Consider the following 131,560-nt stretch of genomic DNA (forward strand, 5'->3'; position numbering starts at 1 on the left):
GCCCAGAGTTTTAAACTGCCGTGTGGGAAGGGATTGAAAGCGGCGGAGCCCCTGGCACTGGCTGCTCTTTGCGTTCATATTCACAGACTCTTTTTTTCGCCTTAAAGGATCATTTACACTGAAACCCACAAGATTCGGCCCTTACCTTGTACAGGCTGAATGAAAATTACACAAAAACAAGAAACTGTGCACTCTGGAGAGAGGTCCCACTCCCTGTCCGCTGCTGAGAGGCCGGTCAAGCACTACACACAGCATTAAGGACCAAAAAAAGGAATTTCAAAAGAAAAACGGAAAGTGACTTTCAGTTTTATCAGCCCTGGGGCAAGGAAAGAGCACTGACAAACACCACATGAAGATTCAGAGGTTTGATTTTCAGATAGAGATACCTTGAATAGTTCATTGAGGTGCTCCACATTTATAGCTGCAAAATGAAAAAATTACTCCTCCTTTATCTGTAAACCATTTTAAAACACAGGTTTCTCCCTGACCAGCACTTCGTATTTCAGGGCTCTAACCCATCATAGGGTCTTCAGGCACTACCAGTACAAAGGCAAGTACACCCCAAGGAGAAGCTGCATCTTTAAGGAGTTTGTATTTCACTGTGCAGTGGTATTGAAAAGGACATGCTATGTTTTAATATACAAAATGCATTGACATAACCAAGCCCAGACCTTTGTTCATGTTTTTTATTGTATTTTTTCACAAACCAAGCTGAGATTAATTTATTTTCATCCCTTTGCTCTGTATTTCTTGGCACTTAATGTTACATCTAAGATCTCTTTAGTAGCTTTCATTTAGATGGAAGACAACAGTATCTGCTGTAACCAAACACTTAAGCCTTGAAATTCCTCTAATTATGTCAAACAACTCTCCTATAATGCACATCAGCAGATTTTTTTGCTTTGGTTCTATCTTTAGCATGTTTATGTCTGATAAAACATCATCTCATCTGAGTGTGTAGATGTTTTTAAGTCAGGAGATGTCACTGAGATTTAGAAATAGCATTTTTACTGGCTGAAAATGTGCTCTCTTGTCTGGGAAGCTGAACAGCCATGTACTTTTCAGTCCAGATCAAGGATGACACAAGTTCTGGCAGTTTTTCCTCACTATCTTTTAGATATTTCATAAAACATCTTGTCTTTCAGAACGGGTTTCGGGGTCAGGCTGACACATTTAGCCGGAGGCACAGGGGAGCGGGAAACATCAGTGATAAACAAATCCTGTACTTGTGCAGAAATTATTTCACTGAAACACACCAGGAAACTAATTGAACATTACCGTAAATTGTGTCATGCAGAGTTTAAGCAGGGGTATTTTTAAATCAAAAGGGCAGCCAGTCTGGAATATCCAAAACACCACAATGCCCAACTTGGAAGCAAAGAGAAAATTACTCATGCTTCACACTTCAGCTGCCAAAACCTCAGTCAGGTTCCTGCTCCCGCAGTGGAGGAAAGGGGACAAAGTTCCCAGAGCAACGGTAATGCTAACGTGTACAGAAGCACTCAAGTGCCTGACGTGTCCTGAACTGCACATCCTGAAGACACAGCACAGACTCAGTCCCAGGGTTCAGTCTTGATTCCTTATTATCAAGATCTGAGATCCCTTCAAGAGAAACTGCTCCACTCCTCCAAACAATGACTTTTAAACCCTCTTATTTTCTTCATTGGCCTCAACACAAAACTTCTTGTTCCAAAGCCTGGATGGTGCTGTATTCACCTCAGTCACTCATGGGCAGACTGCCTGGGCTGCAGCAGGATGTGTGATGCCTTGAGGAGCAGCTTGTCCCCACCATTCAAGCCATGCTGCCCTCCATCTGCTACACACCAGGCCAAGCAGCAGTGCCTTCCAGCGTGCCACTTGAACAGGGCAGTACCTCCAAACCTGACTTGTCCATGTGTTGCCACGTGGTGACACAGACTCAAACTCAGCTCCACTATACCTTTGCTCTATGTTCTTATAACCTATTGTTCATGTGTTTTCTATCATGCAAGTGTCTGGATTATTCTGCTTCCTCCAGGCAATCCAAGACTGGCTGCAATAACAACTGCGTTTCCTCACATTCCCAGTTTCTTCAGTAGGATCTACATTACTCCAGTTCCCCTCTCAGCCCTCCACCATACTTGTGCTGCCACAGTGACAACTCAAAGATCTCCCTAGCCACTATTTTCTGATCAGCATCTTCATTCTCCCTCAAAGCAAGTGTTAATACCAGCCCAGGGAAGCAGCTCCATCTGTGCTGGCATTGCAACAACTAGCCATTTGCACAGAAGTTCCAGTGAAGACAAGTCCCCAGAGCTTCGTTAGCCCCAGACTGAAATGCTTCCAGCTGCGATCAAGATGGATCTAACTACGTGTATATTCATGCCAGAGCATTTCAGTGGAAATACCCACTGATGGATGCTGCAGGAAGTAAGCAGCACAGATTAATAATTTGTTAAGTCAACAGTGAACCATTGCCCCAGTTTTATTCCACAGGTGACAAGCTTCCAGAGGCACTTGATTTTGAGCCATAAAAAGTCAACACCTTTACTAAGAGTCTCATGACACACTTGAAACTAGTTAGATGTTCCATCTGAACCAAACATTAACCAGAGTAACAATCTACCTAAGTTTTCCTCGTGGTGGAAATGTGTTGGATTTGTATTTTCTTAAAACCTGCATGAAAGCATGGAGTATGCAGTAACATTCAGGCTATCCTTTATTCTGTTTGGCAGAGGACCTCAAATACTGGCTAAAGCTCAGGAAATCCGCAGCAGTGATCTACAGGAACTAGGTGGATATTTGAATCTCTCCAGAGCAAGTAAAGAGGTACAAGGCAAGAACCCCAACAATTAAATAAAACTACATACTTTAATTGCTTCAACTTCATTATAAGTTTGATGTTAAATAAAGCAGAAGTGAGATATCCAAGGATATTTTCTATATAAGCTGTAGATATGAATTAAGTCAGTGTCCACCAATCCTGAGTTGCATTGTCTCCAGAGTAAGAGTTTCCTCCTCTGCACTGCTGAAACCAGTTAAACGCTCAGGAGCATCTCTGACAACTTACCTCTTTTGTGTGACTGCAGCAAGCACTTCTGTGCACATACAAATACACAGAACACAACAAACACAGCACCAAGAGTGAAAACACCACAGACACACACAGAGCTCATTGAAGATCAGTCATCCAAGCCCTGAGCCTTAGGCCAGGGGGCATTTAAAGGCCTTGTGCTGAAGCAGCTTCATTGCAGCTGGTGTCTGAACTTTGTAAGTAAGAGCACATCCAGGCATGACTCCCAAGCCACACCCTGTAGGTTTTCTGTCTCAACAGCTCCCTGTTCAAATCCACACCAGCACTGAGTCACTAAAGCCTGCAGGAACCTCCAGCCCATTTAAATCAATATGCCTGGTTCATAGCTCAGCAGCAGGAAAAAGGTTTCCACCCTCAACCCACCTCAGTACAGGAGCAAGCAGAGGTGGTTCCCCAGCAGGACAGCTCACACAGGGCACAGAGGACAAACTTATCAGACAAGCCCTGCTTTGCTCACATGACCTATGCTACACAAGAGAATAAGACTGTTTGTTTGGGGTTTTTTTCTGAGCATTTCCTCTAAGAGGGCGGTATAAAGTCACACTGCCTCTCTGATTCACACCTTATCAACATGAGCAGTGCCTCCACCCTCAGCCCTGTCTGGGCTACTCAGTTTTCAAATTCAGCCCCAGCAAACACCAAAGTCAGAGAAATACAAGCAAGTCACTGCCCTCCCACAAGGCACGGCCCTACTTTCTGCAAGCACTAGTGACTAAGTGCCCCATCACATGAGCAGTATCCTAACAGCAGCCCCAGGGGTTGTTCCCTGGTGCCTTAGAGAACAGAAGCTACTACCAAGCCCACAAGCCCTTTTCCCCACTAACTGCACAGCTTTTCCTTGAGCCTTCCCTACAGCATAACACAGGGAGCAGCTCACCCAGCCCTAGCCCATCCTGCACCCCAGCAAGCCGGGACACCCATCAGCCAGAGCTAGAACCTGTGCAAAGTGTCCCCCCTTCTAAGGTCATCTCCCCAGTTCTGCTCAGTCTCACTCACTTAGAAGATCCGGTACAGCTACTGGCAACAAAGCAAAGAAATTCAAACTGCTCTCCCAGACAACCCAGCAAAATCTCACACCACTATCTGCATAATAACTCAGTTACACCTGATTGTGCCTCTGGCTTAAATACCATCAAAATCAGGTGCTCTGAATTCAGGCAGCCCCACCCAATTGAGAGAGGGGCTATTTAAGGCCCACCCAGCCAAGACAGTTTTAGAGCTTTCCTTTAGTGATGATGCTCCTTTAGTTCCCAGTATTCATGAGCTGACTGTGTTTTTGCTCAGAGCCAGCAGGCAAAAAGACAAAAGCAGAATATGACCTTTCTGGGAATGTAAAACTGATCATTGTTCCCAGCTGTTGACCCTGGGCATGGGGGGTTTCCCAAAGCAGGGCTATTCACAGCTGTGTTAGCTGCAGCTGATGCCAAGGGAAAAAAAAAATCCAAGCTAGAGAGGAACAAAACCCCTTACATTACAGAAGTGAGCTTTTTAAGAGCTTTCTTTTACTTTGGGAGGACATTTTTGCTATGAAAGAGTGTCCAGAAACCAAATTACAAGCTTCTAGCTATGCTGCAGTAATAATGTTTCTTTCTTTACATCTTGCACCGCTTTGCCAGAGCAACTGCTCTCATCGCAGACAGAGGAAACTTGGGTCTGTATTTCACAGGATCCTGCTGGACACAAAGCTGTGACAGAGCAGGGAATGGTCTGGGGCCGAGTGCTGTTTTTCTAACTCAGGACCAGTATAAACTATCTTTCTGCTTTTCACAAGCTGTTTACAGTCTCCTATTTGCTCTTGAAAAGGAAAATTTGTCAGTTCCTGGGAGGTGAAATGGTAGCGGCTGCTTTTTGAGGCAGAGCTGCCAACCTGCCCCTTCTCCTTTGCTTACGCAGTAGCCCGTGATGCTTTCAGTGTGGTTTCCACACATGAGATCCAGAGAGGGGCTTTCAAAAATGCCCAGCCCTGTGCAGCATCGAAAGGGTCAGACAGGTCCTAGCTGTTCCCCAGTGCCCCAGCGAGCAGAGGAACCCCCTTTTCCCGGCCAGGGGCCAAGAGGAAGCGCTGGGTTCCCAATTCTGCCTCTTTCTCAAGTGTCCGCGGGCCCATGTCCCCGCCAGCATCGCGGGCTCCCTGGAGAGGGCAGCCGTGCGTTGCTGAACGTGGAGCTCCAGCAGCTGCTGGGGCCACAAGTCATGGCAGAGGGGATAGATGTGAAGCAAAGATTTGGAGAGCAGGAGATATAACTGCCATTTAAAACCACCATGAATCCACCGAATGGGTGAACTGGGATCCAAGCAGGAGGGAAGGCTGAGTTCCTGCTTGGGAGAAGACAGGTCAATGGTGCTGGGATGGGGATGTGGAAGGAGGTTGCAGCTGCTCTGTAGGGTGTCAGAGCAGGACCTGCTGCGGGGCAGGGCGCGTTTGGGGGGCTAAGGAGCCAGTGCAGCGTGTGCTCCCCACTATAGGTTTTATAGTCTTACCTAACCGTAATGTAGCTGATTCCTTTGGGATTTTGGGCAAACTTGCCTCTACCCGCTGACAGGGAGCCTCGAGTAACAGGTGATGATCTCATGATCTCCTTGGTGCTCTGTTGTCACCCGGCAGCTGTCCCTGCGTTCCAGCAGCAACAGCACAACCTGCAAAGAACCAGCTGCACGCTGCTGCTGCCCAGCTGAGGGGAAGCAGCGGTTCGCTGGGAGGAAGGACAGCTGAGAGTAGGTAGAGCAGAGACCTCAGCCTCTGCAGCCCTGGCACCGTCATGACCACAGGGGTATGACTGCGTAACTCAAGGTCTTAAGCCATTTCCTTTCCCTTCCACTTGCAAAGAGAAAATCCCCCTGCTCTTCTGGCCTTAGCAGAGCACGTTTATGTACGGAGAAGTGACTTGCCCACTCTCCCGGGCACAGACAGGTGGGATTCTTGCCATTAATGGGGCTGGCAAACACGCAGACGGCAGATTCCTGAGCTTGCCCTTAGCTCTGCACACAGCTAGATACATCCAGATTTTTCCATGTCTGCCTTCTAGCTCTTTTCCTTCCCCTCCTTTTCCACTTCCCTGGAGAAATCAGAAAAAGACCCTGAATGTCTCTTGCCTCAAACACTGCAGGTACCTGTAGGAATCGGAGAGACTGAGCAAATTATTTCAGCAAGTCGGAGGGTTAGGGTGCTTGTGAGATGTGGCACTAGCAGTCAGAAGACTCGGAGGGGAAGTGGGAAGGAAAGAAAACCTGACACACGTTCACCAAAAGAATGCGAAAGAGAGCAAGAAACCAGAGGAAGGATTTGCACTGATGGATTTCCAGCCCAGGGGAATAAACCAGAACGGTACGAGAAACCCAGACGAAACCAGAAGTGATGTGAGAGGGAAGCAGGCGCCGTCCGCAGCTGCACAAGCTGCCCTGAGAGCTGGAGGGATGGGAAGCCCCGGAGCATCCCCAGCCCGCGACGCGAGAGAGAGGAGGTGAGTGGGTTGCGTTTGCTAACCCGTGGGGAGATCCTGCAGCCAAAGATTTTTTTCTCCCAGTAAAACACATTGTACCTTTGAGCCCACGCATGCACGCGGACTGGGGAGACTTTGCTGCGCAGGGTTTGTCACGGGGAGATTCCCAGTGTTGTTCAGGATGAACTGCAATGCAATGTGTAACAAAGGGTGGGAAAATTGGTTTTTAGGATGAATACTTCCTTAACAAGCACACGGAATATAAGTGTTTAAATAGCAGACTGCGGACTAACTCTTCACAGCTGATTTTAGGAAATATTGACGTTGGATATATCAGAGGTATTTCCAAAATTCTTGCGAGGATGAGTGTGATACTGAGTTCTCAGGCTGAGCGTTCTGCACGCGCCGGTGTCTATCGTGACCGCAACGCGTGGTGGTTTTGCTGGAGCACGGGAAGCTCTGGTCTGCCATGCTTTGTACCCGAACGGCGTCCACGGCACTGCTCTGCACCCACCCTCTGCACCTCTGTGCCTCGAACGCTGTCGCACACGGGCAGAACTGGACTCTGAAAAGAAATAAAGGATATCATCTTCAGCGTGGCGTGTGTGCCAGGTGGTCCTTACATCAGGGAGGTAACGCCGCTCGGCATTATTTAACATGGTCGGAGGGACAAGCCAGGATGAACAGCTCTTTCCAAAATAATGGCAAAACTTCTGCAAGTAAAACAAGAAATCATGCACAAACTGAAATATTTGTAAAGCAAAAGATATTTTGCTTTTTCAGCAAGTGAAATGTCTAAGCATTAATGACAATTTTTGCATCAGTCTCTTTACGTGTTCATATTAGTTGATCTCTTAGGACATTTTACTCCATTGTAAAGATCGAGTCTCAGAAATTCTGGCAATGAAATATTCAAGGCCAGTGCTTTCAGAGTGCTGCAGGCACATTGCACTGGCTGACTGTAGCAGGAAAATTTAATTTTACATTATCTAAGCAACCAGTATGTTAACTTATTAATCACTGGGATTCTGAGATGTCTCTGTAAATGAAGAAACCATCCCAAGTGATATCAGAAACCATGCTGCTGCGTGCAAGGCAGCATAAATCCGGCAGCTGAAATCAATCACAGCAATGCACTGAAATGGAAAAGGACTTTTTCACTTGTAGGTTTAATTTCCACCAAAGCCAGCAGAGTTGTTAAGCTGGAGTGAGTGGGGTCACCAGGAGATCTAATGGGGGGAAGGTTTCTCTGCTATTCTGCAGAATATTCCCCACCCTGGGAGATCCTGATGGCAAGAGACACTTTGCTGTGCTGGGAGGAAAATTAATTCTGTGCAGAGGCCCAGGAAATCCCTGCTCAGCTCCTCCAGCTTCCAGGGACCCAGTCCCTCTGTGCCGCAGCCTCCTGGCTCTCAAGGAGGGCGAGAAGGCCCTTCGCTCTTTCTTGCTGAGCTGAAATATCAGCCCTGGTGGGCAGGGACTCTGGGCTTGTTGGACTGGTTTGTGCCCAGGGCTGTAATTCCCAGGGAGGTGGAGATGCTGCCCCTCGGAAGGGGGTTTCCACCCTTCAAGTGAGATTTGCCCCACGGAGGATGCCACGGATGAGCTGTCCCCCAGGATCCAGGTACGGGCTGGCTCGTTTCCCCGGAGCTGAGGCATGCAGGAGGCAGTGGGCATGAACAAACAAATGGTTGAATCCAGGAGCCCACCTGACAAGAGAAAAATGTCCTCTGGGCAAGAAAAAGCAGCCTTATGGCCAAAATAAAAAGAGACGGGCATTGCAAGGAGAAGGGCTCTTGGCACTACCCGTGTTCCACACTCTGGAGCCTCTGCAGAAGAGATCTTGAGCTGGAGCAAAGCCCCATGCTTTCCCTCACAGACACGGGAGCTGAAAGGAGGATTTGAGGGAGCTCAGTCAAAACTGCAAAGAGATTCGTCCTTGTCACTCAGCCTGAGACACAACAGATGTGGGAAAAGAAGGGCTGGGCTGGCTGGTTGCTACGAGCCCACGCAGTATTTTGGACCTAAGGGCTTATCTGAATGATGTCAGCTTAATGGAGAGAGCTGGACCAGAACAGCCAGTGCAGGAGTTATTGTGCTGTTCTAAGCAAATCCTCTCTCCGAGCAGCAGAACACGAGGGACAGCATTCCGTAGGCCTTCAGCCTCTTGCCTACTGTTCACTACAGTTTCTAAGCTCCTGAGTACGTTCGTTGGACATGGCACAACTGCAGAGACTGAGAATTTAAGATGGTCCTGGGAATGCTGCCTGCAATTAACAGATGTCAAGGTGATGCTGGAGTCTGCTTAATTAAGAGATGTCTCGGTTTGGATGCTAGAGTTTTGGCTGGGGAGTTTTGGATGCTCAAGGAGGCAGTTGCTGTCCCAGTGGTCCCTGATGAGCCCTGAAATATGTCAAAGTCCATCTGTCTGCTAAATCAATCTCTCTCTGGAGAGGGAGACGTTGTCAGGTTTAATAACAGCAGTTACTAATCACTGCTGCTCTTGTTTCTGTGAAGAGCTGCAGGAAACAAGAGTGCTGAGGTTAGAGTGCAACATCTCCCGTCCTGCGTGATTACCCCATGCCAGAGCCTGACGTAAGAGGCGAGAGGTTTGCTGCAACGCCGAGCCACATTTCAGCCCAAAGTCCAGGACTCCTCCAGTCTGACATGCCAAGAAATGCAAATCGGGGTTGAACTGCTCTGGCTGTAACGTGCACCGAACGCCCCGTAACCGCCAATGTTGGAGCCCTGACAGGCAGGCAGGAGCAAAGTGTGGGGCTCGGGGTCTTCTCCGCAATCTCCCGGGCAGCTTCTCAAGTGCTCAGGGGTATTTTGCAACTACTGCAAAACACAGAAACAGTGATGGGTGCCAGGGGACGGGGGAATCAGCAGGGGAGGAAGTAACAGACAGGAATAAAATACGTGTCATTGCTAAGATGTTGTGGACAGAGGTTTCTAGCGTGTTGGTGGCTGCTGGCTACTGTCACCTCTAAAGACAGCTGTTGCCTTTGCTGAATTTCAAAGAACACCCAGGGAAACCGCAGGTGGTTGGCTACAGGTGCCTGGAGCCCAGCAGCATGGCAGCCTGATCCCTGCACCACCCGGGGGCTCGCTGCCGCAGGGCTCGCTCCGCTCCTCGGGCAGCTGTAGGCATCACACATCCGTCTGCTGCGGCTCGTGCATTTCGGATGTTTCCTCTTTCAAGAGAGCTGAGGGCAGGGAGAGACGATGGCTTGTTCCGAGGGAAAGGGAACGCTGGCAGCTCGGGGCTGTCCTCCAGCAGTGGGAACTCACGGTCCCATTGCCTGGATGTGGGATCCTGGATGCTGGAAGCCAGGCGGTGCTTTCGGGAAGAGCGTTTCTGTCCCATGGGCGTTTTGTAGCAGGGCAGTACGACCAGTGCGTGGCTCTCGGGACACAGCACCTCTCTCTGCTAATAAGGTGGCTTTAGTGTCTCCAACAACCTCCTCTTGATCTGCTCTCAATAACCCGGTCTGGGATGACCTTGTTCCCCCTGTTCCATGAGGCAACACAAGGCAGCTGAGCCCTCAAGGAAAGCACATTTGGTTTAAAGCACAAGTTTAATCAAGAGCAAGAATGGGAGAAAAACAACATCTGAAGGACAAGCTCATCAGTGTAATGGAGAGGAAGGGATTTAAATGCATTAAGCTGCAGAAGTGTAGAGAAGAACATGACTTTGCTGCCACGGAGTGCACCGAGCAGCTCAACATCTGCTTAGAGGAAAACAAGATGTTTCCCTCCATCACATTGCTGCTGAAGCTAAAAATATTGATAAAATTAACCCAATCCTGGGCACGGACAGGGCTTCTTAGGTTCAGGTGGTCTAACACCTGCAGGTCCCCATTGTTACGTCCAACCTGCACTCTAATATTGATGTTAAACAATAACTTTTAACCACTCTGACCATGGGACAGACTGACTCATGAAACAGGGATTATGGGGCAAGAAATGCAACTTTAAAGAGGCTGGCCTTTATAAAACTGCAACGGACAAGCTTAAATATAAAACCGGTCTTGTCATTTTATGTGTTCAGACAGCTTTGGTGAAGAGTAAATGCTTCAAAGTGCACTTTGTGTTCCCAGATGAGCTGCACCGAGTCCCTGGCAGTGTAATATCCCTCGTCCTTCTCCATCTGAGCCATCTCTCGGGGCAGCTTCGCCCAGACAGGCTGTTCTCCAGGGCCCGTCCCCAGCCACAGCACAGCATCACCATGAGCTGCTCCTTCCACCGCTGCTGGCCTGAGCCATGAATCACTCCGGGAGGATCGGTAAGAACTGACCCAGGATTTGTACAATTCTTAGAGCTGCTGCTTCCCTCTTGTGGTGAGGAAACAGCTGGAGAGGCAGACGTGGTACCGACGCGGTACAGATGTGGTACAGATGTGGTACCCATGGGTTGCGATAGATGGTCTCAGCCGAATCACTGGTGAGACAAAGCCTGGGGGGTGGAAGCTGGCTCCAGCATTTGGGCTGTGGACCTGAAAGTAGGTGTCCTTGGGCTATTTCCCTTTTGCTTGCCTCCCTCTGAAGGGAGGGATGTGTCCGAGTGGGCTGAACCCATTGCTTGTTGTGCTCCTGTAAGTCCCCTTCCTCTTGGTCTTTTTCAGAGCATCTGAAGACGTGCAGAAGGAAGCAAAAACTCTCTCTGCAAGCCCCTGGCTCTAGTTAATCATAATGGATTTTTGCAAGATACATGACAACTCCTCCAAATGCAGCGTGAACACCATGGAGTGCTTCATGGTCCTCAGCACGCAAGCACAGAAGATAAGCATTGCCACACTGTGCGGCCTCTTTGGGATACTGTGCGTTTTCGAGAACTCTTTGGTGCTGTACTTGATCTTCTCCTCCCCTAGGACCAGGAGAAAGCCTTCCTATCTCTTTATCAGCAGCCTGGCCTTGGCTGACATTCTGGCCAGCATCATCTTCGTCTGCAGTTTTGTTAACTTCCATGTCTTTAATGAAACCCATTTTTCTAAAGAAATTTTCCTGCTGCAGCTGGGAGGGGTGAACACATCCTTCTCTGCCTCCCTGAGCAGCTTGCTGCTGACAGCTCTGGACCGTTACATCTCCATCAGCCGACCATCCGAATACAAGCTCCTCATGACGAGGAAGAGAGCTTGGATAGGCCTGGGGGTGCTCTGGGTGACATGTGCGACCATTGCTTCCCTGCCCCTCCTGGGCTGGAACTGCTGCACACTCAATTCGACCTGCTCCGAGCTCTTCCCGTTCGTGGATGACAACTATCTGTCGAGCTGGATCTGCTTCGTCATGATCCTGCTGGGGTGTATCATCTATGCCTATGTGCACGTGCTATGGAGGGCTCGCCAGCACGTGGCCTACATGGGGAAGCACCAAGTGCAGGTAGGAAAGCAGAACACCAGGATGAGGATGGACATCATGCTGGCCAAGACCCTCATCATGGTGCTGACTGTCCTCGTGCTGTGCTGGTCTCCGGTCCTCGTTCTCATGATCTACAGCGTCTTTGCCAGGCTGAGCAATCTCCTGCGCAAGGTGTTTGCCTTCTGCAGCACCCTCTGCCTGCTTAATTCCATGGTGAACCCCATTATTTATGCCCTGCGGAGCAAGGAGCTATATTCCTCCCTGAGGGTGGTCTTTTCTCGGTTTAGGAGGCAGCTGAAGGCCTCTGAGGACAGCCCAGAAGCAGAGAGCACCCACAGGTCCTCCATGATAGAGACCGTTTGCGAGGTCACGCGTGTGACATAGGGAGGCAGCCATGGAAAGTCCATGCTCAGAATGACAGAAACAGTCTGGATCACTTTTTCTTTTCTCTTCTTCTGGAGGTCCTGGAAGATGAGGGATCAGACGCCTGTCATGGAGCCAGCTCCCTCTGATGGTATTCTTAGATGCTGGGACATAAAGTGCACAGACTTACGCAGGCAGCCGGTCCCCAAGCTGCGGAGATACCAGTGCCACATCAGTGGCAGTGGGTAATGCCATGCCCCAGAACAGCAGATCCTAATATTTCATGACAACTCCTCCTGCCTGGCCTCCCGCCTGTCCACCAGGAACCTCCTAACCCATTTTTCTGGCATTCAGTGATGTCTTCCTTACACTCGCTGAAAGTTACTCGAGCCAACCTCAAGTAAAAGACTCTGCAGACCTTCAGGTTCTCTAGACATCCCCAGGTACCGTGTATCTCCCTCTAAACCCCTTAACCGGCACAGGCAGAGCTGTACAAGCACCACCAGCACAGTGCTAATAGCACATCGCTGCGTAGCAGAGGTCCATCTATTTATACCAGGCTGGAATGCCGTCCCGGTGTGTTATGTATGAGCAGCACAGTGACAAAATGTCTTCAGGTCCTGGCAAAGGTGGCATAGAACAAAACCAAGTCACGACGAGCTCCCGCTGACGGCGAATGCCTCGCTGCATCGCGCGGGAGCTGGACCGGCAGCAGCAGGAGGTGCCTTGGCTTTTGCTGGGAAAGGTGCAGGGGTTTCTCTGGACTCACTTGCCATATTACTCCTGGCTAATCATATCTCACAGCATTTAGGATCACGTTGATTTTAGCATTTAATTCTTTATGGAAAACTGAAATGCTCTCGCTGTGGCTGACAGACTCTGCCACAGCTGAGGATTTCAAGGCGGATAGGACCCTGCAGGCAGCACGTTTCTTTCAGCAAATTTAAGGAAAATTAATCTGTGCCATCCAGGCATTTGTTGGATGTTATGTGATTAAACATCAAAGCCATTTTTCAGCCTTGTCTTTGATTAACTTCTGGGGCACAAACACCTCCAGGCGACAGATTTAAGCCCAAACTGGGACAGACACTCCGAGCATGAGAAACTTGATAGATTGTTTTGCAAATTATACAAAAAGCAGCACCTTTACTGGAAAACATGCCAGGAGAGCCAAGTGGGACGGGCCCCTTCGCCAGCACCGCGGGGTGCCACGGGGCTCCTGCCGGCGCCCGGAACGCCTCCGACGGGGACAAGCCTGGCGCAGGGCATGGCCACGAGGCCCTTGGACTCTGCCCCATTTCCCCAGAGGATGCAACCGGCCCTCACGTGCGGATTTTGGAGCCGGGCCCCGGGCCTGCTCCGGCTGCACTGGAGGGCGAGGGCTCCGATGGAGGCTGTGCCACCATGGCGCCAACTCCATGGGCTCCCTCCCGGCCTCTTGTGGGACGGACACAGAGGCTCAAACCGCAGCAAGAGGCACACAGGCGGCTACGGCGGGGCAGAGCCGGGCTGGGAGGGAGGGAAGGAGGAAGGAGGGAGGAAGAGGGCTGCCAGCCCCGCTGCCGGGCGGACCGCAGCCTCGAACCGGCGGCTCCTCGGCAGCCATGGCGGCGGCGCGCTGACGTCACTGGGCAGCATGGCGGCCGGCGGGCTGCTGCTGCTGGCGGCGGCGGTCGGGCCGGGGTTGGCCGCGCCGCGCTACCGCCCGGACTGGGCCAGCCTGGACGCGAGGCCGCTGCCGGCCTGGTTCGACCGGGCCAAGGTGGGGGTGTTCGTGCACTGGGGGGTGTTCTCCGTCCCGGCCTGGGGCTCCGAGTGGTTCTGGTGGCACTGGCGGGGCGAGCGCCGCGCCGACTGCGAGCGCTTCGTGCGGCGCCGCTACCCGCCCGGCACCACCTACGCCGACTTCGCGCCCCGCTTCACCGCCCACGACTTCCAGCCCCGCCAGTGGGCCCGGCTCTTCCAGCGGGCTGGGGCCAGGTCTGCAGCGGGCACAGGCCGGGGTGGTGGGGGTCCCTGAGGGGGCGCGGGGGGGTGTCTCGGGGTCCCTGAGGGGATGGGGGGTGGGTCTCGGGGTCCCTGAGGGGATGGGGGGTCCCTGAGGGGATGAGTGCCACATCTGGGGGTCCCTGAGGGGATGGGGGAGCCATTTCTGGAGATCTGTGAGGGGATGGGGATCCCTGGTCACCAAGCAGATGGGTGAGCCGTGTCTGGGGGTTCGTGAGGGGATGGAAGGGTCTGGAGAGGACAGGGGGATGTGTCTGGGGTCCCCAAGGGGTCCCTGAGAGCATGGAAGGGCCAAGTCCAGGGATCCCTGAGGGACTGGAGGTCCCTGAGCAGAGCTGGAGATCCTTGAGGGGTCATGTCCAGGTGCTGAGGCGATGGCGGGTCTCGCTGCTTCCTAAGTCTAGATTGTTCATTCTTTTCCAGCATTATAGCACATCAAAAACCTCTGTTATTCTTGTAGTTGCTTCAAAATTTAAAGGGTAATGAAAGAGAGGCCCTCGCAGCACGATTACTCAGCCCCTTGCTTTTTTAGGGACTAGGTTTGCCAGGGAGGCTGGAGAACATCTTGGGTGGTTCCTTTGTCATCCTGATCGAGTACTTTTTCTGCCCTCAGGTACGTGGTACTGACCACAAAGCATCATGAAGGCTTCACCAACTGGGGGTCGCCCGTGTCCTGGAACTGGAACTCTTTGGACACGGGGCCCCACCGAGATCTTGTAGGAGAGCTGGGAGAAGCCCTCAGGGAGAGGTATGGCCCTGCCAAACTGCGCTGTTCCTTTCGTACGTGTGCATGGAATTCTCCTGGCAGATGAGTTTAATATGGAAAAAGCAGTGCTTGCAAAGTCATGAAATCTTCTGCGAAATAATAATGCCAGTCATCTAATCTGCCACTGGTTCTTAATCCCTACTGCCGGCTTAACTCTTTCCTCTGTGTTTTCTGTCCTTCAGCAACATACGCTATGGACTGTACCACTCCCTGCTAGAGTGGTTTAATCCACTCTACCTTGCTGACAAAGAAAGTGGCTTCAAGACCCAGAACTTCGTTTTAAAGAAGACGATGCCAGAACTTTATGATCTTGTCTTAAAGTAAGAGCTGCAACCAGTTAGGAATCAAGAGCATTTCCTGGTTTCAATACTGTAGAGAAAGATGCCAAGTGGATGCAGAGAAGAGAGGTGACAGATGTTAGTTTTTGCCAGACAAATCTGTTTACTTGTTGGTAATGATTTGTGGTGATGAGAAAGGGGGTTCACATTTGCCCTTTGGACAGTCTAACTTGTAGAATAAGATAGAGATGTTTTTTTCATGCAAGAGCAATTCCCTTTAACGCTGCCTTTGTGCAGGGAGGCTTTGAAAAATGGAGCAAGCTGCTTAGTGTGTAGTAGAGTAGAAGAGCAATTTCACTGTGAATTCACATCCTTGCCTTGCTTCCCCTTGTTGACAAAAATACGAGGCTTGGACACATGTTGCTCAGAATGGCCGTTGTCCCAGGTCAAGAGTGTGCCTCGTAATTGCCTTTGAGATGCAATCTTCTGGGTTTTGGAAGAATTGCATCCTCTCTTGAGCTGCGACCGACACATCATTCTTTGCTGCTGCAAGAACCTCGCGTAAAGCTGTGTCTGAAGCAGAAAGTGATAGCATGAATCTCCTGGAACTGTCAGGCAATAGGAAGAGGTGAAGCTAAACTCCAGCTGCAAGAAACACAGTGCTTCCTTTGTGGTAGGGGAAAATAAGCCATTTTGAAATAACATTCATCTCTCTGTTAGATATAAACCAGATTTGATTTGGTCGGATGGAGACTGGGAAGCTCCGGAGTCGTACTGGAATTCTACCTCTTTCCTTGCCTGGCTTTATAACGATAGTCCCGTCAAGGTATCACTTTCAGCTATCCCTCATGGCCGCTGACATGTTATGGGTATGGAAGGTCTGGCAGCAGTGAGATATGAATGTGATCAAATCAGAAACCTGCTTGACAGATGCCAAATGTGCTTTATTCTTTTACAAAAAAAGCAGCAGCTCACGCTGTGCTCCTGTGAGGAGACAAGTGTCCTTTACAGCACACACGTGGGAGGCTCAGAGGCCAGGAACCTCGTTGCCTCAACTTCTGCCCGAGTGAATACAGAGAGGTTCTCCCAGAGAGGGATTCAGCCTTCTCTGGAGGATCCTCTCTCTCTTTCCGTTGGTAACAGAGGGGCTTTTAGGTACTTTCCTCCTGACTTAGATGCCTTTGCTGACTTAGGAGGGATGACTGCAAGCTGAAAAGTCCAAGACAAAACTTTCTCCCTGCTGAGCTTCGTTTCTTCTTTCAGGACACCGTTGTTGTTAATGATCGTTGGTGTAATAACTGCTCTTGCCATCATGGAGGCTACTACAATTGTGCTGACAAATACAAGCCAGGGACCCTGCCAGCTCACAAGTGGGAGATGTGCTCTTCCGTTGACAAGCTGTCCTGGGGCTATCGAAGCAACATGGACATTACTGAGTTAATGGACGAAGCGAGTATCATTGAGGTGAGATATCTGAAATCGAAATGACAGATGCAGGGGAGTTACTGAGAATTAGAGGTTTCCCTCATCCTCCTACTTGCGGGAAGAGTTGTCAGGTGTTCCGTACAATCAGGCTGGAGTTAAAGGAGCAGCTGATGAGGACAAAGTGTTCCTCAGATTCCTTTGTTGTCGGAAGTGATAGTAATTCAGTTTGTGAGCTTGGTTTATCTGTCACAGGAACTCGTGCAGACTGTGAGTTTTGGAGGCAACTACCTTCTCAATGTGGGACCTACAAAAGAAGGGGTGATTGTTCCCATCTTCCAAGAAAGACTTCTGGCCCTTGGGAGGTGGCTGGACACTAACGGGGAGGCAATTTATGACTCGAAGCCGTGGAGAGTACAGATGGAGAACAGCACAAACACGGTCTGGTAAGGACTCTGTTGCTCAGTACCATCTGGGCTGGGACTTCCAGGGCTGACATTTCTGTCTTATTTGTTCTTGAATTTGGTGCACTCTGAAGTGTTGCCATCAGGTGCAGATGGTGTTTAGGTAATATCCTACAACTGGAGTGCTGAGTTACTGCCCCAGGGTGTTATCTAAGGAATATCTTGCTGGAAAGAAGAGAATAAAAATCAGGACTTCCTCCATCTTGCTTGGTTTGGAAAAAAAACAACTCTTCCTTTAAAAAAATTTCCATGCTGCTGCTGTCAGGACTGTTTAAGTCGTGGTCCTGGCTGGTTTGAGTTGTAAAATGCAGACATTTGCTTTTCAGCTGCTCTATAACAGCACTGATCACTGTCACCAACCGTTAGATTTAAACCGACTGCGAAGGGCTCAGTGAGTCCCGGGCCAGAGGTTGCTACAAAACAGAGCTGGTTTTTTTCATCAAGTGTGTCCAGTCTGGAATGCAGAGCAATGACGGGATACAGCAGCGTATCCGCGCTGTTCACGGCAAGCTGAAGCAAGGACAGATTGCCAAATGACATTTGCTCTCAGAAACCACGCACGGACTTTGTTTGGGTTACATCAGCAGGTGATGACTGGCCAAGTGGTGGGTCCAAAGTGACAAATTTTGGAATGAGGGGAAAGTAAGTGACCCCTGTACAGTGAAAGCAGGCAAGCTGGTGTTCTTGTCCTCCCTGGAAAGGTCAAGCTTGTGTCCGGTTCTCTGTCTTATGGGGCGCTTCACCTTGCTGAACTCTTGCTCTCCTACCCTTAGGTACACTTCTAAGGGACCAGTTGTCTATGCCATCTTTCTGATCTGGCCTCGGGACAACGTTTTGGAACTGTCCTCACCCACTCCATCCCCAGCCACAGAAGTAAGGAACTCGAAAAAAAGATGACATATTCTGAGAGCCCACCTTGGGCATGGGTGGGCTGGGAAGTCCAACCTGGCTTCATTTGGAAACTGGAGAGAGTATGGAAGTTGTCATCCCATGCTTCTTGTTCTGGGGTGCTCTGGCTTCCCTCCAGATCCTTGCAGCATCCTAGGTTATTCTCCAGGCTTTAGCCCACTGTTCAGCACAGAACATTGGCTACGACTTGCCAGGACAGGCTCATAGTCTGCCGTAGAACAGGCAGAGACACTTTTCCCCCAGAGTCTTTTGGTCCTGTTGACCCAGGGAGGTGAAATAAACAACAAGCCTCACACATAGAAGGGGTCACTGGTATTCCATCTCAGATTCAGACGAGGTACACTGGTATTACATCTCAGATTCAGACCAGGTACACTGGCCCGCTCGTTGCCAACGCAGTTGTGAGTGACGCAGATGCTCGAGTGCCCTTTGCCCTAGACAAACAGAGGCAAAGCCTTCTCAGTAGGAAAAAAAGAGACAAACAACAAACTAGAGTCAAATGTTTGGCCGCAAAACATCCCGTGTGTTCCCTTTTGTGCGCTGAGTGCTGGGTGGAAATGTGCAGGACGCTTTGGATGCCTGGGGAGGGCTGTACAGAGACTGGAATCATGTTTTGGGGTGTCCAAACGGACAGTACCTGTGCGAGCTATGACTGATGTCTCCCTGCCCTCCTCTGCAGGTGACGATGTTGGGTTTTGCAGGGACTCTGAAGTGGCAGAAGTCCCCCGGTACAGGACTGCTTGTAACTTTGCCCTACATGCTTCCATCTCCTCTGCCTCCTCAGTCTGGCTGGACTGTTAAGCTGGAGGGTGTGGAGTGACGGCTGCGGGATGAGAGCAGCCATCTGCCCCTGCCTTCCTTTAAACTGAGTCCAAGAGGATTTTTCCTTTGTTGTCAAATAAATTGTTTTTCTCTTAAGAGAATCTCTTCTAATCCTTTTTGTCTGTAAGTGATCTGTGTGCCACGTTTGGCAGCAAAGGACTGACCTCTCTGCAGTGGGAAGTTGGGATTCCTTCGCAGTGTTCTGCAGGGATGTGACGGCCCGTGAGCCAAACATCTACACATGGAACAAGAAGGTTTTTGATGTAAAGCTGGGCTTCAGGACAGGTGTTACTGCTTCAGTGCTGTGGCTAGACAGACTCAGAGTTGGTGGGAGACTGAACGGAGCTGGCATGGGGCAGTTACAAGGACCGGTGCCGGGGTGTCAGGCCAGGCCACGTGGTGCCAAGGTACAAGTGCGTGAAGCTGACAGGTCACGCAGCCCAGAGGGTGTGTGTCTGCCAAGGAGGAGATGCACACGTTAATGGCGGGAGGATGTGGACTGTCAGAGCAGCTCACGGGACATCGAGCAGCGGGAGCTGCGTCCGTGTTCATGTGCACGTAGCCAGTGGTGGTGAGGTCCACACCTCCCAGGTGGGAGCAGGCCCTGCCACTTCCCTGGCTTAATTGCTCATGGAAAATAATGTTGATAACCAATGTGATATTCTTACATGTGGAATCATAGAATCATGGAATGGTTTGGGTTGGAAGGGACCTCAAAGATCATCCAGTTCCAACCCCCCTGCCAGGGGCAGGGACACCCTCCACTACACCAGGTTGCTCAAAGCCTCATCCAGCCTGGCCTTGAACACTTCCAGGGATGGGGCAGCCACGACTTCTCTGGGCAACCTGGTCCAGTGCCTCACCACCCTCAGAGTGAAAAATTTCTTCCTTATATCCAATCTAAATCTCCCCTCTTTCAGTTTAAAGCCATTGCCCTGCGTCCTGTCACTACATGCCCTTGTAAAAAGTCCCTCTCCAGCTTTCCTGTAGGCCCTTTGGGTACTGGAAGGCTGCAGCCTTCATGACGCCTTGCATGTGATGGGCATGTTCTAATGAAGACCAGCCATGGTGCCACGGCAGATTCCTGCATATGATGGACTCGCATGGAAATAGATACTCAACGAAGGTGCCTTGTGTTACTTTGGTATTGAGTGAAACCGTTATCACATTCTTCCATCACAAATAAATCTAATGAAGGGGTCTAGAAGAAATCAGCTACAGAAAATCATAATCTAACACAAATCCGTTAACAAACTTTTATTATATTCTGGTGGAGACAGCCGTAAGCAGGAGAGTTCCTGCTCTCATGTGGATTTAGCAGCAAAGCTGCTGTTCTGAACCGAACCTCCCACTCCCGCTGCCTCCGTGAAGCAAGATTTCCTGCGCCAACACCGAACTTCTCCAAAAAGGGTTGAACGATGCCTACTTCAATCTCCAAACTCCTCATGGTGGCACGTTTCTGCGGCACAGTTGGCGTGAAGGCCCCGCGCCATTGCACCCAGCCGTTATTTTGTGCGGAACGGTCGGAGTTCAGCGCAGGCTGGGACACTCCGGAGCTGGCGTCGCGGGAGCCGTTACTCAACAGACAAACAACGGTCCGTGCTGACGAACGCGGGCGGATTTCAGAGAACTGGCACTGCCGCCGGAGGCAGGAGCATCACCCCGGCTCCGGTGATGACCCCGTTACGGACACGGGGAAGGGAAAAAGGGACAACAGCCATGGCCTTTTTGTCTCCTGACCTCTGGCACGTGGAACGAGCCCATCCAAAGCAAACACGCCGTGTTTATTCAGCGGCACGAGCCAGCGGCGAAGCCACGGTATAAGGAGGCGGCTGCCGAGCGGCCGCGCAGTGCCGGCACCGGTACCGCAGCGAAACATGCCGCAGTGCGCCACCGGCTCGCTGCCGCGGGACGGCCCGCGGGGACAGGTGCGGGCCGGGGCTCTCCCGCTGCCCGGGCAGCGGCAGGCGCAGGGGCCGCGGGCGGTGGGGAGGGGGCGGCCGGGGCCGCCGGTTGCGCGCGGAGAGCGCGGCACTCACGTGACGCTACAGCCACGCCCCCCTCGAGTCACGTGTGAGGGGCGGGTCACGTGGGAGCGGGCGGCCATGGCGGCGGCGCGGCGGGTGCTGCCGCGCTGGGCGGTGTCGCTGCGGCCGGTGAGCGGCGGCGGGGCCGGGCCGGGGTCGGCGGGCGCGGGGCCGCGCTGACGCTCTCCCCTCCCTCTGCCCGCAGGTCAGCGCCGCGGCGGCGAGCGGCGCGTTCCCGAGGCGAGTGAAGGTGGTGGAGGTGGGGCCGCGGGACGGGCTCCAGAACGAGAAGGTACGGGCGGGCCGGGCTCCCCCCGGGGGGCTCCCGGGCCCCGCAGCACCTCACGGGGGGGGGGCCCAACCAGATACCCGTAACCTGCCACTATGCCCCGATGGCAATTATATTTGTGTGAAAAATGCTGGGTTTTGGTGTTGAAAGACGAGGGGGTTTTGCAGTGGTGGAAAAGGTTATTGTGGAAATAATGACTTGAGGCCATTTTTCTTTTCTTCTTCTTAGAATGTGGTGCCCACACCGGTGAAAATCAATTTGATCAATATGCTGTCGGAGACAGGGCTTCAGGTTATAGAGGCCACCAGCTTCGTTTCTCCCAAGTGGGTTCCTCAGGTCAGTATTGAAAGAGGATTTACAATTGTGTGTTATAAAAATGCCTGATAATTGGTTGGAATCCAATGAAAAGATTTTGCTTGCTCCAAAATCCTTGTAACCCGGCAAATAAAGGAGCTTGCAGGATCCCAGCCCTCCCCTTTGGACCCTGCGAAAGAGCAAATGTGCAGCTCAGGTACAAACAGCTGGTTGTGCACATGTCAGCCCTGGATGGCTGAACTATGATCCCTCGCTGGGTGCAATGCTGTTTGCCTTTTAGAGGCCCATTTCTCTTATTCCTAAACATTCCTGTTCCCATTATAAAAAAGAAATCAAAAAACTTATTTTATAATTTGCGGAAGTGGATGTTGTCCCCCTTAGAAACCTTTCCTTGTTTACTTTGCAGATGGCTGACCATACTGAAGTCATGCAAGGAATTAAGAAGCTGCCTGGTATTAGTTATCCCGTGCTGACCCCAAATCTGAAGGGATTTCAGGCAGCGGTAAGAGACGGCAGCGTCCAAGCGTTCACAGTGTGCGGGGCTGTGGTGAGGGGTGGAAAATGCACCTTCCTTCTGGCATTGTAGCTCCTTCACAAGGGATCATGTTACTGGGGAAATAGAAACCTGAAAATGCCTTGATGCATTTTCTATTATTAAAAAAAAAAAAAGGTGATCTGTTTTAATCGACAGTGACACTTTCAGTCTTCTCTCTGTGTCCTACAGCTCTCCTGACTACATCCAGCAGATGGAGCGTTACGGCCGCGTCTATACATGTCGTTGTGTTTTTGTTGTAAAATGAACTGAGGAAAGAATTGGGTTATTTGGGGGAAAATTGGGAAAAAAAAAATTTTTGTACAAAATGAGAGGACCGTAGTCAGAGTTGTGCTCGTCATTTCCCTTGCAAGGGAAACCAGCTCACTTTAATTGATGTTTTCTGTTGGCAGGTGGCAGCAGGGGCCAAGGAAGTGTCGATCTTTGGAGCAGCATCTGAGCTCTTCACCAAGAAGAACATCAACTGCTCCATCGAGGAGAGTTTGGAGAGATTTGGTGAAGTGATGACGGCAGCGAGAGCAGCCGACGTTCCCGTCCGGGGGTGAGGAGTTCCTGCCATGAGCTCAGCATGGGGAGATGGGACTGCTTGAGGTTCTCTCCTTGGAGTCCAGCTCTTGCAGCACCGAGGAGTGGGATTTCTTTTACACTTCACCTTTTCTGGGGGGTCTCTCTCTGCCTGGGTGGGTGCCAGCAGATGTGAGCTCAGGGCGTCGAGGAGCATTAATTTGGAAGCGCCACCACACTAACAGGGCTTGAGAGCCTGGCTTGGTGCAAAGCCTGTACCACTCCTGACAGTTTATGCCCTTCCAAATGGATTCACCCTTTGTGTGATTGTTCTGTCTTCGGCTTTACCGAATGATCCAAAATAATACTGGCGTCTTGGCAGGCATTCTGCATGGGAGTGCGTAGATCCACAAACCGAACAGTCCTGTGTGCTCCTCATCTGGGCAAATTTTTCTTGTCCATGGAAGAAATAATTGTGGAAGAGTTAATTGTGTGAGCTTTGCCTACTGGACTGATTTTTAGAGTGTGAAATTACTTCTTCCATTGTGTGGAGCGTGCAAGGTGCAGCTCAGGTCCTGACTAATTTGGTGGGTGTCATCTCACTTGGGTTCTCCGGCTAAAAGCGCGTGGTTTTTTTAACCGTAGATACGTTTCCTGTGTCCTCGGGTGTCCCTATGAAGGGAAGATTTCTGCAGCTAAAGTTGCAGAGGTGAGTTCATCATAAATATAACCACAATTCACGAGAGGTTTTTGGGTCCCTTTTCTGGATGTGAACTGGGCACTGGGGGCTGGAGGATGTGTCAAACCGTTAAACTGGAGACTAGGGAAGGTTCCAGCTAGCTGAAATGGATGAGGGAATTCAGGGAGAAGAGTCTGTTGTCTCCGTGGCAGTATGCCCCAGGGAAGCATAGTCTGATTCCTCTGTGCAGCGGGTCTCCAGCTCTGGGGAAGGGAATGACAAAGCTGCTTTTTCAGTTGCAACCTTGGCTTGTGAACAGGTCTCAAAGAAGATGTACTCGATGGGGTGCTACGAGATTTCCCTCGGCGACACCATTGGCATCGGGACCCCAGGGAGCATGAAGGAGATGCTGACAGCAGTCATGAAAGAGGTGCCAGTTGGGGCTCTGGCTGTTCACTGCCACGATACCTACGGGCAAGCTCTTGCCAACATCTTGGTAGCGCTTCAGGTGAGATTCTTACTTTGAAGTGTAGCATCTTTCCTCAGGTTTCTTCTGTGCTTGCTTGTGAGCCGTGGATTTGAGGAGCAGGACCGCAGTTTGCCTGTTAAGAGGAGTTTACCGATGGTGGTTTTGTTTGCAGATGGGTGTTAGCGTGGTCGATGCGTCCGTCGCTGGCCTCGGAGGCTGCCCCTACGCCCAGGGAGCATCAGGAAACGTTGCTACGGAGGACTTGGTGTACATGCTGAACGGCCTGGGGATCCACACGGTGAGCGGCACGGTGGCTCCGTTTGGGTTCAGCGGGGATTCGGACGTGGCCCAGGGAGCCTGAGCGTGGCGGGTGCAGCTGCAGGATCACTGGCTCTGCCGTGCAGGTCAGCCAGGCCGTGCCTTGTGCCACATCAGTCCCACCCCGACCCGCCGGGAGCATTTCGGTGCTCTGTGATTTGACCCTCACTCTCGGAATCACACTAGTGAGCAGCAGACAAAAATCCCTTGAGGCTCCCTCACCCCCTGCTAGTCTCTCCTAGCGGTGCCAGTTGTTACTGGGCAGCTTTACGTGGCAGAACCGGTACCAAGGTGTATCGTGTCTTTTTTCCCATGAAGGGTGTGGATCTGCAGAAGCTGATGGACACAGGCACGTTTATTTGCAATGCTCTCAACAGAAGAACCAATTCCAAAGTGTCCCAGGCGTCTTGCAGACTGTGATGCTGAATCGAGTTTCTCCTTGGATCAAGAAGCAAGCAAGGATCTTGTTGGCCAGGTTTCCCCTCTGCTCTGCTGCCTCTGATCTTCAGGGCTCCTTCCAGGCTCAGTGCTTGAGAGGAAATGAAGTGCATAATCCACTAGAACCTATGAAGAAATGAAAAAAATGAGAACACTGTATTTAACCTCGAAGATGTTCACCGTTTGCCTTAGGGAAGGGAGGATGCAGGCAGGCTGAGGGAGGAGTGGTGGCCGCACCACTCGCCTTTCCACGGAGGACAGAGAGCTGTGGGCTCTGGCACCAGCTCAGAGCAGTGTCTGGTAACTTCTACCTCAAGAGCGTGTTGCCATGAGCTACCAGCAGAGGAGAAACCACAGCTCTCCCAGTCAGGCTGGACCCTTCTTCCCTTCTCCCTCCTCGCTGTGAATGTTGAGACTGAAATCAAGAGGTTCCCCTTCGTAATCCAAGCGTCAAGGGGCAGCCTGGGACCTTCTGTCTTAGCATTTAGGGATTGCAATGAAGGACCGTATCTGTTGTAAGATACTTCTGAATATTAGGAATGACAAACACATTATTTAATATTCTAAGCTATTAGAAATTTGGGTTACCTAAGCCAGTTAAAGAGCTGGTTTGGTTCCCAGTGCCTCTTCTACCAGCACTCAACGTGGAAATGCTGCATCATTATGGGCTGTAGCCCATCCCCTGAGAGCAGACAGTGTGAAACACGCTTATTCTGTACGCACCTGTGGACGGGTGCTCGGGAAGTCGATTTATTTAATTTATTGGGAGACGGGGGACCGGCACAGAAACCGTGTCCTCCGGCGGGGCGGGTGGGTTTGCAGCTGCACGCGGCGCCTTTCTCCGGCCGTTCCAGCGTGCTGCGGAGCGGACCGTTCCCCCGAGTCTGTCCACATCCCTGGAATAAGCTGGAACAAGGAAATAAACCCCGACGCTGAAATAAACCGGAGTCGGTGAATCACGGGCGGGTTGGGGCGCGGGGCTGTTCCGTCCTCCCGCCGCCAGGGGGCGCTGCGGAGCGAGTCGCTCGTGGCCCCGCCCTCCCCTGCGGCTGGCCAATGGCGGCTCGCAGCCCGCGCATGCGCGCCCGGCGGGTTTTTTGTCCCCGCCGCCGGCCCGTAGCTGAAGCGGCGGTGACGCGTTTCCATGGGAGAGCGGTGCGCGTGGCACCGCGGGGGCGGGCAGCGCGGCCGCGCCTTAAAGGGGCCGCATCCGACGTGGGGGATAGAGCGAGCGCGGCGGCGGGAGGCGACCGGAGCGGCAGGTGAGAGGCCGGGGGCTGGCGAGCGGGCAAGCGGGGAGCCGTGCTGCCGTGCCCCGCCTTAGCGCGGAGCTCCCGCGGCTGTCCCGGCCCCGCGGGTAACCGCAGCCCCGCAGGTGCCCGGTCCCGGTCCCGCCGGCCCCTGCCCCGCTGCCGGCTCGCCTGCCCGGTGCAAAGCAGCGGTGTTTTGCCTTCCCAGCCCTCACCCGCCTGGCTCGGCCCCGGGGCCGGCAGCGCGCACGGGGCGGGTCAGGGTTCGGTTTTCAACCGGGAGCGCGGCCGGAGTCACCCGGGTGGAAAATCCCTGCGCCGCCTCCACGTGCCGCGGTGAGAAAGCGGATTCTCCCTCCGACCCGGTGGGCGGGGGCTGCTGCTCGGTTCCCAGGGACAGGGGCTTTCTGGCCGGTTGTTTTCCAGGTTTTCCTTTTTTTTTTTTTTTTTTTTCCCCAGCTGACGTCCCCGTGCTCCGCAGTGACCCGGTGCCCGCTTTCGCGGGAAGCCGGGCAGGAGCGGGGCCAGCGCGGGGCCCGGGGAGGGAGGCTGGAGGGAGCGCTGGGGCTGTGGCGGAGAGGAGGTTGCAGAACTGGAGAAGAAGAAGCGAGGAACGGGTGGAACAGGGCAGAGCTGGTGCCCCGCGACACCGTTAGGTGACTCCCTGCCCTTGTGCCGAGGGGTGATCACTGGAATTCACTGGATTTCACCGGAAGAACAAGGGGTTCCGTGTCCGGGAGCTGTGAACCACGTCGGCAGGGTGTGCTACCACCTGCCCTGCGTGTTCCTTCCCGGATGCTGACCTGGCACAGGGAGGGACCTGGAGGCAGTGCTGACGTGACAGTGCCCAAGTCCTGCCTGCCCAGTCCCAGGGCCCCTGGCTGTCGTGCTCACCCCAGAACCCCTGCAGCGCTCCGCACTGAAGGGCCTTTTCTCCCCCAGGGAACCATGGCAGAGAAGATCCTGGTGACCGGTGGAGCCGGCTACATTGGCAGTCACTGTGTACTGGAGCTGGTGGAGGCTGGCTATGTCCCCGTGGTCATAGACAACTTTCGCAATGCCATCCAAGGTACGGAGAACCTTCACCCCATCCCATCCAAGGGGCTCAGCCCCTCTCAGCCTGCGCCAGGACCTCCAGCCATCCCAGTGCTTCACCCCCTTCCGTCTCACCAGGGGCAGACGCGCTCCCCGAGAGCCTCCGGCGTGTGCAGCAGATCGTGCACCAGCCCATCCTCTTCCAGGAACTGGACATCACCGATGAGGCAGCGCTGCAGGAGCTCTTCAGTAAGGTGGGAGCCAGAGCTGCGGTGCCCCAGGGTGGCCTCATGGGCTCCAAGGGGTCAGAGGGGTTTGTGCCGGAGGTGGGATCCAGGGGAGAGGTGGACTGGGCAGGAGCTGAGTGGGGAGGACAGTGCTGAGGAAGTGTTGTGACCGGCAAGTGTTCCTCTGGGCCATGGAGACCACACGGGATGGCTGAATGAAACTCCTGGGGAGATTTCTGTCCGGAGCTTCTCTCTATCGCCGTGGCACTAACTCCAAGCTCTTCCTCCCTCTGCAGCACCGTTTCTCTGCCGTGATGCACCTTGCAGGGCTGAAGGCAGTGGGGGAGTCTGTGCAGAAGCCCCTGGAGTACTACAGGGTGAACCTCACCGGGACCATCCGGCTGCTGGAGGTGAGCGGCGCCAGCAGGCAGTGTGTGGTGCTTGGGGCTGCACGGATGCTGGGTCACTGGCACTGGGTGTCATCCTGCTCTGGAGTGGCTGTGCTGACTGGCAGCCTGGTCCCTGCAGTGCTCCCCATGCCCAGGCTCTGTCCCAGGGGTGTGATGGTGCCTGCATGGTGGGAGCTGCCGCCTGCGGAGGGCTGAGCAGTGCAGCTGAGCTGGAGAGCGCGGAGCTCGCTGGCTCAGTGGTGGCTGGTCCCTGCTCCTCAGACCATGAAAGCCCACGGCGTGAGGAACATCGTGTTCAGCAGCTCTGCCACTGTCTACGGAGACCCCAAGTACCTGCCCCTGGATGAGAACCACCCAGTTGGAGGCTGCACCAACCCCTACGGCAAATCCAAGTACTTCATCGAGGAGATGATTCGAGACCTCTGCAAAGCAGAGAGGGTGAGGAGCTGCCCCGAGGCGTGTAGGGCAGAGAACCAAGGTCTTTTCCCACTGAAGTGTGCTGGGAGACCAGGCAGTGCTGCACAGCACTACACCCTCCCCAGGCAGCCATGGTTGTGTGTCTCCCCAGGACTGGAACGCTGTTGTCCTGCGCTATTTCAACCCCATCGGTGCCCACGAGTCAGGCATGATTGGAGAAGATCCTCAGGGGATCCCGAACAACCTCATGCCCTACGTGGCACAGGTACCACCCCACTGCAGGCTCTGAGGACCCCCAGGCTCACAGTGCCTGTGTGGGGCACAGGCTGACAGGGCTTTTGCGGGCTTGTCCCTCTGTGCAGGTGGCAGTGGGATGCCGGGAATTCCTGAGCGTGTTTGGGAATGACTACAAGACAGATGATGGAACAGGTGTGTTGCAGAATAGGTGAAGGAGAGACACCCCATCCCCTGGGGCAGCCAGCGCAGCTCCCCAGCCCGGCTGCGCCCCAGGCAGAAGGGCTTCACGCTCACACTCCGTGTCCCCACAGGTGTCAGAGATTACATCCACGTCGTGGATTTGGCCAAGGGCCATATTGCTGCTCTGAAGAAGCTCAAGGAGAACTGCGGCTGCAAGGTACTGAGGGCTGTTGTCTGGGGTGCGGTCAGCCCTGCCAGGGCTGTGGGGCTGGGCCAGGGCCAGGCTTTTGCAGCCCTGCAGAAGCTAAAAGGGGCCTGGCCTTTCTCCCCTTGTGAAAGAGGCTGACCAGTGTCCCTTGTTCTCCCTCCAGATCTACAATCTGGGCACAGGGACCGGCTACTCCGTCCTGCAGATGGTCCGGGCCATGGAGAAAGCCTCAGGGAGGGAGGTAAGGTCTGACCTGCAGCCTGCAGGACCAGGGGCAGAGAGCCAGCTGCTCCCACAGGTCCCCCCTCGCCACCCCAAGCCATCACTGCCACAGCAGCCCTTGTGCCTGTGTCTGTGGCACCTACTGGCATCGATCCCTGAGCTCCCAGGCCTCGGATGAGTCCCCTCTGCTGAGAGCCAGGAGCCCCCACACCCCATGGTGCTGCTTTCCCTGCAGATCAAGTACAAGATCACGGGCCGGCGGGAAGGAGACGTGGCCTCCTGCTATGCCAACCCGGCGCTGGCCGAGCGTGAGCTGGGCTGGAAAGCTGCTTTTGGCCTGGACAAGATGTGTAAGAGCATCCCCTCTCCCCAGCATGCTGTGTGCTGCCCCCCTTCGGGGCCACCCCTCACCCCTGTGCTCTCCCCTGCAGGTGAGGACCTGTGGCGGTGGCAGCTGCAGAACCCCACAGGCTTCAGCAAGAACTGAGCCGTGGCCCGAGGGCTCGGCTGGCTGCCGTGGGCTGCTCTGGGCCACCCTGCCAGCCTCCCCCTGCAGCCCCAACGAGGCTGCCATCATCCAGGGTGCAGTTCCAGCTCCCTCTCCTGACTCTTGCATGGGGCAGGAAGGCAGGAGCATCCCTCGCCACTCCACTCATCCTCATCCCCCAACTCCTTTACATCTCGTAGAGCAGAAATACAAGGAAGAACAGAGCTAGTGCCTGGCTTTGGCACCCAGGGAACAAAATCCCCTCGTGGGACTGTACAGGGGCTCGTGGCAGCCCCACCAAGGGAGAAGGTGCTTGACTGGGTCCTGCTGCCATTGCTAGAGTTGCTCCTGAGCCCTCCCTCTGCCCTTGGGAGTGGCCACATCCAGCACTGAAACATCTGAGTCCTGTTGAGTCCAAACTGCAGAGGAAACCACCTGTTTCCTGCTGCACCCCAACCCATCCAGCTCGGGGAGTAGAGGAAGTTCCCCATTGTGCCAGGAGGAGGCTGGGGCACCCACTGCTCCCCACCCTGGGCAGAGAGAGGGCTGCTCAGCACCTACCTCATGGCCTTGGGCCCCAGGAACCCCCACTCCCACCATGACCAGTCACAGCCCAAGGCCACCATGGCTCAATTCCATAGCCCAGCTCCCTGGGGTGAAGGCCCCATGGCTGCCAAGGGCTTTCTTCCCCATGCCTTTTCCCTTGTCCCCTGGCACGGTTTTGGGGGCAAGTCTCATCTCCCACATGCTCCTGCCGAGCCGGGGGAGCCCCTGCCCATGGCTGTGCCAGCCCTGGGCACAGCTGGTGTCCCCTGGCTGCACACAGCCCCTGCTGCCGTTCGATTTGGCTGGTGCCCAGTTGCCTGTGGCAGCCGCTTCCCTAATCACATTGCCAAAGGCTGCCCAGGAGAAGGCTCTGCTCAGCTGTCAAATACTGGTCCTATTTATTACTGGTGGTTCTAACGGCTTCGTCTGGCAGCGATGACGCAGGCAGCCTGGTCTGCTGTCCGTTGGGTTAATAACTTATGCTACTAAATTGTGAATTGAGCTTTTGATTTGTTTTTAAATCAACTTCCTTACTTTCTAAGTGGCAGCTCTGTTCTGCTTCCCCTGAGCTGGAGCTGCTGCCCCCAGAAACGGCACCCTGGGGCCTCGTGCTGATCCGCTCCCCCCGAATCTCCGTGACCGAGGGGCTGACGGCGCTTCCTGCCCAGCCACCAATGACGCCAGCACAGCTCCGGGAGAGGTTTAGGATTTATTTAACCTTGTATCTGACTCTGTGGAACACACACACAAAAAACCCCAAACATTTACAAGGAAGACAAAAGAGAAGGGAAAAAAAAAAAAAAAAAAAAGCTGTATTGAGGAATGGAGAGAAGCCGTTCTCCCTCCCGGGTCCTCAGCACGGCCCCGGCCAGGCGCGTGCTGCTCAGGCAGGGAGCGAGCAGGAATGCTCTGCAAAGGGGCCAGGGTGGCCACTTGTGCCATGCCCAAGGACGGCCACGAGTCCTGGGCCCCCACCAGCCCCCGCTACGCACACAGTTCCAGTTCACAGTCAAACAGGTCCGTCTGTCCGTCCACCAGCCCTCGGGTAACCGCAGGGAGCGGTGCTCCCGTCCCAGCCCACCCCTCGCGCCTCCCCACCCACCGAGCGCGGGCGGAGGACACAGCAGCTTTAAAACAGACAAAGAAGAACCAGCAGGACTGAACCCCAAAAGCAAGGGGCAGAGCCAGGCTCCCCCTGATGCCAGCAGCAGATTTGCTGGTTTAAGACTTCCTAAAGAGGGGCAGGAACCCAAACCCCAACCCGAGAAACCAACCGAGAATGGGCCCAACACATCCGACTCTCCGGAGAGCGGGTTATTGCTTTGCACATCCCTGGCAGGGAGGGCACGGCTGGAGCCAAGGCCCCCTCACCTGCCCCCCGGAGCAGCCCTCACCTTCAGGGAGGTACCAGCCCTGGCACCATGAGCCCAGCCCCAGCCACTGCTGGCCATGGGGCACCGGGCAGAGGGTCTGTGGGACGAGGGGCCGGACAGGGCATCGACCCACACGGAGCCAGAGCACACGGGAGGGAGTGACAGCCCTGGGGCCAGCTGGGGTTTGGGGGCTAGTTTTTAAAAGACATGTACAGCTCCAGCCCCGCAGGGCCCAGCAGTGCCGTGGGCTCAGCCCATGGAGGAGAGGAGAGGCGAGGAGAAGGGCAGCGCTGCTCAACAGCAAGTGCCCTCGGCGCTGCGGGAGGGGAGGGGGCGGCCAGGGGCTCACCCGTGGAGGAGACATTCAGGGCCCTGCACCCAGGGAGCTGTTCTGCTGGGGGGGGACGATCCCGGCCCCGCGCCCCAGCCAGCCCCAGCCACCGGCACAGCCAGGCCACCGCTCGAGGAGGACAAGCTGTGGCTGCAGCCCCCAGCCAGGCGGGCGAGGGACCCCAGGGAAACCTCTGATTGTACGTGGAAAGGCCAGCAGAGCCCGCAGCCCTCGCCGTGGGGAGCACAGAGACCCCTGCACTGCCCCGTGGGATGGGGCGCAGCGGCACCCGGGCGTTCGATGCTGGTGAGATGATGGCTGGGAGCAAACCTGCGTCCTCCAGCTGTGCCAGCCTGGACCTGGAGCCATCCCTGGGGGCCGGGGGCCTCTCCTCGCCTCTCCTCTCCCTCCCCAAGCCAGCTCGAGTCCAAAGGGAAGGAGAAGTAGCAGCAAGAGAGACGTTAAGGACCGGGCCAGCACCGGGCAGGCTCTGTGGCAAAGCCGCTCGGACACCGGCTGTAAACGGCAGCGCTTTGGGGGTCTGAGGGCGCAGAGCTGGGCAGAGGGAGGGAGAGATGCCCCTGGGACCCCCAGCCGGGCTGAGGAGATTGTAAAAGCAACAAGAGGAGGAGGAGGAGGAAGGAGGTGATTATCTGGAGGAGAGCAGAGCTGCCACGAGCCGAGGGCTGAGGCTGCTGGAGCGCGGGGCGAGCCCGCGGGGAGTGTGCGTGTGCGACAGGGCGGGGGCCGGGGCCCCGTGCCAGGAGGTGCAGGAGCTGCACGGACACCTTTCCGCCAGCCCCGGGAGACGGGGCAGCCTTTGGTGGTACCGGCCCAGAGCAGAGCCTCTCCCCTGGGCCTTCTGAGGCGCTCGCAGGAGAGTCCCGGGTTCCTGAGCTCCGATGGAAAACCCGTGAGTCGCCCGAGCGGAGGCCGAGAGCAGCCGCGGAGAGGACGGGCCGAGGGCAGAGGAGGAGCACGGGCTGCTCTGGGCCATGGAGGGCTCTGGAGGGTGCCCCAGCCCTGCCCTGTGCCCGCGCTGCTCCTCACACCGCACGGGGGCACATCCCACCCCTAACACTGTTACAAAAAAACCCAAACCAAAACAAAACAAAAAACCCTCACCCGCGCCATGCCAGACCCACACACCGCAGTGCCTGAACGGGGAGCCGAGGGGACGGTGACCCCACAGAAACTGCCTGGAGCAAGAGGAGGAGAGAAAAGGCCACTCGCAGACTCGCCTTAGACAGCTCCACTCTCAGCTCCGAGAGCAGCGGGGAGAGACGGGGCACCCCCAGCCGGAGAGGACGCGGTGCGAGGAGACGGGGAGAGGCGGGGAGCGGGGGTGCGGCGGGAGGTGCGGCAGGGTGCCATGGCTTCCGTTGGCAGCAGACGGGTCACGGGGAAAAGAGCGGCGGCTGCGACCTCGGCACCCTTCCCTGCGACAGTCTCGATTGGCTCCGCTTAGATCCGGGGCAGCAGCTTCTCGATGAACTCCTTCACCGCCATCATCTCCTGCGGAGAGCACGGAGCCCGTCACGCCTTGCCCCAGGGATGGGGACACGCGGGCTGCGCAGCCTCCCCGCAGGGAATCCGGGAATAAACACACATCTCACGTGTTCCGGACTCCGCAGTCTCCCTGCCCTGCCCAACCCACCGTGCTGGGGTCAGTGCCAAGGGCAAGACCAGCCCCTGACACCCCGTCCCCTCTCCCTGCCCCGAGGCACTGACCTGAGGACAGGAACTGTGCATCACGCCGGGGTAGGTTTTGAACTGGACCTTGGTGGGGGTGACGACGGACTTCAGCTTCTCAGCAGTGAGGGCCCCGAAGCGGACAGGGATCATGGGGTCCATCTCCCCGTGGCACTGCAGGATGGCAATGTCCTTGTTCACGCCGTTATTCGCTGCCTGCAGTGAGGAAGGAAGTGCTCAGGGGTGCCCACGAGAGGGGTGGCCCAGTGGGGAACGGGGCAGGAGCTTTACCTGTGTCCCCAACACGTCACATGAGCTCAAGAGGGCTGTGGGAGAGCTGCTGGCACGGGACCCCCTGGCCTGCCACCAAACACCTCCTCCCACGCTGCCACCACGACTGAGCTGCTGCCCAGCAGGTGCTAGGAGCCCCAGGGAGCAGCACAGCTTGCAGATGCCCACACCAGATCGGTGGCAGAGCCCTCATCTCTGCTGTGCCCTCACCTGCCCCAGGAGCAGGGAGGTGGGATTAAGCCCCCACCCCAGGCACCTCGTGCCTCACCTCCAGCAGCCCCAGGGTCGCTGCAGCCAACTCCAGATGGGAAAATCCACCCCCCCACACCAACCCTCCCTGCAGACACGCGGGCAGCGGCAGCGCAGGGTACCTGTGGGAAGGCCTTGTGCAGCGGGAGCCAGCAGCTGAGTGCCACGATGCCAGCCAGCTGGTGCTGGCAGGTGAGAGCCGTGTACAGCGACAAGGCACCGCCCTGCAGCGGGTGAGGAAGGTCTGTTAGTGCCACGGCGGCACCCGCAACCCCAGGGCACCCACCAGCCCTGGCTCGCCCAGCATCCACCCGCCTCCTCACCACTGATGCTCCCTTTGAGGGGTGTCTTCAGAGGGGGAGGAAGGGCCCCGACCCTCAGTCTGCTCCCCCTCAGCCCCCCCAGCCCAGCTCACCTGTGAAAAGCCCCCCAGGATGATGCGGTTGGGTGGGATCCCGTTCTTCATCTCGTGCTCGATAATTGCTTTAACTGGAAGATAGAGAAATGGGTCAGTGGAAGCTGGGGGGCTGAAGAGCAGCACCTGAGGCCTGGAGGTGCACACAGGACCCTCGGCACATCAGGGAGAGGCAGGTGCCAGAGGTCCCAGGAACTGAACACACTTGGCTTCAGCCAGGGAGGTGGTAGGTTGGGATCACAGGAGCAGAAAGGAAGGAGAGGTGGAAGGAACACATCTACTCCTGTCCCAGAGAGGTGCCCAGGAGCTCGGTGCTTTCCCCTCCCCAAAGCTTCTTACTGTTTTCTGCAGCTTTCTTGATCCCAGCTTCATCCTCAGGTGCATCCGGAGTCAACCCCATCAGATCAAACCTAGGCGAAGAAGCAGGGTCAGCCCCAAAACTCTCCAAGCACCCAGAGTGTGGGGAGGTGGGAGCGGGGTGTGCTCTGCCCTTCCCCTGATTCCTACAGGGCAGTGGATTTTGGCTCTTCAGTCCTCTCATCCCTCTCATGTCCCAAAATACACCCTCAAAGGGTCCCACCCGTCCCTGCCACCCAAAGCACTGACCAGGAGGGCATAACCATCTTCATGTTGAGGGTCACTGGGATCCGGGGCCTGCAGAGAAAACAGTTTGGGTGTTTTAGTTCAAGTGCAAGAGAAGAAAATCTGAGGCAAGGGGAGTGGGGTGACCGGCCCTCCCGCCAGCAGCTGCAGGACACCTCTCCCACGGGACAGCAGTGGGTCAGTGCCACCAGACCCAGCCTGGGGGCTGTAAGGTGACCCCAGGGATCATCCGTGAGCCTCGAGCAGATCCCGGCTGAGCTGGCAGCTCCAGGGCGTTGCCAAGCAGCTCGCCCAGGGAGGAGAACACCTGCATCCCTCTCCTGTTCGCTGCTGCCGAGCCAGGAGATGCTGACAGAGCGGCTGCCTCTGCTGCTGGGATGGGGCACGGGGAAGCTGAGGCCCTGCTGCCAGGGATGCTGTTGCGGCGGAGCTCTCCCAGCCTGGTGAGTGCCCCTCTGCACGGGCTGCTACCGACACTGGGGACACATCGGGGAGCATTTCCTTCCCTTCCCGCTGAGCCCCATCCTGCCTGACCAGGGGGATGGGGAAGGAGCTCTGGTGCTTTTGGCTTTCACTGCAGCCGTCGGGGAGAGGCAGAGGACAGGACAGGGGAGAAAACAGACTCAACGCAGCAGCCCCTGCGCTGATGGGCTCTACGGGAGCCACTCCGCCTGCAGGCATAGAACGTCAGGGCTGGGACCCTGAATGAAGGGCCACAGCAGGACAGCAAGCCTTACCGCACAGCCCCGCAGCCAGGTCAGGGCACAGGCCACCGTCTGCCTCCCCAGACAGCCTTGGCAGCGGGCACCAGCGTCACAGCCCCCCCAGGCCCTTCCCGAAGCAGGGATGGCACTTACGCGTGAGGGCAAATGTATTTCACATAGGGGAGGCGGATGGAGGAGAGAGCGTCAGCCCAGCTGTGCCTGCGGAGAGACGAGAGGAGGGAGTTCAAGGCTTGTCTTAGCATTTTGGAGGATGCTGGTGAAGATGAGGGATTTCCCCCAAGAACAGGTTTTTTTTCCCAGGCTGCTGGCCCCCTGCCCGTGCTCCAACATTATTCTAGCAGGTCCTGCCCATTCCAGCAGCCTGAATCCCAACAGGAATCCCCGACACAGATCCCCTCTGCGGCAAGGCACAGGCAGCACACAAAGCCCCGCGGATGGAGGCAGGGGAGCTGCTGTCAGCGAGGGAGGAGGGAGAACCGGGAGAACCTCCCGTGCAGGGAGAAGCCTTTTGTTACTGACGTATCTCGCGCTGTCCTCTACGGTGGCCTTGCCCGTTACAGAGATCGCTCCCGTAGACACAACCCGACTCCCAAGGACTGGAAAAGCCGCAGTGCTTATCTGCGTGCCTGAAAGCCAGCAGAAAATCAAACCCGCAGGAGGCGGGGGGCTGTCAGGCTGCCAGGATCATAAATATTCAAGTGCAGACAGCTGCTGGCCGGCGATTCCCTGCGAGGGTGGCACAGGCACGGCTGTCGGACCGAGCTCAAAGCTCCAGAAAAATACAGGAGCTGCCCCTGGGGAGAGCAGCGAACGGCCAGGCTCGGGCTCGCCTTTGGCGAACCAGGCGTCCCAGCCAAAGCCAGCTCCAGGAATACTCACCCCGTGTCTCCAAGGCCGTGTAAAAAAATGACCTGTTAAATGAAGCAGAAAAAAACCAAAAGGATTAGCAGGTGCGACAGCCGGTGGCCTGGGAGACATGCAGGGCTGGGCTCGCAAGGACGCGGCAAAAGGCCACTTAGTCACCAACTACGAGAGACTCAAAGAGGCAGGAATTAGCCAGTGCTAATGACAAGTCTCTGCAGCTTCCAGCACGATGGATGGGTGGAACAGGCGCATCACCATCATCATGCCGGAGCCTTCAGCTGCCGAGCGCAGCAGAGGGCCAGGGAGCGATGGATTGTCCCATCCTGTCCCGCTGGGCTGCACAGCACCACGCTGAGCGCAGGCCGAGCTTGCCAAGGACTCCCAAAACCCATCCCCACAGGCTTTTCATCGAAGGCCAGAGCAGAGGGAAGGCAGCCTGTGGGGCCCCAGGGAACAGCAAAGGATTTTCTTTGGGGGATTTGCTTTTAAAAGGTTGAATAGCCAAACCAGATCCAGCTCCCACTGACCACCCTGCAGATCCCAGCTGCCAGGCTGTGCCCGTGCTGCCACACTGGACCGAGCACCAGAAACAAAGAGCCCAGCCCAAAGGACAGCCATGTTTCCCCTTGCTGGTCCTGCATCCCCTTTGATGTACCAAGGCGTACATCTGAAGAGCTGAGGGACCACGGGCTCAGCTCCCGGCTCCTCTGAGCCCCGCGGAAGCAGCTCCTTATCTGCCACGCTGCCAAAAGGGAAGCAGGAGGTGAGGCAGGAGGGGTCCGGCCCTTACCGCGGCAGTCTCCCGCTCTGCCCCTGAGACAGTCACTGCGTCAGCGAGGAGGGGGACAGACATGTTGTTACCACACATACACCGAGAGGGACTCAGACACTGGCACCTGTGGGACAGAGGGACAGAGGTAAGGTAGGAAAATACTCCCCCCTTCTTCCCCCCTGGCAACAATTTGCCCCAGAGGGACCAGCTATTTTGGGGGGAAAATTAAAGAGCACAGGAAGGCTTTGATGTTTAAGCCCTCGGGACAGCCCTGCTCCATCTGCATCCCCAGCCTGGCAACACCAAAGAGCCAGGAAGCAGCCAACGCTTCCCACATCGCAGCACCAGATACGTGTGAGCGGGGCTGCGCGCGGGGTGCTGCAAGTGTTAAAATTAGCTCCTTCTGCTGCACCTCAAAGCCAAAGTTATTTCTGCGCCTCCAACGACGTGGGCAGAGGGCGGCTGGGCGGCACGCAGCCTCAGCATCCCTTCCCTGCTGCCAGCAGAGCCGAGGAGGAGCCTGACCCACATCTGCTCCGACAGGGAAGCAGGAAATGCCAGCCCTCGGCACGCAGCAGCACAGGCTTTATGGCGCTAATAAAAAGTCCAGCCCTCTTTTACAGAGCTGGTTTGGGATAAACCCAAGCGTTCCAGCCTGAGACCCCCTGCCAGAGCCTGCACCCCCCCTAGCAAGGCCATCCCCGTCCCTCCCCACCAGGCAGCCAGCCAGTGCCACCACCGCCATGGCCTCCTGCCAGCACGGAGGGCTGACTGTCACCTCCCGAATCCCGCCGCTCCGGCAGAGCTACCAGCCACCACGACACCACCTTCAGACACCACTGTCAACGCTGTACGTTCCCAGCCTGGCACAAATCACCAAAACCACGGCTCCTCAGGCCCTAACCCCGCTTACCGCCCAGGACTAAGTAGCTCAGCACACGTTTAGAGCTCTGCCATCATCTCCCAGCTACTGCCAGGAGCCAGATCCGACCCCACAGTCCGGTCGAGTCTTCACACCTCACAGCGAGCACTGTCCCTGGCAGGTTTTGGGCAGCACAGGACCACCTGAACCCCCCCAAGCTCCCGGTGCCCCAGCAGCCAGCCTTACCCAAAGGAAACAGCCGCCTCCTCTACCAGCCCGGGCCAAGACCCGCCCGACTCGTTCCACCAACTGCTCGTCAGCTGTTTTCCCCGACTCAAACGAAAACACCGGGCACAACAAGCTCCTCGGGTCGGGCAAACCTTGCGGACGCACGGCCCACGTGCTCGTGTGTACTCCAGGGTCAGAACAACCAGCGGGCAAACACGGCACCTGCCAAAAATCCTGCCGAGAGGAGCCACCAATAAAAGCATCTTCCGTCACAGACGGAGACGCCAAAACGCGCTCCCAGGGCAGACACGGACTCCGTCTCTGCCTTGTTCCCGGAGGCTTCGGGGACACGAGGGGTTTCGACCCCTCGGAGATACCCCTGGGGGGTTCCTGCCCCACGGCCGGGGTATCCACAGTGGGGTCCGCGGCGGCGGCCACCGCAGCCAAACCACGGCATGGGAAGGACAAAGCCCCCAGAACAGCCCCGTGCTTCCATAAGAGCATCCCTCACAAAAATATTCCCTTTTTACACACCTGTGCCCGATTCGGGTTGTTCCTGAGGCGGCCCCAGAGCTGTCGCACCCCGCACCCACCGGAGCGATGCCGGTGGGACACCCCGGGCCCGGCTCCGGGGTCCGTGATCACCCGTTACCAATGTCCCGCGGCCCCTCCCGTCCCCGCAGGCCCCGACCGGGAACCGGGGCAGCGCGGGGAAGGCAGCAGGAGGCGGGAGAAATCCCGCCTGGATGCGGATGGACCGGAGGGATCGCGGGGGCCCGAACCGCACCCGCCCGGCTCGGCCGCCCCGCGAGCCTCCCGCCTGCCCCGGCTAGAACGGGAACACCCGTTCTCCGTGGGAACGGGGCTTTTTTCGGGAGTTTCCTAACTGGGAGTGCGGAGGGCTCCGAGCGGTCCCCGGGAGGCCCCGGGCCGCGGGAGGAGGCGGGTGTCGGGCGGCTCCGCGCCGCGCGGAGCGGCCCCGTTACCGGCAGCGCGCGCTCCCGCCATCCCGAGCACGAGGCCGCGGAGCGCCGGGGCCCACCCGGGACCCGCCTTCAGCCACCTCTGCGGCGGGGTGTGGGGGGGGCCCGGAGCCCCGGATTTCCGACGGAGCCCGCCGAGCCCGGCCCGCGGCTGCACCACCCGGTGATCTCCCGCCCCGCTCCCCCGTTAAACGCCCCGGGGAAGCGGCTCCTCAGCGCGCCCCGGCCCCCCGCCATCCCCGCGGCGCCGGGAGGCGGCCCTGCCCTCCGCCCCGTCCCGTCCCCCGCCGCGCCCCGCTCCCGCCGCCCCGCACCTCTCCCGCGGGCCCGGCGCGCGCTCCTCCCGGTTCCCCCGACGCGCTCCCACCGGAACTTCCGCCCGCCGGGTCGCGGCCGGGGCAGCGCGGCGGAAGTGACGCGCGCCCGTCCCTCGGGGGCGGCCATCTTCGCAGCCAGCCCCGGGCCCGGCCGGGGCTTTAACGGCGAGAGGCCGAAGGAGGCTCCGGCCCCCGCCCCCGTTCCGGCCGCGCACCGAGCGCCGCCCCCCGCCCGCCACACCACCGCCGGTGACGGCCGCGGCCCGGAGCCGCCCCCGCTGCCGCGCGGAGGGCGGGGACGCGGGTGACCAGGCCACAGCACAGCTCGGCGCCTCGGCGCCTTTTATTGGCAGTCAGGGAAGGGAACGGCACCGGGCGTCAGCTCGACCGGTGTCCCGTTAGGAGAGCAGCCCCGCCGACGGCGGCGGGACCCCGCTGCCCTCGGCGGCCGCCGCCGTGCAGGTGCTGCGCGCGCTCGGCACTCGGCTTCCCAGCAAAGACCGCAACGGAAAGCGGATCCGACACCCTCCGGTGCTTTGGGAAGCCACTCGTGTCCCAGGCAGCCCATCGTGTCCGTACACGCGTACTGGAGCCTTTCGGGGGATTCCCGACAGCGCTGTTAGGAGATGAAGTGCGTCTGCGGGGTGATCTGCTCCAACTTGTGATCCGCTGGGTTTGCTGACGCCTCGTAATTGCAGATGGTGACTTCGTGGCGATGAGCCTGAATTAAGATTAAATGTGTTAGTCCAGAGGAAAGCAGAATTCAAGTTCCTCCTAAAACACCTACTGGCAAGAGCTAAGCTGGTTCCCATCTTACAGACTTTTCATCAACAACCTTTCCTCTCCACCCCCCCACCACCCTCACCTTCCTCAGCGCTACAGCTCAACCTAAGCTGTGATTTCAAGCTCTTTTTACACCGTCAGCACAGTCTTGTTCACCCCTGCTCTCACGTACCTCCGTCCACTCTCCCTTCAGGCCTATATAAAAAATCTTCGTTGTCTCTGCTCCAAAGTTCTTCGGAAAGTGCATTGAGAGGTGGGAAACATTGGAGAAACGGGCAATTCTGAAAGAAAACACACTCTGGAACCAGAGCTGTGCGCACAGGGTGCCACTCCTCTGCATTGCCACCTCCCCTCAGCACGGCACCATGTGTGGGTACCCTACGTGTACCCTAATCCGAGTCAGACTTGGGAGCAAATGACTGAGAGTGCACGAGGAGCAGCTTCCCTCATTGCTGGCGGTGGGCAGGCCAGCAAGCAGCTGTCACTGGGGCCAGGAGCAGGGGACACAACACCGGGATGACTGTGCACCTCAAAAACTCCTGGGTCACAGGCACAAGCACCCCCCTGGCTCCAGGGAGGAGGTTTTCAGAGCTCCCACCTGACAAGGGCAGGACAGAGCTATGGAGGCAAATTCCGCTGCGGGCAGCTCTGAGATGCAAGGGTAGGAACTGCTCTCTCCTAACATTTTCCTAAAATTTGGTGGCACGTCAGCAGGATGGATAGAGCACTGTGGGAGGAGCAGCCCACCACACTCCCGAGACACAGGGGTCCACATCGTACTTGGTGGGGTACTCCAGCTCGCCTGTCGGATCCCGGTTCAGGCTGAACGTCTGGTCCGGTTCCCTGGCTGCGTCATCAAAGGACATGTGAGGAATGTTCTTGAACCTGGGAAGAGAGGGAAGAAACTCAGGAAGTTATTAACACACAGCTCAGCTAATTTGTTTCCTCCCCATCCATTAGCATTACCCAGATTCTTCCCAACAGTAAGAAGCTGGATCTGCTTTATCTTCTAAGGGAGAGAATACCAACACCACTACAAAACATCATGTTCCAGAACACCCAACACCCTTCAGAGATCGGGGAACAAAGCTGGGCAGATACAGCTCTCAGCACACTTAGGTCCATGAAGAAACCCAGACCCCACTACGCTGGAGACCAAGGAAAACAGGGGCTCGATGACGCTGTATTTCTTTTCCCACAAGCAAGAACTGTGCAATACTCAATACTCTCTCATTCAAAAAAAAATATATACTAAGAGGGATCTGTCTCCCTTCAGGAGCCTCAACAAGCCACGTGGCTCGGCACAGCTGGACTGCTGCCAAGAGCCTTGCAGACTTCACCTGGATGCAGGACACTGGCACTCGTGTCCATCCCTCCTTCCCTCCCTCCCAGGCCTCAGAATTCACCTCCAAAACGTCACCCCTCATCCTGCTAAGCCAGCAGCAGGTTGGTTTCTTCACAGCACAGCTGGCGTCTCAGCCAAACGCTCCCATTAAAACCAGTGCCCCGTTTCTCTAGAGAAAAGGCAGCAAGTAGCTCATCCTTGCACAAGTTACGGTTTCTTTTTCCTGCCAGGGCCCCGGAATGCCTGAAGTGCTGCCGCCCGACGCTGCCTCCTCCCGCACTGCACACCCTTGGTGGGTGCTTGGGCACCCGACAGCGTGGGAATCGCTGTTCTCCTTCGCTGCAATTCCATCCGTTCAGGCTCCAGCAAAGTTGACACTCGTTTTACTTACAGCCTCATCTCCGCGGGATGCGTGCCGCCGTCTTCTCCCATCACGATTATTCCTTTTAACTTCACGCTGCCCGTGAACCTGCCGAGGGACACAGCAGCGGCGTTTTCCCCTCTGCTCTCCCCGAACCAGCCCCAGCTGCGGGAGCACACGGACACGCCGCATTCCCGGGCACATCTGGGCACGGAACCAGCCCTGCCAGCAGCCGCACCGACGCCACGGGAGCTCAGGGAAAGAACTTACGGGATATTAAACAGCAGCTCCTCATCGTCGTCGCTTTCTACGAACTGGGGAGAGAGAGGAGCGGGTCAGGCCCGCGGGTGCCGCGCTGGGGGAACGCCGGGAGCGGCGGGGCGGGTGACCTCGGAGGGGCAGGCGGGGACCCGCACCCCCCCCCCGTCCCCGTCCCCGTCCCCGTCCCCGCCGCCGCTGCGGACCCCGGCGCGGCCCCACCTGCGCGCGGTCGCCGCGCTCCTCCCAAGCGCGGAAGACGAGCGCGCCGCTGCCCTCGCGGCGCTCGTTGAGGCACTGCAGCCGCTGCCGGTCGATGCGCAGGTAGAGCCCCCAGGCCGCGCCCCGCTCCCCGCCGACCGCCGCCTCCCCGCAGCAGCAGCAGCGCCCGTGACCGTGCGCCATGACTGCGCCGCGCGCTGCCGCCGCCCCGCCCACCGCGCCCTGCCGCCGCCCCGCCCACCGCGCCCTGCCGCCGCCCCGCCCACCGCGCCCTGTCCCCGCCCCGCCCACCGCGCCCTCTCGCCCCGCCCACGCCGCGCGCGCTGCCGCCGCCTCGCCCTGGCGCCCCGCCCATCCCGCCCGCGCGCTGCCGCCGCCCCGCCCACCGCGCCCTGTCGCCCCGCCCACCCCCGGCGCGCGAGCGGGCGGTGCTCGGCGCTGCACACGCCCGGCCCGGCGCGGCTCCCCGCGGTGAAGCGGGAGAGCGCACCGTGTCCTGGGGAAGGGGCCCGGGCCTCGCACCGGTGCTGTCAGCTGCCGGGGATGAGCAAAGCTGCTCCTCAGCAGCGCCAGGAATTGCTCCTGGGGCTTGAACTTGGGGCTTGTTCCAGGCGGGGGGGGGAGCGGGAGCACCGACCGCCCAGGAGACGCGCTCCTCGGGAAGCAGAGCCCTGGTTTTGCCAACGGCGTATTTAACGTTCATCACTCCAAGAAAAGAACAAGCAGACACGGTCCAGTGTTCGGCTTTTATTGAGACATGATTTTCCTCTTTTCATATAACTTATCTAATTAAAATATTCATCTTAGTTACCACAAAAAAAGGAACATAGAAAATCGTATGTACACAGTTAGGGACCAAAATACAAATGCAAGTCAAAGTCGCTCCCCCTCCTGCCCACATTACTTGTCCCACCACCAGCGGGGCAGCGAAGGGGGAAGAGGCAGCTCTGCTCAGTTCCTTCGTGCGTAGTGTAGCACAGGAAAATTGCACAAGTGTAACTGGGAGAGACTGGAAAGGCAGCAAGCGCTTTTCCCCTAGGCTTTGCTTAGTTTGTGTCTCATGGAAGTAACCCTCCTCTCTTCCCAGCTGAGGGCTGGCGCTTCACCTCTTCCAGCTCCACGGTTTTAGAGTCCAAGCAAAAGGAAGGGGAGGGAAGGGAGAGCAGTTGGCATCGGTCCCAGTACCAGTGGCACCCGCTCAGAACAGGGCAGAGTCAATTCAGACAGGGAATCACATCTGATCCTCTCCGTACCCTCCCTCCCTGAAACACAGACACAGTTGGCAAAGCCTGGAGCAAAGAGGCTGCTCGGAGAGGGAAGACACACCACCCCGTAACAGCAATGCTTTGGGCAGTACCCACCTCCGAGTATCGAGCTGTGGCAGTAAGTGGCAGTTTAGTAGTGCCCAGGATTGTCCTTGGGCTTCACCCAAACCCTTTGCTCAAGGCTCCACTGGCGCCTGAACACGATGCCAGACCCTGCTTCCCTCCCCTCTGCCTCTACCCCAAGCACAGAGGAGAAATAAATGGTAGCACAACGGTCAGCAGAAGGTAATATATTGTTATCTAATTAAAAATACAGCAAAATTAAATACAGCAAAAACGCAGGAGTAAGGAGCCGTTATTTTACAGCACAACACACACTGAAATGCTGCACAGTAACATTAAAGCATCTGGGACTGTAACAAACTTACAGCACATGAGAGTCTGAGAACATTTTTCCAAGACCTTCAAAATAAGAAACGAACAGACCAAATAAATGAGAGACAGGTGTTCAGAATGGTTTAAAATTAAAAAAGAAAAAAGAAACTGAAACCAGAAGCATACAGGGATTTTTCTAGAGCCCTCCAGGGACGGCTCTTCACAGCAAGGTCATTGTGCACAGACAGCTCCACCGGTTCAGGATTTGGCAGCCACAGGCCAGCAGCAAAGCTTCTCAAAAGCTGCCACCAACAGCATCCACTACCAGCACCTTTTCCACCTCGACAGCAGAGTCCTAGGGCAGCAAATATGGCTTGGAACAGGAGAACATCTCCCCTTTCTGATCCAGTCAGACCTCTGGTGCTAACAGAGAGGCCATCTCCCTCACCACATGCCCTGGGTCTAAACCAGCTCCATCCTCTGCTTGCACCACCTCTGGCTCGCTTTGCTTCTGAGGCAGACCTAACCCCCCGCAGAAACGTCCATCACAACAAGGCTTCACGTTTAACAGCGAGTGCCCAGCTGTGCCCAGAGTGCCCCACTCTGCTGCAGCCTCCACGAGCCCACCTGCAATCACACACCTTGCACAACGCTCTGCCTCCCGACCTCTCCAGAGGAGCTCCAGCTCCACACTTCCACTAATCCCAGCTTCTGGGTCCGCTGGGTCACATCGCACACCCTTTCCTTCCAGAGCTCCAGTTCCTCAGACACGAAGCACCACCAAGCTTTCTGAACTCCTGCTATGTAGTATGCACACATTAAAAACAAATCACATTCTGTTACTCATTTCCCTCCAACATCAGTCAAGTGGTTTCAGGTTCAAAGACTAAAATCCTTGCTTTTTCCAAAGAGGGGACAGAGGAAAACATACAGGGAAAAGACAGGATTTAAGAACCAGCTTCCAAACTGGAAATAAATCCTTCCCAATTCCACAAAGAAAACATGATAAAAGTATTCCTTCTTTCCACTAAAAGAGGCAAACTGATGCCTTCATTGATATTTAAAAATTGGTTTTAATTTCAGAGGCAGACAAAGTCCCCTCTCAAAAAAAAAAAAAAAGTTAAAATCTGACTTGGTGCACAGTAAAATTTCTCCCCAAATCCCTCGTAGTTTTATTCCCAGTAGCCAGCAGAAGACAACAGCAGCAGAGAAAAAGTCCCCAGTGGCTCTTGGCACCCCTGCACAACAACGTAAGCATCTGTACAACATCTGCAGTAACAGCAGAGAGAAGGTCAAGAGCTAAAATTTTATTAACACACACAAGGAGAGAGCAAAGCCTCAGGACCTGATGCGCTTGTCAAGGATCAATGAGCAGATGGGCCACCAGTCCTACCCGTCCCAGAGAGTCCAGGAGGGACTTTGGGCCCAGCAGGTACCAGATCACGAGCAAAGACTCCCGTGACACACAGTGTCCACTCAGACAGATGGATTCCTGCCAGCTCCAGTCAAAGAGGCTGGCCCTTCTACTGGGTCAGGAGGGGAGAGACTACTGGGAGCAACATAAATAATACCAGTGGGATAGAGGGGCAAAATATTAATTAAAACCATTTTATAATTTATTAAAAGGTTAAATAGTAAATAGTCTCTGGATCTTCCACTCTCAGCAGGTGCCAAGACTTCACATTTTCTTGTGTTGGGAGATTCTGTACACCCTTCTTTTGACGGATGACAAGGCCAGAAACATGATGTTAAGGGCAGGGGAAAAAGAGTGGGGCTTGACACTGAGAAAGGGACCAGAATAAAAGATAAAATACTGTGCTGTCATCTTGTGCAGATCGAAGCTTCTCCCAGCAGCTGCAGCCTCCAAAGAGTTCAAAGAAAAGGGCTGTTTGGGTACCTTCTCCCCCTTCATTGCCGCTCTCCCACGAGAGGAAAAGTCCCAGATCTGCACTGCAAACTTATCTCCGAGAGAACCTGTTTTTAAAAGCTTTGATAGTCTTTGCCATCATGGGTGCAATTTCTGCAACAGAGAAAGGAAAAAAAAAAAAACCCAAATCGTACGAAAACCCCACACGTGAAAGCAGCAGTCACAAACTGGGAGAGCAGAGAGCAATTCAGAGCTGCAGCCCTGGCCCAGCAGGTGCAAGGCAGGTGTAACTGTGTGCTCTCTGACCATGGCCTATCGTATTTTCAGGACACAGACCAAGGAGACCCCACTCTGCTTTCTGCACTGCAAAGACACAGATCTCTTGTTATACTCTCCCTGCTTCCTTCCCAAGAGAGCTGCACCACAATTTCTTTGTTCCAAACAGCTGGACAGACGCAGAAGGACAGCAGGAGGGAACAGGCAGGGTTTCTGCCTCACTGGTACCATTAGGACAGGCTGATACAACCAGCACTGGGTGAATCTGACAGGGGAATCTGATGTTTCTCTACGCTTTTTCTTGTGCAAGAAGTTTGAACAGACTTTATGACCCTCTCCTTAGGGACAGGAAAAAGGCCACCAACATCAACCCTCCTGCATAGCCCGGATTTCTCTTACAGCAGAAGCAGCAGATTCCTGTGTTTGTAAAGGAAGAGCTCTAGGAGATCACACTGATGTTCTGCAGTTTGTACTTACTCTTCACTGGTGGTTTCCTGGGGTCATAGGAGGAGAAGGTGCTACCTGAAGATGGGACAGAATGCCCGCTGCTGGTGCTGGGCCCATCGTAGGACTGCTCCTCACTCACACGAGAGTGGCTTTTGCTAGATGTGTACAGGACTGGTTTTATTCTGAAACAGAGACGGGACAGACATTTCAGTGAAGGAGTCGCTGTGGTTTGACGCAGTTCTTCAGACACAAGCCACAGCTGTCAACAGCAGCATGGCTGGTACTGCACACAACCAGCGGTGACCAGGACCTCCACACTTCCCAGCAAGACAGAGGTTATTACAGCTACCAGTTTCACTGCAAAAGGACCTCCCAGACACACCGTATCCTTTCCTGCTCGGACACAAAGCTTCAGGGGGAAGCTGGCAGGGATCCATGGGGAAAAAAGGCCCTGAACAGCAAGTGCTGCTGAGAAATGCTCACTTGGTTTTCTCTGGCAGAAGAGGTCCTCCAGTTCCAAACTTCTCTTGTCTCCTTCGTACGTCCCGAGGAGGCTTTGCTGCAGAGTTCACAAACGCCATTTTGGCCACTCTACCTGTAGGAGGCCAGAGGGAAACATTGCTTAGATCCAGCTCACTATAAAGGAGGCTCCTTAGTGCTTGTCTTATTACAGCAAGCTCCAACCACCCCTCCCCAGTCCATCTGTTCCAAAGCTCTGGCGATAGCCTCCTCTCTAAGGTCTGAACCTCTTGCAGGCACAACGTGGGCTATGAGAAATGAGACTGATCAGGTCAGTAGTTCTCATTATGTTCACCAAAAGAGGAGGCACGTTTCCCCCGACTCTTACCTTCTTCAACCCCAGCACAGAGAAGCCACTCTAGCAGAACAGGAGGTGCCACATGTTCTTGCTATAAAATATTGCTCTATCTAGTCTGCACCAACCCCACTATGGATGAAATCTACAGCCTGCTAAGCCATCAAGCAAAGGCCACCACAAAGAACAGAGTTATACAACTCCTGAATCTGACTACATTTCAACCAGCCACTCCAAAAGACCTTCCCCACTCGAAAACATACTCTAGGCAGCATCCCCAGACTCCTCTCTGATCATTGAACCCTACTTTACCTTTGGGTTTGTTGGCATGAGCTGAGCCAATGTTCCGTGCCAACATGAGCAGCCGCTGCTCTCGTGCGTCGTGAAGTCGAAGATACATCTCCCGCCATGACTCAAACTCTTCTGGCTTCTCATTCTTGAAGTCTCGGAGACAGTGATTGTGCCACAGTTGATCCGTATCCTCAATAAGGACCTGAATCAAAGCCACACGTAAGCCGAGATCCCTCCTGACACTTCCACTCCCCTCTCAGCACCAGCTATCGCCAGCGTCACTGGAATACCACGGAGGGCAAGACAGCTTAGGGGCCCAGCTTACAGCAAGAGATAGGAAAACAGCAAATCCAGGAACTCAGGACTAGCAAAAGCCACCTCTTGTTATAAAAAGCGTTGTTCTTTACTGTTCTGCTATTGCAGATGAGGACAGACCATCACTCCCACACCACCGTCCCCTCCCCAGGCCCAGGCACTCACATGATTACATTCTTCAATGCGATACAGCTGCTCTGGGGTGCATCTCTCCAATACTGGCTCCAGCACCGAGAAAGGGACACCACCCACTTCATAGATTGCTAGAAAGAAGCAAGATGCACATTTATCCTGCTCCGTCCTTGCCAAGGAAAGGGCTTGACACCCTGAAACGCAGCGGAAAAAAACAGCAGTGCTGCATACCACTGCACAACATGAGGGGAAGGAGAAGGGAACCACAGGTGCAATAGTGGGTCACCAGGCACCAGTATCTCCAAGTTATGAAGTGCCTGAGCTTTCAGTGAGATGTCTCCCATATCAGTTAGCTTGCCTTCTGACAACAGGCAACTAACTGTTCCCATGCTCCAAGCCAAATGCTGCTGGAATATATACAAAGAAGTTACCAAGACTTCAGTGTATTTGCATGGCAACAGGACTTTAAGACAGGTCAGGAAAGGTACTTACAGTCAATGTTGTTACTGAGGACTCTGATACATTGCTGATACAGAGACATCATCTTCGGGAGGTAGGCAGTTTTAGAGCCTGAATACACTTGCATCTTGGAATTCAACCGGCGACCTGTAAAACCTGCTTCGCTCTCTTCAACTGGCGAGGACACTGCTGTGAAGTCAAAGACTTGGAGTAAGAAGGGAACAGAGAAAAGAAGAGCCCACCCCAATGAATGGCACAGCAGACACAAATCAGAGTCACCCAGAAGCAACCTAAAGAGCCAAGTCTTCTCTAAGATACTTGCAACCTAGTTCAAGAAGGGCGAGTCCAAAGCCCTCAGGAAGGGTCAGCAAAAGATCTTCCTCATTTCTGCTAGAGCGTGTGGGAAAGAAACCACCTTTTTCTGAAACATGGGCTCTGGGCATCAGAGGCAGGACAACACCAGACCCCAACAGAAAGACTCGAACCCAGCCAGCATCCACTTTCTCCCACAAACAGTGGCTGCAGCCCATTTTCAGATCTATTTTCCTACCCAACATACCTTTCCTTTTTGTCTGGGAGCAGGTAATGGACTCGATTGAAGGAAGAGGGCGGTAGTTGGCCTGGATCGGCGGCAGTGGGATGTCTGGTAACGTTGGTACCACATCTAGAAGTATCTGGAAGGAGATGATGTGCATGCAAGTAAGCTGAGAATACAGGAGAATGTTACCTCCTGCCAGTGAAGGAAGAGCACTGGACTGCATTTTGTTTGATATTCTGAACAGGACATTCAATGCTGATCAGCTTGCAGCAGGAAATAGCCTCAGAGGGAGCCTGCATTTCTGCCACACGACTGTGACTCTGTCTAGGCTGGCAATACAAAGAAGCCAAAATTCAGGATCTGAATCACTCAGGACCCTCCAGTACGAGCCATCCGCATCTCTCACCTGCTAGGTTCAGTGCTAAGGACCTCTGGCAAGAACCCAAGCCAGACTAACAATGCAAAGAAAGAGAGAAAAAACAGAAGAGAAAGCTGGCAGAAACATTTCCTTGATCTCAAACACTCATTTACCTGTTCTGTCTCTTCTCCTCCTCTTCCTCCTCCCCTCCTGCAAAAAACTCCACAGTAGTGGAGGAGAGGGGAACCTCACAAACTGAGGAAAACCTGAAACTTTGATATGAGGCACTTACTAGAATGAATAGCAAAGCAGGATTTTAAGAGGCTGCTAAGATTATAAAAACACTTTTTGAAGAGCAGAGTGTTTCGAAGTTGAGTAAAAAGATTGAGCAGTAAAGGCTTTACGTGTTAGTCCCTATTTATATCTACAACCCCGGCACCCATGGGGTAAATGAATACATACAGAAACATTGCTCATTTTTCATGCTTTCACAGAAGAAGGTCTGTCTTCTAGAATAAGTTGCATTGTAATAGCAGTTCTCCCATTTCTTCCCCCCATTTCTGGAGACCAACAGATTTAGTTACCAAAACTGCAGTACTAATACAGAAAAAAGGTCAGTTTTAGAGAAGCTTAAATGCTTGAGAGGGGAGACATGACCCTTGCTAGCAGGTAGAGACGCACTGCATATTAGGCCAGATTCTAAGTTAACTCACATCTAAAGATATCCTGCGTGCTCAACACGTGTATCGTGTCCGATGCATTTTCATAGGAGTAGTTGGAGATATTCTCTTTTACTCTCCCTGTTTTTTAATAAACAGGATTTTGCCTATTGCATTTCTTTTTTCCCCTCCCTCTTCACCCACTTCTCCAGCAGAGTCCCACTCTGACAGCACAAAGTGATGCCTGTGGCACATGGCATAAGGGACACATGGTGCCTCTCAGCAGGAACCAGGGGTCACAGACCGAGACACCACCGAGACACCGCAAGCACAGCCTGATGCGAGCACAGCCCTGCACGTCCAAGGGCAAAACTAATAAGCCCCAGATGGCAGAGGACTGAGAGCAGCTGATCCCACCTTCTTTGTCCACTTTCAGATCCTTCAAAACCTTACCCTGTTTGGTTTAGGAGGCTCTGGTAGTTTCTTCTCTGCCTTTTTCTCACTTGTTCGCTTGTGGCTTGGACTTTTCCGACTCGAGCTTGAGCTGTTGGTGCTGGCCTTGGATCCGTTCTGTTTGCTGTGCCCTCGGTCTTTCTCCCCAGCTGACACAGAGGGTTTGACCACTTTCTTTTTCTTTTTCTGGGGCTGGTCGTAGCTGAGGTATGACTCAAAGGACATTGTAGGTTGCTCAAACTCATCCTCCACTTCCCCCTCCCCAGAATTTGAGGAAAAGCCCGTCGATTTTTTGTCCACCTCAGAGACTTTGCGCTTCCCCTCTGAAGATTTTAAGCTCCCAGAAATACCCTTTTCTTTAATCCTATTTGACGAGTCACTCTCCGCTTTCCGTTTCTCCCGCTCTGTGTTAGAGGTCTCCAGGCTCAGCTTGGGCTTTTCCAATTTGCTTTTTTCAGAGTCCCGATGTTTCTGCTTCTTAACATGGTTGTCCAATGACTCTTCTAAGTGTGGCAACATGTGCAATTTCTCCTTTCTGGAGGTGCCACTTTCTCGGTTCTTCTCCTTCTTGGTGCCATCTGACATCCTCTGCTTCTCCTTGCTGCTCCCTGCCATGGGGGCTTCTCGGAGCTGCTCTTTGAAAGAGGTCTTGTGCAATCTTTCCGGGCTGAAGGCAGAGGTCCTGTCCTCCCCTCTGCCATCAAGTCGCTGCTTCTTGTGAGAAGACTTGTGCTCTTTGCTTCGACTCACGTTCCCTTTGTCGTAGAACTCACCAGGGTTCCTCTCCCGGCCTCCCCCCAGCTTCTCCTGAAAACTGTGGCCTTTACTGGCTTTCCGATGAAATACTGTCGGTTCTTCCTGCTCCTCAGAGGCATAAGGGTCTGTGTACATATCCTGAGGGCTCTCACTGGGCTCAGGTGACACAGCTTGTCCATAGTCTGAGTACTCCTGATCTGAAGAGAGCACTGGGGAAGATCTGCCCCAACCCTTCCCCTCGTGGCTGCTATAGCCGTAAGTCTCATGGGCTCTCTCAGGCCTAGGATACCTTTTGGACTTCTTTTCCCTATGATCTGGGCTATAGGACTGGCTGCAAGACGGCTGGAAGGGTTCTGAATACTCCTGGTCAGGTTCCTCATCCTCTCTGAGGGAAGGTTCTTGATGTCTTTTGCTTGAGCTGCTCCTCTCGTAGTCACGGTCTTCAGAATCTAGGTTATTTCTGAAAGGATTAAAAAAAGCCCAAAATAGTTAGATTAAAACTTCCCAATATATATGAATGAAAAGAGCCACTCCCCATGGACCATGTGGACAGAAACCTCTCTTACAGAAGACTAAAGTTGTATTTGGTAGTTTTGTGGCAAGAATACCACTAATTCTCTCAGGCACAGCAACATTCGGGGATTTAGAAATGGCATTTCTAGTGCAGGAATTGATTAAACATTTTTATTAGGACTAGAGACTTCACAGTTCACTGGGAAGCAGAGACATGACCCCACACTCCTGGATCTGTGTAGCCTATGGGAAACACATCCCCCAGTTAAGCACGCAGGAATAACACAGCCATCAAAATTATCATGAGTAACTGGTTTTTTATCACCCACACCTAAATGACCTCATTGCTGGGTTCAATACAGCTTTGTTACTACAACAAGCTTGCTAGCATCAACTTTCAGTTTCCGTAGGATTTCTGCACATAAAAGCCTTTCAAAGAAAGCCACTTCCTTTACTTGGGCCTGGAACTTCCTCTCTTTAGCATCATGAAACGGGAAGCAAGCAGATTGCATCTCTTGCTTTATTAAAGGCACTTTCCTGGCACCTACTGTTAATCTCCTCAAACTGCCAATTCTTGAAAATCAGCCCCTACTTTCAGGCAAAACTGCAGCCGTCAGCAACGCAACATGCTGCAGCTAGCAGAGGCAGGAAGTTTATGCCAAAACAGGGCAAAAACCCCATGTCACGAGTTCTTCCACAGCCTTCACTTTGCTTTCTTGGTCAGAAAGTTTATAATCTCCGCTGCAAAAATACAACAAAGCTTGTCCATCGAGATAACAGTTCACTTACCTGTCTGCCTCTTGGGACACCGGCACTAGCTTCTTCCACCTGGCTACGAGGTTCTTCGCAAAGTCTCCTACAAGCTCGTGTTTCCGTAAACTGTTCACGGTCTTCCCAACACCTGTCTCCTTCATGAGAGAGCCAAGACATGAATTCATCTCAGCAGAACAGTCAGCGTTCTCACCTCTGCTAAATTTCCTACAAGGTGAATGAAGTGAACCCGCTGCCTGCTGCTGCTAGGTAGAAATAAACTCCCTTGATCTAACAGCAAAGAAGTCACAGTCATGTAAATCAAACCCAACCTTACACTGCCTCAGACAAACATTAATTATTTGTATTAATAAACCAAGCTAGTAAGTATCAAGTAAACGAACATGACTGTTGGTAAATTCGAAGACAGAAGTCACTAATAATTTGACAAATTAGCACTTCCTAACTCCATGCTGATTCAGTTATCATTAGGAACTGCTCTGACTCTCATATCCCAGTGAAGCGTTAAGCTTTTGGAAGGACTGAGGATGACAAACTGTCCTCCATAGCTTCACACTTGCTCTGACATGATCCTTCTCCGTGCCTAAAATCTCTAGACATCGCTGCTGTGCCTGTGAAATCAGGCTGTAGCAGGTGGCCAAGGCAACACGCCCCATTCCAGGGAAAGCAGCATTTCTGTGGCCAACAGTTATCCTGTGACTTGACAGACACGAGGAAAGCGTGAGAGATTTCACAGCTCTTACCACGAGAATGTCAACTGTGATGGGCAACTCAGACAGCCTCTTCAGACTTTTCAGCAGCTGCAGAGACAAAAAGGAAAGAGATCAGATTTGTCATACTGAACCACATACTGGGATTAGAAAGGAAGAAAATTCGGCACCGCATGAGAGCTTGTTAGAGAGATCCAAGTGGCAGACAGCTGCTGCCTTCTCCAAATCAACACACGGGCCAACTGTACAGAAATTACCACCTCTCTGCCTACAAGGGCCCACCTGAGAATCTTAAAACACAGTCAAATATTAATGCTTTCTTCACACAGGACTGCAACTTCTCTTTGGCTTAAAGCATCAGGAACAGGGACACACAACTCTCTTGCACAGCAAGTGGAAGAAAGGACTTGGAAGCTTGTGGTTCTCAGAAGGTGGTGCTGAGAATCGCATCACTTGTTGAGAGGAGAGGGAAAAAAATATTAAGAGTCCTTTCTGAAGTTTTGCAAGCTAGACACTGAGGGAAGAAAGATTTCCAGATGCTCTTAAAGCTCTAAGAGGGAACTTGCATCTCCCCTGCAGACCCTTCACTGTCAGCGCTGCTGACAGTCTCTCTCCTCTCAGCTATATTCTGAGCTAAAAAGTCCACGTCCCTTCCACAACCACTGCCTCTCGCCCCACTCTTCGCCCTTCCCTTCGCCATACACCAGTGGAAGATGTCGCTTTCCTCCACGCACACGCTGCCAAGCGAGGCCGTGCCAGTGCACACAGCTGCTCCGCGGGCCAGGGAGGGAAGAGGAGCCCTCTCCGACTCGCACGGGGCGAGGGGCTGCAGGTGAAGCGGGCACACTTGTACCTCTGCCACCCAGGTGGTTACAGACATCTGAGATGTCTACCGACTTTTTAGCTACAGCACATGGCAGCCCGCGTCTGACGGCACCGCTGCCCCTCACGTTATTTCCCGCAGCTCGGCTATAGCCACAGACCGGCCTTGTCAGCGTTCCCATTATTACAGCCCCTATAGAGCCCAGGCTTTGTTCAGTGCTGCTGTGCTATATGCCATACAAAGGGCTGTCCCTGATCCAGATCTTCTCTTTAAAGCACTGTGCTCATGCTCAAATTAGCACTGTCGGCCTAAGCTGTTACAATCACCCCCACTTCCACCGCGCACGGATCAGAGAGGTTTAGAGGTTTCCTTCCTTTTGAAGGAAATAAGTTCTTTTAACCTATTTGAAGAGTGCTATTACTTTCAGAGAGAAAATAGTCCTTGACACAGAGATAAGGGTTCACCTAGCTTAAGCAGAACCACATGACTGTTTCTGTTCACCAGAAACCACTCCATTACATTTAGGACTTAAGAAAACCTAAACCTTTGGCCACAGTAATTGTTTGTTTTAGAAGAGTGAAACACTGATATCAGCAGTATCAGTGTGTTTCAGCACTCTTGAGCTGAGATGCTGAGGGGGATACCACAGTTCTAGCTGTGCTGTAACCACAGCTAACTGGGTCTTCAAGCCCTCTGTCCCTGCAACTCCAGGCTCATGGTAGCCAGAGTCTCCCACAGGATCCGAAGCAGGTAACTTGCTCCACCACCCACCTCAACTGATAGCAGGGAGGGGAGGAAAAAACAAAACACAAACTAAAGCAGCCAGTTGAGCTAAAAATCCCAATGTCCTTTCAGTTTTCCAGAACAGCTGTTACTTTGCCAGCGCTGCAGCTTGACAAACTCACTGGCAAGGACATCAAAACAGAAGCAGCAGAAGTAGAGACACAGTCCACCTCTGCTGTCTCCCCTCAAATTGCCACGGCAAGGCCTGCCACAGCTTATCCATCAGGATCCCTCCGGGAAGGCCAAGATCCTCCTGGCATCGGTAACACAGGGGTTTGGACACAAAGACTCTCTTTGGAAGGAGGCAGGAAGGAAGGAGAAGGATGAAACTTGTGCTAGATAGAAAAAGAGTAAAACGGGGCAACATTAAAACAATAGTGCCTCTGTATGCTGATTACCTTCCTGGAGAGGTGGTTTCACAGCTTACAAAATCCCACTGTGAGAGTAAGAGCCAAGGGAAAACTCATGCTGTCCTTAAAGCCTCCCGATCGTTTCCTGCTACACCCCACTACAGCATCTTCCACAGCTCTTTTTGCTCTTTAGTTATTTGTTGCCTTCAGGGCTGAATTCCAAGAAGAAAAGCGCTATTCTCAGCGGGGCTCGTCTCAGGGTTTTGTACAGCCAGGGGAAGTGTGGCTTGAGACCAGGGGAACCACACATTTCATCCAGAACACGTCTCATGGGGAACTGGCTGATTCCACACCCACTGCAGTCAATGGCTGCAAATGTCCACACACCTTTTAAAAAAAGCAAGAGCTGGCTGAGAGGCCACCACACATGTCCCTTTGCCCAAGTGCCACTCTACCAAGCTTTTACACCTGCGTGTTCTTTAGAAACCAACACAGTTCGAGTTTCGCTGACTTCCCAGCCAAGTAATGAAACCTCAAAATGACACTGTCAGGAAATGAGGCATTTTTGTTACCCACGTCATCAGTGATGCACTTATATGACACTTTAAGAGATCAAAACCTGTGTTTATTGACACTGTCCAAGTGGCACGCAGCCTGGCAGTACCCCAGTGGGAACTGTGTCTGTACAGCACAGCAAAACCTTGCTTTGCTTGTGACCTCTGTGGACCCACCGGTCCAAGCGCATGAGATGCACCAAGTGAGACAACTGGGAGGCAGTGAGGCTCAAGAACTTGTACGAATCTCTGTTTCCTACGGAAACAAGCTGATGCGGTGCACCCCACTGCCTTCAGCTGAAATCAGCCAAGCAGACTCGAATCTGGCAACTCAGCTCAGAAATAACTGAGATCCTACAAGTCCTGTGAGAAAAAGGCAGCCAGGCAGAAGACAGAAAACACAAGGCTCGTATCTTGCTAGACACCAGATGAAACACACATGAGAAAGCTCTTCTAGAACACCCTGGCACTGGGTAGAGCTTCAGTCAATCCGCCACAAGACACAAACCATAAAAACGTCACCTAGTTTCAGCTCCAAGAAAGTTTAGTTTAATATGGGTGGATTGTTTTCTTTTTCTTAAAAAAAGTCATGTTAACACAACACGTTAATATCAAATTGCTACAGCACAGCCTGGCCTCTTCCTCTCTGCGAAGATGCTCTCTTCTTTGTGTTTCCCTTACTCTCTTTCTCAGACCAGAAGAGAAACACTCTTGCAGCAGAGTTTGTGTCTTCTCTGCTGGGGGAAAAAAAAAAAAAAAAGACTGTTTCCAAAACATTACAGCAGCATCCAAAGCTTCAATCATACAGTTCTGTGCCAGCAGGCAGATTTTCACCCAAAAAAACCATTAGTACTTAACCTTTCAGCAAGGCAATATGGAGTTGTACACAGCACTGGGCAAATATTCTTTCATATTACTGATAAAATGTTTCAAATGGACAAAGCAAGAAAAACCAAAGACTGGAAATGGTGTAACACGTGGTAGCACCCAGAGGTGCCACAGATTTGTCCTGCTGACAGAGGAAAGCTGTAGCTGCTACAGAACTGTAGTGAAACCAGTCACAGCAGAAGAGCTGAAAGCCACTTTCTGACACAGGAAGGTGCTCAGAAGACACACGATCTACCAAGACGACACAATGACAACGAAATTCAAGCCTAGAAACACTAACGCTTCCGAGGATACAGCTGAAAAGGTATCAGAAATAAAAAGAGTACAGGGCACAGGACCTTTCTGCTGGGGAAGGGCGAAGTCATATCCCAGCTAGTGACAGCTTGCGAATGCTGACCACCCCTGTCTCCCCTTGCAGAACCGCGCAGAAAAACAACTCAACACCACACGGTCACTGGAGAAAGAGTCAGCCTGCACAAACAGTGCCCGGAGACTTACGATGCCCGGGAAACAAAGCAGTCAGTGCCCCAAGCTGACACGCGGGTCAGGAAACAGGAGCACCAATTCTCTGTGCACGGCGTGCTGAGCTGGTATTTGGCATCCTGCACGCGCTCTCAGTCCTGCAGAGCCCCCAAAACTGACTTCTCCACAGCCCCTCAGCTCCATTTCGGGGCCCCACCAGCTAAACCTTGTCCTGGTCTTGGTGAGAAGGTGAGAAAAGGAACCAGACCCTCCATCGCTTTGCCCCCAGGTAGGCTGCAGCTCGGTAGAGGGGCCTCCATTTCAAAGAGTCAGAACTTGAGCGCTTCGGTGTCCATCCTCCTTCATGGATGGGCTTCTTGGAGAGCGAGTGGTTCTGCAGGTGTCTGCCTCAGTTAAACAAAGTGGGCTGAGAGCGGAGCGGCTGCACAGCCCTCACCGCCTCCTCCTTCACCTGAATGAAGTGAAACACGAGCCGAACGCCTGTACATGGCCGCAGCAGATGCTCCTCCTATAAAACATGACATCCCGCAGAACGGGATGACAGCACGTGGCGAGCCCACACCTGGTTCCAAATTTCGGTTTTAAGAACCCCGATGCCCAGTGAGAGAGTCACTGTCAGCAACACACAGGGCAACTGTCACCGCACAGATCCGGGCACAGGGCAGCGCGCATGGCGGCCGCTCCGGGCAGCAGGTTTCGGCAGCGGGCACGTTCCCTCGTGGCAGTGGGCGACAGCCATCACGCAGCTTCCCTGCAGCCACGGGGGGACCCCATGGCGGGGCTGGGCTCAAACCGGCAACTTCTCGCCCGAATCCCAACTCCCCGGTGGTCGGGGGGCGCCTTGCCTGGCCCTGGCGCACCCCTGCCACCTCCTGCCCGGGCTCACCGGGCACCGCGGCTCTCCCACCGCGCACACGTCACCAAGGCAGAACTTCTGGCAAGTTCTCCCGTCGCCCGCTCGCCCGCCCGCCTCTCCAACCGCGCCCCACGGCCCCCCGCGCACCGCCGCGGGCCTCCCGCAGGGCAGGGGGCTGCGGGCACGGCCCCAACCGGCGGCGGCGCGGGGTGCCCCCGCCGGGGACAGCCCCCCGGACGCGGCCCTCCGCCGCCCGCCTGCCCCACGGACCGCGGCCGCAGGAAACTTCAGGAGAGGGGCCCCGGCGGGCAGGCCCGGCCCGGCGCCGCTCCCCGCACCCCCCGCGGGGCGGCCCGCGCCCTCCCGGCCCTCGGTCCCGCCGCGCCGGCCCTGCCGCGGAGGGAGAGCCCCGGCCGCGCCGCCGCCCCGGTCACCTTCTTGGGCTCCGCGCTGCCCGCCAGCCGCGACTGCAGCTTGCCCACAACTTCCAGCACCGACTCCGCCATTTTTACTGCTGGAGAGGCCGCGGCGGCGGAAACGGCTTCACCGCCCGCTGGCCACACGGCGCTTCCCCGCTGCCGCCGCCATCTTGGCTCCGGGTAGGAAACGGAAGCGGCGCAGCCGTTGCCCCGGCCGGCGGCGGCCATGGCGAGTGCGGGCAGAGTGCGGCGGGCGCCATCTTGGGGCCTGGCAGTGGCGGTGGGCAGCGCCATCTTGAGTGCTGGCAGGGGAGCGTCGCCGCCATGGCAGCCCCTCTTTGGGGCAGTGGTGCCACTTCCGGCCCCACCGCGGTCAGGACAGTCTTTCCTGCGACAAATGTCGCTTCACACCTATTCCTGTTGCCTACCAATGGCCAGCAGCTCCACCTCAGCCATTGGGAGGGAGGAGAAAATGGGGGTTAGAGTCATTTGTGGCCAGAGGCAGATCGAGCGGGGCCACGGCTGCCCAGGCTGGGGCTGCTGTTCCCTCCGCTCGCTCAGGAGAGCCGGGAAGGCATCAGCGGGGTGATGGCCCCCAACCCATCTCCAAACGCCCCTCTGGGGTAGAGCCAGGCCTTTGGCTGCTTCCCGTTGCCTTGCCCTTGGCAGCGGCCAGGTAGCCATGCCTGGCCTTCGGCTTACTGCCTTCCCCTGGCACTGGCTGTAATGATGCCCTTGGCTGCAGCGGCGCTACCTGAATCCAGCCCTTTCTGCGTCTTGGCTGAGGGCGGCTGTCCTTGCATCACCCCAAAAGCCTGCTGTAAATGTAGAAGTGATAAGAGCAGTCAGCTGGCTGGGAGAGGACGGAGGAGGATGTTGCATAGGGAAAGTTGAGGGTCTCTGTGTCTCAACCTGCAGAGCCCTGTGCTGGTCAGAGCTTCCCCTTGGACTAACCGGTCTGAACAGCAAGGTAAGGAGCAGATCCAGCCTGTGGATGAGTCATGGATAACCAGGGCTCACCTAGCAGGATTTGCAGAGACCTTGCGTGGGGCACGGGAACTGCTGAATAATGGAAATGGTGGCATGGGGAAAAAAAATTGCTCTTTTCTAAAATGGGGCTGGCGGAGTTATTGGTAGCAAAATAGTGTCCAGAGCTGCAGTGTCCAGGTAGTTTTCCAGGCCAGCTCGGTGGTTGCTGTGACTCAGACCTTGCTTGAACCCAGGGCTGGGGGCACTGGCAGGTAAAGGAGAGGGACTCTGTCTGTTTGGATAGATATTAAAGAAAATGTCTGAAGACCTGTATCACCCAGTATAGGTCCTGCTTTGCTGTTAGCTCAGTAATGTGCAGGGCTGAGATTAGCAGCACTGAAAGGATGTGAGGACAACTACTGTCTTTTAAGAGACGTTTAAACAGCTAGAAAAAGCCCTATCTTCCCTCCTTTCTGTCTGGGCCCTTTGAAATCTCTTCAAACCATTCCAGCTCCCTCGATTAATCCAGCAGTCAGGATTAATCTGTAGGAAAAATATCCCTTTCAAGTCACTACAGTGGTATTTCACTCAGAAGCAGCAATGATGTTCCATTTTAAATTAACTGCAGGTAGTAAAAGTCACTCTGGCCTCCTGCAGCCAGACATTGGAACAACAGGAACACCTGCTTCAAATCAGAGTCCATCAAGGGTGCCCAAAGGAGACAGACAGGATCCCACAGGTATCAGCGTGAGCCCAAAACTTCTCATGGCTCCACTGGACTTGTATGAAGCGTAATGCAGTTGGAAGAGCTCTGTTTTATCCCAGAATAACTTCCCCCTTTGAATCCTGACTAAGGTGGCCAGGGGATGGAGAAAGCCAGCTGCATTGCTGGGCTTTCCAGAAGGAGCTAACACGACTTTCAGAGATGTGATGCTGGGCTCCGCACCAGGCCCACAGGAGCTGCTGAGCACTGGTGTCACCTCTCTGAAATGGGGTCTGGAGCCCCTGAAAGGGAGATGAGCACTTTTATGGACAGAAACAGTGGCTTCCTGCAGACACTGTGCTAGTTTCTGTAAAAAAAAACGCCAAAAGCAAGGCAGTCTGGGGAGCGGAAGGGATCAGGCAGATCCTCGGCACAGCCTGGTGGGAGTGGGCACCCCTGTCACTTATTTCACAAGGTCAAACCTTCCTGCCCCAGCAGGTTGTAGACCTCAACCTGGCACCCATCCTGCTGGGACCAGTCTCAGCACAGGGGCAGCAGGACAGCCACATCCCTCCAGGACGAGTCCTGCTTCTCTTTGGGTTTGTTCAGCAGCGAGGAGGTTCTTGCAGTGTTGTATCTCAGAGAGATGCAGGTTGAGGGATCTGGATAGAAGGTCTGGAAAAACATTTTCATTTCCTAGGAAATTCCAATATTTAACCTATATTTTCCCTTCAAATCCAGCCAAATTTGCTGAAACTGCAAATTTTCCTGGGGAACGGATAGTCTGAACAAAATGCGTGCTTGAAAACATCAGAGTGTTTTTGCTCTGAAAGGGTAAATCCCAGTTCCTTTTCCTAAGCCTGAGCTAAGCGTCAGAAACCATTTCACGTCCAAACACGCAGAGAGAGCGGCGTTTGTGTCCCGCTTTCGGAAGGACTGACGTCCACTCGGGATACAACACTGCAATAGATGAGACCTCACTGGTGTAAATTGGGGTAGCCCCGTGAAACGCCGCAATACCAGGGATGGTCCAAGTGCCTGGGGCTTTTCTCCTGAATCCTGGCTTCCGGGCAAAGCCAGGAGAGACAGCAGGGGCTGCGGGTGTCTGTGTCATCCCTGCTCTCTGCTCACCCCAGCCAGCTGCTCCCTGCCTCAGACTCAGCCCTGAATCCTCTTTCCTGGCAGGGACTTTTAACAAACTTTTCCCTTCTCCAGATTTTTGCTGAAGTCTCATCATGCCCCCCTTCTTCTTTGCCCGGTGCTAAATACGAGATGATTACTCAGTTCCAAGAAACCTGATCTTTGTGGCCAAGCGTAATAAACAGCACCCAGACATGTGAGACAGCACAGCAACGGCTATTTCTGGCCAGCAGATTTGTTCCCTCTGAGGAGCTGAGGTCACCACCGAGTTTCAGACTGGAGTTTCAAGCTGGAATTTGGGAACATTCAAAAGCTGGATTTTTGTTGTCGTTAATTTTTTTTCCCTTTCACCTGTACTCTGAACTGGTCACCCCACAGGGCAGCTGGCCCCATGCTTTGCCCACCAGTGCCTCAGCGTGGCTGAGGGGGAAATGAACACGCTTTTCTCTGCAGTCCTGCAGTGCTGGGGTCCATCTCACCTCGCTGCTGCGTGGGCACCTCTGTCAGAGCTGCTGGGACTCGATTCACCCCAACCGATGTGCGTTCGAGTCAGGAAAAGCACACCCTGCGATCGCTGCCTTGCTCTGCCTGGACTCTGTGTCACCCTGGACAGCAGAGCTGTCAGTGGGGCCGAGCACAGTCCCACACCCCAGGAACCTGGGGTGCTCCCAGTTTCCCAAGGCAACCACCCAAAATCTCCAGTCGTTTTTTAACACAGTGAAGGTGCTGGTACTGGTTGAGAGTTGAAGATCCCCTCTGGCAGTCATGGCCCTCAATGCCTTTAATGCAGCTCGGAGGGGTACAAGACTTAGGAGGTATTCTCCATCCCTCCTTTGGCCTGACCCAAAGAGTATATGAGTCAGTGGGAGTTTTTCCTTTACTCAACTGAATGCCTTAAAGAGCAGAAGGACACCTGTACCCCTGCTACAAGGCTCCTCACCTCTCCTTTCTCACCAGGTCCTGTTCCAATCCTGCCAAGATGGCACCCAAAAAGAAAACCCCCAAGAAGCCCAAGGTGGATAAAGAGGATGCATCCATCGCCTCGGTGACGGTGGAAGATGCTTTGCTAGACGTCGAACACCTTAATCGCTTGAATGGTTTGTACGACAGCGGCTCCAACGGCTTCCACTGCACGGCCACGGAGGTCGAGGCCCCAGACCATGGAGCCAGCCTTCTGGAGGGGATGAACCAGATGCGCCAGAAGCGGTTCCTCTGCGATCTCACGATTGTCACCAAAACGAAGTCCTTCGAGGTGCATAAACTCGTCCTGGCTTCCTGCAGCGAGTACTTCCACCGCCTGCTGCAGAGAGACCCTCAGCTGCACCAGGTGGAACTCCATGATGTCTCCCCACTGGGCCTGACCACCGTCATCACCTACGCCTACGCGGGGAAGCTGAGCCTCTCGCTCTACACCATCGGCAGCACCATCGCCGCGGCCACCCAGCTGCAGGTGCCAGCGCTGCTGAACATGTGCAGCGACTTCCTCGTTCGGGAGATGGCCGTGGAGAACTGCGTGTACATCGCCAACATCTCGGCCACCTACGGCCTCAACCAGGTGAAAGACGCCACCCGGAAATTCATCCGGGAAAACTTCCTGGAGTTCTCCAAGACTGACCAGTTCATGAAACTCCCCTTTGACCAGATCAATGAGCTGCTGATGGATGATGGCCTGCAGATACCCAGTGAGGTTGCGGCCTTCCAGATCGCTGTCAAGTGGCTGGAGTTTGACCCAAAAAGGGTTCGATATGCTGCTGACCTCCTGAGCAACATTCGGTTCGGCACAATCTCAGCTCCAGACTTGGTCAACCATGTGCAACCTGTGCCACGCATGATGCAAGATCCGCAGTGCCACAAGCTCCTCGTGGATGCTATGAATTACCACCTGCTCCCCCACCAACAAAACAACCTTCAGTCTCGGAGAACCAGGATACGGGGAGGCCAGAGGGTGCTTGTCACAGTCGGAGGTCGTCCAGCTTTGACTGAGAAGGCTCTTAGCAGGGAGATCAGCTACAGGGACACAGAGGGAAACTGGAACAAGCTGACGGAGATGCCAGCAAAAAGTTTTAACCAGTGCGTGGTGGTGATGGATGGATTCATCTACATCGCGGGTGGTGAAGACCAAAATGATGCCAGGAACCAGGCCAAGCATGCCGTCAGCAGCCTGAACAGGTAAGATGGGCTCCACCTGGCCACACAGACCCTGGGGAGGGGTTCAGAGCTGTGCCATGTCTGCCTGTGCCCCAGCACCCACCATAGGGTGAGGGATGAGCGCATCAGAAAAGTTCCTCTTTGCTATCAGTAACCAGGAGGTAGGTCTGGCCTCGGGGATAATGCTGCCAGAGGGGGACAAATGCAGCGAGGCCCAGCACAGGGTGCTGGACTGCGAAACACAAGACCTGGAAACCACTTCCAGGGATTTAGCTTGCATGGCCCCAGCCTGGGCTTTCCCTGGGGACTTTGGTGCCTGGGCTGTGCTGTCCATGTCCGGTGCAGGATGAGGGTGAGGCACAGCCTCTCCGAAGCTGTGAGGCTCCTGGAGAAACGGGAGCCCTCGTTATTTAGGAGGAATCCATTTTGTTACTCTGGGGAGCTCCCCTTTTTGCCCGCTGGCTGTTCCTCCGGGGCCAGTGCCAGCCTCAACCCAGTCTCTGGTTTGTCTGGATTAATTTTAAGGTAAATTCACTGTCTGTAGGATTCCTGTTGCCCTTCAGGCTTCCCTCTCTCCGCCTCCCTTTTTCTCTTCATCATTTAAATGACACGGTTTGTTCCCCATAAACCTGTCACTGGATCACCAAGGGATGACTATTCAAAGAAAGGAGGAGTAACCATGGCAACCAGATACGCAGTATTTTGTTTGCAACCTGAACCTGAACTTCCTAGTGACTCTGCCCACAGCTTGGCTCAGCCACCTGAGACTCCACACGCAATAGTGCTGGCACTGCTCAAGGCCAGTGCTTCGTGGCCCCAGCTCACCACCCCTCGGCTAGGAGCCATCATTGGGGTCTTCCTCCTGCACCGAGTGAGGTTTTGGGGACACACTGGCAGGTCTCCTTTCTATTTCTGGCCAGTAGCTTGTCCACCTTTCCCAGCCTGGCCTTAGTCCCCGTGGCGTCACTCTGAGGACACAGCAGTTGCAGTTTCCTCTGCCATCTTGTGAGCACACAAGAAGCTGTGTTCTTACCATGTGCCTGGCTTTGGCCTGGAACGGTGGGCAGGGAAGTCCTGCCCCGAGGTCCTCTTCTACCTGCCAAGACCCAACAGAGGGGACAGGGACGGTGCTTGAGGACACCTCAGATGGGTAGCACTTTCCATTTCCAAGCCAGGCCAGAGCTTGTGGTAGCAGGAGCAACACTGGGCCATCCCAAGGTTTAGAGTGGCAGCAACCCCAGCAGTCACAGGCAGGATCCAGTCCCTTGCAGTGCCGTCATCTCCATCTGCACTGCCTGTCCAGATGCTTTTTTACTGCTGGAGAAGACAGAGAGGCTCTTCCAGAGCGTGAGTTGTCTGCGCTGAAGGCAGATGTTTGACAGGCCCCTCTTCTCCCCACGGCCCTGATGCTACTCCCAGAGAGACAGATATACCCTTCGTCCCCCAGGTACGACCCGCGCTTCAACACCTGGCTGCACCTGGCCAGCATGCAGCACCGGAGGACACACTTCAGCCTGAGCGCCTGCAACGGGCTCCTCTACGCTGTCGGAGGGCGCAACGCCGAGGGCGCGTTGGCATCTGTCGAGTGCTACATCCCCACCACCAACAGCTGGCAGAGCAAGGCAAGCCTGGAGACACCCCGCTGCTGCCACGCTACCACGGTCATTGATGGCAAGCTACTGGTCACCGGCGGCTACATCAGCCATGCCTATTCCCGCACCGTGTGCTGCTACGAGCCCAGCACCGACACCTGGAGGGAGCAGGCAAGGCTCAGCACCCCCCGGGGCTGGCACTGCGCAGCCACTGTGGCCAACCGAGCGTATGTGCTGGGTGGGAGCCAGCTGGGTCCCCAAGGCGAGCGGGTGGACGTGACGCCCGTGGAGTGCTACAGCTCAGTCACGGGGCAGTGGAGTTACATGGCACCCCTGCCCACGGGGGTCAGCACGGCTGGGGTGGCTCTGCTGGAGGGGCGCTTGTGCCTGGTGGGTGGCTGGAACGAGGGTGGGAAGAGATACCAGAAATGTGTGCAGTGCTACAACCCTGACCTGAACGAGTGGGCCGAGGACGAAGACCTCCCCGAGGCTACTGTGGGTGTCTCGTGCTGCACCATCATCCTCCCGCGCTCCCTGAGCTCCAGGTCGCGGGCCAGCTCCGTGGCCTCGGCAGCAACCAGCACGTAAAGAGCCCTGGGAGCCATGTGGCTTATGCCAGCAGTTAGGAAAGAAAACAGAGCTGAGGAGGGTGGAGTAGCTGGATGAGGAGACACATTGATGCTTGGAGTCACTGCAAAATCTCAAACACTCTTGTTCCAGCATGGCAAGTTTTGGGCTCTAGGAAAGCGTCTTCTGAACTGCCTGCATCTCCATCCCGCAGCTTAAGCAGGGATTGCTCAAGCAGGGCAGACACAGAAGCAAGCAGGACAGAAGAGCTTTTCTCCTCAGCCTGCAGCACTGTATCGCAGCGTGGACTGGGAAAAAAAATGGAAGAAAAAGAAGAAAACCAAACCAGAATAATGCAGGAGAAATTCTACTGTAGGAATAGCATTGTGAGGCACTTAGAAAACAGCAGTAGTATCAGTTTTAGGAAAAAGAGATGGTCTGTAATAGATCCTGTTGCTCACATAGCATTTGTTCAAGGGAAACACATTTAATATTTAATAATAACATTTAATATTGAAATTTAAAAAAACTAGATACCTTCAGACCAGGAATAACATGAATCTTGACAGCAAGGAAGAGAACTATTGGAGCAACTCACCAAGATCTCCTGCTCTTCCAAGTGCTGTGCTCCAGCTCAAGCAGAGGGAGTCAGGAAAGTGCCCGAGAATGCTATGAGACTCCAGGAAATTTGAGGGGCAAATGGTGCCCTGAAAATAAGCATCAGCTGGAACAGAAGCCCTTCACATCTAAAGCAGGAGCTCTCGCAGATGTGTTCCTGGGTCCCGCTAACTCATACCATCAAGCTGACAGCTTGGTTTGAACTCCATAAAAAAAAAAACTGCGGTAAAAGCACAGTCAAACCTGTAAAAGGAGAAGTTTTTAGGAAAGTTGATTTTCCAGGGGCAAGCACTTGCTCAGTGCTGCTGTCACTGAGACAGTTTTAAAAATCTGGCTGCCCTTCCAGAGGGCACAGGGACTGCAGACTCCCCCTTACAGCACGGCAGAGCACGGTCATACTCCTGGGCTGAGCACGTTGGGACAAACCACACCACAGCACTCCAGACCCTGCCCCAGCGGGTCTCGGAATCAGCCCCAGGGTAGCAATAACCTGTGACACGCAGGAGGCAAGACAGAGCAGCGGTTATTTCCTGGTCTCCAGCCCATGGTCCATACCAGACATCACACAACAGTCACACACTGGGGCCAGCATCTTCTGGTAACAGGTCCTGTTACTGGAGCACAGTTACACGTGATCCTGGACTGGCTCATCACCTTCATCTCAGGCCAAGACAGCTATGTGCTGCTGAGCATCCAGGCAAAAGCTCTTGATTTCATTCCAGTCTTTTTTGCACAACACAGTGAAATGGCATCCAGGAAAGCCCCGAACTCCTCGAGGGAACCCCAACATGCCATGAAGATGCCAAGACAAGAGCTTCAGCAAAGCAGGCTGGTTCACACTTCCTTTCACAACACACCAAAACCGAGCAGTCGCAGGAGCTACAGCTCACATAAAGGTATTGATCTTTCTCTTGAGAATTCCCTCTCAATTAAGAGTTCACATCAAACACAAAGCTGTACCAAGGCAGAACATCATTTCTGTTCAAATTTGACTTTCCTCTGTGCATTTTAGCATGCACAGCACATCCTGCCCTGTTCGTTTTGGAGCGAGCTCCACCCTGAACAGTGCTGACAACCTCCTCTGGTTTACACCTCCAACAGGCTGGTCTAGTCTTGTGACAGCACCGTGCCATCGCTGGTGTTAACATGCACAGATTTGGATGGAAGTGAGTTTGTTCCTTGGGGTTTTTTTTGTAATTTTTTTACTGTAAGATGCAGAAAAGAACTGAACGCTAGAGGCAGAGAGGCAAGTGTGTTGCTGAACTTCACTTGTGCAAGCTTGTTATCCTGCAGGGAATTTTCTTTTTAAATAAAGGCTATGCCTTTGCAGAGGAAAACTGTCTGGCTGCGTAATTACAGCAGTTTAACACTCCTGACACATTTTAAGAAACCAGTCAAGATTCATCCTCTACATTCCAAGCACATCCAGTCATTGCTTCAGGATTTCTACAGCACACGGAGAGCACCATGATCTGTGGGATAGAAACAACTGTACCAGCTGCGGGTACAGGCACTCGAGGTCACTCACACTGCCCACACAAGTGGCATGGATTGGCGGGTTTCTGCTGGCTGATCTCTTGTGGCACCACGTTTGAATCTCAGCTCAGGAGCCTCACCAGTCCCCCAGCACTGCCAGCACCACAGGCCTTGCCCATCTCCTCAGCCCCTTCCCATCATCTTTGCTTAGACAAAGAACCTTCAGCCTGGCCTTAGAGCTCTCCTTCATTAAGGGGGTATGTGCACCTATTTCCTTTAGCTTCCCATTGAAGAGTCCCCATAAAATTCACAACAGAAGTTAGGGGTTAGAAAATTTTATTTACTTTTTTGGTAACAGGAACTGCTCATTTACCAGGAAGGATGATGCCATCATACTGTGAGAAAAGAAAAAGAACTAAGTGAGAAAGCACTGTCACTTGGTGCAGCACTGCTGTGCAGAAAACTACACCATCACGTTCATTCCAAGCCACCCAGACAACACTGACATGAAACACCAGTTCTCCTGTGTGAGCAGCTAACTGCCTTTCTACTTTGCTGCTGCACTGTCAACTTCCGAGGGGAACTTTGTTCAGGTAAGCGTTAAACTCCGCTCATCAGCCCAGCGAAACAGAAAGCTCCACTCTCCGCAAGTTGGTCTGACCAGAACTACACTCATCCCTTTTACACTCCCACGATTTGGCCCCTGAAGATAACCATGCCACAGTAACCAGAACCAGGCATGAGGGGGCACAAAAAAAGCCATTTAGCAGGAGCAGGCTGGAGGCCGCCCTGTGCAGGGTATGGCTGGTGTGGATCTAGGCACAGTAGCCAGTAAAGAGCCTCCAGACAGAGTGCCCACCCTTGCCACCTCTGAAGAAGTATCAGCAGTCCCCATCTCTCAGCATTTCCAAGCAAGCCTTCAGCCTTTCCCAGTCATTATCCAGTCTGTGTCAGAGGAAGAACTTGTTTTATTTGGATCACTCCATCCTCCAAGCCTGGCAGCTGATCTAGAAGCTGTGTCAGATACACAAACCTCAACCCTGCCTTGTGTCACTTGCGATCCATGTACAAAGAAAACCTCTAAAAACTGTGGGAGACGGGTTTACACAACTCTGATACTTCCAGCTGTCCTGCAAGAGCTGCTTTCAGTTCAGCACGCACAAAAAAAGGGGCATGAACAGTACCAACGCTGCTCAAACGCAGTGCCCCAGAGCAGTAAAAATCAGTGACTTCGGCAGCGATCAAGATCTCCTCCCGCCCAGGGACTCGTTCCAGCCCTTCTGCAGTGCAGCATTTTGCTGACTCTTCCTAGGAAACTCTTGGGGTACTAAAATAAAGATGGACTTTACCTTTTGCTGAAACCAGCGCATGGCTTCTTCCTTCCCAATTCTGTGCTTGGCCCCAATGTTGCCAGTCCTGCGTTTCTTGTCAGCAATGCTGAAACCAGGCCTGCCCAGCACCTGCCAGGAGAGGAGACCAACAGCACTATTTCATTCCGGCATTTCTTTATATTCTTAAACCTGACACTTTTCTAGGAGACAAGGCTAGCATTTCCACATCTAACGTCTCATTGTCCGCGTCCCATTCCAGACTGAGAGCGTTATCCTCTACAGCCTCAGCGTAAACTGAAAACTAAGTAAGCTTTTAGCAGCCAGGTGAACTGTCAGGGACAGAAACTGAACACACACACTGACCCAGAGAAACCAAAACCACTGCGCAAGAGTCACTATTCCACACCCAGAGGCCTCAGCTCTTAAGATACATGGCACAGCATTGCTAAACACGCACGGAACAGCTTCCCTCTATTCCAGAGATTTCGAGTGAGGCACGGCAGAACGGAATGACTCAAACACACCAGCCACCACCGCTGCTCCATGACCCATCCCCAGCCCTCTAAACACAAGGAGAATCTTCCAGGATGCAGCCTGTCTTCCAGCCTGCATTCCTGAAGCCTCTGCTGCTCTTTCCCTCCTCAAACCGAGCACAGCTGTTCCAGTGTTGTCCCAGGAGGACCAGTAAGAGCAACAGTATTTGTTTCTGAAGAGGCTTTGAGAGACATGCCATAAATCGGGGATTTTATGGCAGCCCTGGGAATCTCAGACTTGGATTTTGTTGACATTTTTCTCTCTTCCAGTACTTGGCAGCAAATTCCTGTGAGTCAGTTATCATTCTAGGTTCCATCCAGAGCTTTCACACAAGCCCAGTAGCTGCAGGGAAGCAGGGAATACGCACCACGTAAAAGTCCAAGCCGTAGATACCAATACTGGGATCGTACTTAATCCCCAGATCGATGTGCTCCTGGATTCCAAAGCCGAAGTTCCCAGTGTCTGAGAAGTTGTTTTTTCTCAACTCGTATTCTCGCACCTGAAACATATGTTGCCAGTCACTGTTCCATTACTGAACACAAACAGAGCAAGAAGTTGTGCTCCAACCTTACCAGACCCACAACTCGCTTAGATGCTACTAAGTCTTTCCGTGCTACTTAGTCTTTACTCCCAAAATTTTGCTTCCAGAGCCTACTCATACATCACAGCAGCAACGACAGGACCTCAAAAGAATGCAGCACCCACTACCCCTTAATTAGGACGTAAGAGCAATTAGATAAATGGTGCAAATGTGTATCAGGTGCAACATTTCAAAGCCCAAGTCTTTTCAGCTAGTACAGATTATGTTTTTTTTCTCTCTCACAAATCAAAGATCCAAACCAGCCAGATTCTCACCTTCAACCCCTTCTCCAGAATCTCCTCTGCTTTGGCCCCACGAACGGTGCAATGAACAGCAATCTTCTCGTTTCTCCTGATTCCAAAGGATCTTACAGTGTATCGTGCTGTAGGCAACAACAGTTACCCTTAGAGGCTACACGAAGAATTCCCACCCGGGGGATTCGGAGCTTGCTTAAGACTGGAGACTTTAAAGGAAAAAGAACCAAGGCAACCAAATATTCCCTCTCTGGGGATGGGGGCAGAGCACCAGCCTGAGTTTGGAGGCAGAACGGACCTGACAGAAACGACCACCAGGTCCTGAATGTTTAAGGCCCCCAAATCTCCCACCAGAGCAGATTTCCCCACACCGGCTCTGCCAAGGAGCCTCTTCCCTGGGAGCCACGCCGCCACTCCACCCTCTGCGGCTCCCACCCGCCGCTGAAGCCAGCGGACACCCCGCTCCTCCGCAGCCCCCAGCGCAGGCAGTGCCCTTGGAAAACCAGCGGAGAAGCCGCCCCTCACCTTTGGAGAAGACGGGGGTCTGCCCCGTCAGCTGCTCCAGCACCTTGGCGGCGCGGGTGAGCCGGTCCCCACTCTCCCCGACGCAGATGTTGAGGCAGAGCTTGCGGATGCGCAGCTCCCGCATGGGGTTCTCCTTCTCGCCTTGCTCCTGCTGCGGACAAACGGCACGGGGGTCACGGGGGGCCGAGCCGCGCTCCGCCGCGGGGGCGAGCCCCGCCGCCCCGCCTCAAGCACCGCCGCGGCGGCGCAGGCATCGGCCGGGCCGCGGCCTACCGCGGCAGCCGCTCGCCCAGGGCGGCTCGCCGGTTCCGCCCCGCCCGCCCATCCATCCATCCCTCCCGGCCGTCCCCGCCGCCCGCGCGAGCCGCGGCCCCGCCGGGCCCCGCCGAGGGCGGATGTCGGCGGATAGAGACGGCACCGCTCAACCTCGGCCCGGCCACTCACCGCCATGACGGGGGCGGGGAAAAGAGCGGCGCCGCGCCGCCGCGGGGTCTTATGGGTACGCGGGGGCGCGAGGCGCGAGCAGCGGCTCCCCCTGGCGGCCGGAGGGCGGCGCCGCGGCCGGTTGCTGTGGCAACGGCGGGCGCGGAACCGGGGGCCCCGCGGGCACCGGCGTGCCTACCCTCTGGAATTCTGCCACTGAGGCCCTGCTCCTTTGCGGCGATGGCAGTTTGTCCCTCCAGAAGGAGAACGGAGGGGCAGGAGGGCAAGGAGACTTGCCCAAGAACGCAGGAGACACGTCGAAGCCTGAGGTTGCCGGCTCCCAGGCCCTGCTGAGGCAGCACTTCAGCCTGCTGCTCCCCGCGGAGCAGGCTCACCTGGGCGGCAGGAGGGCTGCTGAGCAAGCAGAGGGGCTTCGTCCTGCTCTGCCTCTGGCCATCCCCTGCCCGCGTGTCGTCCGCGTGGCACTGCATCCTCTCCTGCCTGCAACACCGCTGCCTGCTTCTCCTCAAGGAAACGTCCAGTCATGATGGGAAGTGAATCTCAAACACCAACAAACACGGGAGCAGTCGGGCCGTGACTCCTGACGTTTCCTCCCAACGCCGTTGTGCGCGCGGGGAGAGCGGAGCAGGCTGCCGTCGCAGACACCTGCGCTGCCTGCACGAGTTCTTTACGAGCACAGGGATTTACAGCAGCCTCAAACCTCCCCGGGACGGTCTTTGCATCCATGTTTACAACCCTTGACCACCAGAGCCTGGCAGGGCAGCCAGCAGCCGCCCCGGCGGTACCCGCTGCTCTCCCTCCGCTGGTGCAAAGGAAGGCTCCTTACCCGCCCCGCCCCGTTCACCGGGGGTTGCTCACGGATGGGGAGAGCTGCCTCCCCCAGCGCGGAGGGGACGGACGCGGCCGTGGCTCTCCCGGCTCCGTGTCCTGGCGGCAGAATTTGGGATTTCAGGGATCTGCGCGGGATGGAGCATCGCCGGGACTCGAACCGGCGGCACTGGGGGGAACCCCCGGCGTTGTGCCCCGCCGCCGCCGGCACCGCCCTCCGCCACGGGCCACGCCCCCTCCGGGCCACGCCCCCTCCAGGCCACGCCCCTGCCGCCTGACCGGAGCCGCGCGCGTCATGTGGCCGGTCAAGATGGCGGCGCTCAGGGTGGCGGTGCTGGGGCTGTGCCTGGGCGGCGCGGCTGCCGCCGTCCCGCTCGTTATCTGGCATGGCATGGGTGAGCCGGGACCGGCGGCGGGGCTGGGGGGGGGAGGGCGATCCTCCGGTAACGGCTCCGTGGGCGGGGCGGCGGGGCTTTGCGTGCCCGGCCCGCGGAGGGAGGACCCGAGCGGGGCTCGCAGACCGGCCCCGGCCCCGCTCCGTCGTCCCCCTCCTCCGGGCCGCGGGTTCCTGCGGAGCCCGGGAGGCGCTGCCCTCCTCCCGGGGCCCGGTGTGTTCGCGGAGGCCGCGGCGGTGCCGTGACGGCGCGGTGTTCCCTTCCGCTTTCCCAGGAGACAGCTGCTGCAACCCGCAAAGCATGGGCTACATCCGAAAAATCGTGGAGAAGAAGATCCCGGGGATTTATGTCCTGTCTCTGAAGATCGGAAGCAACCTGATCCAGGTAAGGTGCCCGCGTGGTCCGAAGGTGCCACGGTTGTTGCAGTCCCTGTTATTAACAGGATTCCACAAGGATTCGTGTCGGGCTTTCCCTGCTGATTTGTTTTTTCTTCTTCGTGAAGTAAACAGCTTTGACAGGTAGAAACCAGTAAAGTCTAGGCAACACCTGCAGCAAACTGGGGAAAAGAACTGGACGTGTTCTTGTGTGATCTGATCCAGGTGGTCCTGCTCCGGCCAGGGGATTGGACTAGATGATCCTTTGAGGTCCCTTCCAATCCCTGACATTCTGGGATTCTGTGAAAAACAAATCCCTAGCCTTAATTGGATTAATATGCAAATGATGAGGGCTTGCTAACCATTCCAGGTAATACAAAGGCATGTGATAAGGTGCTGTACTAAAGCTGAGCTTTATCCCTCACCATCCTTTCTGATTTACAATGTTTATTCACCGTACACCTTCAGAATAATAAAGAGATAAACTTGTTCTGCACGTTTGTGGTGTTCGACAGCTTTATGTAGCCCTATGGAATTTCTTTTCTCTCAGGTAATGTATGTTATTTTCTGGGAGCTGGAAAAGATGGGTGAATTTAGATTTTTATTTTTTAATACATATATATTTATATATTTTTTCATACAGATATATTTTTAAAAAATATATACACACACAAAATCTGAAGGGACTCAAATTGTCAAGAAGTTTGGGGAAATGTTACTTTTCTGTATGGGACAGTTTTGTCAGGCAGAATAGAAACAGAGACGTGATGAAGGGAAGTCTCAACACTTGAATTTCACTTCTGTCGTATTGTGAAAGTGAAGGTCCTCTTTCAAAGGCAGAACTGTTGGCGATCTGTTTGCAAAGAATAAAACAATGTAAATCTTTGTAAAGGTAGAAGTTACATGCTCTAATCTGGTTAATCCCTCAGGATATGGAGAACAGCTTCTTTATGAACGTGAACGATCAGGTGAGAGAGGTGTGCAGCCAACTCGCAAAGGACCCTCACCTGAAAGGAGGCTACAACGCCATGGGCTTCTCCCAGGGAGGCCAGTTCCTGTAAGTTTATATTTCTGTTCCGCTTCCCGTGGTTTCTGTTGGGTTTTAGGTTCTGATTAAAAAGTCTTTTGAAGTACTAAGCAGGTGTAAACTGGCAAACTCCTGCATAAAGGTAGGAGTGCTCCAAAGGAGGTAAGAATGTGTTTGCCTGGAGCCCTCCTCTGCCAGAAAGGGTTAATTCTGTTTGCAAAATTTACTCTAGTGCCCCAGCCCGCTCAGTGGCAAGCGAGAGCTGCCTGTGAAGCAGCACTGGTGGCCAGGGCATGCTGAGCAGGAGCTCAGCTCCTTCTTCTTTCTCCACAGGAGGGCGGTGGCCCAGCGGTGTCCTTCTCCTCCCATGCTCAATTTGATCTCCGTCGGGGGGCAGCACCAAGGTAGTGTCCTCTTAGGTTCTCACACCTCCTCACCACCTTGGAGGGTGGGGGGCTCTTGTTGGCAGGAGGGGTGATTTTTTTGGCCTCTTCCTAAAAACTGACCATTTTCTTATGAATTAAACCGTCCCCTTGTTCTCGCCTGAATCTGGTGGTCTGCTTTGACCAAGTTGTTAGATGAGCAGCTTATCTGGTGTCTGGGTCTTGATCAGCTGGCAACGAGGAGGGACCTTTGCAAGTAGATGACGTATCTTCTGGGTAGAATTCTTACGTGCTTTGGGAGCACTTGGGGTTAGTTGTTCTGGGAGAATAAATTTCTAACTGCAGAGCAAAGCCTTGGTGAAACCACACCTTCTGAGTCCCAAGAATATTTTACAGTTGGCATCTGGAAGGCTAAAGCCCCCAGGGAGGTGCTTTTTGCACAGATTAAAGGGCAGTATGAAATGGGATTTAAGAGGTGTCTAGTTAAGAGCAGCTGGCACTGAATTTCAAAAACTCTCCCCTGAGACGTTCTATGGCTTGAGTCTATTTCTTTGTAGTGTAGTGGGAAGACTTGTAGGGAACCATTTCGAGACCTCCTGGGAACACACCAGACGAGCTGGACAGTATTCTGCTTGTCTACATGCCTCCGTTCTCCAGAGCAATACCTTCAGCTCAAGAACATCACCCATTATCTTTGTGTGTAGTGGTGCCCAGGAGCAGGAGAGCTGCCTAAGGAGATTGCAAGATTAAAGGCCACCTGATTCCCTGGCTAATCTCGCCACTGCTCTGTGAGAGGGTGGTTCTTCACCAGCTGGAGGGATTAAAAGATTTGAGCTTGGCTCACTGAGTTGTTACACGTGTCTCCATACCCCAGGTGTGTACGGCTTTCCACGCTGTCCCGGTGAGAGCTCCCATATCTGTGACTGGATCCGCAAGACGCTGGATCTGGGCGCCTACACACAAGCTGTTCAGGAGCAGTGAGTGTATTCATCGGGCGGCGGTGGCTGGGCCCCCCCAGCAGCTCTGGGTTTCTGGTCTGATCTTTTGTTTCTCTCTTCTCCAGCTTGGTACAAGCAGAGTATTGGCACGACCCTCTGAAGGAGGAGGACTACAGGAAAAATAGCATCTTTTTGGCTGACATAAATCAGGAGAGGGTAAGGATCTGGCTGATGATTAAATGCTAGCAGGAGAGCAGAAACCTTAGCAGTGAGTTCCTTCATGTTAAGTCTCCCTGTCAGTGGTTTTGCTGGAGTTTGAAAGGGAGCATTTTTTTTTCGCTCTGCATCCCAGGAGCATACAAAGTGGTTTTGCTGGTAGATGTATGAATGAGACTTGTCTGTGGCAGAGCAGTTCCTGTGTCACTGCACTCTTTCGGAGCGGTCTGTGTAGGTATGCCACGTGCTCAGCCCACCCATCACCTTTCCAGGGGGCAAATCCTCTCCCTCCCCTGGGAAGGCAGGGGAGGCCCATTCTCTCTTTACAACCTGGAGATGAGGCTGAATGCCATGAGCACAGCCAAGGGAGGCTGGTGACAGAAATGCACGTTTCCGCCTTCTAGGCTGGTGCAGTCCAGGGTTTCCTTTGCAAGTGCAGGGCAAGTTGGAGCAGGCGGTTTCCCTGACTTGTCCCAGTGGGCTTTCCAGTGACTTGGATCTGTTCCCTGTTGCTTTCATCCAGGGCATCAATGAGACATACAAGAAAAACCTGATGGCTCTGAAGAAGTTTGTGATGGTGAAATTTCTCAATGATACCATGGTCGACCCTCCGATCTCTGAGGTGAGGCGGGCACGGTGGGTGCTGGTTTTGAGTGGTGGTTTGGTTCTTGCTTGTTCCTTGTTTGTCCTTTGCTGGTGAGGAGCAGGCTGAGCACAGAGGCCTGATACTGCACTGTCTGCAGCAGCATGTCTCCAGCAGAAGCTGGTGAAAGCCTGCTTATTTCCTGGGAGCCCTTCAGCAACTGTTTCTTTGTTTTTATTCTGATAGTGGTTTGGGTTTTACAAAAGCGGCCAAGCCAAGGAGACCATCCCGCTGAAGGAGACCTCACTGTACACAGAGGTATGTTCTGCTGGGGGCTGAGGGGTTTCTGCTATTCCCACTCTAAAGAATGTAGTGTCCCTGTGGCCTTGAGGAGCTCTAAACCCCACAGCTCTGCCTTACTCACCATCTCTGCCGTTTCTGGGTCATTGCCTCCTCTTGCCAGTAGCTGTTTGGGAAGGCATTTCCCTTCGAGCCAGTTCTAGCAGTGGGAATCATGGTGGTCTCACACCTGGGCTCAAGGTCTCCTTCATGTGTTTTATGAACTCTCCTCCTTTTTAAAGCCTTGTTGTGAGTCATCCAAAATGCCTTTTCCCCTCTATGAGGAGAAGCTTTGAAGAGCAGAGGTGGAACTCACTCTAGCCTGCTCGCCACTTCTGCTGCAACCACCATCTCTGACCATCAGCGCGTTTCTCTGTGCCGAGTTCCCCAGCCAGTGCCAGCGTTTGGCGTGGCAGGGCCCCAGGAAGCTATGGTCATGCCTCTCTCTCTGCAGGATCGCCTGGGGCTGCAGGAGATGGACAAAGCAGGAAAACTGGTGTTCCTGGGGGTGAAAGGGGATCACCTGCACTTCTCAGAAGAGTGGTTTTACACCACTATCCTCCCCTTCCTCCAGTGAAGCTAAGGGGATGGTCTGCCACTGTAGCTAATGGAGCTGCTACTGTGCAACAGCACTTTCTGCATACAGGCCTGCGGGGATCTGGGGAAGGGGGAAGAGAAGGGGGTTTAGCTCAGCAGTCCCACAGCGTGCAGAGGTGGCACCTGTTACACTGTGGGGAGACTGGGAATTATCTGGCTGTAATTACGCTCCAGTATGGGTGGGCTGAGCCTTGCACTAACTCTGAAGCACTGCGTCCTGCACGGGTCCCCTAAGTCTGCTTCGGTTCTCAGAGCTGGGGCAGCACCAGTCACTGGGTGATGGCAAAATAATTAGCTGTGAGAGGTTTGTCTTCCCTGTCGCCTGCTCCTGGCAGGACACAGCGGCAGTATGAGCCAAGATCACCAGTGCAAGAACGCTGCATCTTTGGAGGGGCTCAGCAAGTAGACTTACGTGGCTGTTTGCAGGGGAAAGAGATGACAGCCTCTCTTCAAGATGGGGAAAACAGCCAAATTTAGGGGTTTCTGGGGAAAAAGGAGGGTTTTAAATTAAGTGGGTATTAACTGCTTGAACAGTTTTCAACTAATAGCTTGTTTTATGCACTTTTGTACAGTAATGAAATCAATAAAGAATTTTAAATCTAACCAACTGACAAAAAAGGTGAGATTTGACAATTACTGATGAGGGGAGTTGAGGAAAGTCTGTACTTTCCCCTGGGAATGCCAGCAGTTGGGCAGCCTGAGGTGCTGTGAGCTTCCAAAGAGTAAACGAGCCATTGTAATGAGCAAGTTGGCATTAACTTTATTCTATCTTCTGTATAATCTTAAGTACATAAGAAAGGTTTTTTTCACAAGCCTCAGGAGAAGACGAGTACAAGTCACAGGACAGTCTCAAAATAAAAAAAAAAATTGCATATTTTTTTGTAAGTTTTGTCCTAGAGAAAAAGAACATTGACACTTTACAGAGGAAATGCATTTAAGATATGCTTATGCCACCCGAGGCATTGGAAAAATGAAGGTCAAAGCACGTGCAGCTCCCTTTTATGGGTCAGTACAGTACTGTGTCTTGGATCCACCGCTCTGCTCCAGGGCCCTGGAACAGAGGCTACAAGCTTCCACCAAAGAAAAGAGCCAAGCAACAGGGGGAAGAGGAGGCTGAGAGGATTCACTTTATGGGGACTGATTGCAGATGAGGAAGAGAGTGATGAACCGACTTAATCCAACTCTGGTATTTACACTACTGCACTACTGACCCTGGAATGAAGGAGACCCTTCCTCTGCAGAAGGGGACAGGTTCAGAAGAACTGTCCTGGAAGACTGAACCTGAGTTCAGCTGCTCCGAGAAGGAAGCCCTGGGGCAAAGATTCCCTTGCGAGGGTGGAGGGCTGATGGAATAAGAGGTGCTCAGCTCGAAGCTACCAGCCAGACTGCCGAGGCAGAGGTGACCGCAGTTACTCCACTGCAGCCTTCCTGTGGCACTGGTTAATATTAAGCCTCCTGTCATGGCACAATCAGAAATACACTGAGCTAGTGGGAATGACGAAAGAGAAATCAAGGTGGAATGCTACAGCCCAGGTCCTCAGCCTTTGGTCCGACAAAGACATTCCCATGTCCTGTAATGCCACCAACTAATAACACAGAGCTGGAATTAGCAGTTTCCAGGACCTTCTTGAGACATCTGCCATAGCAACTGAGCACTCTGGATGCCAACATAAACCGTTATTTGTTAAAAGGGGACAACATTCCTCTCTCACATGAACAGTTTGCTTAAAGGCAATACAAAAAAACCTGAACAACACTCTGAAAGCCAACTGCCAGTACTGGCTGTGAAGTTCACCGAAAATCTGACTTGACCAATTGGTGCAGTTAGATCAAACAAGGGGAGGGGGGGAAAAAAAAAGTACACCTTCCTGCTAATAGACGTGGACAATAACTGACCCGCCACCTACACCAAACCCCAGCCAGAGGTATTTCAGTGACGGCAGGTAGCTGTGTCTCTCGGGTAGAAGAGAAGCAGTTTGAGAGCAGAAAGGTACAAGAAATCTAAGAGAATCATCTGAAAGCAGATTTGTCCCACAGCAGGGCCAGGGGAGGACATGAGCCTTGGAGCTTTTCTGCTTAGCCAGCAATTTCCGTCACAGTGGTAACCAACTTCTGACCGTTCCACACTGTCTTGAACTGTTCTGGGACAGGGAATTCAGTCTGGAGGGTAAAAATAGAAACCTGTTGTCAAAAAACACTTTATGACTGAGACTAGCGACTACTCTTCCTGCTTTAGGCACTTCTTTTCTTATACATATGCTGTGTCACTTCCTGCACCACAAACTGCCTGTTCTGCTCCCCAGAGATGCTGAGGAAGAAGAAACTTTTACAAAACAGCAAGTGTCTCACTGTGAAGATAAACAACTTGATTTGCTGGTTTTACCGTCTGATCATCATTCACACCCTCCAAGTCTAGAATTGTCCCCTCACTGTAACGTTCCTACGAATCCTACCCTGCGTTACCCCAACCCCAAACAGACCACAATGGTTTCAAAACTGAACACTTACAAAGTCACCACCCTCTGTGGGAATAAGGACATTCATCTCTGATGACTTGGCACTGACGATTTCACAGTCTAAGGAGTTCTTGCTCAGATACACGTGGCAACCGTCTGTCTTGTTGATGGAAATTGTTGGCACTTTACCCATTACCTAGCAGGGTGGTCAAAGCAGCAGTTAGAGGAGCGTTCGCTTGAAGTGGGAAACCACGACGTTTTTGTTTCGCTCCCACCTGCGAGGCAAGAGCTTTGACTCCAGACCCCCTGCTACAGACACGTTGGATTCAAGTACTCCCACCTTTGGCAAAAATCCAAAGTTACTTCTCATTTCGATCTCTTTAGAACAAAACTACAGTGAAGGTTGGGCAAATTGACCATCCCAAACCAGACACTAAAACTGGAATCAAGAGTAGATCCTACTGCTGGCCTCCTACTCGGCCAGTCACATTGCGCTGCCCACCTCACAGAGGCTAATCTTTTATCTACAGCCCTGAAGCAGCTCAGTGAGGCAAATTTCTGCCCTTCTCTAAGGGCTGGGCAGGGTGAGCTGCAGGGCAGCAGGACAGGTGGTGTTTCATCAATGTTCTCTACAGATGCACATTCCTGTTCTGGAAATACAGAACTCAAAGCAGCAAATGTTACAGACACCCTGTTGTGCAGTGCAGCAGCCACACTCCAGGCAGAGAACAGGTCACAGACGCTCACCTGAACTTTAACGTCCCTGCTGTTTATGATCTCTACGATGCCCACCACGTCATCGAACACCAGCCCTAGCTTCTTACAGTTATCTGCAAAGAAAAGACAGAGTAGCCCACAGAAAGGTTTTGGAGATTCAGCCTTCTGCAAACAGCCCTGCATGCAGAAGCGGTTTTCGGGGTTTCTCCACTTACCGAGGGTGATGGAGTTGATCTTGCCTTTGATTTGAAGCGTGCTATTTGTGCACTTGAAAACGTATGCTACCTGCTTCAGCTCCGTGTCGCTGATTACCAGGTTAGTGGCATTCTCCTGGTTTTCCTGAAAAGGCAGGGAAAAGGCACTTTATTTTCTGAATGCAGGCCAATTAATCCGTGTGAACAGCAGGGCAGCGCAGCCTCTTTGAAAGCAAACTGCATGCACCTTCGGGCTGGTGCCTCTTACAAGAAAGGTCTTCAGGAGACCCACCTTCCCTGCTGCAACGCTCCCATCCCTCCAACCCGCTCATGCCGATGCCAGGCACTCACCACTCTCCACTTTTTGCCCTCTAATTCTAGTAACGCAGGTGCCTTTGGAGAGGTTTTTTGGGAGGGATTAGCGTTACAGGCTGGTTTGGGAGCAGTGAAAGGTTTGGGTCCACTTCTCACAGGACCCCCTTGGTTCTTCAGTGCCGGATTCTTGTGGGTCTTCATGTCATCTGAAACATGTCTTAAGCCTGCAAGATAAATCAAACCCGAGATCCAGCTCTCCTCCAAGAACCCAGTTTCATAAACACCCAACATCAGTGATTACAACAATTATCACAGTAATGTTTTTTAAAATGCAAATAAATTATTGACACTGGGCCTAAGTTGAGCCCAAGCATGAGTGACAGCAAGTGAGAGGGAGCAAAAACCACTGGTGCAATATCGACGAGAACACAAGATGTACTGTAGAATCAGAAGGCATCAGCTCTTCTACTCTGCAGCTGGAAAAAGCCCTGAGCCAAGCATCTCACCTTTGTTTCACGTCTGCCCTGATCTGCTAACCAGGTAACACACAAAAGGGGTGAGTTTTGGGCAAACAGATAGGTGCAAAATTGCACCTTTTGTACTTGAGACGTGCAGGCAACCAAAGGGCTCCTTCTCTCTGTCCTAGCTAGAGATTAATGTCTTGCTACACCTGACAGATGAGGCTGACAATGCTCCCTCAGATGTGCTGCCTTTGTCCCTGTGTGCTGCCTCAGGGCTGCTTCTGGCTCCCAGCCTCATGCTCAGACCAGCTGGTCTTTTGTTTCGCAAGCTGCTTTCTAAGCAGGTGCACTGGAGGAGCAGCAAAACAAGGATTCACAGCACAACAGCACCCTCGCTCACAGCTTCCCTCCCTCCAGTAGCTGCTTCCACCTACCAGAGGTGATGCCCTCTCCTCGATTGATCTGGGCGAAGAGTGCGGAGCGGGAGGCAGAGTCATCTGTGCTGGAGCTCGCGGGGGCAGGAGCAGGTGGGGGAGGAGGGCCTGGGGGGGGAGGCGCAGCCCCGGCTGGGGGAACGGGTGGCGATTTGGCCCCTTCTGTTGCTACAGGACCCTGTAAGAGGCCAGCAACAGGAAAGGCAGTTGCACGAGCTCCGTATCTGCTGCAATCCTCATGCAATACTCACCTAAGAAGCTGCTGCAGATGTAGCCAGCACTTACTGTTTTGCTCCAAGTCAGCCCTATGGTGTGATACTCTTTGATATAGGCCTGCAGCTCCGTCCAGATACTCAGATAAGCTTTCACCCAGTCCACTTGCTTTTTATCTCTGAGGACACAAGGAGATCATGAGGGGTGAGCAGCTGCATTTGCCATTAAAACTCAAGGACTATAAACACTTCTTGACATCTCTCCACCTCTCCGCCTGCAGGCACGACACGGCTGGACCAGCACAGCAGCCTCACACCTCCAGCACTGCGCCCCAGCTTCAGTATTAATCTCGCACCTGCAGGCAGAAGGGCACAGGCCTGCTCTGCACTGTAACCCATCTTAATTGAGGATTCCGGTACTTCCAACAAGACCCATTCCCAAGACACAACTTGCTGCCCTGGGAAACAGTTCAGCCACCAGATGATGCTGAGACAAGGGCAGTGGTACAATTACTACCAGAGATTGCAGCTGCAACATGAGTGGAAGGAATTTTTTCCTTTAGAAATATAACAGCCTTTAAAAGGAAGATTGAATGAAAGACCAAAGCGGCTGTGGTTAGATACTGGAGTAGCCCCTACACACCCAGTTAGATGTGTTCAAGAACATCTTTAAGAGAGAAGGGCAACTTACACATCCTTGTACTCCTTGAGGATCCGGTTGGTATAAAACATGGCAGCATCGGTCATTTCCTTCACGTAAGGACCAGGCTTTGGAGCCTAAAGAAGAAAGAACACACTGGCATGGAGCAGCTGACCAGGGAGCCAGACTCTTCCCACCAGCCCAAGGAAACCACTTCCCACTGGAGTTCTTACCATGGCCACCCAGCCCAGGGCTGGGATGCTCTCGCTGACTGCCGATAAGTGATTGAACAGTTTGCTACCACGGTTCTTCTCCCTGAAATTCTGCACCACCTGGATTTGCTCTGAAATCGGTTTCAGAAGCGATGAAAACGCATTCTGCAGGACAAAAGAGACAATAACATTTAAGAACATTAGTACTGCTCTGGAACGGCTGCACATCTTCATTGACAGCTCTCCCGAGATGATGGCCACTCGGAGGAAGGTTCCAACTGGCACAAGTTACTGCTACAGCTCCTGTCCAGGCTTGGCCCTCCCTGCGAGCTGAGCTCGGTCCCACAGCATAGCTCCTCCAGGGCTGAAGTCATAGCTCCCAGCCGGATTGGTACTATGGGAGTACGCCAAGAACTGTGACTCATGTTCAATCCAAGAGACACTGACAAAGCTTGTTAGTAACGAGGACAGAAATAGCATTTGCCTTTCCTGGATTCTTTTGTTCCAAGACAGTATGTCAAATTTTTGCTCTCCTTTACAAACCCTCAGAGGAAGGGGATGCTACGCAGGTTTCTGCGGTCTGGGAGCCACAGCCTGCATTACAAACGGAGTCGCAGCAAGTTCTCGACTCGCCCCATCAAGCTGGGCTTCAGGATTCACGTTACTTCTCAAGTCAATCCAAGCCTTTAGCATCTGGATGATAAAAACTGTTTCTGTGTGTTGTTCACTTGGAGTGCCGACTGAAAGTGCCAGAGCAGAGCAGCCAATTAAACAGGCCCAGAGGTGCCTCTTAGACAAGTTTTCTTTCCTCTAAAATCACAAAGTTTCCTCCTGGTGGCAGCAGTGAGGGACAAATCTGGGCAAAACTTGCTTTTCAAAGCTTTGGCTTTTCCATTTGCTGTCCCTTCCTCTCTGTTTAGATGAAAATAGAGAGGTTCTGAGCTCCGCTGGCCTGGCTACACTTTCAGAAGCTCCAGCCGAGCACCACTGTGAACTAACAGGACAGGGAAATTCTTTGCCACAAGCAAGGAGAGTTCATACATTTGCATTTTAAACTGGCTACTCCAGAACGAACTAGACTCCTGCAAGACAACCTGCACAAAGACCTACACTAGATTAAGGTGGTTGTTTTTTCATAAACCTTTATTTAAATAGTGTGTCGGTGGAATTTGTAAACAGATTCTCAGACTAGAGGCTACGGAGAGCAGCATCCCAGCAAGTCTGGTGAAAGATAAACCACCCTTCAATTCTGAGTCTGGGGAAAAAGATGCAGATATGTTTTGCAGTGAATAGGGAAGTAGCACAGAAACCCAGCTACCACAATGTAACAGCAGAAGCCATGACTAAGCCAGATAATAACTGCAAAGAACAGCAAGGTGGGATCCTGTTGCTTGGGAAAAACGGTTCTCAGCCGGGAAAAACCTATGCATTCAGGCTCAGATTCTCAGTCACACGTCCTGCTGAGAAGCAGCAGTCAAGGGTAAAGTGTTAAATTACTTGCTAAGGACAAATCAATCCTAAAAGCCTAGCTATTGTTCAGAGGCCATTCAATAGAGACAAGTGTCTGTTGTACTTCAGGAGGAGTTTAATGCCTGAAAGTCTATAAGCATCACATAATGAAAAGGTCGCTCTACGCAAATCCCACTGTGCCTCCTGCTTCAGACCAGTCGTGTCTGCAGGCTGCTCTGAGGGAACAGTGATTGTGCAGTGCTGGTGCCAGGTGAAACCAGAGACAGACGCTGTGAGATGACATTCACAAGCTGCTCTGATGGCTACAGAAAACCTGTTGCTCTAATGACTGGAAAACGCCAGTTCTGCAGCTCTAAGAATCAACCTCCGCAATTCTGCCCAGTATTGAGTAAGCACCTGGAACACGCTTTCAGCAAGTGCCACCTCATGCAAGTGTCTCCAGTCCTCCTCCAGTTCCTCGTTTGGAGCAACCAAAGCGGCCCAGATTCCCCTGCCGTGGCAGTCATCCCCGACTCCTGAGGTAAGGGCACACAAGGCTTCTGACAAGTGACTCCCCAGACTCACCTCTGTTGGCTGCTGATGTTGAGATGCCGTCACTAGAAGAGCCCTCTCACTCATCAACCCCACGTGAACCATCTCAGCCTAAGAACAGAGAAACATGAGAGAGCTTAGAGAGCTTCCTTTGTACCCAGCTGGCACAGTTCCTATCTGTAAGAAAGCAGCTACACTGATCTCAAAGCACATATTCTTGGAGACACCCATCCTCAGAGAAAAATCACAGGAGTGTAACAGCTCTTGGGCTGGGTGGTTTACAGCCTCCTAAAGGCATGCACCAAAGCCCATAAAGCGAGCCAGGAACCTAACTACCAAAGATTTCAAGGAGTTTTGATTCACAGGGTGTGTAGGTGGCAAGCTGCTGGAGGTTATCTGGGCATCTGCATCCGTTTTGAATCCTCAGGGATTATAAACATCCTAGAATGCAGCTCGAAAGGAATGCAAACACTGACAGCAAACTTGGCCCTTAACAGCCCCGAAGAACAAGCAGCATCTAGTTAGAGTGGAGGGAGAACGTGAGTCCTTACATGCTTCTGCACATCCCCGCCAACTTCCTTGCTGATCTTGATGTATTCAGCTACTGGGCCCGCCAGAAGGGCATCGAAAGCCTGCACGTACTGAGCCACTCCTGCAGAGAAGGAACCAGAGCACAGGCATCACCGAGAGGCACCAGGTGGGCTCCCAGGCTGGGGGCACTCCCACACGTGCGCTGCGCTCTGGGGCTGCACCTCCCACCCGCTCCACGCTCAACCTCCCCGCTCCAGGTCACATCGACGGGATGCAGAGGAGGGAAGCGCCGCGGCCACAGGAAACCCTCACCTTAGCAGGACGGTAACCGCAGGCGTTTGCGCAGTATCAGCTGCCAAACTTCACTTCCCCCTGCGTGCAGGCAGCTCATCTAACAGCCCTCTGCATGCGCCGCACGAGCGCCGCCCGCTCCGCGACAGCCGCTGCCGGCGTCCGGCGCTGCCGCACCGCCCGGCTGGAGCTTCAACGCAGGGACTCCTGTGGGGCGACGCTGCTGGGAGCTGCTTTGGGCCTTACCTTTGGAAGAGCCATCTCCACACATGCCAGGTCCTTGGCACACCGTCTCCAGGCGCTCCACAGCCTTCTCCAACCGTTCCACCAGCCTTTCCATATCTACTGCTGTCCACGACCTGCACAGACAGAATACAATTATTTGCATTCTCTGACAGCGTGAAACTTGTAGGCCAAATATTGAAGAGGGTTTATCAGCTGTCTGGCACAAGCTGTACCAGTTCCAGAAGAATAATTTCTACCCAGCTCTGCACCCTGATGACGGACAGCGGGGTACCCTCACCTTAGCAGGGACGTTCAGATTACGCAACAGCCACCTTCTATTGCCACAGTCGATCCTTAACGGTCACATCGTCTTATTCCATTGTAAGGACTTCTTAGACTTATAAGGACACTAAAACTTACATCTTCTAACCTCGTATTGACACCATGCAATAAACCAAAGGTCCGCACAGAACCTCACTGCAGTCAGTTCTTGGCCAAAGTCCCAGTTGTCACCATACAGCAATCCAAGCACGACTGCTTTGCTGGGAGTTCACCCACTTCAGGTTGGAACTAGTGGTTTCCATTCTGCAAATGCATCTGCGGGGACCTCCCGGAGCCTTGCAGTTCTTCCAAGGAACATCTATAACTCCAGCATGGCTACAGTGCGGAGCATCAGCGTGCAAAACGAGCCACCCTGGCACAGATGAGCAGCTGCACAAGCTAAGAAAGCATAGCTGCTTCTGCAACAACGCGCCCTGCTCATCCCCTCCCTCTGAACTGCAGAGCCTACTCTGCACAGGAAGGAGATTTAGCCACAGAAATCATCTGAAGTGTCTCATCTGGAGAAGCCTTAAGTGTCACACAAACTTTCCATTAATTACTGCTTTGCAGAGACTCAGCACCAAGGAGCAGGACGAGTCACGCTCCAAGCACACTAACGTACAGGGAAGGCAGGGAGGGAGCAGCAAGTCACCGATTGAATTTTTATCTTATCGCCACTCGCTGAAAGGTTTTACAAGGTGAATCACGATTCTGGCCCGGACAGAATCCTTCCTCCTTATTGCAACAGCCTGCGAGAGCTCAAAACCCTGCCTGAAGGAGAACGTCCTTCCCAGCACATTCCCCAGCATTCCCAAAAAGGAAGGCAGGGTTTTGAGCTGATGTTAGACCTCCCTCAGAAACTAAATCTGAAGTTCTAACCAGGCTTTTGCTCACAAGCCTTCTCAGCCCTGCTCCAAAGTGCATGTTTTCCCCCAATTTCCAGAGGATGCGGGGCAGACCCAGCATTAGTCACGAGCGGCACTGATGTCACAAGACAAACAAGGCCATTTTCCACCCCTCTTTCGCCTGCTTGCATCAGGAGAAGCAGCACTGATGTGGGGGGCAGGGGAGAGGCCAACCCCCTTCTAAGAGGAAGACAGCGGTTTCCTGAGTGTGCAAGAGTGAGCCAGAGGAGATACTGTGCCTAGAACTGTGCAACAGCAGCTGGATGGCTTCCAGATACAAAATAGTTCAGAGAGGTTGAAACTAGTGGGTGCTCACCCATATAATCAACAGTAATGAATATTTTTTTTTTTTAAATTCTGTACAATGTAGAAATCCTGACCACAGCATCGTCAGCGCTCTGCTGCAGCCGAGGACGACAAATCCAGAACCAGGCTCGTGTCTTCAAGTGGGAGCACAGCCAAGAGCCGGGCGCTGCCTCCCCCGCTCTCAGCACACTAAAAGAAGGGTTTTTTCCTCAAAAAGCCACCTGTTAAAGAAACCCTCCCATGTTTCAAGAGTGCAGCGAGACAGAGGGGTGTAACGCCGGGGTTTCAGGAAGGACACCAGGGTTACCGAGCGTCAGGCCGACAAAGCTGCTGTTCTGCACCACTGATCCCCACCACATTCCACGCCAGGCTCTAATCTGATCAGCCCCATTACCGAGTGGCAAACTGCATTTCAAATCAGGATTACAAACCAGAAAGTCCAGATGGAAAGCTGCTTCCTTCCTACCCCCAGCAATAAAACACGCTGTTGCGAGGAGCGCGTCGCTTTGGTTCTAGAGACGCTGTTGGGATTAATGTCCTTTAACAAGAAAGTGTTCCTCGAGGTTCAGGCTCCTTCCAGTCTCCTTGCCGTTCCACACGTCCTTCCTGGGTGCTCCTGACAGGAGCCATAAACTCACACTGCTTAACTTGCAGCCACGTTGTAAACCTAGCGCTGCCTGGCAGATGGTGAACTCATTTTGATTTCTTTTAATGGGCAGCATTAGGACAACTCACCAGATAAGTCACTTGGTAAATTGGCAGCAGAATTGGAACTAAGTGCAGGCAGCACAAAGTCCTGGAGCAGGCAGCTGTATCTCGGCCCCTCCTCGCTAAAGCTGCCTTGACTCGCCCTTGATTTTATTGTAGTAAAGACTCTGCTCTTCACCAGGATGCAGCTCTTTGTGCTATCTACACATCCATCCAGAATGAAATAAAGAAATTTAGTTATAACTAACATCAACAGCCAGAGTCTGCAATCCTGAGATTAACATTTAGCGAGGAAAAAAAAAAACAAGATCACCAAGCAGACCAGTGTTTTGGCTAGGGATCGCTCTGAACGCAGAATAATTTGTCAGTTAGTGACAATGTCAGTAGGAAAATGGGATCTCATCGGCCTTCTTTACAGAGGAAGCTGAGACACACAGATCATTGAAGAGCCATTTTTGCTCGGCGCATCTTCCCATGCTCAGGAGGAATGAGGAAGGCTTTCAAGCTGCGCCGTGCAGCGGGGGTTAGAGTTCTCCGGCCGACAGAAGCGGAGTTGAGATGAAGCTCTCCCTTTTGGGACTGTAATGCAGGCTTTAAATCTAGGTCTTGTTTAAACTCAACTGAACTTCGATTACCAATGGAGCAGAAGCTACGGACTTGCAGCAAGTACGTATTTCACCCTGGGCCAGAAAGTCCATTCATTTTCACAGCACATTTGGTTAATCTGTTAACAAGCTTTTATTTCCATCAAAGCTTGGGAACGTGGTTTTGAACACACTGTACAGCTTTCATCTACACCCAGACTGTTTTGATACACGTAGAGCAATAAAGGGAAGGGATTTTATCTGTGAAAACACTGGCTACCCCGAAGCCGATCCTGCACAACAGCACAGTAAGAGGAGTTTCCTGTTTGGAGAACATCAAGGAGTCGGCATGTCCCAGCCAAAGGCCACTCCTCAGAGGAGGGAGCAAGTTCTCATAAAAACGGCACCAATGAAATTCTGCCAGTTGCCTGAGACAGCACGCTAGCCCGAGTCCTCGCTTACACATTCTGCAAGACACAAATGTCAGTTTGAGTCAAACCTACGCTTCTGTTCAGATCCAGCTTTCGCGAAGCCCGACGAACTGCTGTCAGCAGCACGAAATTTGCATCAGCTACTTCCTGTTTCTACAGGCAAAAGGCATAAAGATGGGACAACTAAATTAAGAACATACCACAGTTTATTTCTGAGCTGACACTGGAATATCTCAGGGGATCAGCTACCAGATGATTTCCAACATTTATATCTTTCAAAAGCCCAAAGAATGTTTTTTTTAAACGGTTCAGCTCATGAAGGAAGGAACTATTTGAAGCAAGACAGGACTCGAATGTCTGATTCGAGTCAGTTGTCAGGACCAGCCACGAACACAAGACAGCTATTGCTAGTCCCAGCAGCTGCCAAGACAGAGATCTCTGCTGTTTATAGTACAACAATACTTGTTGACATTGCTCCAGAAGCCATGGTGACTACTTCTGGTATTTCAGATCTACTTTATTTAGAAAGCCAAAACTGCTTTTTTTAAAAAAAAAAAAAAAAAAAAAATCCCCATCTGGACCCTATTTAAGCTCTCCCAAATAGGAAATCCTACTGAAGTCATTGAAAAATGTTATTTGGTGTTTTTACTCAAACATTAAGAGCCAAAGTATCACTTTGCTCTGCACCGCAGCGAGCACAAGGACTCCTTGTTCACTACAATTATATGAAATAAGAGATTTGCACTTGCCAGGCTCTGTTGCTACGCTCCTCTCATTTCCATTCCCCGTCAGGGCGACGAATCCACCAGGGAAGTAACTGAGGATCCCGGATCTAAGCTAAATTGGACACGGTACCAAGCTCCGTATCGGGAATTCAGAGCACCGAACCTTGTCAGCTGTGCCTGCTCAAGCAGAGGCTGCTTGGCGGAAGTTTGCTGCGGGAATAACAGGGGGTATTTTTGGCTTTCCAAAAGCTCAGCAATATTCCAGGGACACAGGGATCGCCTCGAGAAGAGAAAGGGAACACAGCAGTTTCTCAACGCCACGGATTCCTGGTTTTTCAGTGATGTGCAGCTACAGCCCAGGTCTTGGGGAATCAGAACCCGATGTGCAAAATCCTGAGAGCCGACACGTGAAATGTCTGGAGAGTGTTTTCATTTCGCTGTCACAACCCCAAAGCCATCGCTGACGCCTTTATCCCACTCCAACCACCACCAAAAGGCAAGAGGCAGAAGAGAAGCCAGCAAGAGTCTGAAGAGCAGCCCTGCCCCCAGCCAAGCACCCACTACCCAAATACCCTCGCCCGAGGCTGCGGCACACCCGTCCGGTGGCAGCGGAACGCGGGAGGTGTCACCCGGGCACACACCTCCCCGCCCGACTGACTCACCCGGGAGCTGCCGGCCCCGCCTGCCGGTTCGCCCCGTCCCCGGGAGAGGCGGCTCTGGACCGACAGCCGCGGGGATGGCAGCGGCCGCCGGCACACCCCGACCCCCTGCCAGGGGACGGAGCCGGGGCGGGCGGGATTAAACACCTCTGGCCGCGGTTGTGGGGCCGGTACCAGCCCCCCGGCCCCCACCATCACCGGGGCGGCGTGCGGAGCTGGCGGGGTGGACCACGGCGGCCCATCCCCCGGTAATTCGTGTGTCCTCCTCCTCCCGCCAGCCCCCGGGCAGAAGTCGGGCGCAGAGACATCCCCCGGCCGGGCCCCCGCGGCAGGAAGCGCCTCCGCTCCGTGCAGGAAGCCCCGGAGCTGCCCCGCCCGGTGCTACGGGCGGCGGCGAGCCCCGGTAACAGCCCCGTTGAGAAGCCTTCACCGTTCCGTGACTAAATTAACCCGAAATCACCGCGTTTAACGCGTTTACCGGCAGCCGGGCATAAACCCCTCCCGCCTCCCTGCGCCCGCCCAGCGCCGCCTCGGCAGAGGCGGACGGAGCCTCACCGGCGCCCGCCGGCCGCCCCGGGGCCCGGCGCGGCCGCTGGCGACTGCCCCCGGGAGCTCCCCTCCCGCCGCGGCCGGCTGCAGGGCAGAGCCCGCGGCCCCAGCAGGGAGCCCCCCACCTCCCGCCCCGGCGCTCACCGCTCCGCCGCGCTCCCGCTCCGCCGCCGCCCGGCGCCGCCCAGCACCCCCCGCGCCCGCCGCTTCCGGCCCCCGCCCCGCGCGCCGGAAGTGCGCACGGCGGCGCCGGCGGGCGGCCCCCGCCCTGCGATTGGCGGGTGGGATTGGGGGCGGGGCTGGAGGGGCGTGGTCTCCCTTAGGGGGCGGGGCCACGGGGGTGCTGGGCGGGGCTCGGGGCTCCGTGAGGCCCCGGGGAGGGGCTGGGGGCTCCGCGGTGCTCGGGGTGCCGCCCCAGAGGGGCCGGGCAGGCTGAGAGCCCGGCGGGGGCAGCGGGGACCCCCCCGGGCAGGGCTGGGAAGGGCCGCAGTCCCCCCGGGAGGGGCTGTTGGGACCCACTGAGAGGGCCTGGGGGGTGCTGGGAAGAGGCAGGGACCCCGGAGAGAGGGGTCAGGGTGGAGGTTGGAGCCCTGGAGGTGTGGGGGCTGCAATGTGGACCCCCAGGGGTGGGCTTGGTGGGACAGGGGTGGAAGGGAGATGTTGGGTCCTCCCATCCCTCAGGAACAGCATCCGGCTGTGCTGGGGGGGATGAGGCCAAGGCCCCTCCAAGCTACGTCTGGTGGGTGTGGGGTGGGAGAAGGGTCCCTCTGGGGAGCTGATGATGATGGAAGCAGCTACACCCATACACAGGGATTGAATCCTGGGGGGTTCTGGGCCCCTGGTGCTCGGTGCCGGGGTTGGTTGCCATTGTTGGCTGTGTGGCAAAGGTGCTTTTAGTGTGTGCTGGCTCATCCCGAGCATCAAGCGATTCCTAAAAGGCTCCTGTGCTTCCAGAGCACTTTGGAGCCTTGTGCTCACAGACCCTCTTTGATGTGAGGGTCTCAAAGCGCTTGGCAGAAGGTGGATCAATATTGTCCCAGCTTTGTTGCTGGAGAGACCAAGGCTGTCAAGGGAAAAAAAAAAACAACTTGGAATCAGGAAGAGGTCCCGGGGCTCAACATGGATTGTTCCCACAGAAGGCTCCACTGTCTGGTTTTACCATTAGGGCAGGACTTGCTCTAAAACGGTGTTTGCTGCCGTGGTTAGAGAAAGGGCAGTGGTTGTCCCTGCCTGCTGCGAGGGCCTGGAGCTTTGCTCCGGGTTTTTGGGTCTCGGCAACCCCAAGGAGGAGCAGAAGCTGCTGTCGGAGCTGGGGGTCTGTGCAGACAAACGGAGCATCTGGCCAGGGGAGGGCTGGGACACATTGACAGGATGGGAAGGAAGGAGGAGAAAACCCAGCGAGGTCGGCTGACTGTACCGCCGCTTCCTGCGCCCTGCTCCGCTACCATAGATGGTCACGTCTGCGCTGGAAGCGGGGCCCGACAGCCGCCGAGCGCTGGAGCAGCTCTGGGCTCCGTCTGCAGCGCTCCGAGCAGGGCAGGCAGGAGTGGGGCCAAGCTTGGGATCGCCTGCTGGAGTGGGATTGCTGGGAACGGGGCTCTGCTGACATCTAGTGAGGTTGCCTCCTCCAGCTCCGCGCTCCCTGCGAGCTGGGCAGCCGTTCAAAACCCTTGGAGGGCTGGATTTTTCTGAGCAGGCAGCGGGTGGGAGTTGCGTGTTTTCTTGGTGAAGATGCAGCTCACCATGACCCCCTCCAGCTCCCAGCCACACAGCCAAGCAGGACCTGCACCACTGCCCTCGTACCATCCTTCCCAGTTAGGCTGAAGCAAATAGAGGAGATGAGCAGCTCCCTGCAGTCAGCAATGCCATTTGCCTGATTTTCTGGTTTTCTTGCCTCATTTTCCACCCTTCCAACACCTGATCTGCCTCTTGCAGCTGCCTCCCATCACAATCAGACACTTTAGGCTCAACTGACATGCTGCAAAACAGAAAAGAAGACACAACCATCTCTTTTCCATGCAGCCAATGACTTCTATTTTATGGCATCCTGTAACAGTCACAGCAGCAAAGCACCAGCCACGTCCTGCCTCGCTGGTGCAGGGGCTGTGGTTATCCTGGTGGGCAGCACGGGCAGGAGGTGTCTGTCCTCCTGGGCTGCAGCCACGAGGAGGAAGTGAGACTGGGGAGAGGAACTAGAAGCAACCAGAGCACAGGGAGAGGAAGAGCTCTGCTCACTGGAGGTATTGCAACCCAGCCCCAGGCCTGCGTGTTTGCTTCTGGGGTGGGTTTGTTCAGCTGAACACAGTTCCTGAAGGAACAAAGATCAAGTTCCTGGTAAGACTGGGTCACAGAAGGGTTGTCTGTTTACAGGAGGACTGTAAACCAGGTCGGTGCTCTGTGGGGGATCCCAGTGCCCGTAAACCATGCCAGCCCATGGCTGTCACTGTCCTGTCTCCAGGGAAAAGCTTACAGCTTCCCATGCTGCTGCCAGGTGGCTGGCACCATGTCCCCCTTTTTCCTCCAAGCACCACGGGAATATTTGCTCCTCTTTTTAGCCGTGAAATAGCCAAAATGCCTTTGTGTCCCCTAGACAGTGCCCTTTGGCTGGCTGCAGCCGAAGGAGAGTGCTTGTCCCTGCTCTGTTGTGGTGTGAGGAGGGCACTTGTCTGAGCTCCAGGTCCTCGTGGTGCTCAGCAGCCTCCGACTCCTCCGTGGGAGCAAACGCAGTCCTGGCAGGGGCTGAGGCAGCGCTGTGCTTTCAGAGCTCCCTAAGCCATTGCTGGTTAAGGCTAAGCCTGAGCACTGGCCTGCACACAGCATTTCATTTCCCAGCAAAGCAATTTAAAGCTTCATTCCTGGGAAAAGGGATATTTTTCATTTTCTTTCTTGGTAGCAGGAAACCATCTTGCTGCCCCATCAGTTTCTGGCCACGTACTGCAGCACCTTGGCTGCTCGTGTCCTTAGAACCAGTGGTTTTGCAAAACATTAACTAAAGCCCACCAAAACAGGTCGGTAGCCTTCATCAGTCTGTGTTTGCAGTTGAAGTGAGTGACCTCAGCCCGGTGGCACAAAGATGACCCCAGGGGACAGGTCCTGCACCCCTTGGTGTGCAGCTGGCCCTGGGTTAACTCTTGCCTTCCCCAGCTGGTGACAGAGCCCAGCCCGTCCCGGGATCAGCGTGCCAGGAAAGTGGACCTGCTCGCCTTGACCTGCTGGTCAGTGCCTCCATCCCAAGCACAGCCCTGCACCAGCAGTTCTGCGTCTGCCCACAGCTTCCCAGGCTGAGGTAATGCCCAGCTGGATCCATTCCCTGATCCAGCCCCCTGGAGACCACATCAGCACAGTGGGGTGGCTGCGCTGTCAGACACCCCTCTCTGTGGGAGCCTGTGCTTGGTTCAGCTTGAAATGTCTGTGAAACCAGCCCTGGGTGATTTCTGCTGCTGCGTGGGGCACACGGGTCCTTCCAGCCCAGGGGCCAAGGGAAAACCATCCCCACTAGCAGCTGTTTGAAAGTTTCATAAATCTCTCCTGCTGCAAGATAAACCTGAGGCTCTTTGCCCTTTCCCTGGTGATAAGGAGGGGGATTATTCTTTGCACTCTGCAGGGAGAGACTTTTCACACTTCCACTTATCCCTCGTAGGGTAAATAGACACAGCATGGCTGCTCTCACCTTGGGGACTCTCCTGTCACTTCTGCTGCCTCCATCTGCCTCCACCAGGAAGGGACCTGCCTCTTGGCAAACTCACCCTTGGTGACAAACAGAGGATATAAGTCCAATTTTGCAGGTTCCCGTGCTGCCCTTCAGAGGCCACCATGGATGTTTGTTTGGTTTTGTCCCCTCCACAGCCGCCTCCCAGGACGAGTGCGCTGCGCTTGGGGTGAATGTCTGTCTGTGCCCCATCACCTCCCAGCCTCCTCTCCACCTTCCTCGTGGCATGTTCAGCCCTGGCAGCATGTCACTTGCTCATCTTGGTGCTGCCATGCAGCATGGGCAGGGCAACACCCTCCTGAAGTGCCCTTCAGAGAGTTTTGTGCTGCAAGGGAGGCAGAGCTGCCCACCAGTCCAGGCTCAGCCATGTGCACTGGGTGCTGGCACCCAGCAGGTTCCACCAGGGCTCAAGGAGAGCCTTGCAGCTTGACCAGAGGCCCTGGGAAGGGTATGGGATGCACTAACGTACTCCGATGGGTGTCAGGGGAGAGCGGTGCCTGCAGCAGCCTGCCCTCCCCACTGAGCAAGCCCGGGGGCTGGGACATGGGCCTGCAGCCCTGCCAGGCTCTTTCGATGAGCCCCATTGCTCATGTGCACCTTCACCAGTGTACAAGGAAAGGCTCTTTTCCTCATGAGCAAAAGGGACCAGATCAACCTGGTTCCCTGAGTAGAACAGAAACCCTCTGCTCCCTTCCAGCATGGGCAGCAGCACCTTCCTCCCAAGTTCAGGAGAAGGCTTCCCAAGCCCCTGGCACCAGATGGGTAACCCTTGCCCCAGCTGGCCCAGGAGCCCATTAAAGCCCTTTAAGTGGGAATCAGGGCCGATTCCCTGCACCCACATATGGCTTCTGAGCAGCACAGCCCCAGCCCATATGCTGTTACAGGCATCAGCTCAGCAGGTGCTGAGCGCACAGCTGCCACTCTGCTTTTTCCATGTTCTGGCTTTGATTTCACAGGGCTGGTGCTGCCCGTACACCAGCCCCGACAAGACTCACCTGGCCAGTGCCAAGGACACAGCAGCACCAGAACTCCAGCTCTGCAGGGAGGTGCTTCCCAGACGCTCGAGTGCATTTGCTTCATCCTCAAGGTTCGTGTGGACTGAGCCATGGCACAGCTGCTGGGGACCAGCTGTAGGTGCGGGCAGCGTCTCCCCGTGCAGTTCTGGCCAGGCGGGCTTCCCATGCCAGGGAGGCTTTCTTCATGCTTGGAGTGAAAGCTCTCTGTAATCACCACTGAAGCAAGACTTCAAGGCTGGAGTTCTGCCCAGGGCTCAGTGCTATCAACTCCCATGGCCATTTTCTCCCTCCCTTCTATTTTCTTAAAAGCCCCAAAGAGAAGAGGTGTGCCCAGCTGGGAACGCCTGGCCCCAGCTTAAGCTCAGTATGCTTTTAGTCTCTTGAGCTGGCTGCAAAAAACCTGAACAGAGACTCCTCGTGAACCCCGCAGAGCCAAAAAAGAGGAGGCAAAGAATAAGATGTCCCTGATTTCTGTTGAAACACATTGAAAAAGAAAAGCTAGCAGCAATTTTTCAAATCCTGAGACAGCAGCGCTGCCCACACCCCTCAGAGGCAGCCAGGTCATGGCAATGGGCAGACTGACTCCTCGCAAACCCGGCCAGGAGCAGGGCAGGGGTCAGTACATTTGCAACAATCTTGAGCTCTGTGCTTGGCTGGAGCGCTGCCCTCCTCCTCCTCCTCCTCACAGACGGTGCACATGGCACCTACCTGCCCTGCCACAGGGGCTTTGGAGAGCACTGGCTTTGTCCCCCTTGTTCTGTCCTGCCCTTGTTCCTTTGCTGCAAGCTCCATCCCTGGGGAGTGGGGGGCACCCAGGACGAGGCCAACACTGCCTCTTGCCCTCTGCTCAGCACAAAGCCACCTCCCAGCCTCCTTCCACCATCTCTTCTGCACCTTTCCATGACCCACACCACCGTAGCACAGTGGGGCCCAGTTAAGCATTCCCAGGCTGAGGTCTAATCCCTCTGGCTATTTTTAACCCCCCATCCTCATTGCAGCCCTTTGTACCCAAACATGGAACAAAGGATGATCCCTCCTTCCCCCGAGCCCGCCCTGTGCAGAGGGGCTGCTCTCGACTCAGCCACTGACCCCACAAATTTCTCGCTGTGACAAATGTGCTTAACAAAAGGCAAGAGCCCTGCCCCCCAGCCCAGCGGCCACGGGGACAGAGCAGCAGAGCCAGAACAGTCCCTTCACACTGGGCATTTGCACCCAGCTGCATGGGTGGCTACCCCATCCCTGGAAGTGTTCAAGGCCAGGCTGGATGAGGCTTTGGGCAACCTGGTGTAGCAGAAGGTGTCCCTGCCCATGGCAGGGGGGTTGGAACCGGATGATCTTTAAGGTCCCTTCCAACCCAAACCATTCCATGATTCTATGATCCCTGGTGTATCTTCCCTGCACCCTGTACCTGCTCCAGCCTGCTTTTCCCTCCTGCATTACATTTGCTGCCACAGGAGTGCAGTGCTCCGCTCCTGCCGCGCACGGAGGGCAGGGCTCTCCCCATTTCTGCTACGGAGATGGGAATGTGAGAGCAAGGTATAAATATCTGCAAAGATTAGTGCTCGCCCAGCACTCTGCCCTGGGAGAAGGCGTTGAGTGTCACCCACAGCCCGCATTCCCTTTCTCTCCACTCCCCAGCTGCCTCTCCTGTTTCCAGCCCCGGGTTCGCAATCTCCGCAGCCAGCACTTTCATTTCATTCCTCCCTCCACCCCCGTTCCCTCTTGAAAGGGAGGAAATAATAGAGCCTTTGTTGGGCTGCTGCGGTGCCTGCACCGAGCAAGGAGCCACACGGGGGTAAGGGGCTGCTGGGCACGGCTGCCTGCCTGGATTACGGCATTCCTGCGCCTTCGGCTTAGGAGAAGTCAATCCTGCACCTCGTGGCGTGTAAAGAGACCCTGTGCTTGCTGACATCCACAAAAAACCCAGCCAAACAAAAAAATCCTCTGCACCCACACTGCTGACTTCCTCCACTTTTATGTAAATTAATATTAATAGGTCCTGGAGTTCGGTTCCTGTACAGATATATACAAATAGGAAATAGTTTCATATTTACATCATTAAGTTAATTAGGCTCTATAAAAAAAAAAAGAACAGCTTTCCAAATTAATGTCGTATGTACAGACAGCAGAGGTGAGCTCACGTCCTTGGCGCGGTCACATTGACAGTGTAATGTACACTAACCATTACCTCCGGCCCCATGGGCCATCGGGGCCACGCGGGCCGGGCACAGACGGGCAGCGGGCACAAGTGTGACGAGCAAAAGGATCCTGCTCCGGGCTTTTCTGCTCTCCGGGACCCGGCAGGGAATAGTGCTTGTTTCTCGTGAGGCACACAAGTACCACGGGGTCAATTCGTGTAATGTACACTACCAGCGCTCTGCGGATCCCGTGGAAGGCACAGAGCCCGGGTTTGAGTCCGTGGATGCTCTGCACGGCTTCTCCCAGGTGCTCCTCGACGGTGCACACCTGCAGCGGCACGAGGCTGGTCCGATTCCCCGAGGGGCCGAGTCCTTCGGAGAGCCCCGGTGTGAGCGGACGGACCCAGCCCCGGGTCACACGATGCTGGCCAGTTCTGTGTTGTCCGACTCGGAGCTGCTGTTGCTCTCCTCCCTGGGGGCAAAGGGTTGGGGAGGAGGCGTGGAGTGAGCCATGGAGCGAGCCCTGCCTCCAAGCAAACCTCTGCCTTGGAGCACAGGAGCCTCCGAAGGGCTCGAGAGGGACGTCACCACCTTGCGCAGTCCCCAGACGAGTTTTCTTTAGCAACTGGGGCGGGTTCCCTGTTGATCTCCAACACTTCACGCCATCTCTTTGGAAGTTGGGATTGGGAAAACAAGCCAGCCCTTCCCTCACCCCACCACCCACGAGTCCTGGAGGATTCCTGGACGAGTCACAGTGTGTCCCAACCCGTCTGGGCCTGATCCTGCCCCCGCACACCCCACTGGCATGCTGGCTACCTCCACAGCACAAGCTGACGCTCACCTTAAGTCCTGAAGGGCTTTCTTGTTTTTCTTCCGCTTCTCCTCGTCGATGGGGTACAGCTTGAAGAGGAGCAGGCCCAGCAGGATCAGCCCCACAGGCACGGCCGACACCAGCATCTTCAGGGTGAAGTTCACCTCGCTGGGCTGGGAGCAGCCCCGGGTCTGGTACCCTGCAAAGCTGCAGACAGAAAGGAACCTTCAGGCAAAGGAAACAGAGATTGCAGGACACAAAACTGTCCCTGCAAGTAGAGGTTTGTGGAGCCACAGGTGGATTTAGACCCTCCCCACCTCTCTCCCAGCCCTTGGGAAGCAGCGGTGGCTGGATGCAGAGGCACTAGGCTGGCCTCCCTCCCTCCTCCCCAGCTCCCACGCAAAAACTCACTCTAAGCTGAGTGTGGAGATGCCCAAGGAGACCCCAGAGGTGAACTTGGTGAAGAAGACATAGAAGGAGAAGAAGATGGCTTCATGGCCATGGGAGTCAGGGTGCTGCAGCTTGAAGTCATCTATGACATCCGGAAGCATGGACCTGTGCAGAGAGAGGAATGGTGAGCACTAGGACAGAGCCAACGAAGCATCTCCTGTCCCTGCTGAGAGGATTTCCTGCCAAGAGCCCCATCTTAGGCTGAAAACACCGCAAAAAAGCCTCCCAAGGATTTCCAACCACTCCAGCAGGCCCTGGAAGCACCTTGCCCAGCTCTTGGGGTGCAGTGCTGAGAGCACCAGGACCTCACACTCACCAGGGCAGGAGGAAGGCGGCTGCGACGCTGATCCCAGCTGCAACGGCCACGATGTAGGTGATGATGAGGTTACTGTCGCGGACAGCGACCACGATGAGGAAGGGGATGGCAGACTGCATAGGGGGACAGAAACCAGGTTGTGTCAGCAGTGCCTGACCCAGACTCCGTGGTCTTTCCCCGTCCCTCTGGTGCACGCCAGCCCTCTGACTGCAGGGATGGCCGGGGAAGCAGCAGAGCAGGCTTCCTCCCAGAACCCCGCAGTGGCCATTTCTGCTGGCCTTGGCCACATCCCTGACAGCACAAATAGCAGCACGAGGGACAGGCACCGAATCATCATCAGCAGCCCCTGCCCAGCTCCAGGCCCTCCTGGGGGGGCACACAGCTCAGCTCACCCTGTGTGGGAAACACCATCCCGATGTGCACCTCTGTGTGCGAGGGGACCCACTCACCGAGATGCCCACGTAGACAGCAGTCTTCTTCCCAAAGTGAGTAAGGAACCATTGCCAGAGGGGAATGGTCAAGGTGGCCGAGAGCTACGGGAAGAGAAGGGGGTTGCGGTGTCACTTGCTAGCCAGGCTCTTCTCTGGGGGAAAAGCTTTTCCCAGCAAGGAGCAGCTCCTGGGCACAGCCTCCTCCATCCCATTTCCAGCACCTTCCATTTCCACACACTTCCAGGGCTGGCATGCAGCCATGCTGCCTGCTCTTGCCCTCACGCCATCCCTCACCATCCTTCACCTCCTCCCAATTGGAGTGGGTGCATGGGGCCACCTCCTCCCCCCATGCAGAGCACCCTGGCACCCAGCACCGCCGTCCTCAGGGGACTTGGCAGGTGCCAGCAGACTTGCCCAAACAAAGGGAGGACCCGACTCGATCCTCAGTGCTGGGAAGTGACCTGATTTTGTCACCACTGTCTGCACACAGCATGGCCAAGAGCCAGGCTCTGTGGAGACCTTGGACCTCTCTGCTCCATCAAGCAAGGAGGATGGGAAGGGCTCCCAGGAATGAGGCAAGCTGGAAAGGGCTCTCAAGGACCTGTTTTGCTCCATCTTCCTGACAGTAAACAGAGATCCTTTTCTCGAAGCAGGGGGAAGGGAGATAAGTGGCAGGGCTTGGACAAAAGGCTCCCAAGGCTCCTGGTCTCTCCCGTCTCTGGCCGCCTTCACATGGGAACAAAGGCCTCCCTGTTCCTGCCAACTCGCCTGGCCTTTGCAGGACATTCGGCAGCTTCTTCTCCCTTCCCTTCTCCCAGAGACCTTTGGTCACTGTCCCCACAGCAGATTACCGCAGCCCCGCAGCATCCTGCCCTCAACCCACGGAGCACCCATCCCCAGGAGATCCCATAGCATTGTCCCACCACAGTCCTGGCCCCAAGGGGCTGCAGGACGGGGCTGTACGCACCATGATGGCCAGGAGGATGTTCTGGAACTCGTTGCGGAAGCCCAGGGTGTAGGTGCAGAAGAGGGCGAAGTTGCCCTCCAGCAGCTGTGGAGGAGGTGGACAGTGGTTAGGGGGGATGAGCACCCAGAGGCACATGCTCCTCCTCACAAGGCTGCGTCCAAAATGTGAACGGGGGAAGAAAGTGGCCATTCATCGACCCATCCGAGGGCACGAGGCCACATCCTTCCTCTCTGCCTGGGGCAGCTCCGGCTCATTGTGGTGCCTCCTCACATGCTCCCAGCCCACTGGGATCCCATTGAGACCTACGCTGCTGATCCCCCCGCCATCTCTGCGCTGCTGCTCTTCCCTCTGCCCCATCCTCCAAGCCTGGCTGTGCTTACCATGAAGGCCAGCGAGGTGAAGAGGAAGCCGACAATGAGCTTGATGTAGGCGCCATGGTTCATCACCAGCTTCAGCCCCTGGAAGAAGGAGACAGGCTCGTCCGACTGGAGCTCAGAGGACTCTGGGGAGCAGAGCAAATCAGCCCATCGTTAGACCCACTGAAACAGCACCCTTGGGTGCAAGGGGTGCAGTGCCTCATGCCTGCTGCTGAGCACCTTGCACAAGCCCCTGCCCACCTACAGCATCCCACCCCAAGGGAGTCAGGGCAATGCCTGCAGGCGCCTCCCTGCCCTCACACAGGGGTCTCTCAGCCCCATGGTGGGGATGGCCTGGCTGATCCAGCCAGAATCAGCAGAGCTGGTCACAAAGAAGAGGGAGGGAAGGGCAGAAGCTACTGGACTTTGGATATCACCTCACCCTGGGGTGCCCTAGTTGGCACAAGCAACCTTGGCCAGACAAAACTGCAAGATAAAATTTATCTCTGACAGTGCAGAGCAGAGCCAAGTCCTCAGGGCTGTGCTGTAACGTATCCTGGAGATGCTCTGGCCTCCTGCCCTTCTGCAGCACCTTCCCCAGGCCCCCATACCCAGACCTCAGCTCTACCTGCCCCTCTCCTCCAGTGCTTGACCCACGGACGAGGGGCCAGGAGATGAGCCAGGCTCCTCAGGAGCCCCTGGCAGAAGCCACAGCATTTCCACAAGTCCAGAGTATTCCGTCGTGTCTCAAGCCTCACCTCTCTTCTCCCGCACGCCCACCGACAGGATCACGGCACAGAGGATGTAGAGTCCCCCGATGACCCCCGCAGCGATCATGTAGGCATTTCTCTGTACAAGAGGGGAGGGAGCGGTGAGGGAGGGGGCTCATCCCAGGAGCCAGCCTGGGCAAAAAGGCAAGGAGAGCATGGCAGGGGCTGCCAGCAGGTCCCCCCAGCTTACTGTGTCCGTGAGCGACCCGGTGTCGTGGGTCATGTTTAGCTCCTCCATGGCCACCGAGGAGTTGGTCTTCCCGATGAAGAGGGGGCTCTCGATGCAGGGAGTGATCACCTTGCCTACAATCTGGCCCTGGATGGCGGTGCCCAGCACAGTGCCCAGCACTTCCACTGTCATACCTGGAGAGAGAGGCCAGCGGGACTGAGCACAGTCCTTGGGCACCCAGGGCATGGGTGCAAGCCCCTTCTCCACAGCAGAACCTCCCCAGATGCAATTCATTGCCCTTCACCAGGAGAAATGCGCCCGCCCAGCTCTCCTACAGCTCCCTCCAAATCACCAAGTGATAAAGCCTGTGCTACACAGGGAAGGAGACAATCTGGTGGGGAAACTGAGGCAGGGAGCGAGGCCAAGACTTGGCCATGCTGCTCCCACTGTTGTATGACAGAGCAGGAGGAAAGACTTGGGAGCTCAGATCCCCCATCATCTGCTCCAGGCACTTGGCCATAACAGGAACCACCTCCCCGTCAGCCCAGCTCCCACCAGACTAGACAAGGATCTCTGCTGGAGGAGCCAGGGAAGAGGAATGGGAAGAGCTGGAGCAGCTGCAATTCAAGCCCTGAACAATGTTCATCACACACCGTACTTGGGGTGTGATCAAATGATCCCTCCTCCCTCTGGAGGAGGATCAGGCCCCAGTGAAAGCTGCAGCAAAGGAGCTGAGCACCAGCTGCTCCCCAGCCATGGCGAGGAAGGGAAGGAAATGCTCTTACGGTAGGCGGTGGCCGAGTCCCGCTCGCTCTGCTCCCTGCTGATGAACATGGTCAGCGCCGAGTAGGGCACGTGGAAGCACTGCAATGACATGAGGAGAATTAGCTCAGGGATGGGAACCTGCCCCTCTGCGTAGCTCCACGAGGTAAAGGCAGGGATTCCTCCTCTCCATCCCTCACCCACCAGCCCTGGTGCGTACAGAGCCCAACTCACCGTCACGAGGGTCTGGAAGATGCAGTAGAAGGTGAGGTACCACATCACTTGGCCGCTAGAGATGTCCGGCACAAACCAGATGAGAAAGTAGGAGATGACGGCAAACGGGGTGGAGAAGATGATCCTTTGGGAGAACACAGCGTTAGCTCATGGGCACGCAGTGCCTCTGTAACTCCACCAGCCCAGCTCTCCCCGCTGCCACACGTCCAGTGGGGTTCAGGCATCTGATTTTGGTGGCTCCTGGGCTGCCCTGGGGCAGCCCGCCCTGCTCCAACACTTCGATGGGAGGTGGTTGCCACAGGGATGACACAGACCAGGCTGAAGGCAGCAGCTCAGGTTTCACAGGACAGGAAAGAGAAGAGCCGACTCATACTTCCAGGGAAGAACTTTATTCGCAGGAACAGACATCCCTGTTTCATTGGAAGAGATGAATCTGCTCCTGCCTTTGGCTTCCACACCCGGCCCCGACCTCTCCCCCAGGCAGCACTGCTGTGTTCAGCAGGATGCAATCACCTCCCTTGTCCCAGCAAGGGCTGGAGAGCGGCCAGGCAGCACAGCCAGGCAGCACCACGGGTCCAGCAGACAAATGCTTCTCACCAGCTTGGGTTTGCTGCCAGCCGCCCCGAGCCCTGCTCCCGGGGTCAACTCTGTTCTGCTGGCAGGGGTAGGGCAAACCACCAGCCAGCAGCAGGTTGGCTCCTTCTTCTACCCCTGCCCAGCTTCCCAGAGCTGTGGGCACGCGGACACAATATGCAAAGTGCAACAGAGGAGCAGTGGGGATTGCTCAAGCGCTGGGCCTTGGCAGCACTCCCAGCAGGACCGGCCAGCGAGGGCGATGGCAGCGGGAAGCCACCCAGAGCATCTCTCCACTTCAGCCAGAGCATCTCACAACCCCAGTCCTGCTGCAACCCAGACGGGGAACAGCCCTACCCTGCACCAGCAGCCCGAGGACACCACAAGCACCCCGGTCCCCAAATTGCTCAGGAATTCCTGCTCCATGAGGGAAGTGAGCCAGGTGCCCAAGTTCCATCCACATCTGTTTAGGAGACCGATTTTGCTTAGGGATTTGCAAGCACCCCGCGCTCCACAAACCAGCCAGAGGCTTCATCCTGGCATGATGCCAGCAGAACCGGGCATGGGACAGAGCCGTGCACGGTCAGAGCTCACGCTCTGCCGCTCCGCTGCCAGGGTACAGTGAGATCTTTCCGTCTGGCCTGACATACCAGATGCAAAGTTTAAATTTAAATTGAGGGGTGGGGGGTGGCAAGCGAGAAACCGAATCTCCACGGATGGAGAGCCGGCAGAGGCATCACACAGGACCCAACACATGCACATTTTTCTGCACACACGTCACCCCGGCGGGGGGAGGAAAGGGACGAGCTGACTCCAGCCACTCCTCTCCCGCGTGCTTATCACCACACGTATATGTGGAGAAAGGGAAATTTTGAATGAGTCACCGCAGCCGCACGGGAACCACGTCACGCTTGCCGTGGGCGCCAGCGCGCGCACATCAGATGTGCCAATTCCCCGCGGGCCCACCCCAGTGCCGGGACTGGGCTGCTGAACCCTGGCCATGGCTGACCGGCAGCTCCTGGCAGTGGCAGACCAGTGACTGAGAGTTACCCCTGACCGAGGCCGGCCGAGGTGATTAAGAAGCTCGGAGGAGGCCACCGCCGCACCGTGACGCGCTCGCCCGCTCATTGGCCACGGCGCGATGGTGTGTTCCTTTGTGCCACGGCTTGCACACCCCTTCCCAGCCCGGCAGTTAACTGTTTGCAAACGGCTGCCGCCCTGCAGAAGGAAGGTCAAAGCCGAGGCTCTTTAGTCACACATCAAGGAAAGGTTTGGTCACCGGGAAGTCTGGGGCGGTCGAGGAAACAGGGACCTGGTCAGGGCTGGAGACAGAGCGGGGTCCCCAAGGCCAGGGGAGAGGAGGAGGCAGCCAGTGGATGAGCTGCTGGGACAAAACGTGCCCAAAAAGTGTTAGAAAAAGAAAGAACTGAAAGCGAGAGAGGTGATGGCCCTTGGGAAAGGTCTCCTCTCCCTTCCAAGGGGCTGGAGCAGCCCCAAGCTTTGAGCTGGAGTCACCAGCAGCTGGCTGGGGCTCAGCCTCGCAGATCAGACCCTCCAGAGCCCAGCAGAAACTCGGGACAATAAACCCTTGCACCCAGGGGGGTTACACAGCGTCACGCCGCAGGGTCTGTGGGATGGGGTCAGGCAGCACCCTCCAAGGCCCCCCCCAGTGCCTGCAGCTCCCGGCTTTACACACAGGGAAACTGAGGCAGCAGCAAGCAGCTCTGCAGCCAGGGCAGCCTGCGGCCACGCAGCCCCCCACAGCCAACAAACCCCGAGTTTGGGAGGTTTAAACTCACTCAACTCAATCCAAATTGGACTCAGCCGGTTGCCCTTGAGCCACGTTCAACAGCAACGAGCTCCGTGCAGCTGGCTGCCCGGGCACTGCTGAGGGGCCCAGCGCAAGTCAAGAGCTCTGGCTAATTTTAACGAAGCACGAGCCGTTTGGAGGAATGCAGCCACTCCATCCCCACCCCCAGACTCGAGATTACAGAGAGCGGAGCCGCGGAGGCCATCGGAGCACGCGGCTATCCCGTACCGCCCTGCCCGCGCGCCCAGGCGGCTCCGCGCCCGCAGCCCTGCTCTAATCTCCGGACCCCAGACCCCACCACATGCGCAGCTGCAGAGAAGCTATTTCAGGCCATGTGTGGAGCCTGGCTTTGACAACAGCCGACTGCCACTGCCCAGAGCTATTCCAGGAAAGCCCGGAAGCAGAGGGTATAATCTGCGGGGGAAAGGACTGCGTCCCTCTAATTCCACTCCCCCCATGCCCACCCCTCCTTGCTGCATTGTATTTCAGCAAACCCGCAGGCACCCAGGACGTGGGTTATTTTAGTGCAGGATGTGCCACCATGTCCACACTTCGGCATCAGCACCCGGCAACACTCCGTGTCCTGCATGGGGGCAGGTGTTTATGGATATCTTAAGTCTGCCCTGGGTGCAGTCAGGAGCCCTTCGGGGCTTTGCAAGCCCCATCCCATCTGCTCCGACTCCCTTCGGCACCCCTTTGCTCAGCTCTCCACTCCCGAAGGCAGCGCAGGCACCCACGTGCAGACAGCCAGATCCATGACAGCTGTTTTCCTGCCAGAAGAGCATCCTCATGACTGTCAGCTGGCACCCCACCACCGCACATCGACCGCACACACCCCCGTCCCTCCCCCTTATGGGTGTGATGCCACCTGCTCTGCTGGCAACGTGGCCCTGCCACCAGCCAGGGCTCCGCAACCACTGCGGAAACAAAGTCCAGCACCGGAGCTGCTCTCAGGGAGCCCGGAGCCGCTGCAGGCACAGTGACATGGAAGACAGCTGGTCCCAGCTTGTACTAGGATGTCTTGGGACCAGTCAGAGTAACAGGCACAGACTCGAAACCCCAGCTCTTGGCAGCACCTTGGGCTTTTTGGGACGCTTGGCACCTCGCGTGGGTGAGATAGCGCATCAGCACGTCCTACCCTGCAAACCTCATGCCAAAGCTGACTGGTAGTGCTGTGACACATCAGGCAGGGATGCAGGGTGCTAGAGGCGGCTCTTACCAGGGCATCAGGCGGCCAAAGCGGGTCCATGATGTTTTGGTGATGAAGAAGCCCACCACGGGGTCTGTGATGGCATCCCAGGCTCGCCCCACAAACAGGATGATGGAGGCATAGAAAGGGTCCAGCTGCCGGGAGAAGATCTTGTGTCAGGACGCACAGATCCCCGTGCCCCAACTGCCCTCGGCCTCTCCCCCATGTTCCATGGGATTTGAGGCACAGTGACCCAGTCCCTCCCAGCACTGCCCCACCACACTCCTTCCACACCAAACTCCTGCCACCTCGGAGTGGAGCTCCCCAAAACCCACTCCACGGCCAGCACAAGGGTCCCCCACGGAAATTTCCCCCTCTCCATTTCACACCGACCCAGAACACTGCAGGTTCGTGGGACAGATCCTGCATCTCGAAGGACGGACACCACGAGCCCTTTTATAGCCTGGGGAAACTGAGGCACGGAGAGGCCGCGCGGCTCCACGCGCGGGGCCGGCCCGGTGGAAACCCACGGCCCTCGGACCGACGCCCACGCAGGACCGCGACTGCTGCGGGACCGATACCCCCCCCCGACACCCCCTCCAGCAGGACACCGTATCGAGCGGGGATGGCGGCGCCGGCGAGCCCCGTCTGCCGGGCAAAGCAGCACCCAGCACCCCCGCACCGGGGGCTCCGGTGCCCCCTCCCCGCCCCAGTCCCGGTCCCGGCCGTACCTGCGCCACGTCCAGGAGGTAGATCTGGAGGAAGAAGCCGAGCGCGCAGCCCGTGATCTGGTAGGGGGCCCCCCCGACGGCGTAGCACACCTTGCTGCACACCGACAGCCGCTCCCGGCTCTCCTGCAACCGGGCTCGGCGTTAGCTCCCGTTCCGTTCCGCTCCCCCCGACCCGACCCGTTCCGTTCCACCCCAGCCCGACCCGACCCCCCCTTGAGCCCGGAGCTCACCCTGCGGCGGGGCTGGCGGCAGACGGGCGGCAGGAGCCCCCCGGGCCGGGCCCGCTCCGCGCCGCCGCCCCCGGCCATGCCGTGCGCGATGAATGGGGCCGCGCTGCCGCCCGCGCGGGCCTTGTACCGGCAGCGCCCCGCCCCTCGCCGCGCCCGGCCCGCTCCCCGTCTCCGCCTCCCGAGGGGCAGGCCTCCTCCTCCTCCTCCTGCCTCGGCCCTTCCTCCAACCCCCAGCCCCTTCCCTCCGTCCCTCCACCCGTCTGATCCCATCCTTCCTCCACGTCTCCTCTGTCCCCCATCCCTTATCCCCCAACCCTCCATCTCCATCCCTCCATTCCCCTCTCCCTCATCCCCATCCCTCATCCCCTCTGTCCATCCCAGCCCTTCATCCCTTCCTTTTCCGTGTCCCCCTGTCTCTCCATCCTCCCCCCCAGGTGCCCCCATTGATGGCAGAGACTGAGCGAACACTGTGTTGCCCTACAAGGGGTGACGGCTGCAGGGGGTCTGTCACCCTCCCTGTTGCATGGGTGCCCGGTGACACCAGCCAGTGAGGGCTGGGCACTGGAGACCCTCAGTGTAGTCCCACTCTCAACCCCCCTCATTTGGGCCCATCGAAGGGGCCGAGGTGAAGCAGGAGCTCCCTCCAGCATCAGCTCCCATGGCCTCTGGCTGCTGCACAACAGCTTCAGCAGGTGCTGAAGGGCACTCCTGGGTCCCAGCACCTCTCCCTGGGCTACCCGCGGTGTACCCTTTGCACCTGGCCACGTGGACGTCCATCCCAGCACCTCTCAGCTGTGCCAGGTGCTGTTTGCCCAACTACAGGCACACATACACCTGTGCCGGTGTTGTGTCACCAGTGTCAGCCATCAACTCCGCTCGGCTCAGGCCACTGGGATCAAAGATCACCCTGGGATGTGCTGTGAGATGAGGCTGCACAGTGGGGCCAAGCCAGAGGGGCTGAGCCAGCAGGGCCAGCGTGGCACTTGGTACCATTGGAGTTGGACTTGGAGCTGCCCTTACGTGGGGCAGGACAGGCAGACAGGACAGGCAGCGGGCACCGAGCAGGGACCTGGGATGCAGCAGAGCCTGAGCGGGTGCTGGGGATGAGTGGTGTGGGTGGCCCCTGACATGGAGCAGTGGCACAGTGGTGGCACAGCGGTGGCACAGCAGCTCCGGGCACTCCCCAGTTTCGGGAGAACTCAGCTGGTGTCACCGTTGACTCATGGTTTCCGGACCCTTGTACAATGTGTGCAGCGGGTTTCCCCTGTGCTGCCACACGTCACAGCCCTGCGTCCAGTCCCACCAGGCACTCAAGGAGGGCACCTGCCAGGGAAGGGGGCCCGTGTGAGGCTTCGGGCCATCCAAATTTGTTCAGTGACATGAAATACCTTGAAGCAAGAGGGGAGCAAGGTGTGGGCCATGCTGCTTGCCCAGCCAGTTTGGCAGAGATCTGCCTTGGGCTCCTTGCCCTGCTGTGCCACGCTGACTCACGTGCACCTGGCACCGGGCAGCCCCAGGACAGACACGCTGGTTCGAGCTGGAAGCCCCCCAGACCCCCCAGGAGAAAGGAGCATCATATCGGGGATGGGCTTGTGCCTGTGTCTGGCAGCACACTGATGGAATGAGTTGGCCGGGCTCTGCTCTCCCTGAGCATCAGAGCTCAGGAGATGGGGACAAGTGTCGTGACCCTGTGCTGAAGTGAGCAGCACGAACGATTTAAGGGGTCTGGGTTTTGGGGTTTAAGGGGTCTCGGTTTTGTGGTCTGTGCTGCCTCCTGTGCCAGGTGGCCAAGAGGAGCATGTGGCCGTGTGGCTGTGGCTGACTCGCTGCTGGCTCCGGGTGCTGGCATGGAGCAGACGGCCCTGGGCACTCTTGCTGCGGATGAGTGCGTCCCCGGGCAGCATCAGTGCAGCCGCTGGGGACATCCATGCGGGTTTGTGTCCCTGCCTGAGCCCACTCCCAAAGCACAGATCTGGGTACCCCAAAGCACTCTGCTCCCCAGCACACATAACCACGGATCTGCCGGGGTGGTGTGTTTGGGTCAACACCCTCCAGGCTCGGTGCGGGGTCCCTGCTCTGTGCCTCAGTTTCCCTTTCCACAGAGGAGAACTCTTTCTCGGAGCGGAGGGGACCACCACGGTGGCATGTGTGTGCCCTGGAGGCACTGGGCTCCCCGGAGTCAGGGTAGTCTTGTCCTCAGCTCCCCACTGTGTTTGGCCCCAGCACTGTTGCTCTGCTCCCTTTGTTCCAGGGGCTCCTCAGCTCCCGATGCTTTTGGCATTCCTGTCCTTGAGCAGAGCGCTGAGAAGCGGCCTCCTGGGCAAAGGCAGCTTTAGGGGAACAATGAGCGGCCCTTTGTGCCGGAGATTGTGCAGAAAGACCGCGGATAGGTGTAGCCCTGCTTTACATATGAACTGGGAGAAGTAGAAAGACCAGGATTTCCCTGGATTAGGAGGATTTTCTCCCCCAAGTCTGGTATTGCACAATTTCCGGTGGAGGAATTTAAACCTTCTCCCCAAGCAGATGGTCTGGGGGATCCTCTCGGCAATAAATCAGCCACCTAGGGCTGATCCCGGTGGGGACGTTGGTGCCACAGCTCCCGCCAAGCTTGGGGTCCCCAGGTGGTTGGGGCTGGGCCACTCACAGGGTCACCTTTGGCACCAGAGCCAGCTCAGTGTGATGGTCTTGCAGGCAAACACCCCTTGCAAGCTCAAATACCTCTCTGAGGGTGATGCTGCACCATCCTGGCCTCCATATCCCTGAGCTGGGGACACCATCAGGCTCCAGGAGTGACTCTTCAGGGGCTGAGACCCAAATGCTGGCCCTGGGGACATGGTTCAGCCCTGGGAACAGGGGCAGGGATGTGAGATACTCCAGTGGATGATGGCTCTGCCATCTCGCCTGCCACCCACACCTTCCTGCTGTCGTGGATCCGACACAGCCCGGAGCAGCAGCTGAGCAAGCATGAGCGCACCCGAAACCAGACATCCCTGCCAGGCTGGGCCAGCGGGCTTGGGGGCAAACAACAGAACACGGGTCCCAGAGCTGTTGAGCTGTTGGTGGCCATGGGCTGTGGGCCAACCTTGGCGTGGCTCCTAGGCTTGGGGACAGCCCTGTCTGCACACCGCAGAGCTTCTCCAGGCTCAGGGCATCTCCTGGCATAAGGTGGGATGTGCCAGGGGCAAAATGGGTCCAGGGGGGCTGAAGAAGCAGCAGGGCTGGAGGCGATGGTGAAATTTCCTCCCCCTTCTCTGGACTTCACTGCCTGCCGAATTCAGGGAGCCGGGGCTGGTGTGACCCTGGGGCTGGTGTGACCCCAGGGCTGTGAGCACCGTCCCCCACCCTGTACAGCCAGACAGTATTTCGTGGTGCTCCCGGACCCCGCAGGGACTTGGGTGGGTGTTTTGCAAGGGCCCAGCCAGCCCCCACGGCCGCTGCCTGTCAGCTTCACGGGGACAATGGGACGCGTGTCATGGCAGCTGCCCTGGGCTGCCCATGCCTCTGCCACGTGGGAACATGGGAAGCACGTCCCAAGGCTGAGGGGGACCAGACAGGGCTGGGGATGTGTTGGCACAGGGTCTCACAGGCTCCGCTGTCCCTGGGGATCTGGGACCCCCGTGGGAATGGCAGGGTGGCTCGAAGGCTGCTGCTGCAGCAGGATGGGGATAGCCAGAGGCAGAGCCCAGCTCAGGGTGCCCCCGGGACACCTGTCAGGCTCGGAGTGGCCATCCAGCGTGGGGAAGCACGCTGGGACTGGGGCTTCAAAGTCCAGTCCTGCTGTCAGTGGGGATCCAAAGGGCATGGGGGCTCCAGGAACTGCCTTACGTCATGTGCCAGAGCCGTGCCAGCAGCCAGCTTGGCTGTGACAGCTTCTGCAGAGCTGTGCCAACACTGGGGGCACGTGCTCGGTGCTGGCCATGGAGCCGTGCCAGCACTCTGTGACTTGGGGGTACAGCAAGGTGCTGGCCTGGCCCATGGGTGGCCCCCAGCCCTGTCACCCATGGTGCTACAGCCCCTGGGGCACTCACCCACCCACCCACCCTGTTTGCACAGCTGGCATGGGCACTGGCAGCGAGAGGCTCTCAGGTCCTGTTTGCCAAGTGCCTGGAGAGGCTGGGATGAAAGGGCTGCGCGGCCCCTCCAGCCCTCTCCAGCAGTGGTTTCGCACCTTCAAAGCATCTGGAGCCCCTTGAAGCCAGGACGAGCTCCTGCCTCACCCTGGGAAAAGCCAGAGAGGTCCCCGAGGCCAGCGAGAAGGAGGAAGGAGACGTGGCCGAGAGCTATAGGTTGTACGAGCCTTTGCTCCTGTGCCCAGGGATGTGTTGGGGGTTGGAGCAGGTGGTGTGGGGCAATGCCAGCTGCATCTCCAACTATGATCCCCTGTCCTTGCAGGTGCCTGGGGCAGCCTCCACAGCCCCTGCCCTTAGTGTTGATGGGGCAATTTGTTTCGCCCATGCTTCCCAGAGAGGGAGAAGGGCTGGGAGCAGCTCTGGGGTGGGAGGGTGGGAGGACCCTGTCTGGGGACACCCCAGGGACAAGCCCAAGGCTCCCAAGCTGGTTGGGGATGGAGGCCAATGCTGAGACTGGAGCACAGAGGGAACATCAGACCCGGCTCCCTGGGGCTCTGTGGGTCCTGGAGCTCCTGCTGCAGCCCTGTGGGCATTCAGGCAGGACTGAGATGCTCTGGATGGGCCAGGAGGGTATGTAGGGTGCTGCGGCCATTGTGGGGACCCCATGGAGCCCTCGTGGCTCGGAAACGACAGCCCCAAGCCCAGCACCCTCCTGCTGCTCTGATCCAGATGCACAAGGCTGGCAAAGCTCTGCTCAGCTGCACCTTGTGCCAGCAGGGAAAGGGCCGGAGCAGCCCTGGGTTGGGCACCCCACAAGCTCGGGGGCCCTGGGAGCAACCGCCAGCCCAGTGTCCACTCCTGACCCTGCTCCTCTGCCATCCTCTTGCCCTCTGCTGGGTCAGCAATGGGGAAACTGAGGCACGGAGCTGTGCATAGCGGGCAGCGCCGTCCCCCTCGGCGCTCCTCTCCGGACCTCTCCGGCTCGGCTGAGCGGGGCCGAGGATGCCCGGTGAGGTGTCCCCCGACTCCATCCCCGCTGCCCCACGGACGGTGGTTCCCTAACGGGCCCCCGGCCCTGCCCGAGCCCCAGCAGGTGGCGCCCCGCGCCCGCCGGTGGCGGCGACCAGAGCCCGGGGCCGGGGGTGGCCGGACGGGCTGTGCTGGACTGCACTGGGCAGCGCTGGGATGTGCTAGTTCAAGCTGAACTGGGCTTGTCCATGCTGGGCTGTGCTGGTGCATGCTGAGCTGCGCTGGGCTGGGCTGGGCTGCACTGGGCTGCACTGGGCTGCGCTGGGCTGCGCTGGGCTGTACTGGGCTGGGTTGTGCTGGTCCATGAAGGACCGTACAGGGCTATGCAGGGCTCTACTGGGCTGGTCTGGACTGGGCTGTACTGGACTGGGGCTGATTGCTCCCTGCAGGGCCAGTGCTGCAGTCTGAGCCCCCAGCTCCCAGCCCCCCCAGCTCCCAGCTCCGCCGTCCGGGGCAGATCCCGTAGCCCTGACAGCACTGGGTGGCAAAAGGAGGGTGCTGGGGCTGGAGGCGGTTAGTGCACAGAGCCGGGGGGAATCTGCGCATCCCAGGCGGGCTTTGTAATGGCACGTGCGCATGTAATGGTGCCACGTTGTTAGTGGGCAAGGCAAAAGCCTCACCGTGTTTCCATGTTTATTGTCCTTCGTAGAAGGATCTCGGCAGTGGAGAGATGCTCACCCGGGTCCCCTGAGGACACAGCGTGTCTCTCTGGATCCCCACACTGCATGTGCGGGGTGCCGCATGGGCAAAGCCAAGTTTGGGCAGCACCGATGGGGCTGCTGGTGGGAGCTGTGTGTACGAGAATGGCTCTGTTGTGCCTCAGTCCATCCCTGGCTTCCCTCCGGCCCATCGCTCCCAGCTTTGCTGGCAGCTCCTGGCCTCCCCTGGTCTTGGTTTCGGAGGGGTGAAGCTCCCAGCTGGACCTACAAGGGCTTGGGTGGCTGCGGGGGCACCTCTGTGGGAACACCCCAGGCAGGACACAGATGCTAAGTGACCCCACTGCTGCCTGGGGATGAAGCCACTGTCCTGCCTGTGTCCGCAGGGAACAGCCACGCAGTAGCGATGGGTGGCTGCAGTGGAGGGTACTGGTGATGCCCCAGTGAAGGACTGGGAGCCCAAGAAGTGGAGGGATGCCCAGGCAAGGGGAGGTGGATGAGAAAGGGCACCTGGGGGGGGTCTCTGGCAGTGGGCGATGCCTCCCTGTGACATGTCCCCACTTCTCCAGTTTGCTTTGCCATCATGCTCAGCCAAATGTCCCCAGGCTGCACCTGGCCTAGGTGTCCTCAGCCAAAACCTTCCTTGTAGAAGCCCCTCCTGGCAGAGGGGGGTCCCCCAAACCCCGACCTTTCCGATGGGCTGAGGAAGACATCGGGAGCCCACGGGACACTCTGAGGAGCAGCGAGGGTCCCCCACCCCTGCGCACGGGGTGGCCACTGGTTAGTAGCACCGTTAGCATCCCCGTTAGCAGGACCGCGGGCGTCTGGGAGGGGGGATCGCGGCATCCCTCACACCGTGCCCCCGGGGGGCGGGGAATAGAGCAGAGCCCCTCCCTCTATGCAAATCCCACCCCGGCGATTGGCGGGCGGGCGGGGCCGGGGGCCGCAGACAGATTATAAGAGCGGGGGTGAACAATACAGTCGCGGTCCCGGTTCGGTGGCTGGTGCCGCCGCGACCTGCAGCGCCGGGCGAGGTGGGGGCTTCCCCCCCTCCCTTCATCCATGGGGCTGGGGGTGCCCCTTTCCTGAGTGGGGCTGCAGATCTGGCGGGGGGTTCCCCGTTTTCTTTCTGGCCACCCCCGCCCCCCCCAGGCTCTGCCAACCCCCCCTCCATGCAGAGATGGAGTTTGACTCGTACCAACACTACTTCTACGACCATGACGCCCAGGAGGATTTCCACCGCTCCACGGCACCCAGCGAGGATATATGGAAGAAGTTCGAGCTGGTCCCCACGCCCCCCATCTCCCCCCTGGGCACCCCCGGGGAGAAAGCCTGCTGCTCGGGGACGGAGGATCGCTCCGGCTGGCTCTCCCGCTACTGCCTGGCCGGGGAAGAGCCGGAATATCTCATAGGGACGGGGGAGATCTTCGGGAATCTGAGCGCTTTCATCCTCAAGGATTGTATGTGGAGTGGGTTTTCAGCCCGGGAGAGATTGGAAAAGGCGATGACAGAGAAACTTTCCACGGGAACGCAGAGGGCCACCCCCCACAAACCCTCCTTCGCCCAGGATTTTGGGTTCAGCAGCTCGGTGAGCGAGTGCGTGGATCCCGCCGCCGTCTTCCTTTGCCCGCTGGCCGAGAGCAAGATCCCCGCATCCTCGGGATCCGAGGGCCAAAGCGATTCTGGTAAGGGATCCAGGTGCGGGGCTGTCCTCAGCCCAGCCGCCTTCCAGCCTTGCTGCACCCCGCGGGGAGCCCGGCGTGGAGGACACGCGTGTCCTCACATGTGCGTGCCAGGAGCCTCCCAGCGCCTTTGTTGCGGCTCCGAGCGAGCCCCGGTCCCGGCCCCACGAACAAAGCGGGCTCGGCTGCTCCCCTTCCCGCGGGGCTTCTCCTCGGGAAACCCCTGCCTCTCGCAGCGGGGTGCGTGTGGGGGCTCCCCCCGGCCGCTGCGTGGGTCCCTGGTGGCCCCTCTCGCTTATCCCTGCCCCACGGGAACCTCGCGGGCAGGTTGGTGAGGACAAGTTTGAGGCTCGTCGTAGAAAGTTTGTTTTCTCGAGCGCCGCAGCGTGCTCTGCAGCCGGCTGCTTCCCCTGCTCCCCCACCCCGCTCCCAGGGCCCACCCGGGACGGGCATTTCCTCGGGACAAAAGGCAAAACATCCCCCGGGGCCGGCAGGCTGCGGAGCAGCGGCCGCGTCCCCCGCGGCGGTGGCTCCGTGGGATGAGCAGGAACATCCCGTATCAGCTGCGGCACGTCCCAGACCACCCCCGGGGCACGTCTGCTGGTCCCGCGTGGGTGTGTTTACGCGGGGGGGGGTCGGGCTGGGAAGCGGATGCCTTTGAAACCCACCAGCCAAGGGCGATGTGGTGCCCACCCTCCCCCTTCTCCGGCATCTCGGGCTGTAACCACCTATTTTTAGACCCCGGGGCTCACCAAACCCCTCGTCCCGTAGCCCCGGCGGGGCCGCGCGCGGTTCCCCCCGCTCCCACGGGAGCCGGGCCGGCTCTGCTGCCGTGGGAGCGCTGACGCGGCCCCGCGGTGCTTTGACCCCGTTAATAAATCTGCCGGTGGCAGCGACCTGCGCCGGTGAGTCACGGCGCGGGACGGGGACTTAATGCCATTAGGAGCCCGGGAACGGTAAGCGGGTCGCGGGCGTAAGAGGCTTAACCCAAATTCGTGTGGCCAGCTGGGGGGAGTGGGGGGGGGTGGGGTGTGTGGGGGTCCCAATGAGGTCCCGGGGTCGGTCCCGATCCGGATCCGGCCGCGCCACGTGGGCGCCGAACAAAAAGCAACAGATTGGAAACAATGAGAGGGGGCAGCGCTGATGGACAGGGGCGGGGGCCAATGGAGCGGTACGGTAGCCGGCCGGCCCCGCCAGGCAGCCAATGGGTGACCCCGAAGGGCGGGGCGCCGTGGGCCGACTTTTATTAATGAGCGGCGGCGGGGCGATGTGCGCGCACACGTGGCTGAGACCGGTCGGGTTGTGACACGGGTGGGCGCAGCTGTGGGCCTGTGTGGGGGTCGCGGGTGCCCCCCTCCAGGAACTCCAGCAGCAGGGTGGCTTGGGCTTTCTGGGCAGAGCCCCCAGAGCCTGGGTGGGATGTGGGTTGGGGGCCGCAAGTAGGAGGGTGCCCTGGAGCCCAGCTCCCGTGGCCACCCTGGGCCTTGTCGCAGGAGGGGTGGGGGCCAGGCCTCTGCCCGAGGTGCTGGTGGGGGTTTGAGAGTCTCGGAGGACCTTTGAGTGATCATCTGTATTTTTCCCCGAAATTTGAGTAAAAAGGTGGCAGAGCAATCACAGGCGTGTCTGGAGCTGGGTCACCCCGCTGTCCCCAGGGGCCAATTTTGTGCTGCTGGGCTTTGCTGGGGTGGGACGAGCTGGAGTGAGAACAGGCAGGGTGTTTTGGGTCCATTTAGGCTTTATTTGGGTTTCGCTGGTCACAACTCTGACGACTGCCCCCCCCGCGACTCCCGGCCTTGGGATGCCTTCGAGGTTCACCAAGTTTGTTGGAGGGACCCCTTCACCTCTCCCTCCCACCCTGCACCGTGGGGGATTGTCCCCCCTGTCCCCGGGAAGCCTGGGCTGAATGGGGCTTATCACTTGTGAAAAGTAACAAGTCACCCAAGTGGGAAGCTGCAGCCGAGGGGAACAAAGGGCGGCTCTGCCCCCACCTCCCTCATTTGCAATTCCAATGGGCCATGAAAGCGCCCGACCAGGATGAACTTTGGAATTAGGCTGTCCCAGGTCCCCAGCATCCTGTTCCTCCTGTGTCCCCTGGGGCAGGTGAGCTCGAGCGTTTCTTGCCTGATGATCCTTTATCCTGGACACGTGTTGCTCCTGGTGCAGAAGTAAAGCCCTATCCCAGTTTCAGGGGACTGGGTGCAGGAATGTGGAGGGAAAGCTCCTTCCTGCGCGATGCTGTTGGAAAAGTATTTAATCACGTAATCCCTTCTGGCGGTCACAGAGTGGCTTTGCAGCACATGAGCAAACTTCTGTGGGATGGCAGCAGGGAGATCGTCTGTGGGCAGCCCTGGCAGGGTGATGAGGGGTGGCCAGAGGCTCCCAACTAATGGTGACTTCTTTCTTTTTTTTTTGCCATGTCTATTTTGAGCAGAAGGCGAGGAGATTGACGTGGTGACGGTGGAGAAGAGACAATCGCTCAGCCTGAAGAAGCCAGTCACCATCACACTGCGCGCTGACCCCTTGGACCCCTGTATGAAACGCTTCCACATCTCCGTCCACCAACAGCAGCACAACTATGCCGCCCGCTCACCACCAGACTCCTGTCCCCTGCCAGAGCCACCCCAGCAGGATGAGGACAAGCCACTGAGCTCTGCGGAGCCAGCCCCTGCCGTCACGCTGCCTGAGCCCAGCTTGCCAAAAGCCAGCAGCAGCCCCGGCTCCGACAGCGAGGACGTGGCCAAGAGGAAAAACCACAATTACCTGGAGCGCAAGCGGCGCAATGACCTGCGCTCACGCTTCCTGGCACTGCGGGACCAGGTGCCCGGGCTTGCCAGCTGCCCCAAGACGCCTAAAGTGGTGATCCTGAGCAAATCCTCCGAGTACCTGCAGTCGCTCATCAGTGCCGAGAGGAGGTTGGCAGCCGAGAAGCGGCAGCTGCGGCTGCGGCAGACCCAGCTGCTCAAACGGATTGCTCACCTCAAGGGGCACTAGCACCCAACGTGCCCCCCACTCTGATCCCTACCACCCCCCGGCTCCCTCTCAATTTGCACATTTTTAAAAATTTTGTTGGTTGGTTGTTGAACTGTTGGCCCCAGGGGGCTGGAGCCCGTGGTGGTTGCGGCACGTGGGGTGGCTGCTGTGGTGCTTCCAGTTGTGGGAATGGGGCCACAGTGGGACCCCCCTGCTGTGGCATCACCTGCCTGGGGCTGGCTTCTTGGCACTGTGTGTTGCAAGATTTCCTCTGTCCCCCCTCTGAAGCTTTCTCAAGTGACTGCTTCGATTTGCAGGCTCAACTCCATTCCCCCTCCCTGGCAGCCCCTGCACCCCTCTCTGCCGTTTGCCACTGACAGCATTGCTGGGAACTGCCCCTGGGCGTCCGTCTCACCCTAAAAATCCCAAGTAACCATGATCTGCTTCAGCTCAGGGAAGCAGGTGGAGGCAGGCACGGAGAGCCCAGCACAGGGCTCATCTCTGGATGGATTGCCATGGAGATGGTGACGGCAGGATGTCTCTCACCAGGGTTAAGAGCACCCTGTGGGCGATTCCCCTTGCTCGGCTGGACCGTACCTCACTTTCTTACCACTTTACGCAGTAGCTTGTCATGAATTTTCTGTTCTAGAAACTGCTGCTGTATCTGCGAGTCTTATACTGGAGGCTGTGTTTTTATACTGTATTTTTGTACCACTTTTTGAGAAGTATTGGTAAAGAGTTTGCTTTTTTTATATATAAAAACTTTTTTTATATATAAAAACTTTTTTTTGGAGGGGAGGGTCCTGCTGCAGGGGAGGGCTCAGTCCTGCTGCACTTTAGGGAGATCAGGAAGGGGCTGGCTCCTGCTGGACCCTTGAGCTGAGTCCTCGCGGAGGCTGGTTCCCCCTTTGTAGCTCTCCAAACCACTCATTTGCAATAAAAGGGGATTTTTTTCCCCTTTCCCGTCCTTGTGAACATTCTTGTGACCCACTTTCCCACCCTTGTGAGCACCCCCTCAGCAGCAGCCACTTAAAATCTCCAGTGAAGCTTTGGGCTTTGCAGGGAGCCTGGCTAGAGGGGGCAGGTTGGGTGCATGGGGGGTGCTGTTCTGCCTTTGAGGCTTCCCCCTGCCTTTGCCAACCCCCTGCCCAGCCTGTGGTGGGGTACGTGGGTGGCAGAGTCCCCTGTTTCCTCCTGGGAGTGTTGGCAGGCATGGCCCCCCAGGACAGCACCCTTGGGTCCCTGCTGAGAACCGTTAGAGTTAACACTGTGGTCGGATTTAGCACTTTCTTCATTACCTCACACTTCATAAATAAATAAGTTTGCAACAGCCTGGGTTGGCTTTTTCCGTGCAGGTGGCTGTGGGTTTCCATGCATCACACAATGATGCTTCTGGGGGGCTGGCCTGGCCTGGCTGCTGTGTTTTGGGGTGTCTTGGCCGCTCATGGACATGAACCGAAACAAAAATATTTTGCACCAGGGCTTGGCTACCTCGCTGCCAGTAAGACTGAGCTTTGTCCTGGCTTTCTCCCAGCGATCAAAACAGAAGTGGTCATGGTGGTGGGGCCAGGGAAACAAATCACCTGGATTATTTTTCCTTCTTTAAGTGGCTTTATTGGCAAGGAGGGGCAGAGAGAAGGCTTTAGTGTAACTATAAACCTCTCTAAGGGGCTCAGGGCAGTTGGTGTGGGACGATCCCTGCCCCATGGTTCAGGGGACAGGGCTGTGGCTGGCAGTAGCCCTATAGGGAGGGGGGGAACAAATCTGCTTGCTTCAAGAGGCATTGGAGAACTTCATATACTCAGATCTGCCGAGTGGATGAAATTATATCTATGTGAGTTCTCCCTGCCGTCCCTGAACCCGATGCTTTTGGGTTCCCTTTGTACTGGCGGCAAAAATCTTACCCTAAATGCGGGAGGGATGTGGGATCCTGTTACTGCTGAGAAGTCAGAAGAGAGCTGCTGCTGCTGCCACTGCAGGAGGCTCGATGACCCGGGGGAAGCCAGCCTTAAAAAGCAATAATTCTGCACGGAAGCTTTTAAATACCCGTTCCCTTCAGTTCTGGCAACATTTCACACTTTCTGCGTATTGCATCATGCCGTGTCAAAGCATTTTAGAGCTCTATTAAAAGGTGCTCGCAGGAACCACAGCTTCAACGCGGAGCAGGGTGACCTAAATCTGACACCTCGCCCAGGCACAGGAAACAAAGCCCAGATGCACCAGTCCCTCAAACGTTTATTTTTGTTGTGTGTACACCAACATTTGCAGACTGGTGTCTTTTTTCAGCTCAAGGTGACCCTCCTGATACGGTTTTTAGTAAGGTGTGCTATTTCTTTTCACGCTGAAGGCACATAGGATGTTTGTAACGTTATTTTTCTTTCTTGGAAACGATGTGCAGATCCCATGGCCCGAGCTGAGACCATCACCCGTGGAAAATGTAGTTGGTCTCAAATCAAACTGAGGAACAGTTGCAGTTTTGCACTTATCTTTGAGTTCTCCTGCTTAAAACCCGCGTACATAAATATACATCTACCTGAAACTTCCGTGGTTACTAAAGCAGATGTCTCCTCTCCTATTGCCCCAGTAAGGACCAGGAAAGCAGACTGACAGTGCTATTCAGGGAACAAAATAAACACACAGGGCTTTTCCTCCTCACTTATTCAGTGCTGCAGTTCACAAATGTCAGCTGTAACCATCACAACTCCGCATTTCCAGGTCCGATAGAGTCATTTTTTAAACACATATTGCGCCGCTCACACCCTGCTCCTTACGCCTCTCCCCCTTGCCTCTGCCACCATACCCCCCTCCTCTAAAACCACCTTCTTTTCCCTCCACTAGCTTTACTCTCGCCAGCCCGGGTTTGGCGCAGGGCAGCCTCAGTCGGCCCGAGGGTGCCACGGGCACCGTGCCGCCTTCACGCCTGGGTGGGCAAATTTTTAGGACAGTTTCCCCGAGGCGGCCGTAATCCCTTTCCCTGCGAGAGGGGCCGGCTGCCCGCACCCCTCCCCGGCCCGCAGCCTCCTGCTCCCTGTTGCTATGGCAAAGGATGTGTGTTGCCAGGGAGAGCGGCGCCGCGGAGATACCCTCCTCCCGCCGTCGCCATGGCAACTGTCTCCCTGCCTTCCCTTCCTTCTGTTGCCACGGAGACAGTCGCCCGCTCCCCATCTCCCCGTGTTGCCGTGGCGATGGGGAGGACGAGCCTCTGTGGAGGCTGCGGTTGCCACGGCAACGCGCTCCTTTTTGTTGCTACGGCAACAGCCCCGCTCCTCACCTCCCTGCCCCGTTGCTATAGCAACAGCACCTTTCCCACTCCATCCTACCCCCCAAAAAAAGGTACCGGGGGCAGAACCCCGCTCGTGGGCACGGCCCGGGTGCGGGGGGTGCCCGGGGTGCCCGGAAAGGGGCCGGGGGTGTAGCGCCGGGCAGGGCAGGGGCAGGGGCCGGGGATGGGGCCCCGGGCCGGGGGCAGGAACCCCGCCCGGCAGCGGGGCACAGGGCGCAGCGCCCGGCCCCGTCCTCCCCGCGGGTGGCCCCGGCCCCGGCCGCGTCCCGCCCCCGTCCCGCCCGCCGGGCCTCATGGCAGCCGCCGGGCCGGGCCGGGCAATGGCGGCGGCCGCGCTCCGCCTGGGCCGGGCCCCGCCGCCGCCGCCGCGGCCGCTGGTGGTGATCCTCGGCGCTACCGGCACCGGCAAGTCGGCGCTGGCGCTGCAGCTCGGGCTGCGCCTCGGCGGGGAGATCGTCAGCGCCGACTCCATGCAGGTACGGCGGCGGCGGCGCGGGGCAGGCCCAGCAGCCGGGAGGCGCCGGAGCCGGGCCCGGGGCCCGGGGGGGCGGTGCGGCTGGAGCGGCCCGGCCCGGCCCGGCCCCGCGGGGCTGCGGGCACACGCGTGCCCTCTGCCACTGCGCACCCGGCGGGGCGGCGGGCACCGTCCGCCCTTCCCGGCGCTGTGTTATGGATGTGGAATAAAGGAGGCCGGGATGCGGCAGCCGGAGGCGAGCGCTCCCCCTCGCCGTCACCGGCAAAGGGGCACCGGCGAGACACGGGAACGTGCATTAAAAATGGTATTTGCTGCGTGCCAGTGCCAGTCCCTGTGGTCCTGGGTGGCGGTGTGGGATGTGTCGGTTGTGCAGTCCGGTTCAGGAAAGACTGAGGAACTGAGCCACGTTTTTTTGGTCCTAATTGCGTTCAGCTACAAGAGCTTTGCCACGAGATGTAAATTTCAGCCACCGCAGGGATTTTGTTTCTGTTTAGCGGAATGTTTTCCTTCCCAATCAACACTTTCACTGTTCTCTTTCTGTAGTGCCTGAACTTTCCATCAAGTTTAATGTTTAATGTATTTATTATGCTTTTTAAAAAGGTGTTTTCTGCCAACAACGCCCTTTGTGCTGCGCAGAGATGGACTCTCGCTGTCCTGCGGACGCCTCCTGGTTTCCTACGCGGCGGCTGCTGATACTGGTGGTCACTCTTTGTGTCCCAGAGAGCTAGGTTTAAAAACTCTCTCTCCTGAATTTAGAACAAGCAATCGGAAAGCTTCAATTTATTTTATTGAATAGTTTCCTTAAGCTCTTGGGGGAAGAATGTTTGAGGTCTCAGCTGAATTGACAAAATCCCGCAGGGACAAAACATCCATCTAACACGCAGAAGCTTTTGTCCAGGTCAGGAGCAGCTGCCCTCCCGGCTGCCCGGCCCAGCCGTCGGGAACCACCAGGCATTGCCAGCCCTTAAGGTGTGCTCTCTAACGAAGGGCTGGCGCGTCCATCTCGCTCTTCTTGAGCCTGGGACTGCCCACGGGCTGGTTTTCTCCGCAGACCCTGTCTGGGCTGGGGCAGCTTTTAGGTGGCTACTGTTAAGTTTCCAAGGCAAGTTACTCTGCTCTAGTGTCCCCATCAGAAACGTCTCTGAGCAGAGCTCAGCTGGCGTGGTTTTACTAGTACTGACCTTCCTGATCCGAACAAGCCCTAGAGCTTTTGTTCAGTTATTCGTGCTTGTTTGTGTGCTGTGGACGCCGAGGTTCTGGGACCTTGCCGTGACCACTAGCCCAGCACACAGCAGGCTTTAATACTGGGAAGTGGCTGTAGACTGGAGCGATCCTGTGAACATGAGACTTCTGCTGCATCCCGAGCTCTGGGGATGTGGCTGGAGCCGACTCTCGCGCTGCGGATTCTTGTTTCGTGCTGGTGGATGTTCTGAAGCGTGTATTTTGTGCTCTGGTTGTTTCAGGTCCCACTATGGGAATGCAGGCACTGGGAAGACTCTGGCTGCAGGCGCCCAATGGCATCTGGGCTCGAGTGGCTCTTGTCCTCCTTTCCTTTTAATCTCATTCTAGCGTGACTGTGGAGCGAGAGCCGAGCGGCTCCGCTACTTTTATCCCATAACGCAGCGTGCATTCTGCGTGGCCTCTCGGGGCGGCGAGGCGGGGGCGGCCCGAAGGCACAGCCTCGAGCAGCGTGCGTCTGCGCCTCCCCCACCACGCTCCACTAACCCCTGTGCCCCGCTTAGGCGGCCGCAGCCAGCCAACTGGGTCTGCTTTCTTGCTGGCTTTGTTCCCGTGGAATACTGTCTCCCCGCTGCATATCCCTCTGCCATGCAGAGCTGGCTCTGGTGTCCTTGCGGAAGAGTCGCCGGGTTTTAAAAATCCCATTGCTCATTCTCGACTGACAGCTGCCAGCGACCGTGTCGCCCTCAGCCCCCTCTGTCCATTCATCGCTGCGCCCCGTGCGGGCTCCGCGGAGCTCTTGACAAGTGCTGGCAGTGTTTTGGGCAGCTGCTGGGGCTGGAGCCGGGCTAGGGAAGGGGCCGGGGAGCCCCGAGCCCACCTGTTCCCCCACACAGGCACCCCTCTATCTCCAGGGTGTTTTTGTCACAGCCCTGAGTCACTGTAGTCAAATTACGGATTTAGCTGCTGCCTGTGTGCAGCTCAGGAGCTCTGGTTAATCTGATGGCCTCTTAATCTTTGTTTTTGTCCTTTCTGTTGCTGTTTGTCATCCCAGTGAGTTTCCTTTAGGAATAAGTCATTCCGGGGAAGCCAGGCAGGCTGAAGCCAGTGCCGCTTCTTCATTCCTGACAGAGCAGAGAATGTGCAGCGATCCCGATGGCAGCTTGCTGGAGCACCCCGTCCGCTCCCAATCCCACTGTCCCTTCTGGATTTCATGCTTGAAGTGGTGATACAGTCCTTCTCCAGAGGCTGTCGTAGCACACTGGGTACATTTGCCACTTAGTGTGTCGAGTCAGGACATCTTAAGAGCCTTTGCTGACATCCTTCTCATGGCAGGGATCAGAGAGGAATGAATCATGATCTCCTTGCGCCCTCGCTTGGTTTGGGTCCTCCATGCCCATCTCCAGCTTGGAGATCCCTTGGCCCCTGTGAAGTCTTCACATTCTTCCCAGCTGTAGGTGTCTGGGATGTGTGTGGGGTCCCTGTGCTGCACAGCCATCACGTCACCTTCAGTACTGTGCTCCCTGCGCTCAGGGCAAGGACAGTGCCTTTCGCCCTCTAGTTCAGATGGAAACAAAGGGACAGAGTTTGGGATATGCATGAAACTGGTGGCAGAGCGAGGGTCTGGGAGAGCCCACCCTTCCTGGGCTGCGGATCGTCATGGGCGCCGCTTCCTGAGCATCGCTGCTGTTTGTGTCTCCTGCTTCAGTTTCCCCACCCTTCAAAAGGGGGGATGGCACTGACCCTCCAGCAAAGTGCTGCGAGCTGTGGGGCTGACCTGCCCGGGGGGCTCAGCGGCAGAGGTGGGAGGACGCCGTCAAGGCTAAGCATCTTTAGTCCCTGGCTTGGATTCGGTGTCTCGGAGGCTTGCTGCTCCAGGCTGCCGCTAATCTGTTTTGGGGCCTTAGAAAGCAACAAAGGCTTATCTGAGCCGCTTGCTGAAAATAGAAACGAGCATCGGGAGGACGTCTCGGTGCGAGACCCTGCCGACAGCCAGCTGGTGGAAACCTTCTCTGGGCTTTGCTGGGTGCGTGTAAAAGGCCGCCTTTGTTTCCTCCCAGCCCACACACTGACACCACATTCCTCCTCCTCTTGTTGCCAGATATTCGGGGAGGCTCTCGATGTTTAATCTCCAGGAGAACCTTGGGGGATTGGAGCCTGAACTGTAAATCCCGGCTCTGCCCGCACAGGGCACTGGGAGCTCCCGGCTGTCTCCGAGCCTCCCCGTCAGCCCTCTGTATTGACTGGGATTTCAGGCAGACGAGTGGGAGTCGGAGGAGCTGAAGGGCTGGACTGGTCCTTGCTGGGGGAGGAAAGGCACTGAGCCAAAGCTCGCTGAATTCTAAGGTTTTGGGTGCCGGCTGGAGACCTGTACTGAATGATGCTGCGCAGCCCGGGGTTGGGTAACGGAAGGGGATCAATAGGCTGCAGCCAGCCACGGGGCATGTTGGCACAGAGCTGCCTCTTGGGCCTCTCCTCCTGTCTGCTCGCCGTCCCCTGGAGCCAGATGGGTTTCCGAAGGGCAGAAAGTAAGAGCAGCATTTGGTTGCCCTCCCGCTCCTCCCTCTCTTCCTTCCCCCAGGCAAGCCTTTCTCCAGCGAGGGACCAGGAGCGGGAGCTGGCCCTCGCCTGCCGAGCAGCAAGTGCCAGAGTTAAGCAAGATGGGGAGTGTCTGCCAGGCAGCAGCCGGTTCAGCCACCCCAGCAGCTCCAGGCAGGGATCGGGCTTCCCTGCTCCACTAACCTCGGATCGTCCCTTTGCTGCTGCTCCGTGCCTTCTGCCCGTGGGTCACCTCTGTGTCACCTTGTCCTTCTGTCTGGGACCAGGGGAGGCAGTGGGCGGAGGCCGCGCTGCAGCCGGAGGTTTGGCAGCTTCTCAGAGGGGATTAAGGGGAAATTTGTTTCTGGAAGTCTGGCCCTCTGGCTGGGGTGGTTTCTGGGGGATGGAGGAGGAAATGAGTACAGCTGTTTTTCAGTCTCTTCTCCCATCAGGCCAGTTTACCCCAAACTGGAAGACTGCACCAAGCAGGGAGGTGCTGAGTGCTAAACACATCCTCCCTGCGACTGCGGCACAAAGCAGAGCCTTAGCCACTGCCTGGCACAGAGGGTGCTCAGTCCTTGGCATGGTGCAGAGCTGGGCTGGACAGAAAGGCTTTATGTGCCCCGCTGCGACCACGTGCCCGCTGCCAGCACCCACAGGGTGCGGGTCCCTGCTCTCATCCCTGTTTATCTGCAGAGCCTTGCAGCACCCACTGCCAGGCATGCCCAGGGCAGTGCCAGGGCACAGGGGTACCCTGTGCTGAGGAGGGTTGTGTTTGCATGCCGTGGGGAGCAGGGTGAGGAGCCTTCCTCCCTTCTCCTGGGTGAAAGATACTCTCATCTGAAAGGGCTCTGCTCATGGGACTCAGCTGGGACGCGGGGATGGGATGCCAGGCTGAGGTGGCTCCGATACTTGCACCATCTGGGTCTGTGGGCTGGGCTGTGGCTGTTGCTTTATGCAGCCTGGAGGGTGGATTTGGGCTGTGGCTCGGTTGGCTCTTTACCAAGAAGGCTCCCGAGGGGTTGGTTTGGGTGGCTTTTCTTTCTGCTCTGCTTTTAGCTGTCTAGCTGAGGGCCAGCATCTCTCAGCAGTGCTTTTCAAGGTCGTATATCCCAAACTTGAGATGGAAGATGCACCTCGAAGCAGCGAGATGCTGCTGGTTCTGCTCCCTGATGTCTCCTGGCACTTTGGTGCAGGACAGTGCCTGTTTTCCCCTGGGATCGCTGGCCTGCACCGATTTGTTTTGCTCCTCTCTATACCTGACCAGCTCACTGAGAGCAGGCAGTACGCCAGGGTTTTAAGATATGCATGAGCTGAGACCGTTGCCGTGCGTTGAGGAGGCTCCATGAAGTTGTGTGTTGCATCCAGAGAGATCTTTGGGATTTATTACAGGAAGCAGTGATCTTGTTCCCAAACGAGACTCAGTGCTGTGCTGGAGACGGGTGTTTGGAGAGAGGCACAGCTGAGCTTTTAGCTGCAGCTGCAGCAGCTGAGGAGCCGCTGCGTTGTTTCGAAGCTCTGTGTTTCAGAGCCCGGCTGGGTTGGTTACGCTGTCCGGGCTCTGACACCGCGCTCTGATCGCTCCATCAACCTTTTGTCCCTGACTGCGGGGTTATATCAGACCAGGAAAGCAGTCGGGAGCAGTTGGACTCACCGTTTGTCTCCTGTGGGCAGGAAAACAAACACCAGAGAGAGGCAGTTTGGCCCTGGCAGGAGCAGACGTTGGCAACATTCCTGCTGCCTTGCCTGAACGGGGCACGTGCCCCTGCCTGTGCTCCTGCTTCTCCAGAGACCAGCCAGGGGCTTGGAGGGGTGACAGGGGCAGGCAGCAGCTGTGCCCGGAGCGAGGAGGGGTGGTCCATGGGGCTTTCATGGGACGCAGGGGTGAACGATGGGCTCTTCTCTTCCCCAGGTGTACAAGGGCTTGGACATCATCACGAACAAAGTTTCTGCCCAGGAGCAGCGTCTGTGCAGACACCACATGATCAGCTTTGTGGACCCCCTTGTCTCCAACTACACGGTGGTGGATTTCAGAGACAAAGCCGTGGGTCTGATATCCTTTCGCGCTGCAGCCTGCCTGGCTGAGCAGCTACGGACTTGCCCCCTCCGCAGCCAGGCCTGCAAGAGAGAGCAGTGTTTGCATCAGCCTTGAGCTCTCCACATTGCAACTCACTCCGCTTTTCAGAGGTTCTTGCTGGCAAAGAGGGCTTGGAGCTTCTTTTTCCCAGCTAATGCTCAGGGCAGCTCCTCGGGGCTGGCTGGGGAAGATCTCTGCGGCACTGCAACAGTGCTGAGCTGGGTATTGCCCTCCCTGGGTGTCCCTGAGTTTTGGTGGTAGCTGGCACAGGTAGCAGAGGACAGTGAGAGGTGAGGGACACCTATAACCCTCACCTGCAGCCTCATGGCTCCTTGGGGCTGGCAGAGTGGGGTCTGAGCCTTGGGCTGCCGCTCCCCACAGCCCTCCCTGCCATGTGTCTCCGCTTATGCTCCCTGACTGTGGCACATTGAAGATATCTTTGCCCGAGACAAGATCCCAATCATTGTGGGAGGAACCAACTACTACATCGAGTCCCTGCTCTGGAAAGTCCTTATCAACACCAAGGTACCATTGTGGGGCTGCGTATCGCTCTGGGAAAGGGTGAGCCCCATGTTCAGGGCAGGCATCCTGCGACCGAGCACGGTGCTCCCCCTGCTATAGCAGGGCAAGGAGACCCAGAAGCTCCTCATTCACCCTGTGGGGCTGGGGGATCATCTTGCTTGTGCTGGCCTTGCACATGGATGAGTACCTTGAGTCAGGGCTGCCTTGTGCTCCACAGGAGAAGGCCAGCACAGCCCCCGGGCCGGTCACCGACAGGAAAGTGGAGCTGGAGCAGCTGGATGGTGTCGAGCTCCATCGCCGTCTGAGCCAGGTGGACCCAGAGATGGCGGCCAAGCTGCACCCCCACGACAAGCGCAAAGTGGCCAGGTGAGCTTGGTGTGCTGGGGGCAGGGAGCGCCAGGGCTCAGCATCCCTTCCTGAGGGAATCGTGTGCCTGGGAACACGGCAAGATGAGCTCTCCCATTCCAGGCGGGCGCTCCTGGCCTCTTAGCGAGGTGCTTGGGGACCTTGAAGCGCTGGTGTTGGGGAGCTCTCTGGGATCCGAGACCTTTGGCTATGCAGCCCCCGGCTTGAACTGCCTTTGGGGTCCAGGACAGCGCGTTGCTCCTGGCTTGTGTGCACCGGGGCTGCTCCCGCTGCGGTGCCCCAGCAGCAGGATTTATCTGGAGCTATTTAAAGAGCAAGCTGCCGTGCTGGCTGAGTAACATACCTGAGCTCTGTGGGAACGGCACGGCGGCAAGACCAGGCTTGCTGCTTTGGCGGGCCCGTCCCAGCCGAGCCCTGGCCCGGGGGGAGCAGAACGCCGCCCACCCCATTCGCACGGTGCAGGGGGACGGAGGGTTGGGCACCCAGTGCAGCTTCCTCCACCTCCCCGGCAGGGCTGGGCTGAGCTGGCGGTAATGCTTCGCAGCATCGGACACGTTGGCCCCTTCCCTGCATCCCTGCCTGGCTGGAAATGGCAGGGCTGGAGCCAGAACTCTGGCCCCTGCAGGGCTTGTCCCGGTGCCAGGCAGGAGTGGGTGGCTGTGCTCTGGGCTCCTTGGGTGCCACCGCTGTGCTCTGCACTGCGTTGCACCCTCAGGACCTGGGTGTGCTTGGGATGCCGGGCACGGGAGGGGGCAGAAACCTGCCCTCCCCCCACATGAGAGGGTTGGATCACAGCGAGTGTCTGCGGTTCCCTTTGCTGGAGCCCCCGGGGCTGCCGGGGAAATGGAAAAGCTCATCCTCACCCAGCCTCTGAGCTCTGTCTGTCTCTGCTTACAGGAGCCTCCAAGTGTTTGAAGAGACGGGGATCCCCCATAGTGAAATCTTGCACCAGCAGCAGGAGGAGGAAGGTGGGGGGCCCTTAGGAGGGCCTCTGAAATACCCACATCCATGCATCTTGTGGCTCCGTGCCGACCAGGCAGGTGAGAGTGGGCTCCTGGCTGGCTGAGGAAGGTGATGCAGGATTAGTGCCAACTCCCTGCTCCTGCCCCAGCCTCCTCCCTGCACAAGCAGCGATTCTTTGGCATCAGTGGGTGTGAGAGTGGGCTCGTTCCTCTCGCCTGCTGGGCTCTGCCTTCCTTGATGGATCGAGAGGCTGGCAGTGCCGAACCATGTCCCTGGCACGTTGTCCAGCTGTGGGCCTGCCGAGGGCATGGCTCTGAGTGGCTGAGCGTGTCCTGCTCTCCTCCTCCCAGCTCTGGACCAGCGGCTGGAGAAGCGGGTGGATGACATGCTGGCTGCAGGACTGCTGGAGGAGCTGCGGGACTTCCACCGACGCTACAACCAAGAGAAGGTGGCTGAGAACCGGTGGGTGAGCAGCCAGCTCCCTTTCTGCTCCCAGTCCCACCTGCCAGAGCTGTGCAGGATCCAGACCGACTCTCCCTGAAGCAGCTCTGATGTATTGCTGCTCCCAGCCCTTTCCTGGCAGTGCCTGCTCCTGCAGCAGGGTCAGCAGACAGGACGGGTGCCTGCCTCTGCAGGGGCACCATCAGCGGAGAGGTCTGAACCAGCCAGATCCTCCAGCACTTCCTGGCCTTCCCTGCCAGAGCCCTTAGACCAGGGTTGGTCAAACTGTGGGTCTTAGTGTTGAATTATTTTTGCCTGGACCGTATCTGCCAAGTGGTGACGTTTCACCTCACTAAAAGTTACTTGGTGCTGCCCGAGTGTTCACACAGCGAAGCTGACACGGGCTGTCACTGAAGGCACCAGTCTGCCTTCCTGTGTGTTTCTGGGATGGCTTGTCCCCTGAATCCATGGGCTTCTGTCACCTGTGGGGGTCCTGCAGGGCGAGCCACAGGGATCTGAGCTGGTATGGGGCTGTTCTGAGGGAGACTGCTTTGACCCCTGTCTCTTGTCTTGTTCTCCAGGCAGGATTACCAGCATGGCATCTTCCAGTCCATCGGCTTTAAGGAGTTCCATGAGTACCTCATCAGTGAGGGGAATTGCTCGCCTGAGACCAGTGCCCTGCTGCTGCAAAAAGGTTGGAGAAACACCCTGTGTTCCCTATGTCCCTCAGCCTCACACAGCTCCAGGTGACACTGCGTGGTGGTCTGAACCAAGCTCAAACCTTGGGGCAGTTCTTGTTGGGGTTGAGCTGCACCTTTCTGTCTGCTTTTTCCATGTCTGCCAGCCTGGGGGGGAAGGGATTCTTTTATTAGTGCTTGGAGAGCATCTCTGAGGACACTCAGAGCAACTCCTCCCTCTTTTACCCCAGGCCTTCTTGCAGCACAGCATGATTTGGGATCTGGAGCTGGTCTACCAGTGAACTGGGTGATGGGATCCCAGCTGGGATGTGAATGCTGTGGAGAACAGGGTTAGAAAAAAGGAATGAAGCAGAACTCAGCATCTGGTTCAGCAGCAGGATGGTGGGAAGGAATCTGGGGATCTAGCAGATCACAGCATGAGTCAATAGTGATGCACTCTTCGATGGCATGGTTCCTTCTGGAATGTCCGGACTGATGTGCTGTTTTTAAAGGAGAGAGCTGCTCTGCTCCTCAGCACAGCGGAGGTCCCAGGCGGAGCTGGTCTGTGTCGAGAAGGGATCAATGTGGAGATGGAGGCTGAGGAAACCACAGAAATGATAAAAGACTTGAAAACAAGTCTGATGCAGAAGGGGCTTGTTGTGTCTGCTCAGGAGATGATCACGGAGGGATATGATAAGTCTGGTAGTAAATACCGAAAGGTTGTACAGGAGTAAACCATCCTCTGGGCCCACTGCGGGTAGGACAAGGAGTCCTGGGCTCCGTTTGCACAGAGGAGTATCCAGTTAGGGGTTGTGAGACCAGTGCAGCCCCTGAACAGATTGTCCTACCTGCTAAAAGCTTCAGGGCTGGGGTTTTGAGCCCTTTCCACCCAACGTTCGTTCAAGGGCATTTGGGACACCTTGTCCAGCCCTTCCACGCTGCCGCTGCTCTGGCAGGGCTTGGCTGCTTTGCCGTGATAACCACGTCG

General features: G+C 55.8%; 14 protein-coding genes across 23 annotated transcripts in view; 8 read left to right on the plus strand and 6 right to left on the minus strand.

Moving 5' to 3' along the window:
- Positions 1-11,207: 11,207 nt before the first annotated feature.
- Positions 11,208-12,257, plus strand: CNR2 (cannabinoid receptor 2). The gene has a single exon (XM_009983102.2). It carries the CDS (start codon positions 11,208-11,210, stop codon positions 12,255-12,257), a length of 1,050 nt encoding a protein of 349 aa, XP_009981404.1.
- Positions 12,258-13,872: 1,615 nt separating this feature from the next.
- FUCA1 (alpha-L-fucosidase 1) lies at positions 13,873-18,906 on the plus strand. The gene is made up of 8 exons (XM_086625964.1): positions 13,873-14,216; positions 14,857-14,991; positions 15,192-15,329; positions 16,008-16,113; positions 16,551-16,751; positions 16,965-17,155; positions 17,947-18,046; positions 18,762-18,906. Exons 1-8 carry the CDS (start codon positions 13,873-13,875, stop codon positions 18,900-18,902), a joined length of 1,356 nt encoding a protein of 451 aa, XP_086482090.1. The 3' UTR covers positions 18,903-18,906.
- Positions 18,907-20,781: 1,875 nt separating this feature from the next.
- On the plus strand, positions 20,782-25,307 carry HMGCL (3-hydroxy-3-methylglutaryl-CoA lyase). Of its 3 annotated transcripts, none has more exons than XM_086626024.1 (9): positions 20,782-20,832; positions 21,137-21,223; positions 21,449-21,556; positions 21,942-22,037; positions 22,481-22,629; positions 23,238-23,301; positions 23,591-23,779; positions 23,913-24,038; positions 24,377-25,307. In XM_086626024.1, the coding sequence occupies exons 1-9, from the start codon at positions 20,782-20,784 to the stop codon at positions 24,476-24,478; spliced, it is 972 nt and encodes a 323-aa protein (XP_086482150.1). In that variant the 3' UTR covers positions 24,479-25,307. The 3 variants fall into 3 exon arrangements, with proteins under 3 accessions (XP_086482150.1, XP_086482148.1, XP_086482149.1); XM_086626022.1 differs by lacking the exon at positions 20,782-20,832 and adding an exon at positions 21,010-21,086 and having other exon boundaries at positions 21,142-21,223; XM_086626023.1 differs by lacking the exon at positions 20,782-20,832 and adding an exon at positions 21,010-21,060.
- A 420-nt stretch (positions 25,308-25,727) lies between these two features.
- GALE (UDP-galactose-4-epimerase) lies at positions 25,728-29,169 on the plus strand. Its single transcript, XM_086626063.1, has 11 exons — positions 25,728-25,758; positions 26,689-26,815; positions 26,920-27,035; positions 27,305-27,418; positions 27,680-27,856; positions 27,987-28,100; positions 28,198-28,264; positions 28,384-28,469; positions 28,624-28,701; positions 28,918-29,032; positions 29,114-29,169. The coding sequence occupies exons 2-11, from the start codon at positions 26,695-26,697 to the stop codon at positions 29,167-29,169; spliced, it is 1,044 nt and encodes a 347-aa protein (XP_086482189.1). The 5' UTR covers positions 25,728-25,758; positions 26,689-26,694.
- Positions 29,170-32,396: 3,227 nt separating this feature from the next.
- LYPLA2 (lysophospholipase 2) lies at positions 32,397-39,451 on the minus strand. The gene is made up of 10 exons (XM_086626034.1): positions 39,418-39,451; positions 37,049-37,154; positions 36,274-36,305; positions 35,527-35,592; positions 34,673-34,720; positions 34,406-34,476; positions 34,067-34,140; positions 33,774-33,875; positions 33,151-33,327; positions 32,397-32,934 (listed from the first exon to the last, which is right to left on the minus strand). Exons 2-10 carry the CDS (start codon positions 37,124-37,126, stop codon positions 32,884-32,886), a joined length of 699 nt encoding a protein of 232 aa, XP_086482160.1. The 5' UTR covers positions 37,127-37,154; positions 39,418-39,451; the 3' UTR covers positions 32,397-32,883.
- A 548-nt stretch (positions 39,452-39,999) lies between these two features.
- On the minus strand, positions 40,000-42,572 carry PITHD1 (PITH domain containing 1). Its single transcript, XM_086626142.1, has 6 exons — positions 42,390-42,572; positions 42,180-42,223; positions 41,940-42,017; positions 40,984-41,088; positions 40,376-40,484; positions 40,000-40,141 (listed from the first exon to the last, which is right to left on the minus strand). The coding sequence occupies exons 1-6, from the start codon at positions 42,570-42,572 to the stop codon at positions 40,040-40,042; spliced, it is 621 nt and encodes a 206-aa protein (XP_086482268.1). The 3' UTR covers positions 40,000-40,039.
- Positions 42,573-43,191: 619 nt separating this feature from the next.
- On the minus strand, positions 43,192-58,687 carry ELOA (elongin A). 2 transcript variants are annotated; one of them, XM_086626156.1, is made up of 11 exons: positions 58,560-58,687; positions 53,422-53,478; positions 52,697-52,815; positions 50,639-51,854; positions 49,190-49,304; positions 48,664-48,819; positions 48,205-48,302; positions 47,746-47,926; positions 47,103-47,214; positions 46,650-46,801; positions 43,192-46,049 (listed from the first exon to the last, which is right to left on the minus strand). In XM_086626156.1, the coding sequence occupies exons 1-11, from the start codon at positions 58,629-58,631 to the stop codon at positions 45,988-45,990; spliced, it is 2,340 nt and encodes a 779-aa protein (XP_086482282.1). In that variant the 5' UTR covers positions 58,632-58,687; the 3' UTR covers positions 43,192-45,987. The 2 variants fall into 2 exon arrangements, with proteins under 2 accessions (XP_086482282.1, XP_086482281.1); XM_086626155.1 differs by having other exon boundaries at positions 48,664-48,816; positions 58,560-58,672.
- A 3,648-nt stretch (positions 58,688-62,335) lies between these two features.
- Positions 62,336-65,825, plus strand: LOC104380958 (kelch-like protein 31). The gene is made up of 2 exons (XM_009988576.2): positions 62,336-63,525; positions 64,952-65,825. The coding sequence occupies exons 1-2, from the start codon at positions 62,336-62,338 to the stop codon at positions 65,682-65,684; spliced, it is 1,923 nt and encodes a 640-aa protein (XP_009986878.2). The 3' UTR covers positions 65,685-65,825.
- Positions 65,826-68,076: 2,251 nt separating this feature from the next.
- Positions 68,077-71,473, minus strand: RPL11 (ribosomal protein L11). The gene is made up of 6 exons (XM_086626188.1): positions 71,426-71,473; positions 70,982-71,132; positions 70,478-70,584; positions 69,990-70,121; positions 69,107-69,217; positions 68,077-68,152 (listed from the first exon to the last, which is right to left on the minus strand). Exons 1-6 carry the CDS (start codon positions 71,429-71,431, stop codon positions 68,123-68,125), a joined length of 537 nt encoding a protein of 178 aa, XP_086482314.1. The 5' UTR covers positions 71,432-71,473; the 3' UTR covers positions 68,077-68,122.
- A 1,075-nt stretch (positions 71,474-72,548) lies between these two features.
- On the plus strand, positions 72,549-77,116 carry PPT1 (palmitoyl-protein thioesterase 1). The gene is made up of 9 exons (XM_086626187.1): positions 72,549-72,648; positions 72,923-73,032; positions 73,952-74,079; positions 74,383-74,453; positions 75,307-75,409; positions 75,496-75,586; positions 76,110-76,208; positions 76,416-76,487; positions 76,963-77,116. The coding sequence occupies exons 1-9, from the start codon at positions 72,549-72,551 to the stop codon at positions 77,083-77,085; spliced, it is 897 nt and encodes a 298-aa protein (XP_086482313.1). The 3' UTR covers positions 77,086-77,116.
- Positions 77,117-77,353: 237 nt separating this feature from the next.
- CAP1 (cyclase associated actin cytoskeleton regulatory protein 1) lies at positions 77,354-91,143 on the minus strand. 2 transcript variants are annotated; one of them, XM_086626186.1, is made up of 13 exons: positions 91,127-91,143; positions 85,816-85,928; positions 85,299-85,399; positions 84,781-84,858; positions 82,768-82,911; positions 82,586-82,671; positions 81,968-82,073; positions 81,683-81,860; positions 80,824-81,011; positions 80,494-80,617; positions 80,309-80,391; positions 79,614-79,757; positions 77,354-79,265 (listed from the first exon to the last, which is right to left on the minus strand). In XM_086626186.1, the coding sequence occupies exons 2-13, from the start codon at positions 85,907-85,909 to the stop codon at positions 79,182-79,184; spliced, it is 1,410 nt and encodes a 469-aa protein (XP_086482312.1). In that variant the 5' UTR covers positions 85,910-85,928; positions 91,127-91,143; the 3' UTR covers positions 77,354-79,181. The 2 variants fall into 2 exon arrangements, with proteins under 2 accessions (XP_086482312.1, XP_086482311.1); XM_086626185.1 differs by lacking the exon at positions 91,127-91,143 and adding an exon at positions 87,013-89,378 and having other exon boundaries at positions 85,816-85,929.
- Positions 91,144-98,259: 7,116 nt separating this feature from the next.
- MFSD2A (MFSD2 lysolipid transporter A, lysophospholipid) lies at positions 98,260-107,722 on the minus strand. Of its 4 annotated transcripts, none has more exons than XM_086626003.1 (14): positions 107,645-107,722; positions 107,415-107,537; positions 106,714-106,838; positions 103,112-103,235; positions 102,901-102,979; positions 102,137-102,309; positions 101,935-102,025; positions 101,201-101,322; positions 100,821-100,904; positions 99,872-99,955; positions 99,423-99,535; positions 99,068-99,211; positions 98,687-98,863; positions 98,260-98,317 (listed from the first exon to the last, which is right to left on the minus strand). In XM_086626003.1, exons 1-14 carry the CDS (start codon positions 107,720-107,722, stop codon positions 98,260-98,262), a joined length of 1,575 nt encoding a protein of 524 aa, XP_086482129.1. The 4 variants fall into 4 exon arrangements, with proteins under 4 accessions (XP_086482129.1, XP_086482128.1, XP_086482130.1 ...); XM_086626002.1 differs by having other exon boundaries at positions 107,415-107,548; positions 107,599-107,722; XM_086626004.1 differs by lacking the exon at positions 107,645-107,722 and having other exon boundaries at positions 106,714-106,892; positions 107,415-107,525.
- Positions 107,723-114,579: 6,857 nt separating this feature from the next.
- Positions 114,580-118,072, plus strand: MYCL (MYCL proto-oncogene, bHLH transcription factor). 2 transcript variants are annotated; one of them, XM_086626226.1, is made up of 2 exons: positions 114,580-115,084; positions 117,510-118,072. In XM_086626226.1, the coding sequence occupies exons 1-2, from the start codon at positions 114,580-114,582 to the stop codon at positions 118,070-118,072; spliced, it is 1,068 nt and encodes a 355-aa protein (XP_086482352.1). The 2 variants fall into 2 exon arrangements, with proteins under 2 accessions (XP_086482352.1, XP_086482353.1); XM_086626227.1 differs by having other exon boundaries at positions 117,513-118,072.
- A 3,555-nt stretch (positions 118,073-121,627) lies between these two features.
- The window catches only part of TRIT1 (tRNA isopentenyltransferase 1), a 15,082-nt gene continuing 5,149 nt past the window's right edge, over positions 121,628-131,560 (plus strand). The window contains exons 1-7 of one of the 2 annotated variants that reach the window (XM_086626153.1): positions 121,628-121,810; positions 127,439-127,579; positions 128,030-128,128; positions 128,343-128,491; positions 129,389-129,531; positions 129,805-129,916; positions 130,477-130,589. In XM_086626153.1, coding sequence (XP_086482279.1) covers positions 121,628-121,810; positions 127,439-127,579; positions 128,030-128,128; positions 128,343-128,491; positions 129,389-129,531; positions 129,805-129,916; positions 130,477-130,589 — 940 coding nt within the window. The remainder of the gene's footprint in view (positions 121,811-127,438; positions 127,580-128,029; positions 128,129-128,342; positions 128,492-129,388; positions 129,532-129,804; positions 129,917-130,476; positions 130,590-131,560) is intronic. The other variant, XM_086626154.1, reaches the window with a different exon arrangement.

Source organism: Tauraco erythrolophus, chromosome 24, assembly GCF_009769465.1.
Source record: "Tauraco erythrolophus isolate bTauEry1 chromosome 24, bTauEry1.pri, whole genome shotgun sequence".
NCBI classification, from domain to species: Eukaryota; Metazoa; Chordata; class Aves; order Musophagiformes; family Musophagidae; genus Tauraco; species Tauraco erythrolophus.

What these genes read in the sequence shown, in the direction of transcription:
- PITHD1 (XM_086626142.1), bottom strand. Translation starts at nt 42,572, where the DNA reads ATGGCGCACGGTCACGGGCGCTGCTGCTGCTGCGGGGAGGCGGCGGTC. An exon ending in GAGCTGCTGTTTAATATCCC is followed by an intron (nt 42,018 to 42,179) that starts GTAAGTTCTTTC and finishes GTCCCTCGGCAG; the next exon opens with GTTCACGGGCAGCGTGAAGT. An exon ending in CATCCCGCGGAGATGAGGCT is followed by an intron (nt 41,089 to 41,939) that starts GTAAGTAAAACG and finishes CTCTCTTCCCAG; the next exon opens with GTTCAAGAACATTCCTCACA.
- HMGCL (XM_086626022.1), top strand. Translation starts at nt 21,010, where the DNA reads ATGGCGGCGGCGCGGCGGGTGCTGCCGCGCTGGGCGGTGTCGCTGCGG. An exon ending in CTCCCAAGTGGGTTCCTCAG is followed by an intron (nt 21,557 to 21,941) that starts GTCAGTATTGAA and finishes TTTACTTTGCAG; the next exon opens with ATGGCTGACCATACTGAAGT. An exon ending in ACGGCCTGGGGATCCACACG is followed by an intron (nt 24,039 to 24,376) that starts GTGAGCGGCACG and finishes TTTCCCATGAAG; the next exon opens with GGTGTGGATCTGCAGAAGCT.
- LOC104380958 (XM_009988576.2), top strand. Translation starts at nt 62,336, where the DNA reads ATGGCACCCAAAAAGAAAACCCCCAAGAAGCCCAAGGTGGATAAAGAG. An exon ending in GCCGTCAGCAGCCTGAACAG is followed by an intron (nt 63,526 to 64,951) that starts GTAAGATGGGCT and finishes TTCGTCCCCCAG; the next exon opens with GTACGACCCGCGCTTCAACA.
- MYCL (XM_086626226.1), top strand. Translation starts at nt 114,580, where the DNA reads ATGGAGTTTGACTCGTACCAACACTACTTCTACGACCATGACGCCCAG. An exon ending in CGAGGGCCAAAGCGATTCTG is followed by an intron (nt 115,085 to 117,509) that starts GTAAGGGATCCA and finishes GTCTATTTTGAG; the next exon opens with CAGAAGGCGAGGAGATTGAC.
- RPL11 (XM_086626188.1), bottom strand. An exon ending in ACGGCTTGGACTTTTACGTG is followed by an intron (nt 69,218 to 69,989) that starts GTGCGTATTCCC and finishes CTCTCCTGGCAG; the next exon opens with GTGCTGGGCAGGCCTGGTTT. An exon ending in TGCGCTGGTTTCAGCAAAAG is followed by an intron (nt 68,153 to 69,106) that starts GTAAAGTCCATC and finishes CTTTTCTCACAG; the next exon opens with TATGATGGCATCATCCTTCC.
- FUCA1 (XM_086625964.1), top strand. Translation starts at nt 13,873, where the DNA reads ATGGCGGCCGGCGGGCTGCTGCTGCTGGCGGCGGCGGTCGGGCCGGGG. An exon ending in GGAGAAGCCCTCAGGGAGAG is followed by an intron (nt 14,992 to 15,191) that starts GTATGGCCCTGC and finishes TCTGTCCTTCAG; the next exon opens with CAACATACGCTATGGACTGT. An exon ending in ATAACGATAGTCCCGTCAAG is followed by an intron (nt 16,114 to 16,550) that starts GTATCACTTTCA and finishes TTCTTCTTTCAG; the next exon opens with GACACCGTTGTTGTTAATGA.
- MFSD2A (XM_086626002.1), bottom strand. Translation starts at nt 107,722, where the DNA reads ATGGCCGGGGGCGGCGGCGCGGAGCGGGCCCGGCCCGGGGGGCTCCTG. An exon ending in TTTGGCCGCCTGATGCCCTG is followed by an intron (nt 103,236 to 106,713) that starts GTAAGAGCCGCC and finishes GTTCTCCCAAAG; the next exon opens with GATCATCTTCTCCACCCCGT. An exon ending in TCACCTCGCTGGCCTTCATG is followed by an intron (nt 100,905 to 101,200) that starts GTAAGCACAGCC and finishes CCTCCTCCACAG; the next exon opens with CTGCTGGAGGGCAACTTCGC.
- PPT1 (XM_086626187.1), top strand. Translation starts at nt 72,549, where the DNA reads ATGTGGCCGGTCAAGATGGCGGCGCTCAGGGTGGCGGTGCTGGGGCTG. An exon ending in CGTCGGGGGGCAGCACCAAG is followed by an intron (nt 74,454 to 75,306) that starts GTAGTGTCCTCT and finishes TCCATACCCCAG; the next exon opens with GTGTGTACGGCTTTCCACGC. An exon ending in ACACAAGCTGTTCAGGAGCA is followed by an intron (nt 75,410 to 75,495) that starts GTGAGTGTATTC and finishes TCTCTTCTCCAG; the next exon opens with CTTGGTACAAGCAGAGTATT.
- GALE (XM_086626063.1), top strand. Translation starts at nt 26,695, where the DNA reads ATGGCAGAGAAGATCCTGGTGACCGGTGGAGCCGGCTACATTGGCAGT. An exon ending in CTTTCGCAATGCCATCCAAG is followed by an intron (nt 26,816 to 26,919) that starts GTACGGAGAACC and finishes CCGTCTCACCAG; the next exon opens with GGGCAGACGCGCTCCCCGAG. An exon ending in AGGAGAACTGCGGCTGCAAG is followed by an intron (nt 28,470 to 28,623) that starts GTACTGAGGGCT and finishes TTCTCCCTCCAG; the next exon opens with ATCTACAATCTGGGCACAGG.
- CAP1 (XM_086626185.1), bottom strand. Translation starts at nt 87,151, where the DNA reads ATGCAAGCAGGCGAAAGAGGGGTGGAAAATGGCCTTGTTTGTCTTGTG. An exon ending in TGGAGATGGCTCTTCCAAAG is followed by an intron (nt 85,400 to 85,815) that starts GTAAGGCCCAAA and finishes CCTTCTCTGCAG; the next exon opens with GAGTGGCTCAGTACGTGCAG. An exon ending in AGGAGAGGGCATCACCTCTG is followed by an intron (nt 81,012 to 81,682) that starts GTAGGTGGAAGC and finishes TTTATCTTGCAG; the next exon opens with GCTTAAGACATGTTTCAGAT.
- ELOA (XM_086626156.1), bottom strand. Translation starts at nt 58,631, where the DNA reads ATGGCGGAGTCGGTGCTGGAAGTTGTGGGCAAGCTGCAGTCGCGGCTG. An exon ending in AGCCTCCTAAACCAAACAGG is followed by an intron (nt 49,305 to 50,638) that starts GTAAGGTTTTGA and finishes ATCTCCTTCCAG; the next exon opens with ATACTTCTAGATGTGGTACC. An exon ending in CTTCTGCCAGAGAAAACCAA is followed by an intron (nt 46,802 to 47,102) that starts GTGAGCATTTCT and finishes TCTCTGTTTCAG; the next exon opens with AATAAAACCAGTCCTGTACA.
- LYPLA2 (XM_086626034.1), bottom strand. Translation starts at nt 37,126, where the DNA reads ATGTGTGGTAACAACATGTCTGTCCCCCTCCTCGCTGACGCAGTGACT. An exon ending in AAATACATTTGCCCTCACGC is followed by an intron (nt 34,721 to 35,526) that starts GTAAGTGCCATC and finishes TTTTCTCTGCAG; the next exon opens with GCCCCGGATCCCAGTGACCC. An exon ending in TGCACAAGGCCTTCCCACAG is followed by an intron (nt 33,328 to 33,773) that starts GTACCCTGCGCT and finishes TCCTCACTGCAG; the next exon opens with GCAGCGAATAACGGCGTGAA.
- CNR2 (XM_009983102.2), top strand. Translation starts at nt 11,208, where the DNA reads ATGGATTTTTGCAAGATACATGACAACTCCTCCAAATGCAGCGTGAAC.